Source organism: Rosa chinensis, chromosome 5, assembly GCF_002994745.2.
Source record: "Rosa chinensis cultivar Old Blush chromosome 5, RchiOBHm-V2, whole genome shotgun sequence".
Lineage (NCBI taxonomy): Eukaryota > Viridiplantae > Streptophyta > Magnoliopsida > Rosales > Rosaceae > Rosa > Rosa chinensis.
The window spans coordinates 55,945,055-56,086,524 of record NC_037092.1 but is presented as its reverse complement, the minus strand read 5'-3'; the positions used below and the strand labels follow the sequence as shown (position 1 = coordinate 56,086,524).

At 37.7% G+C, this 141,470-nt stretch overlaps 12 protein-coding genes and 5 long non-coding RNA genes across 42 annotated transcripts; 9 read left to right on the top strand and 8 right to left on the bottom strand.

Annotated features, from left to right (window-relative positions):
• The first annotated feature begins 13,578 nt into the window (after positions 1–13,578).
• LOC112201581 (nuclear transcription factor Y subunit B-3) lies at positions 13,579–14,685 on the top strand. Its single transcript, XM_024342489.2, has one exon. It carries the CDS (start codon positions 13,761–13,763, stop codon positions 14,361–14,363), a length of 603 nt encoding a protein of 200 aa, XP_024198257.1. The 5' UTR covers positions 13,579–13,760; the 3' UTR covers positions 14,364–14,685.
• A 1,392-nt stretch (positions 14,686–16,077) lies between these two features.
• LOC112202473 (hornerin) lies at positions 16,078–21,648 on the bottom strand. Of its 3 annotated transcripts, none has more exons than XM_024343484.2 (3): positions 21,495–21,648; positions 19,063–21,410; positions 16,078–16,434 (listed from the first exon to the last, which is right to left on the bottom strand). In XM_024343484.2, exon 2 carries the CDS (start codon positions 21,348–21,350, stop codon positions 19,233–19,235), a length of 2,118 nt encoding a protein of 705 aa, XP_024199252.1. In that variant the 5' UTR covers positions 21,351–21,410; positions 21,495–21,648; the 3' UTR covers positions 16,078–16,434; positions 19,063–19,232. The 3 variants fall into 3 exon arrangements, with proteins under 3 accessions (XP_024199252.1, XP_024199253.1, XP_024199251.1); XM_024343485.2 differs by having other exon boundaries at positions 19,063–21,351; positions 21,495–21,630; XM_024343483.2 differs by having other exon boundaries at positions 19,063–21,626.
• An 11,559-nt stretch (positions 21,649–33,207) lies between these two features.
• On the top strand, positions 33,208–34,111 carry LOC112166671 (vegetative cell wall protein gp1-like). Its single transcript, XM_024303541.2, has one exon. It carries the CDS (start codon positions 33,314–33,316, stop codon positions 33,983–33,985), a length of 672 nt encoding a protein of 223 aa, XP_024159309.1. The 5' UTR covers positions 33,208–33,313; the 3' UTR covers positions 33,986–34,111.
• Positions 34,112–34,328: 217 nt separating this feature from the next.
• Positions 34,329–36,237, top strand: LOC121049060. Its single transcript, XR_005799234.1, has 3 exons — positions 34,329–34,755; positions 35,257–35,417; positions 35,928–36,237. It is a non-coding gene; the product is annotated as an uncharacterized LOC121049060 (long non-coding RNA).
• Positions 36,238–44,868: 8,631 nt separating this feature from the next.
• Positions 44,869–47,378, top strand: LOC112166696 (extensin-2-like). Its single transcript, XM_024303577.2, has 2 exons — positions 44,869–46,960; positions 47,090–47,378. Exon 1 carries the CDS (start codon positions 44,928–44,930, stop codon positions 46,932–46,934), a length of 2,007 nt encoding a protein of 668 aa, XP_024159345.1. The 5' UTR covers positions 44,869–44,927; the 3' UTR covers positions 46,935–46,960; positions 47,090–47,378.
• A 2,453-nt stretch (positions 47,379–49,831) lies between these two features.
• Positions 49,832–57,717, top strand: LOC112202319 (ABC transporter G family member 9). Of its 5 annotated transcripts, none has more exons than XM_040519406.1 (14): positions 49,832–50,114; positions 50,381–50,509; positions 50,655–50,904; positions 51,405–51,625; positions 51,706–51,780; positions 51,864–52,023; positions 52,531–52,784; positions 52,885–52,954; positions 53,770–53,838; positions 54,055–54,105; positions 54,868–54,957; positions 55,056–55,857; positions 56,041–56,384; positions 56,933–57,673. In XM_040519406.1, exons 1-14 carry the CDS (start codon positions 49,960–49,962, stop codon positions 57,584–57,586), a joined length of 3,324 nt encoding a protein of 1,107 aa, XP_040375340.1. In that variant the 5' UTR covers positions 49,832–49,959; the 3' UTR covers positions 57,587–57,673. The 5 variants fall into 5 exon arrangements, with proteins under 5 accessions (XP_040375340.1, XP_040375341.1, XP_040375342.1 ...); XM_040519407.1 differs by lacking the exon at positions 49,832–50,114 and having other exon boundaries at positions 50,482–50,509; positions 50,655–50,768; positions 50,868–50,904; positions 56,933–57,693; XM_040519408.1 differs by lacking the exons at positions 49,832–50,114; positions 50,381–50,509; positions 50,655–50,904; ... (2 more) ...; positions 51,864–52,023; positions 52,531–52,784 and having other exon boundaries at positions 54,828–54,957; positions 56,933–57,716.
• Positions 57,718–58,506: 789 nt separating this feature from the next.
• On the bottom strand, positions 58,507–64,612 carry LOC112163697 (copper-transporting ATPase HMA4). The gene is made up of 8 exons (XM_040505911.1): positions 64,511–64,612; positions 63,457–64,259; positions 62,837–63,308; positions 62,585–62,752; positions 61,328–61,582; positions 60,515–60,637; positions 59,819–60,283; positions 58,507–59,174 (listed from the first exon to the last, which is right to left on the bottom strand). Exons 1-8 carry the CDS (start codon positions 64,610–64,612, stop codon positions 58,773–58,775), a joined length of 2,790 nt encoding a protein of 929 aa, XP_040361845.1. The 3' UTR covers positions 58,507–58,772.
• A 5,060-nt stretch (positions 64,613–69,672) lies between these two features.
• LOC112164771 lies at positions 69,673–73,991 on the top strand. The gene is made up of 3 exons (XR_002922503.2): positions 69,673–70,117; positions 70,218–70,287; positions 73,919–73,991. It is a non-coding gene; the product is annotated as an uncharacterized LOC112164771 (long non-coding RNA).
• Positions 73,992–74,923: 932 nt separating this feature from the next.
• Positions 74,924–78,067, top strand: LOC121049290. Of its 6 annotated transcripts, none has more exons than XR_005799524.1 (6): positions 74,924–75,079; positions 75,434–75,736; positions 76,547–76,647; positions 76,742–76,814; positions 76,986–77,051; positions 77,623–78,067. XR_005799524.1 is itself a non-coding variant. In XM_040506014.1 (5 exons), the coding sequence occupies exons 2-5, from the start codon at positions 76,616–76,618 to the stop codon at positions 77,734–77,736; spliced, it is 285 nt and encodes a 94-aa protein (XP_040361948.1). In that variant the 5' UTR covers positions 74,924–75,736; positions 76,547–76,615; the 3' UTR covers positions 77,737–78,067. The 6 variants fall into 6 exon arrangements, 2 of the variants coding, with proteins under 2 accessions (XP_040361948.1, XP_040361947.1); XR_005799523.1 differs by having other exon boundaries at positions 74,924–75,208; XR_005799522.1 differs by adding an exon at positions 75,878–76,382 and having other exon boundaries at positions 74,924–75,736.
• Positions 78,068–88,344: 10,277 nt separating this feature from the next.
• On the bottom strand, positions 88,345–90,444 carry LOC112164770. Of its 2 annotated transcripts, XR_005799528.1 has the most exons (8): positions 90,280–90,444; positions 90,062–90,133; positions 89,698–89,796; positions 89,173–89,287; positions 89,015–89,080; positions 88,796–88,886; positions 88,591–88,677; positions 88,345–88,483 (listed from the first exon to the last, which is right to left on the bottom strand). It is a non-coding gene; the product is annotated as an uncharacterized LOC112164770 (long non-coding RNA). The 2 variants fall into 2 exon arrangements; XR_005799529.1 differs by lacking the exons at positions 88,345–88,483; positions 90,280–90,444 and having other exon boundaries at positions 90,062–90,143.
• Positions 90,445–90,465: 21 nt separating this feature from the next.
• On the bottom strand, positions 90,466–92,106 carry LOC121049293. Of its 2 annotated transcripts, XR_005799527.1 has the most exons (6): positions 92,001–92,106; positions 91,833–91,888; positions 91,580–91,735; positions 91,362–91,433; positions 90,876–90,945; positions 90,466–90,600 (listed from the first exon to the last, which is right to left on the bottom strand). It is a non-coding gene; the product is annotated as an uncharacterized LOC121049293 (long non-coding RNA). The 2 variants fall into 2 exon arrangements; XR_005799526.1 differs by lacking the exon at positions 92,001–92,106 and having other exon boundaries at positions 90,467–90,600; positions 91,833–91,969.
• Positions 92,107–112,386: 20,280 nt separating this feature from the next.
• On the bottom strand, positions 112,387–115,443 carry LOC121049291. Of its 2 annotated transcripts, XR_005799525.1 has the most exons (6): positions 115,197–115,443; positions 114,670–114,972; positions 113,759–114,528; positions 113,592–113,664; positions 113,355–113,420; positions 112,387–112,784 (listed from the first exon to the last, which is right to left on the bottom strand). XR_005799525.1 is itself a non-coding variant. In XM_040506015.1 (5 exons), the coding sequence occupies exons 2-5, from the start codon at positions 113,788–113,790 to the stop codon at positions 112,671–112,673; spliced, it is 285 nt and encodes a 94-aa protein (XP_040361949.1). In that variant the 5' UTR covers positions 113,791–113,859; positions 114,670–114,807; the 3' UTR covers positions 112,387–112,670. The 2 variants fall into 2 exon arrangements, 1 of the variants encoding a protein (XP_040361949.1); XM_040506015.1 differs by lacking the exon at positions 115,197–115,443 and having other exon boundaries at positions 113,759–113,859; positions 114,670–114,807.
• A 419-nt stretch (positions 115,444–115,862) lies between these two features.
• On the top strand, positions 115,863–121,304 carry LOC121049294. The gene is made up of 2 exons (XR_005799530.1): positions 115,863–115,967; positions 121,159–121,304. It is a non-coding gene; the product is annotated as an uncharacterized LOC121049294 (long non-coding RNA).
• On the bottom strand, positions 117,961–125,099 carry LOC112165700 (transposon TX1 uncharacterized 149 kDa protein). 10 transcript variants are annotated; one of them, XM_040506008.1, is made up of 6 exons: positions 120,658–125,099; positions 120,359–120,525; positions 120,169–120,259; positions 119,753–119,952; positions 118,506–118,764; positions 117,961–118,410 (listed from the first exon to the last, which is right to left on the bottom strand). In XM_040506008.1, the coding sequence occupies exon 1, from the start codon at positions 125,016–125,018 to the stop codon at positions 121,308–121,310; it is 3,711 nt and encodes a 1,236-aa protein (XP_040361942.1). In that variant the 5' UTR covers positions 125,019–125,099; the 3' UTR covers positions 117,961–118,410; positions 118,506–118,764; positions 119,753–119,952; positions 120,169–120,259; positions 120,359–120,525; positions 120,658–121,307. The 10 variants fall into 10 exon arrangements, with proteins under 10 accessions (XP_040361942.1, XP_040361940.1, XP_040361938.1 ...); XM_040506006.1 differs by having other exon boundaries at positions 120,359–120,449; XM_040506004.1 differs by having other exon boundaries at positions 120,359–125,099.
• A 347-nt stretch (positions 125,100–125,446) lies between these two features.
• On the bottom strand, positions 125,447–127,150 carry LOC121049235. The gene has a single exon (XM_040505910.1). It carries the CDS (start codon positions 127,148–127,150, stop codon positions 125,447–125,449), a length of 1,704 nt encoding a protein of 567 aa, XP_040361844.1.
• Positions 127,151–127,972: 822 nt separating this feature from the next.
• Positions 127,973–130,890, top strand: LOC112201472 (ABC transporter G family member 9). The gene is made up of 4 exons (XM_024342345.2): positions 127,973–128,124; positions 128,223–129,024; positions 129,210–129,577; positions 130,079–130,890. The coding sequence occupies exons 1-4, from the start codon at positions 128,035–128,037 to the stop codon at positions 130,736–130,738; spliced, it is 1,920 nt and encodes a 639-aa protein (XP_024198113.1). The 5' UTR covers positions 127,973–128,034; the 3' UTR covers positions 130,739–130,890.
• Positions 130,891–131,609: 719 nt separating this feature from the next.
• Positions 131,610–138,469, bottom strand: LOC112203733 (copper-transporting ATPase HMA4). Of its 3 annotated transcripts, none has more exons than XM_024344656.2 (9): positions 138,248–138,469; positions 137,592–137,866; positions 136,627–137,372; positions 136,007–136,478; positions 135,755–135,922; positions 134,504–134,758; positions 133,627–133,749; positions 132,914–133,396; positions 131,610–132,292 (listed from the first exon to the last, which is right to left on the bottom strand). In XM_024344656.2, exons 2-9 carry the CDS (start codon positions 137,847–137,849, stop codon positions 131,891–131,893), a joined length of 2,907 nt encoding a protein of 968 aa, XP_024200424.1. In that variant the 5' UTR covers positions 137,850–137,866; positions 138,248–138,469; the 3' UTR covers positions 131,610–131,890. The 3 variants fall into 3 exon arrangements, with proteins under 3 accessions (XP_024200424.1, XP_040362184.1, XP_024200425.1); XM_040506250.1 differs by having other exon boundaries at positions 137,592–137,854; XM_024344657.2 differs by having other exon boundaries at positions 137,592–137,854; positions 138,254–138,469.
• Positions 138,470–141,470: the final 3,001 nt, after the last annotated feature.

Here is a 141,470-nt window from a genome sequence, read left to right as displayed (position 1 = left end):
CAAGCTTCTTCTATCCCAAAGTTGGAAACTTTCTGTTGCATTAGCATATGGTTTTTGCTTTGTTTTACTAGTAGATTTTTTTTTTCGATAAATGGGAGTCAAGAGGCCCAAAAAGAAAGAAAAACTAAACTTCGGAATTCACGATCCTAACTCTAGGAAATTCACACAAGTCATCAAGAAGAGAGTTAATGACTTGTGGAGGAGGATGCAACATTACATGCACCCCAGCTTCAGCCTGCAACCCATCCTTGGATAGGATATCTGCAACTGCATTCACTTCTCTATAGGTGTGTCTAATATCAAAGCTCAGGAACTTTTGCTGCAAGAATGAGCAACAATTGAGGATAGTCTTTAGAGGATGCACTTCATCCACTCCATTCTTTACCATGTTAATTCAGAATCACTTTCAACATACAAATGGGAGCATTGATTATCATAGGCCAATTTTAGCCCCAACAACAGACCCCATGCCTCATATTGGAGAACAGAGCCACTTCCCAGGTTGGCATAAAATCCAGCAACCCAAGAGCCATCATGACTCCTAATTACACCACCTGCCCCAATTTTACCCATTTGATTCCTTGCTCCATCAACATTAAGTTTAAAGCAGTGCACAGGAGGAGCATTCCACTTAAGAGTAATTGTTTTTTTAGGAGAATCACTTGAATTACCAGAATTTGCAGCACACCATTCCTTAGCCACATCAATGATTACCTTACAAGGATTCAAAGGCATATGAAAGTCATTCTCAAACACTACCTTATTTCTCCATTTCCATAAGTACCAACAGGTGAAGACAAACATAGTACTCCACATCAAATCCCCATAACACCGCCTATGATAATGTAAATTAGCAGCACACCAACTACTCCAATCTAGCTTCATGCTTCTAGCAACCGTATCAAGACAAACAATATCATTCCAAACAACACGAGCAAACTGACAGTCTCTAAGCATATGGATCATAGTTTCAGGTTGTTCATGGCATAAAGGGCAAGAAGAATCCATAGTCATATGCCTTTTAGCCCTCTCAACATTGGACAAAATTTTCTGGTGACATAAACACCACATAAAAGTCTTCAACTTGGGAGGGATGCATAGTTTCCAACAAAAGAACCAAGGATAACTATCAAAAATTTTCTCCTTTATAAGCGTAAGGTAGGCAGATTTAACAGTGAAATTACCATTTGAAGTAGCCCCCCAGATCAATTTATCATGTCCACCACCAAGGAAACTAGCAGGGACTTGGATAATTTCGCTAATGGAATCCTCACTCACACATTGTCTTATCAAATCTAGGTTCCAACCATCACTGTTCCAAAAATCCTTCACCTTCAGATTTAAATCAACATTTCCAGGGCTTACAACATCCTTAATCAAAGGTCCACTTGGAGTCCAAATGTCAGTCCAAAAATTCACAGTATTACCATCACCAATCCTCCATGACAATCCCTGCTTAAGCAATTTAGTACCAAAAAGGACACTTCTCCATGTACTAGAACTCCTAGAAGGGCACACATACTGAGAATGAAGTAAGGAATTAGTCTTCACATACTTCCGATGGAGAACCTTACTCCACAATCCATTATATCCTTGAGTTAATCTCCACCCAAGTTTTGCAAGAAGAGCTTGATTCATTTGCGAAGTACTCTTGATTCCCAAGCTACCATACTCCTTAAGACGACAAACCATATCCCAATTGGCTAGATGCACCCTTTTCTTAGCTTCAGAATCACCCCAAAGAAAGTCCCTGTTTAATTTATCCAAAGAATCACATAGAGATATAGGTAGCTTCACAGTTTGCATAGCATAAACTGGAATAGCAGAGCACACAGAATTTATAAGAGTGAGCCTACCAGCCATGTTCAGACACTTACTTTTCCATCCAGCTAGTCTACTCTGAACTTTCTCAATAATAGGAGCATAAGTCTGTTTATTTACCTTTGGGTGGATCAACGGCATTCCGAGATACTTGCCAAGATTATTAGTTAGAGAAGAGCCACAAATTCTACTTATGTTTCCAGCCAAAGATTTACAAGTATTAGGAGAGCAATAAAGAAGTGACTTGCTGAAACTAACCTCTTGTCCAGATAGAGCGCAAAAAACATCTAAGCATTTTTTAAGAACAGTTGCTTGCTCACAACTAGCCTCCGCAAAAAGAATAAGATCATCTGCAAAGAATAAGTGGGAAATCAAAGGTCCAGAACCAGAAGCACGCACAGGTTTCCACTGCCCAACCTCCACAGCAGAAGTGATTAGATGAGACAACTTTTCCATACATAAAACAAACAGGTAAGGAGACAGGGGATCCCCTTGCCTAATTCCCCTGCTAGCAATAAAATTTTCAGACAGCTCACCATTGACACAGACTTGGACACTAGTTGTAGAAACACATTGCATAATTAATTTCACAATACGATCAGGAAATTGAGCTTCATATAGCACAGACTCGATAAAATTCCAATTCAGTCTATCATAAGCTTTAGACAAATCAATCTTCCATGCCATAAACCCTTTTTGACCATAGGAGTGTTGGAACTTATGTAGAACCTCTTGAGCAATAATGATATTATCAATGATATGCCTCCCTGGAATAAAGCTAACTTGATTTGGGCTTATGAGATTCTTGAGGGAAGGTCTAATTCTGGCCACCATCACCTTAGAAATAACTTTATAAAGAGTATTACAAAGGCTAATGGGTCTGAATAGAGCCATGTCTTGAGGCTAGCAGTTTTTGGCACTAAGGTAATGAGAGTGTGATTCAGACCATGGGGAATAGCTCCAGAGCAGAAGGCTTGGTTTACAAGATTAAACACTTCAATAGCACAGATATCCCAATGTTTCTGGTAGAACAACGCAGGGAAGCCATCTGCACTTGGAGCTTTGAGACTCTCGATATTAAACAGAGCAAATTTCATCTCAGAATTTGTGATATTTCTACTCATCCAATTCATCTCATTATCACTTAAGGGAGGGAAAAGGCTTGGAATAACAAATCTTAGATCATCAAAAGAACTGTAGGTGAAGAGATTTTTAAAAAATTTGGCAGCAATAGACTTCATACCATCAAGATCATTACAAAGAGTCCCATCCATATCCAACAAACCCTCAATTCTGTTTCTTCTCCTTCTAATCATAGTGGACAGGTGGAAAAATCTAGAATTTCGATCACCATGCTGCAATCACTTGACTCTAGATTTTTGTTGCCAATACATAGCTTCTTGATCCCTTAAGGTTTCATATTCCTTCAGTAGCTCAATCTCTAAGTTTACAAGGAAAGGGTTATCACTTTTAGCAAGACATTTCTGAATACCAGAAATTCGAGCTAAAATCCTCCTTTTCTTTTTAAACAAATCACCAAAAACATTGGAATTCCACTTTTGCAAATCCTTGGCCAAACAATCAACTTTTTGTTGAACACCCCCATTATAACTCTGCCGTTGATCAAGAACAAATTTATTATAATCACAGTGGCTCATCCACATAGCTTGGAATCTGAAAGGTTTCATCCCACCATTAGAAGTTACGGAAGCGCATGCATATTGATCATCTTCATTCATGTGTCTTCCTTGAATTAGTCAAAAACTGTGAAATAAGTTATTGATCGTCCATATAGGAATTTCATGCTGGGCATTGGGTTCTCTAAAGCTTCTGCATAGGCCATGACGGCTAAAATCCAACTGTGTTTAGAGCAAGTCCACCTACTATTCACTGTTTTTTTTTTTTTGTATTTCCACTCTCTGGGTCACAGGCACAGTGTATTTCGTGTCCTGGGTCAGGGTGACCCAGATCTTATTGGAAACTGTGCTCATGACCCAGCGAGTGGAAATAAACACTAAAAAGCAGTCAATAGTAGGTGACTTGGTGACCCAACGGGTGAACTTGCTCTAAGCCCCACAGACCGAAATGGGACTAAAAATGATCCTCTTTGTTCATTTTTCATTATTTGTACCTCTCAGAAGTCAGAACAACTGTATACATAAGAATTTTAGATCATCCCAATATAGCTTTGAACATTCAGCAGTTGAAGTGCTGAGAAGACCGAAAGTTTGGTGAGAAAATGGAGATCCTTGAAAATTTTTGGCTTTTGATATTAGAGTTGAATTCACCACCAATCACTCAATTTTGGTTCCGAAGCTAATTTGATACTCAAATCACAACACTACCATTATGATACCTGAAGTCATATTTTGATATCGATGACGTATTTCTGTTTATTTTTAGTAACGGCTCCGTCAAAAGTGATGAAGTGGTAAGCACGTGATTTCTTATTTGAGGGCAAAATTGTCTTTTTCAAGTATGTAAAAAAAAAAACAACATGAATTCTCGAATTAAAAACCAGAATTCAACATGAACAACCAAAATGTCAAAAATCCACTCCAAAAATTCAAACCCACAATCATTTCTAACCACCAATCTCAAATTCTAAGAAAAATCCAATTCAATTTTCCCTCTTCGAATGCACTGCAACTCCATCCCAAAAACTCTATTTCTTCATACGAGTTCTTGTAAAAGGATGAGTTCTTCAATAAGAACCCAGATATATTCTTCAATAAAGAAAAGAAAAAACATTACCTAGATAGCACAATTATCTCTGAGGAACTAATTAGAGAGAGACTTCGTACTAGAGATTTATTTCGTATTATCGATTTCTAGTTTAAAATAGATTACTTTATTATGTATTACTTGTTTCATATCGTAATTTGATGATCGAGATTTAAGGGCAGTGACTCGTATGTATTTTTGGTTGGAGTTGATTTTTATTATGGGAGCAGGTAGGCTCCAAGAGTTGGGGGTTGGATTTGTGTAATAGGAGTGTTGAGCTTATAATACAGGTTTGGGTAATCAATTTTTAAGAGATTTTTTGTCAAATTTCTCTAGAATTTCTCCTAAAGTGTGCCCCGCAAGGCTTTTTCTAATTTCAGGGTGAAATTTAGGGTAGATCTTGTCCTTCTAAGCCTTTGGGCCTTGAATTCAATATGATTTAGGGTTTAGGGTTTCTTCATTCATTTTCTTATTTTCCGAGTTTAACTCATGGGGCTAGACCTAGCAGTGAATTGCTGACAATCTTCACTTTACTCTCTCCTCCTGTATGCATGCAGTACCTGAAACTTTCAGCAGTCTTGTTTCAATATGTTAAAACCAGTGGACGCAGATTCACTACCGATTAAGTTGTTTTGCAGTTGCAGCTTAATTGATGAATTGCTATAGGCACTTAAGCCATGCCCAGTCATGTTGAAGATTTCTATTCTTTCTTTTCAATTCATCTACTTTTTGTCATGTTGATACCTTAATCAAATGTCTACTTTGTATACTGCTCAACCAAAAAAAAAAGAAAAAAAAAGAAGAAATTTCATTATAATTTTCAGTGCTCCACTTTAATGGTCCCCAAAACCTAGGTCTCTGTTTGTCATTCCAATCTAAATCTCTTACCAATGAAAGTGTAAATTTAGAAAGAAAGAAAAAAATGAAACCCTATTGTAGTGATCCTCTGGCGAAAGAGAAGTTGTGCCACTTGTGAAGTGGAGCACTCACCAGCCACCACCAAACTCTAGCATCAACATCATCACATTGGAAGATAACAAACAGTGAATGAAATAGGAGGATGGCACATGAATTCCTAGCAGTGTTAGGTAATCGTGGAAGGATTCATACTTAAGATCATTGTTCTAAAATTACTAGGTGGTAGGCGGGCGGTAGGGAGGAGCCTATTGCTTAGAAGTTTAGGCGGGGCTTAGGCGGGTGCCTAAGCTGATATTTATTTTAATTTTATTTTGTTCAACAACACATAACTGAGTGCAATTAAAATAAAATAAAAATTATACTTATTAGTATAATTGATTGAAAACATAGTAAAAAAAATTAATCATATAATGAGTACTTACATATAAAAATACTTTAAATATTTTTTAGGATTGCCACCCTACTATTTTCTTTGTTCACCCTACTTGATCATTTCACCCTACATTTTAATTTCAATTATTAAATTTACTTATTTAACCCATTTCCCTTTCCAACAATATCCTTATATGACATATCTAATTAAAAAATAAATGTTTTTAACTAAAATATCTCATTTAATTTATACTCATAAAAAGATTAAAATTTGTTAAAATTTCCTAATAAAATCATAATCTGATTTACTCTTATTTTTAAAATTTTTTCTTTCAATTTCAACATTCTCTATTTCAATCCATGTAAAAAGATTAGTAAATTTACAACTATGATCAATGAAGAAGAGATTGATTTTTTTTTCTTTGTGTTTTAAATTTTTACTTTTGGTGTTCACAAAGAATATTGCAAAGATTTTGATGAAATTAAGAATAATAGTTTTGTATATTGAATAATGAATTAACAATGAATAAGCAACAAAAAGACAAAAAGATAGTAATAAATTCAAATTTGGGTGGAGAAGATAAAGATTAATGTTATTCAATGAGAAATTAAGTAGTCTTTGTATTTAATTAATTACTTATATATTTATTTATTGTCTTCCATATTTAGATTTTAGAAAATTAGTGTACTTATAAGTCATTTTGCACTTGGGTAATATAGTCTTTCAATAATTCAAATGTTTGTAGGGTGAACTAAGAAAATGGTAGAGTGGCAATAGCCGTACCCTATTTTTTATACCCAACCGACCTAAGCGTCGTCCAAACTAGTTTGTCTGGCCGATCACCGCCAAGTGGAAATTTTAAAAATATATCTTAAGACATCTTCCAAAAAAGAAAAATAGTCTCAATTGGATAACAACCATCCTGTAAATGTCTTGTATATATTATCTCTTACATTGATGTGGTAGATTATAAATTTTTTATTCTCTCGAAATCAATCTGAAACATAAAAAGTATTCCTATGATAGGCAGGTTATGATTCATGAGTCGTAGGCGGTATTGATGATTTTTTATGTGAATATTTTGGCACTTTGTTTAGTTGCCTCAACAGTTGGTCACTTTGCGTGACCAATAACCCCCACTAGAATGTAGAAAGGAGAAGCTCAGTTCATCTGTAGCATTCAAGAGTGCTTTGCTACAAATAAACATCATTAGTTTATTGAAAATGTTCAAAGAGAAGTCATACAAGGTTGAAAATAATGTTTCTTAGTATCAATAAAAACAGTTGCGTCCCTCTAAAGCACTTTTGGGACAATAAACTAGGTTAATCCTAACTTTTCATTAGGGACATGATGGAATTGCAGTACGTGACAGCGTTGAAAAACAATTGCTGAAGAGCTTGTTGCACTTAGAGGTGTCAAATGGTCATTTGCAATGCGATGCACCCCTTTCTCAAAATAATAATAGACAAATTAGAAAAGGTAAAGTGTGATTTGATGTCAAATTCAGGGATATCTGTCTCACATGTGGGTTTTAAAGGAATCCCAATACAATTCATTATCTTGATCGAGCATGAGGGAAAAGTTATATTTCCGACTAACATTTAGTTGATGGTTTAGAGCTAACTTGCGTCATAAGATTTTTTTTAAATTATTTGTGGATATGAAATTTACATCGTTATAATCTTATTTGATAATTTAAAAGCATTTTTAACAAATTCTATATTTTGGCTCCTTAGTTATGTTTAGTTTTTTTTTATCTATTTTAACAGCTGTACTAGTCTCCTTAGAGCATCTTTAGTAATGCTAGTTATTTTTGAGTCAAATTTTAGCTAAAATAGCTAAAAAGTCATTTTGGCTAGCCACTTTAGAAATACACCTGCATGTGCTCTCTATTATAGCTAGTTTTGAATTTATATTATTTTTTAAATGAATGTTAGATAATTTAAATGTATTTAAAAATTATATAAAATAACTTAAAATGAATGTTATAAATTATAGAGAGCCTCATCTTGCTCTCTATATTTAGGAGCGAGATAGCTAAAAATTATAATGGAGAGCCACTTAGGAGTCTGGTGCAGCTGTTAAAATATATAAAAAGCTAAACATGCTTTCCAAAATAGCTAAGGAGCCAAAATAGAGAGTCTGCTAAACATGCTCTAAGTAACTCTCCATTATAACTTTTAGCTATCTCGCTCCTAAATATAGAGAGCGAAATGAGGCTCTCTATAATTTAAAACATTTCGTTTGAGTTATTTTATGTAATTTATAAATACATTTAAACTATTTAAATTTTATTTACAAAATAATATAAATTCAAAATTAACTAAAATAGAGATCACTAATGCAGACATATTTCTAAAGTGGCTAGTCAAAATGACTTTTTAGGTATTCTGGCTAAAATTTGATTTAAAAATGACTAGCATTGCTAAAAGATGCTCTAAACGTTAGATGTTGTAGAGGCTCGTCCTTCAAATTTAGTCTTTTCTTATTTAGTTGATGAGATATTTTTCTCTAATAACTTATCAATAAATGTTCTAAGTGTGAATCTTCGTTCCTGCCTTACTAAAAATAAAAATAAATATAAATATTAAAAATATAGAAGTCGAACTTGGAATCCACCTTTATATTTTATTGGAGAAACATGCTTACTACTATATTTGTCGACCATAATATAACCAATTTAGTCTAGTACCACGTGGTCTACTTGCAATGGTTATTTTGTGAGTGAAAATTTCTGGGTTCGACTCTCAAACTAGTTATTGAACTTTTTTAGTTGTCTCTTGACGTTTCTACTAAAAATATAATAAAATCAACCACTAGGAATAGTGGGGTGGTAGAAGGTCTCAGCCCATGTCTGGTTTTCGAATCCCCATGAGGCCTTGGTGGCCAGTTAATGGGTGCTTAATGCCCCGTAACGTTCGGAAATGATTAGTCCAGCTCTGTTGGGATACCCCTCGAAGGATGTGTGTGTGTTGCTAACTTTCTAATGCTAACCTCTCCCAATAAAAAATAATAATAATAATAAAATCAATTTAATGATGAATTTTATAATGTAGATTCAAACATTATTAATCAATATCACAATTAAATGATTAATAATCGAATTGATGTATATTCAAAATTTGTGAATAACATTGAAAAAAAACTGCACTACTCTCTCTCTCCTGCGGACTTTTAGGGTTCTTTGTTAAGGACTTCTGTTACCTAGGGGTCAGTGAGCCATACTATAAGATATATAGTCACCAGGTGGTGCGGTTCATTTTATTGTGAAGAGGTCTCCTTTACATAAGCTAGTTGGGTGCTGCTGTAGGTGTGATCTCCTTGAACACCATTTGGGAGGTTGTCTAGTGCCAATTTCAATATCGAAAATTAGAGAGGGTTTAACTTCGAATACTAATACAAACCCTTGGATTAGGGTTCTCAGTTTCATGTCTTCTGGTGGATTAGAACTCTTTCAAAACCAAGCCGCTCATTTCTCTAGTTAAAGACAAGTTTGCGTAGCGAAAATGAAAGAGGGTTTCCCTATTTAGTTCCCCAGTCAATCTTTTGTTACATGTAACGGTGGGAGACCAAAAGATATTTTTATTTTAATTCTAATTGTATGCAGTAATAAAATATCTTCTTTCTCAAAAGAGAAAAACAAAAAAATAAATAATAGAAAAAAAAAAAACAAATCATTACTCTTATACTTTTGATCTAGTTCTGCTAGGGTTTGCTCGACCACTGCCGTCTTTGATAAAACTCGATCACCATGTTCGATGGTGGTGTACCTATGACTACGTGGGCGGGGCTCTATTTTCTTCTCCCTTCTGGTTGGCTTGTGGGTAGAGACGGCGATGTTTTTCTTCGACGCGTTTCCCTATTTCTTGGCTTCTGCCTTCTCTGTGTCTTTGCCAAAGATCCGGTCACTGGGTAGGTGATGACTCCGGTGTCGTCTCAGGTTTGGAGACGTGTTGATGGGAAGCCTGTGGATTTGATTTCCGATTCAGATCAAGGGGTTGCTGCGGTGATAGTGCAACAATCTAATGGTGGTCGGCCAGATGTGCATTTTGGTTTTCGGATTGGCAGCCTGATGGAACTGGACGCTGATGGTGTTGGTCTGGTTCATTTTGTTGGTGATGGTAATTATGGTATTGGTGACTCTGCTGTGAAGTTTGACAACTTCCCAAGCAACAGCTTTTCCGACGACGTGGTTGTGCTGGTGGATTTGCATGTGCTGGGATTGATACAAGCGATGGTGGTAGGGGCGCTGGCGGTGATGCTGCTGACGGTGGAGTTTGCCATGTGGCTAATGGTTACTGGTGGGCCTACTGGGCTTGTTTAATTTTGGAAGGGATGGAAGGTGACTTGTCATCTTCCATTCCTAGCATTTAGCTTTTTATCAGGTCGCAAAGATCATATCCTCTGAGGATCATTTTACTTATTATTAGCTTCAGAGGATTTTGATATTTGTTTGGAATAATGGTGCGTAGATTTCCTAAAAGGTGGGTGTACTGGGGGTTTCCTGGGTCTTATTCTTGTTTTAGAATAAGTTTTAGGGTTCCCTAAGGAACGATTCTTTCTGTTGACCCCATAGGGGTGTTTCATTTTTGTACAGCTTGTTGAATATATATAATGGGCTGACCTCTTCTTGACAAAAAAAATAGAAATAAATAAATAATAGTAGCGAATGAAGTCATACCTCTGTAAATTGTTAAGGATATAAGTAAATCTGTAAATTGGCTAGATTTGGAGAGCATCAACATAAATCCGAATCCGTTTAGAAATAAAAAATTTCAACCCAACTTGATCCGTTAACTCAGTGGATTGTTGATAACTCAATCCAAATCCGTATCCACCGTACTAATAGATACTCGATCCGCTAATCCGATAAACGGATATTTTTATACTTCATAAAATATTAATAAAATATTATATATTTCTGATAAAAAAAATTACATATTTATGATTTTATATTTAAAGTTAATAAGTACTCTTAATATTTTATAGTTAATAATCTTAGGCCCTAATAACAATTTGCAACAATAAAATTCTCTCGAGAAACCCTAACTCGACAACGGCCAAAGTTGTGAAACCATTCTCGTCCGGCGGCGGTCCTGGCATCTTGGCTGGCCTTGGCCTCACTGACGCCACACTGTTTTGCTGCCGGACAGGGACTGAACGCGGTTCAAGTTTTCCCTTGTGAATGGTGTTGCTCAAGCTTTCTGGCAGGCGATGTTCGGTTTTGGGTTTTGGTGCGACATCTCTGGAAGGTGGCCAATCTCGTTTTGATGGTGGCTTGGATTGACGGTGCGGCTCGAAATCGGCGGTGGAGTGGATCGAGGACACCGAAAATGGGGCGGGTTCGTGGTGAAGTTGCTTGTGGCGGTGGGATTCGTCGTGATTTAGGTCATGGCGGTCTTAGCTCGGGGCGGCGACATCATGGCGGAGCTGTGCTGGGAGGGTTTGGTGGTCTGGAGGTGGAGGCTGCATCTAGGCCAAGCCAGACCTGCTGGTCCTTGAGTGGGCCTTCTCTTGGGCTACCTTGGACTGCACAACTTTGGGCTGGGGCTTTTACCTTGGGCCCTAGGCCCATAAAAAATCTCTTTGTTTTAGGAATCCTATGTTAGTAGTTTTACTTTCAATAATTCCCAGAGTTTTTAGGGATCTATGCACTTTATGTGTCTCTAGTGCCTCTAGAGTAGTATTGAAGGAAGATTTATGCTAGTCTGTACGCATTTGATGTATAATCAGTGGATCTATTTCTATGTACCACTATAGGCACATCATCTTGATCTATCTAGTTGAAGGCAGCAGAAGAGTATGTAATGGCTATTCTGGCATGTGATGAATGATATTGGCACCCGATTTGGGTTTGATTCAAAAAATATTTTATAGTTAATATTTTGAAAAATAATATTTAATTATAATAAAAAACATACCAAATCATTAACTGATTAGATCAACCTAAATCCATGTTTGATCTGTTAAATAAACTGATTAACGGTTTCGAACCGTTAACAGATCAACGGATTAAAATTTCAATCAAACCCGTTTAATAACCACTGATCTGGAACAGATACAGATCAAAATTCGGTCCACTTACACATCTAGATGTAACCTTAGGTTCTATTACTTTTGGTCCCCTATCTAGTCTGGGTCCTAATCTAACCCAAATCCATCTATTTTAAATTCAAACTCCGCTTAATTAAATAAAAGTTTTATATTTAGTTTGGTGGAGCTGAGGTTCAACTTTTTGTGACTTCTATTCTCTGCTAATTGGTGGAGAGAATTCTCAATGACTTCAATAAGTTTCATTTGAGTTAGTGTATTTTGAGTACCTCATTTGCGAGCATTAGCGAGTAGCATAGCCGGTTTTTCATGGATGAGGATAATCTACATCAATTTATAGTTGCAGTGCTTTCTTATTTCCAAGAAGTGAGTTTCAGTTTTGTAATCAAACAACCATTTCGACAACTTATGGTTTGCTCTGCCTTAGATTTTCAATTTAATCTTCTTAGGTTAAGTTTTGCTCTTGTGGATGTTCAAGATGCCCCTATTAACGATTGTAACATCGTCTATGATTAAATATATATATGTGAGCATTTGTCAATTGTTTGATAATTGAAGACATTTACTAGCTAATTTAAATCACTTTTAATTTCTAATCGAGCGTGGGTCCCTTTATTCGTAGAATTCTTTTTGTGTTGAAATCTGCACAATCTTCATCTGGATAAAATATAAAATATCAAAATTTTCTGAAAAGTGAAATTTACATTCCTTATTTTACAATTTACACTCTATTTTTTCTTTTTAGTGTCTTAAATTTTGTTTTGTTAAGAATTATAACTAAAAAAAGGAAAGAATGTGTGTTGATTGTAAATTAGGTAGTATGAATTTTATTATCTTTTTTTTTTTTTTTTTAATCAGGGGTGAGGTAGCAAGCTTAGTGAGTTAGTAACACATGTTACACATCCACCTAGTCAGTATTCGGATGGAGGTCGATGAAGATATCTCAGTAAAACCAGACTAATTTCCCGCCACATGCACACGAACCTGAATGCCCCTCAAACCTGGCAGCAAACTGATGAGAGTTGAGACTCAAACGCTGGACATGAGGGTTCCATGCTAAATGGCTCAACTAACCTTATCACACTTTATTCTCCAATTTTTTTTGTTTTAATTTCACTAGTCATTTACTCATTATTTATAATTTCTCTCCAAATCAATACACTTAAGTTCTTTAGATAAATTTCGAGTTGGTAAGAGCTTCTATGTGTGGAACCCTCACGCTTGTATTCGAATTTCGCCGATGCTGATTGGAGTTAAATCCAAATCAATTCTTGATGGCTATAGAGGAGGAAGCGTGCTGACATGATCTCCCGGTATAGATTAATATTTAAGCATAAGAAATCTTTAAGAAATTGTTTGATTTCGGTTAAAGAAAAAAAAAAAAGGTTTTTTTAAGAAACCAAACAAATCTTACGAGGTAAGTCTAAGACTTTAAGTTAGGGCCCCTCAAAAAAAAAAAAAATTAATAAATAAATATCTTTTCTTCCGCAGAAAAAGTTAAAAAAATATCTTCACTTTTTAAAGATCCAGGTCAGACAAACCACGTGCCGAATACCACAGCAACGGTCCAGATCAGCCACCTCAGCCGATCGGAGCGCTCTCATTTCTTGAACTCCTTATCGACTATAAACGGCCTACATTCCTCCACGTGACCACAGGATAGGCGTTATTAACGTCTTCATTCACCTCATTCGCCCCCAAGCACACTCCCCTCTCTCATCGCCCTTTTCCCAGAAATTCCAACTCTCTCTCTCTCTCTCTGTGTTTTCCATAATTTTCGGAATCTCATTGATCCTTCATTTCCATGACCTGTAATTCTATCCAATATTGTTGTTTGTTTTAAGAGAGAGAAAAAAAGAAGAAGTTTGGTTGAATGGCGGACTCGGACAACGACTCGGGAGGCGGGCACAACAGCCCCGGAGGTTATACGAAGAGCGAGCTGTCACCTCGGGAACAGGACCGGCTGTTACCAATTGCCAACGTCAGTAGGATCATGAAGAAGGCGCTGCCGGCCAACGCCAAGATCTCCAAGGACGCCAAGGAGACCGTGCAGGAGTGCGTCTCCGAGTTCATAAGCTTCATCACCGGCGAGGCCTCCGACAAGTGTCAGCGCGAGAAGCGGAAGACCATCAACGGCGACGATTTGCTCTGGGCCATGACCACCCTCGGCTTCGAGGAGTACGTCGAGCCGCTCAAGGTCTACTTGCAGCGGTTTAGGGAGATGGAGGGCGAGAAGAGTAGCATGGCAGCGCGTGATAAGGACCCCAGCGGCGGGGTTGTTGTGTTCGAGGGCGCTGGGAGCGGCGGTGGCGGCGGTGGCGGTGGAGGAGGGGGAGGAGTCTATTGGCAGCAGCCGCAGCCGCAGCAGCAGCAGCAGCCGCATCAGGGACACGTGTACGGCGGTGGCGGGTTTCATCAGATGGGAGTTGGGATTGGAAAGGGTGGGCCCGGGTCCAACATGGGTAGGCCCAGATGATTATAAAAGCTACTTCTGCTTTTGGATGCCCTTTTTATAATTTCCATTGCTAATTTGCTGGGTGGAGTCTCAAGCGCTCTCTGTAGACTCTCCCCTCCTCCTTGTTACTATTTAGTGTCCTGGATTAAGAACCCTTCTATTTATCAAAAAAAAAAACTAGCTTGTGAATTTTAGTAATTCTTGTACATTTTGTGTTGCGAACTGAGGGCCGGAATTTAGGTTGGTTTCTGATGCATGATCACGCTTGAATTCTTCGTACTGAAATAAAATATAGGAGAGGAGCGCGTGACATAATGATAGAATTCACATTTATTCAGTGTAATGATGATAGTATCATTGACCACAAAAGAAAAATGGATTGAGTGCGAATGGCCAATTGGATTGGAATTGAGAAAGACTCACAAGAGGACAGGTTGAAGCTGATTTTGGGGTCTTGGTCTTTTGCTATGGATATTGGATAAGGATCAGAGTGTGGAAATGGAAGGCCAAAGGGTCAACTGTCATTTCAACTTCAACTGTAGACTGGTGGTGGTAGTACGAAGCTGAAATACAGAATACAGACCAGTGATTGGCCAAAGCCACCGAAGAAATGGCTTTTTCTTTTTGGTATTTATTCTACTTTGCCGGCAGCATATTAAGATAAGATAATAATAAAGAATATCAGTTTTTTTTGATTGTTTTGACATAGAAGAAAAAGAACTATAAGGCAAATTCAGGATAACAACTCTCTTCTAACTGATTCAAAAGAAACGTTGGAGACACATAAACCGGAGACAATTAAATCAAACAGACACCTCTCTATCTTCATGGAATCATGGTCATCATTTGCTAATTTGCCTCGAAAAATAGCTAAATTGAATGAAAGCATACTTTTGAGCTAGAGATGATGTCTCGCACCAAGGACTTTATGCCCCAAGGAACTGCACACCTACCATTACACTATCAATGAGAACTTTGAAATCTCATTCAATTCAAATTTTCAAACAATCACAAAAATTAAAAAACAACAGCTTAGAGTTCAAAATAACGTTATCTTTTGTCTGCAGCAAATGAATGATTTTCATATGCATGTCTTTAAAAAAAAAACCAAAAGTAGCCAAAGCAAGATGAATAGAATGGAAGATATCCGTTACCAATGACAAAATACGAGTTACCAGCAATATGAATCAACCGTGAAATTATTATGTTGACATAATGTGTGTGTGTACATTTTTTTGTTTTTTGTTTTTGTAAAACAAGAGTTACAAAGAAACTGTATGTTACCAAATTTGTTACATTTTCGGGAGAGAAAAAAGAGAGAACTGGGTACAATAATACACTCCCTACAATGTAAGCCTGCAAGGTCGTTTGCTTCAGTAACTGCGGTCAAGGCAGCAACTGACCAAAGTTGTGGTATTAACCAATAATGTTGCATCGAAACATGCCATACAATTATAGACCCACTGGCCATCATCATTCAGATATTGATGTTCTTATTTGATTCATTTTTGCTTTTGTTAACAGAAAATGTACTAAATCTCATCCACAACACCTTGTAAACACACTGAAACAAAACCATGTCCCCAGCAACGAAGACTACGTAAAAAGAAAGTCATTATGAAATTGAATCTATTCAACAATGTACAGGATAAAAAAAGCATCCATCAGCTTTTTGGTATGTACATGATGGAAAATTTCTCTCAAAGAATCATCATTAGTATTCTACATCTTCAACTATCTCAAACAATCAGCATGGTGATATATCCCCAACAAAAAAGATGGGGAAAGATGATACAACTAGCCAATTAGAAAAAAGGCATATGAGTTCCTATTACAACATTCAAATATCACATTCAGAATCTACTACATTTCAGACTCTTCCAGCAAATTTCAGGCCATAACACAACATCTATTTCATTAAGTGCTCGAGTAAGTTAAACATTAAAAAGGAAAAGTAAAAGCTAAAACTAAAAGCAGGAGTTCATCTTCTAAATCCAAGGAGAGAAAGGGAAACACTATGCGCTCTTGAATGTTAAAGGTTAGGTCCTCTTCATCTTCAAGGCAACTCTACTTTCTACTTCACAACTAAGCTCTGCAAGAAAGACATAAAAAGAAACATAAAAAGACGAAACAAAAAAAAAATGCAATATAGGATAATCATTAATAACATATCCTGAAAGTCTGAAACGGCCGAGGATGGATCACAAATGCAAGAAATATCAACAATACAATTGGGGGCGTGGTCGGGGCAAGCATCCGAATAAGCAAAATAAGGGGTAAACAGTAGTTACGTGATCAAAAATATTACATGTAATGCAGAACCTTAGTACAATGTAAAACCATATTACACGAAGCATCTTACACTATATGTGAAGTAGAATCATTACAAATAATAAGCAAGCGTATTTACTGACAAAAAACTGAACAAAGGGAACAAGAAGGCAGCTAGGTGTAGCTATGCAAAGACAGGATCCAAATCAAGCTGCTTATAATATCAAAGTAAACAAATCATTTGCAGTAAGAAGCTGCACACAGAATAAGGACAGTTTTCTAACTCTCCTACTGGTAAGAAGTATCTAGATCAACCTCAAGCGAATATTGCAAGTTTTCTAATACCTAGGAAGTCCGAAACCCACTTTGTACCCGCACCAGAAATCTTTTGGAGGTAGGAAACTCTAGCAGATAGCAAATAAATACCATGAGACGGTTCGAATCCCAGACCAATTGGGTAAAACGGTATAGAATAATAATAAAAATCATCTTAGCAGCCTAAATGATCATTGAAAGGAGAGGCAACCGCATTCAATTCAACTAAAAGTTACAAATCTATAGACCTTAACTGTGATGAAGTTAAGCAATGACCACAGTGGTCTTCCTCTGATCTCAGATGCATGCGTACCCTACTTCTGTGAAGTTGAAAAAAAAAATACATAAAAATAAAAAAATAAAAACAAATTTAATAAAACTAAAATTTTATCAGTGATTACCATCTCTCTTCAAAAGATAAATTCATGCAGACTGATTTTGCATATAAATCCCAGTATACCGTCCAAGTTTGTAATTACGAGATTAATGTAGGATTCCTTGTATAGAAACCAAATAACATGAAAAGCCATGTTATACTATTGAACAAGTGGAACAGTGTCTGGACATGTGCTCCTAATTAACAATCTAACAAAATAGAACTGTGGACCACCGTGGATTACCACATTAATTGATCAGCTGCATATGGTCAAGTCAACACGGGAAACAGTACTGAGACGCAGCAAGCATCGACATCATATAAGAAAACATACAGTTTAAATATGTATATGTTAAAAGGGGTTCGTTTGGATGAGCTTTTAGGATTCTAAATGGGTAAAAACTATAGTTTGGCAAAAAATCCAAAGTGCCCAAGTAAGATTTGGAACCGCTTGATTTTTTAAGAAGCACCTCCAACCGTTTTGTTCTCTATGTTGGGTTTTACTCTGATGAGGACATCATAGTCAAACCTTTTAAGGTTTATGAGCGAAAGAAATGGAAAAAGAGAGCAGCTAGCCATTCCCTTTCCATATGGTTTGATTAATAGAAGTCTCTAGGCTGGTGTATTTTCAGTTTCAGTTTGGGAGTTCCAAAGTTTCTTTATTATTTCAGTTTCAGTTTGGGAGTTTAAATTCCTTTATTAGGTCTTTTATGCTTCAGTTTTGTGAAGTGCAACAGCCCTAGCTATGAATGAGTCTTTAATGATAGTTAATATGAGCTATCTGCTCAAATATAAATAAGTGTAAGTGCCAAGTGACCAGATATGTCTTGATGAATAAAAATTTCAGAGTGTTTCTGAGTTTTCCTGAGATTGGAGTGAAGCCTTGTGTGTGAGTGAGAAACCTGGGAGGGAATCCTAGTTCTTAGTTTTTACTTTCTACCCTACAAAACCTGTGTGTTAAGGCCCTAAACCTTAGAGTTTGTTGATCCTGGTGTCTAGGCAGTGAATTTACTGCATCATACTCCCATTCTTTTAGGAGTAGCAGATCTCTCATTTCTTTACCATTGTATATGAAATAAGGTTCTAATTCAAAGACTTCTACTGAATACTTCGAATTGCCATGCTTGCCCTACTTTTGACAAGGTGACAGAAAACTTATAAAATAAAAATAAAAAGGCACTTTCTTGAGCAAGCAAACACTTTTAAACCCCCCATACCATCACCATATAAAAGCACGTAGATATTGACAGCCAAACAACAAACTGCTCAAGTATAAGCACTTTTAATAGGATGTGCCACTGCTGAAGTGATACAGGGCAAAAGTTTTTTCCAAAGAAATAGTTCCGAACAAGCCCCAAGAATGCTTGAAAAGTTGGTGGAAAGTTTTATCCTTCAGATTTTGATCATAGAAATGTAGTTAACTAGTTATGCATCATACTTAAGCCCAAATGATAAACATAGCATAGAAAAGCATTAAATATCAAATTTGAGTATGACATTTAATTTGTTAACAATGCTAGTAAGACACTACAATTTGATAACACAACACATATCGCCAAACGGAAGGTAAAGTCAAACAACTTAGATTTTTCACTTCTGAAAACAAATAAACTTAGCAGTGGTATAACTATACAGGAAAGACACAAGCCTGGTAATGATCAAAGCATAACAAAACCAGTATAGCACATCAGAAGCAAACACAAGAATACTCTTCAAGCTTATAAGAAGACCAGAAAATTCATTCAAAATTAGGCTTACCTTTGACCACACAGTATTAAATTGCACTCCTGTTATGTAGAAGTGAGAAAGTGAAAGCAGCGCAGCCATTGAAGAAACAAGGATCCAAAGAAAAGTCCAATAAGCGTGGCAAAGCCGAGAGTTTTTTTCACATTTCTTTGTTTCTCAAGGAACTAACCAAAACAAAGAAGCTACTCAGAAGTAAGCCGCCGCCTCTTCCCATAATCAACATCCCTAGATCTTGAACGGCGGTCCCTAGATCTTGAACGACGGTCATCATCTTCAGATAAGCGTGCCTTACTATGGGTCCTTGTAGACCTCCCCCTTTCTATTTCATCCTGGTGCACCGTTTCACGATCTCTGTATTTATGATGATCAGCATATCTTTCTTTATCTTCCCTGTACCTGTCACGATCGCGATCTCGAGAACGTTCTCGGCCCCTATCACGCTCTCTGTCCCGCTCTCGATTAACATCGACATCATTCCGATGCCTTCTTTCAGACCATTCACGGTCATGACCCACTTCTTTCTCTCTTGGCATGTCTCTGTCAAACCCTTGATCCCTATCTTCCCGATACCTCCTATCAGAAGATCCAGACCAGTCCCTCTCTGAACCTCTATCTTTCTCCTTCATAGCATTCTGCCACCCACCTCTATCATGACTACCCTCACCATATTGATGGTCAGAACCAGCTTCCTCACCATAACTAGACTCCCCAGCTCTGCCACCACCATGATCCTCACCAGGCCATCCACCCCCCATATTAGGATCCGGCCACATTCCCATATTAGGCCCGTCAATACCTGATGTCGGCATCATTCCCATGGGCATCCCTCGTCCAAAAAATGCAGGATTCACATGAGGAGCTACTCCAGGCAGCCCAACACCCCCAACCGGTGGGAATGAAGACATCATCCCAGAGAAAGGAGGCTGTGGAGCTCCTGGAAAGCCTCCATAACTCCCCATTCTTCCCATTGGAGCCCCAAAAGCTGGATCAAAGCCCTGACCCATCATTGACTGAGGGTGCATCAAAGGAGGGGTTGCCCCCATACCTTGCCCAAACCCGTTTCCACCATTCCCCATTATACCTCTGCCACTCATTCCACCCCTATTCCTCATCGGACCACCTGGACCTCTACCTCCCATACCCTGAGAATTACCTCGGCCCCAGTTAGCTCTCCCATAACCTCTGCTGTTATTATCCCCACCTTGATAATTCCCACCTGTTGTTATGGCACTCCCACCAACTTTATTCCCAGCAGCATCATTAGGCCCCCTCCTTGGTTGAGCTTGTGCAGTTTGGGTTACCTGCTGGTTCCTATTCACTTGAGCCTCCCCCATTCTCTTAACACTATAGGGTGATGCAAAAGCAACAACACATGGCCGCCCATTAAACAAATGCCCATGCATCCCATCCTTGCAGGCCATGGCAGCAGCAGAATCATAGAAGTCTACCTGGCAATATCCTTTAGACTTCCCACTGGCTTTCTCATCGAAAAACTTCACTTCCTTCACAGCTCCATACTTGCACAACTCCGCCTCCAGCTCTGCATCCGTTGTCCACCAGTGCAAATCCCCCACATACAGTGTTGCCCCACCTGCACCACCTCCACTGAATCCTCCTCCTGGACCACTGTTCCCACCAACACCGTTCACATTCCCCACTCCGACACCACCAGGTTGTTGCCTCAAGAAACCCTCATTCCCCACATTCCCAACGGCAACAGCACCACCGTGTAACTGTTGATGTTGCTGTGGAGGTTGCAGTTGCGATTGTGGTTGCAGTTGATGTTGCGGTTGTAATTGATGCTGATGCTGATGCTGCTGCTGCTGCTGCTGAGCACCAATCCCTTGAACCCCAAGACCAACATTATTCCCACTTTGGTGCTCAAACTCATTCAATTTACTCGACGCTTGCCCTAATTCAATCCTCATCCCACCTCCACTGCCAATAGGCCCTCCCAACCCACCACTCCCTTTCGCACCCATCTCGTTCCCTCTAAACCCTAGATTCTGATTACCAAACCCAGAACCCCTACCCTCACCGCCTCCGGAACTCGGTATCGGAGCGCCTTGATGTTGCGGAGCCAAAACCTCCGGCAACTCAACCTTCTTCTCCTCCACGGCCTCATTTTTAAACCCTGATTCCTCGCTCTTTCTCATAGACTGATAAAACCCCTCGCCGACATTCACATCGTTGTAGAGGTCCTCGTAGTCGTCGTCCTCCTCGGCTAAAAAGCCGTCGTCGGCGACGGCCGAGATGGCCTCGTTACGGTGGAAATGATCGGCTCCGTCGCCGTCGTCCATTCTTGGAAGTTAGGGTTTTGTTTGTTAAATTTTCGAGTGAGTTGGGAAGTATAAGTGTGTCTAGAATTCCAAAGAAAGCATCATCTAACAGAAAAAAAAAAAAAAATGAAAGAAACAGAGAAGATTTGGGGTCGGAGATCTTACCAGGGAAGAGAGAGAGAGAAAACCCTAATGTGGTGAATTCTCCGGTAGAGTTGTGTGCCTTTCGCGAGGAAAATAGAAGGCTGAAGAAGAAAACAGGGGTTTCGGTAAGTTTCCCCAGGACGCAATGCTGTGGGTTCCTCTCTATTAATTAACAATATAAAAAACGGGTAAGAAAATAAACCTAACTAAGCAAAATTCAATTCTTCTTCGTAGCCAAAAAAAAAAATTTCCATTTTTTGTTTAATTTTTAGGAAAGTGTAGGAAAGTCCTTCACGACACTCTAACACACAACAAAATCTACAACATTTCCATTGATACTGACAAGCACAATTGAGTTGTTTTACATGTGTTTATTTATTATTTTATCTTCTTTTAAGTTTTGAGTTTGATACTCATAGTGTGTCGTCGAATATAAGATATTGTGTAGTAACACATTTAAGATCTTTGTGCAATAGCATTGCTTGCAGTAGCAATAACATTAGCATAAATTCATTTAGTAGCAATATGAAGAACGATGGAGCCGGAACGTATCTCACTATCTTGAGTAATGAAGTTACATGACTCTTATATAGGAGAGTATGGACAAGAGAAGATAAATATATACAAGAGAAATGACTCTTATCTACTAGGCTAGATAATTTATAATCAACAAGAGCTAGTAACTAAAAGCGATAAACTCATATCACAAGATAATTATACATGCTATGTAGGAGACTTTGAGAATGACACTAGACTTGGAGGATAACGTTGACACTAATGAGGAATCTTGGAAAGATTAGCCTTTATTGTTGGGATATGCTTATCATACCCCCTAGGCAGAGAAGGCGTCATCGAACTGTCAGCTTGGACATCAAGGTAGCAGAACGAGGCACTGGCAGGTCTTTTGTAAATGTATAAGCTAGCTGATCATATGTGCATACATAGCAAATGTCTAACTCATGACGTACAACCGTGTCTCTCACATGATGATAATCAATTTCAACATGTTTCATTTGACCATGAAAAATAGTATTAGAGGCAATAGCAAATAGAGCTTAGGTTATCACTTATCACACCAAATACGTGGTATGGTAATGAAAACTTTAAGATCACGAAACAAAAACCGCAACCATGATAATCCAACAGCCATATAAGCAAGTTGTTTGTACTTGGCTTCAGTGCTAGAGTGAGAGATAACCTTTAGCTTCTTCAAACCGCTTGAAATTAAATTGGGACGACTAAGAAAAATTTATAACCACTAGTTGAATAACGATTGTCTGGATCACTTGCTTAGTCCGCATAAAAAAAAGACCCACGGCTATAAACAAGACCATTATGGTCAAGTGTGTGCATGTATTGGACATGTATAGGAAGAGTTTGCTTCAGCATGAGCCTGATCACAAACAGATATTGGTTGTATATATTCTTACAAGGATGTTGTTATGCTATTTGTTTTTCAATTGTTTATGTACCTTGAGTATTAATATTAATGAGAATAATATTCTCTTTTATCTTTAGGATTAATTCCAATTTACCTACTAGTCCAACTTTAGGGCAATCTTCATGTTACTCCCTATTTTTTTAATTTCAACAAGATTACCCCTGCACCCTCAATTTTAATCAACTGTGTCCAATTCTCGAAACTCCATCCAAATCTTCCGTCAAGTGATGATGTGGCAAGAGATAGAATTGCTAAATTCCTATGATGCCTCTCATCAAATCTTCCGTCAAGTGATGATGTGGCAAGTGATGACGTCGTTTTTCGGGGAGGGGAATGGACGGCTCGGATTGGATGATCGGGGTGGTTGCGGGTCCAAATCATGGTTGTGGAGGTGGTGGTGGAAATGGTGGTAGTAGTGGTGTCTGGGTACTTAGAATCTGAAGGAAAAAGAAAAGAAAGTTGAATGGAGTTGGACTTTGAAGAGGAGGATGGGGATGATGGAGCAGAGGCCATACGACGTCGAATTAGCCCCTAGAGTGAGTATTTTTTGGTCATGAAATGACCATTTTAGCAGTGGGCCCTGAACGCCGGATTTAATGTCCAAATTGGACGGAGCTCAAGAAATTGGACACGGCTGATGAAAATTGGGAGTTAAGGGGTATTGTTAATGAAATTAGAAGTTCAAGGACTAACATGAAGAACGAATGAAAGTTCAGGTAGGTAAACAGGAATTAACCCTTATCTTAATGAATTCTTGTTTTAATGGTTATCACCAAGAATTAAGATTCTAAAGTTTAGCGGAAGCAAAAGCAATAAAAACAAAACAAAAAAAAGTCAAATAATAAACTAATGTTAAAAAAGAAAAAGTACATCAGTTCCTTAAAAGGAAGCGATGTCAAATAGGAGATTATAAAGCGATGTCATGATATTCTACAAATCCAAATTTGAATAAAAAACTAATGTTGAGTCCCAATTTCTACATCTGTTCCTTGAAAGGAAGCGATGTGCAGAGGCATTTTTAACATCAGCTAACAACCGATGTTTGGGTTGTCATGATCTTTAACATCACCCACTAAGACATCGGAATTTTTTTATTTTACATAGGTTAGGAACTGATATATATGAGCCTTATATTCTAGTAGTGTGTTCATATCCATGAAAATATTGTTCAGCACCAAAGCTGTAGTTTTCTACAATCATATGTGACACACTATGACATAGACGACGTGGATTGAAGATCTTTTTTTCTACTCAATAATTGCGATTATCGTACTTGTTCGGATGAAAAGGTCAAAGAGCTGCTTAGATGGAGAATAATTCTTTTACTGACTCAAAATGTTTAATAGAAATCTAACATCTTTGCCCCGAAATTGTAGGTTTCAAGATCCACTCATGTCACCTCTGCATTAGTCCTGATAGAAAAGATTTAAATTAGTTGAAGACAAATTAGGCAAAACTTTTGATTTTCAACACTAATACACAAAGAGAAACAGTGGGACTCTAGAGTACACTAGGAACGCCTTCAAAAAGGATGAAGCATTTGGGATGTGACATTTGTTCAAGCCGCTGCTAAATTCAAGAACGCCCTGAAACTTTATATAGCCATAGCTGGCCAACACCATGTTAAAACCAAGTTCCTTCTCCTTAAACTGTTCCCAAATAGTGAGTGATTTTGCTTCCGAGCTATCATTACCTTTCACAGAAGATTTTGCTTTCATGGAGGCCGTGGTCGCGTCCATGAAATTTGTTCAAGCCGCTGCAAAATCACTCACTATTTTGGAACAATTTAGGGAGTTTCAGGATACCTCGCAGGGATTCAACGCCCTTAGAGAAATCTTAAGAAAATTGCAGGGCAAGGTGGAAAAGGGTGAGGGTTCCAAGTCTGAGGAGGCTGAGTTGAAGAAATTGAAGGAGGAGGTGGGTAGGGGTGGGGGATCCAAGGCGGAGGGGGTTGAGTTGAGGACATTGAAGGAGGAGGGGGGTGAGGGTGAGGTGGGTTCCAAGGGTGAGGGGGGGTGAGGCTAAGGGGACTGAGGGCGGGGGTGAGGCTAAGGGGACTGAGGGCGGGGGTGAGGCTGAGGGGGGTGGAAGTATGGTTCCTCTGCATTTCGTGAACTCATGACGATACAATAAAGGTTTGAGAATTTACTACCATATATATTTTATTCTTATTTTTTCCTTCAATTTTACTGAGGAAACTAACTGCCTAATTACTTTTTTATTTTTTATTTTTTTTGAGTTCAGATAAATTCCATTGATAGAACGGCCAGAACGGCACATACAAAGGATCCATAAGGACACCCAGTACCATTCACTGTTACAAATCTTGCACAAGTAATCCAGAGCTTGCCAAAACTAAACTAGAAACTAGGCTTACAAAAAATACTTAGATTTGAGCCTCCTTTTGCTAATGCACGCAATTGTGGTGCGCCAGGAGGTTCAAATATTTAGTGCAAAAACATAGCAGAGCTTAGTATGCATGCTAACATCTAACCTACAAAAGGGATGAAGCGTTTGAGATGTTACATAAAACGAGGTATTATTGAAACAATTTTTTTTTTTGACAAGCAATAAACTGAGTCATTTTATTTAAACAAAACCAAAATACTACTCTATAAGTTGCTAGTTGAAACATATTTCTGAAGTATATTTCATCGCATGGTCACCGCCTTGGCATTGATTATCTCCAGCATACAAAAATTTATATGAGAACAATGGACAATGCTGAGACTTCAGGCTCAGGGGCTGAATTTGCTGATGAAATTTTAAAAACATCAACAAGGTAAGGTGTAGCCTATAGTTTGCTCTAAACAGTAAAGTTCTTTACTGACGTTTTTTTTTTTTTTTGAAGAAAAAGTCCTCTACTGACTTAAAATGTTTAATATGTCAATCTTGAGCGGCGGGGTTATGGAGAAGGCAAAATCATGAATAGACAAGAAGCACTTCGTTTAGGTTTTCAAGGGTTGAGATTACCTAATAAGTGGTGGGTTACCTAATAAGTGGCGGAGGCAATGTTTCTAAATTGGCTGCTGGCTCGAATCAACTTCTTAAGAGTTAAGGATGTTATAGTTTTAATTTCAATAAAATAATCATGTTATTAAATAGAAAAAAAAAATTTCTTTGAGACTTAGAACATCAATAGTTTCTTTATAAAAATTTCTACAATTTTTCTTCTATAATTCCAACTGAGTTTAATATCATATTCTCTATTGTCTATTACTGAAACAACCCATTTTCAATCCAAGTTTCACATATCCCAAATTTCCAAACTTTAACACATTCCTACATGACCAATTAATTCTCAACTATTCAATGAGTTGAAAATGGATTAACAAGCCATTGGAAGTGGCAGAGCCGCAGTAGCTCATGATGGCAACAACTGCCACATCTCAAAACTTGATGAAAACTTGCAAATTTATAGTCAATAGAAAGCCCCATGGAAATAGACAATTTCATACCTAGGCGTTTCATCGGATTCTTCACCGTTTGGTAGGAAAACGCAAAACTTTTGTCAAAACTCGAAGACTTTCTCTCTTCGAATCGTCGTCTATAGTGGGAGAAGGGGGGGGGGGGGGGGGGGAGAACTTATATGGATATGTTGTTCGTGAAGGGAAGAAGAGATTGATATAAGAATCTTAGCCGAAGATGGCCGGAATCAGCAGCGATGGTCAGGAAAAGAATGGCAGGTTGCACGAGTTTCTAGGATCTCCCAACATACCCACCCCCCAGCCCCCGCTACAGTCGGGCCATCACTTGAGGGGTACTGAGTAACATCAAGCATATAAGGTAACATGATAGAAACAAGTCTACATAATCTGACAACCTAATGCTCTGATACCAAGTTGACAGGACCCACCCCGGATTTCAGGGATTTCATCCTGAAATCCGAAGTGGCCATGCGGGGCCCATCTTAGAAGAAATTCTACCAAAAATTTGGCTGAACTTCCCCTAAAAGTGGACTATCCAAAACTTGTAGAAAAACATTTATACTTCTAATATCAAATATCATCCTCAACTCCTGGAGTCACCCTACTCCCCAAGTAACAACATCTTCCATTTCACAAGTACAAGTATCAACTTGATAACATTAATCCCACAGGTAAACAAGGAAAATAGAAATAAAATGAATACACGGAAGCTATGCTAATGACTATGCCTCGACTCCATGTACGCCCGACCTCAACTAATCTAGCCTGCACACTGGATATTTGAAACAGAAGGGCCCAAGGGAAAGTAGTTGAAAAACACGTTAGTGTGAGTGGACAAAAATAAATAATTGTAACAAAAGAAATAAGGAAAGAATTTATACTTTCCCACAATTTATCCTTTGAAATAAAATTCTTGATGCATGCAAGGTTTACAAAACTTATTTCTTAACTTCGAAAAATCATAAGAAAGAAGATAATCCAGCTCCACTGGTTAAATAAGCAAATAAAATGGGGAAGACGAACATCACCATACTTCAAAGGAGCCTCCCAAGCCCGGGTCGGGGCCCTATCCTCAACTTCGACCCACAAACACAAAGTAAGTGAGGAGGAGCCTCGACTGCAACTCACGTGAGGAGGAGAACAAGAAAAATAAAGTAACCCGAGTATGGTGGAAGATAAAAATTGAAAACCAGTAAATTCATAAAACTTCCCCAAAAATCTCACAAAAGAAAAAAAAAACGAGTTCGATTCCCAACCGTACTCGGAAAATCTCGTAATAATTCCGAACAAAGCAACAAAGTGTCCCACATGTCAAATTAATTTCAAACGGGTAACAATTCGTAAGATTAAATTATAAATCATAATTATTCTTCCCTCAAAATCCCATTTCGAAAAAAATAATTATAAGAAATTCAAGTCGACAAAAGAAATTAACTTAATTTTCAGAAATTTCCTCAGAAAATACTCTGTCGAAATTCAACATAATTCACAAAATCAAATTACAATACAAATATAGCGGAGATAAACCATTGAAAGTTCAATATTCAATTCCGAATCATATTTGAAATCAATTATAATCAATCTCCAAAAATTTAATCATCCTCCCAAAAACAAATCATAAATCCAAATCTGAGCATAATAAATTCATATCCGAAATTCATATGGAAAATCAACGCCAAAATTATAATCCAAAGCAAGATGTTATGCTCGATAAATAAAATGATAAATAAATAAATTAATAATTCCAAAAATAAATGCATGCATCATTATTTAAAACAAAAGTCCTCTCATAGTACTATTTTAGCGACCACGCATACGGGTTTCTTCGTCAAGTAGTAGCTCGGTACGTCGTCCTATACGTGATTATAATTCGTGAATAACAATTTGGCGATTAAATACGATTCCCATATCATATCCTCATAAATCAATCTTTCCATTTCTTCTCTGATTTAACCCAAACTTCACCACTAACACCAATTCATAAATTTAAAGGTTATAGGGCTGAACCGAGAGAAATCCGACGGTTGGATTCTCGTAAATCGATAATCGAAATTCTAAATTTTTGAAAATTCATAATCGATTAAAAACTTCTCCAATCTTTACCAAAATCACATATACAAGCTCTACATCAATTATAGAACTTAACTAGCTAAAACCGAAGCCAAAAACCTGCCCTACGAGCCTCCAAAGGAAGCCAAAAACCTGCCCTACGCGCCACCCACAGTGGCGGCACGTGGGCCCCACTTGCCACCCGCCAACTCCTATTTCGGTCACCAAATTTCACCAATATCATCATCTTAACATTCTAAGAATCTTTTAAAACTGTGACAAAACTCAATTTCAAGTCTAAGTACCCGAAATTACCTCAAAACCATGAGATGCTTCTCGTCGTTGATTTGCCGTAATCAGGCAAAATTGCAGCTACCCACTGGCATGAGTCGAACTACGATGAAGAGAACTCCAAGAAATGTGTGGTGGTGTGGCCGGAAATGGCAGGAATTGGAAGAATTTGCCGGAAAATTCCAAACTGCTATAGTATACTTTGAGGCTTCGATCTACAATTTTCCAACCAAATCGTCGTGAACCACCACCATAGACGTGTGCAAGAGGAGGACGCGGTCCTAACCGAGCCGGTGGCGCGCCGATTGGACTCCGAACGGCAGAGATATGTCGGAAAAATGAGAATGGCCGAAGGGAAGGAGGGAGAGAGAGAGCTTCGGGGAGGAGAGAGAGACAGAGTTACCTGGTAGGTTGGTTTCTGACCTACCACAGTAACTTTTCATATATATAGAAAGTTACCATGAACAGCAACTTTACCTTTTCTCTTATAACTTTCACATACGAACTCCGATTTTTACGTACCACATACGCACACTCTCGATTTAACGTCCTCAACGAGTTTCCAGAAGAAAATTTTCTCAAATTTTGACCCGAACAAAACGTCAACTTTTAGGGCCACTAAAAGTATCGAAACAAAGTAAAAAGTGAAAATAATTGCCGTTTACCGTCCAAATGACTAGTACACCAGTAAATTAAAATACGGGACGTAACATAAAATGTGAGCGCCTGCTAGTACATATGTTATCCAATTGGTTTAATAATAACTTTGTAGGAAGAATTTGTTTGCCAGTAGCACCCTGAATCCAATTTAAACCGTAAACCCTAAAAGAGCTTTTTTTTTTTTTTTTTTTTGTGTATTGCAATTAAATCCTAGGGGTCGTTAGGTGCTTGGGATATTTCTTAGTCACTCTATTATTAATACTTGTCTGACCTTCCTTTTAGTAGGCTCACTCAATACTAGTTTGAACCAAGTTTGGTGAGGCAGCCCTAGGTAATATGGGACTATCACATGCTTCATCTTTACACATGGAGGTAGAAGCATGTATGGGCCTGGCTCTTATTAGCTATATCTAGACATGGTTGCTTTTGACTTTCAGAGTGATTGCTCCCTTGTTGTTATTGCCTTACGGCATGACATGGAAGATAAATATGAAATTGGGTGTATTATTGATGATTGTAGGTCATATTTAACATCTTTACACTCTATTCAGCTTAGAGACATCTTCCTTGAAGCAAATTGTGTTACTAATAGGTTAGCGCACCTTGCTAGTTTTAATTATATTTCTAATGTTTGGTTAGATGAGTATCATGTTATTATTTGGGATGTACTCTATGAGGACTCTTGTACTGATGCTCGAGGTCAAGGTTTTATGTCCCCTCGACATGATGCTCAAGGTCAAGATTTTATGTCCCCCTTGATGCATTTTGATTAGGGAAAATTTCACAAATAGTACACAAAGTAAAGGCCACTAATAATTCTTATACATAAAATTCTAAACCAAGCATTTCGGTACACGAAATTTGAAACTCGACCCACTATCAGTACATGACGTCAATGACGCTGTTAATTTGAGGGGTAATATGGTCTTTTCAGTTTTTTACTCTGAGCACCCGGCTTTCTTTCTCTGGGCACCCAGCTCTCTCCCTCCCTCTCTCTCTCTCTCTCTCTCTCTCTCTCTCTCACTGTGTGCACCCATCTCTCTTTCTCCCTCCCAATCCCGATCACCTCTGCAATTCCAACCTAATCAATCCATAGTTTTTCAACTCTGCTGAATCAACAACCACAGCTTTTCACCTCTGCTGAATCAACAACCATTATCATAATCCTAATCTTGGTGTTCAACAACAACTACAACAACTCTGGGTTCTCACCGCCTCTTCCGGCCCTCCCCGACCAGAACCCGACTTGCTCAACCACCAAGCCGCCCAAGACCTCAACTTGCTCAACCACCAAGCCGCCCAAGACCTCGACTGACTAGATCGTAATCCATCTCGCAGCTCATCATCCAAAACCCCAATTCCAATTGAATCTTTCTTCTTTATCATCAAAACTAATCAATCACACGTATACCAGAAATAAAATGAGAATTACATACTTCGGAGCAACAATTTCCGGCAATTCCAGCTTACCTTATGAACTTGCAGGTGCGAAATCACAGTCTAAGCTCTGGTAATTGACCGATCAGAGAGGAGGCAAAAACACAACGTGGAAATCGCAGTTGTTGCAGAAGAGACAAACAACAACAACCACTAGAGAGAGAGAGAGATGGAGGAGGAGATGGGGAAACTCAAGAGAGGAGGAGGAGGAATTTAAATCAAAACCAAGAGGAGGAGGAAGAAGAAGATATATATATATATATATATATATAAATGGAATAAATTACTGCAGAAGGCAAGGGGATTGGATTGGAGAAAGGATCATGTAGGCATCTGTGCTGTGCAAGATCTTCTTAAGCCTTTCTTTGATGCCCCTTTCTGGGTTATGGCATGTGGTGGGGGGGGGGGGAGGGAGAGAGTCAGAGGAGATCAGGAGATTTTTTTTTTTAACCAAAAAAATGAGTCAGGGTGTGAGAGTACTAAATTACCCTTTGACAAATGCATAATGGCATTAGAGTTAACGGCATCATTGACGTCGTGTCTACATAGTGGGTCGGGCTTGAGAGTCTGTGTACCAAAATGATCGGGAGAGAGTCAGAGGAGATCAGGAGATTTTTTTTTTTAACCAAAAAAATGAGTCAGGGTGTGAGAGTACTAAATTACCCTTTGACAAATGCATAATGGCATTAGAGTTAACGGCGTCATTGACGTCGTGTCTACATAGTGGGTCGGGCTTGAGAGTCCGTGTACCAAAATGATCGGTTTTGAACATTATGTATAAGAATTATTAGTGGTCTTTACTTGGTGTACTGTTTGCGAAATTTTCCCTTTTTGATTATTATAAGTCAGGAGTGAGAAACTGAGAATGAGCCTATCTTTTTTTTTTCTTGTTTTAAAAAGAGGATCATAAAGGATTTCACTCATACCCCCATGGTGACTCGAACTCAGGACCTTGATTTTAGGTAGTGGGTGCTCTAACCACTGAGCTAACACCAATGAGCCTATCATATTGACTAAGTTTCAAGTTCCTTTAAAAAAAAAAAGGTGGGCCTATTATTGAGAACCCTAAACTCTCCAAAAACTCTTGATACGCTTTGAACTAATGGAACCCTGAACTAACATCAAATTCAACAAATCTAAGATCAAAAGTTTCAACGAAGGAGATAGTGCTATAGTATTACATGCCTTGGCAAGGGAAGATGAAGATTTGTCTGAGGTGGGTGTTATTTTGAATGATTGTTGGTCTTACTTGCAAGATTTCAATTTCGTTTCACTTAGACATGTCTATAGGGAAGCAAACGGTGCTGCCCATAGGCTTGCACACCTTGCTTGAGTATCCCATTGGGATGAGTTTTGGGTCCATGACACTCCTGCTTGTATTCAGGATGTGCTAGCTATTTGAAGATGGATGTAATGCATTACGAGGTATAGGCTCTATATCCCCCTCGGTGCAAAACTATAGTATTAATAATAATATAGGGAGGAAAACCCCCACTCCAACCTTACCCGTTTTCATAAAAAAAAAAATAATAAAAAAAAGATCAAAAGTTGCACCGAAAGACCCAAACTGCATGCATCATCAAAACATCAAATCAATGGAGTTGCAAATCAAAACCTCCTCATGCTTGCAATACCCAGACCCATATTAACCAAATTCTACAAATCTCCATGAATCCAATTCAATATTGCAACATCCAAATCTCCAATTGCTTTCACCCTAAATTGAATAAAAAATTATGCATGGAAGCGAGTCATGTTCTTCTTTATTTAAGACCAATACTACCAATTCTGGAGAAAGGGTTTCTGAATGAGATCACAAAGAGAAAATTGAGTGCCATGAGTGAGAAAGAAAGCAGAGGATTTGACGACCAGCCTAGAGAGATGGTTCGTGTAATCACAATAACACTGGTTGTTTATTTTTTCCCGAATGCACAGTAACACTGGTTAAGAACAAAAACAGGTGTTATGTAGTGCCATTTATTTTTTGTACTCCTTGAAACCGAACGCAGCCTAAATCCCATACTTAACACACTACCATTTAGTCCCTTCAAAGTTCAAAGTTCAAACACACGGACCCTAAAACTGTTTCAAGTAGTTAGTTTTTTCAAAGTCCAAAACATTATTAAACGACGAAAATCAAAGTTTGTTTTGGTGCGATACTCGAACATAAAAATCCACAGTTAGTCGCATTAGCCTCTACCAGTCTGGAGGTTTTGTTTGTTCCCCTATGACCACGAATCTTTCGCTCATTGAACGACAAATTGACCGGCAGCAGGCAGTGATATGGTGTCAAGCAACGGCTACTTTACCCCTTATAGCCCGTAACCACCCAACGGTCACATTTCTGTTCCTCCCCCCTCGAACCAATTTTCTAAAACCTTCACAACGTTTAGTTTCCGTCACCATAACGCTCCTCCCCTATAAATCCCCTCCTCAATCTCTCTCTCTCTTCCACAAATCACACCAACAATCATTCTCCCCTTACAATCATTCATTCTTCAATCCCACAATCACAGACACTCAAATCTCCGAAGATGATGATGAAACTATCTCTACTCTCTATATTGGTTTTCTCTCTGTCACATTTCCATGTGGTGCGATCAGACAATGCGCCGGCTCCTGCTCCTGCTCCCAAACTCGCAAACCCGCCTCCAACGCCTCCTCCCGCGGCTTCTCCGGCACTTACTCCGACCGCTTCTCCTCCGGCATCCCCTCCGACTCACTCTCCTCCGCCTGCGGCTTCCCCAAAATCCTCTCCACCAACTTCGACTCCTCCGGCCGCCGCGCCGACCGTCTCGCCGGCAACTCCTCCTCCGGCGTCACCCGTTTCTCCAGCGGCTAGCCCGTCCGCAAATGGGTCGTCGCCGGTTCAAGCCCCGGCCACGCAGCCGCCGACTGTGGCCTCTCCCGTTGCGACTCCGGTGAGCGCTCCGAAGTCAAGCCCATCTGGGGCTCCGCCGGTTGCAGAGACTCCCGAGACTGCGGCGACCCCATCATCGTCGAGCATTCCTTCGTCTGCAACCCCGTCGGAGTCGCCGGCGATGTTCCCGTCGAGCAGTAGCCCACCAAGTCCGACGCCGGCGGGTCTGTCGCCTGAGGGCGCGGCGGCGAGTCCCGCTAGTGATGATACGTCGGGTTCGGAGCCCAAGTATGGAGTTGGGTTCATTTTGAGTGGGCTCTCTATCTGCGTCGCTTTGGCTCTCTAAATTCATTCTCTTTAGATTTTTCTCAATTATATTTATTTCTTAGAGACTTGTATCTCGTCTAGTACTCACTGTTGTATTTCGGATCATTTTTCATTCAATCATATATTCATTTATTTTTATATACTATATCATAATTCGTGAGTTCTTAATCTTCAATTGCACAATCAAAAGAAAGAAAATTGCACAAGTTGGGTTATTGGTTATTTAGATTAATCAAATATCGTGAATGTCACATGTTCAAATCTCATTAACATTATCGGATAAGTAGGATGGAATTAAAAACTTGTCGTTTCTTCTAAAGAAAATTCTTCAATCTTCAATTGCATAATGCCATATGTGATGATCCATATTCTTAAGCTCCCATTATATTTTGATGATGAATCTTTGATAGAAACTGAAATTTTTAGCATGGAAAATTGGAAAAAGATTTTCAGGCGCAATGGTTACCGCTCACAGGTCTTCCTTCAACCTCCAGTTATCTACTGGTACTAGTAGTAGACTAGGTGAAATCTAAGATGTGGTTTGGTTTGCACTCTCGATACCATTTTCTTCTTCACCAACCCATTTCCTCCCAGGACACCAAACCCATACGAACACCATTACCAAGCACTTGAAGAAGAGTTCAACAGCAACCCGGTCGACCCCTTTTGTTGTATTCTTATGGAGGAAGCCAACATTGCTTTCGAAAACCCACTCTTTCAGTCAAGTGTTCCCTCAGTGAAGGAGCAGCAGCAGACAACTTCCCTTCAAACGATTATGAACAATTGGAGGTACTTAAATTCCCCCCTCTTTCTGTGTTTTGGGAGTTTTCTATTTCTTGTCATTGTGTACTTTGGCTAGAAGCAGAAGGACAAGTATGAAATTACAATGGGATATGTATGAAATTACAACGGGACAAGTATGAAATTACAATTGGCTGGAGAAAATAGAAGTTTTATAGCTCTTCCTCTTTAGCTTTACAATGGGATATGTATTTGTGTCTGGTTGCTGAGAATATTCTAGTATTAGTACTGCTACTACTACTAGGTGATGTCAATTCTATGTTTCTTTGAATTATGTAATAGAAAGTAAGAATGATAATCTCAAATCAAAATGAGGTGGGCTTTTATCAATCTAAAGCAAAATGAAAACTACAAGTATGAAATTATTTGACAAAAGAAATATATATGGAAATAAATGCAACCAAGAGAGTGCTTATCTTTACCTCCTCTACAGTAGCATAGTCATATACAATCTGCATTTCTTTCTCTCACGCTTCACATATTTGGCAGGTGAATTCGGCTGAAATGAGTGCAAAACTTGCAAAGCTTGGCTTGGCAGCTGTAAGCTGCTTGATGCGGTTACGTACACCTCCTTTTTTGTGTTTGCATTTCTGGGGTATGAGAAAAGTACTGGAAAGAATCCTGCTGCCAATATCAAGGCCCTTATAGGGGTAAGAGATGCTCAATCTTTTACTGCAATTTGTTTCTTTTACACTTTTTAATCAATTCAAGTCAGGTGGTATGATTAGGTGACTTTTTTTTTTGGCCTTATAAAACAGCCTGTTTACATACATATGCCAATCAGAAAACTTGTTCTCCTAACATGTCATCTTGATTCAAAAGAACTATGGCATGGTCTTAATATAGTCCAAAACAGGTTACTTTTAAAAAGTTTAAACATTTAACTAAATTTCTAATGCCTGTGGGTTGGTAAATTGAAGAAACTTATTACTTGTTACATTAGTTTTGTTTTGGTTCAAGTGCTTGATTGCAGTCTGCACAACACATATCAGAGGTCTGTTTTGGTACAAGGGTCTGTTTTGCAGAGAATAAAACTGTTATCTAATTTAAGTCTTTTACCTTGCTGGCAATTTAAATCTTGTAAGGAAACAAAGAAGTTATTTTCAGCATTTCTGAAAGATATTTGTGCTTTTGTGAATATCGTTTTCTGGCATTTGCAGATTGTTCACCTGATGTGGGATGGGAAATAATGTTACTAGGCCATTTCAAGTAGCTGGAGCAGCTGCACTGGCACCTGTAATGGACAAAGGCTTAGAGAGGATCCAAAAACAGTTTAAATTTCCTAGTTGGTTTATGCATTTGTGCTGCTTGTCTCTATAGTGGCTGCATCATGTTTGACAGTTTTTGGCTTGCTTATCCTCTCAAGATGGGGAAAATGAGTTTGTCAACGGTTACTAATAACAGATGCTTGAATGAGCTGTGTGGAATTTTGAGTTAGTATATCCTTATTATGTATTCCAGGGTCAAGCACTAGTAATGTACAGTTCATAGTGAATCCTGGATTGGATAAGAATGTTTTAACGTTGTGTCATTGATAAGACCAAATAATGGAATGTGCATTTTTAGGTTTTTAATTCTACAAGTGATCATTAGCAACCTTATTGCCTAATGGTAAGCGTCTGAAGGCAAAAGCACGGGACACCATCTGCGGCAATCTCTCCATCTTAATTTTACCTGGAAAATCCTTCTTTGTTTTCACGAGGTGATGACTGATGAGTGCTAGACAGAGAGACTTGTGTTACATTTTGACAAATCTGGCAGAATTAAATGTGTGTTATGGCTACTGAGTGGCCCTGACAGTTTCAGAAAAGAAGGAAGATTAGCTGGGCAACCCAGAAGTAGTGTTTTTCCTACCCCTATATAGTACATGGAATCGAGCTGCATGTGCCTAATAAAATTGAGCTGTTTACATGGATACTATCTTGCCATTCGCTGCAAGTCTGGCTAAGCGTAGGAGTCTATCCCCACAAGAAGGCTGTTCTAGGTTTGATTTGGGAGCCGAGTTGAACTTCCCTATGGGAGGACCAGGGAGGTGCCCTTATGATCGAACAATCTGGGGTCATACTTTTATGTTTAGTGCAGACTGCAGTTTACAAGCTTGGAAAGAACATCTTTTTGGGCACAGAGTTGGACCTGGGGAGAAGATGTTCCATTTGACGGTGAGAAGGTGCTTAATGCAAGCTCAGGATTGGAAAAGAAGGGAGGTTCAGGAGCTATCATTAGTAACAGACAGGAGAGGTAATTCCGCTGGCTATGTGCTACTGAAATCACCTTTGCTATAGATCGATGCAAGTATCATTGTATTCAGTGGGATATGATTAAGGCTCTTAGCTGCAGGGAGAAGATCTTAGACTTTTCATTTTTTTTTTTTTTTTAACAGAAACTAATGCAGAACTCAATCCGTGGAGAACATCTTAGGTTAATCTTGCTAATGTTACTTTGATGCAAGTGCTCTTGATTTAAGATGGCCCAAAAGTAGCCAAATGGCAGGGTAGAGTAACTATATGATTAAGACCTAATTATACACTATTGAAATCAGGTATGATTAAGAAAAACAACAAACATAAAACAAAAACCTTCTTTTTGCAGGCCATACCCAACTGGGCAGGGATCCAAATACAAATCTTCATATTGACTTTATCTTTTCAACAGGAATTGCATGTAACCACTAGCAAGGTTAATATGTTATCATTATTGATGGAAATTAGAGGTCATGCAATACGACATTAAAAATTTGTGACAATTGAAAGTTTCAAACATACAATCACTTAGTTTTATTCTTCTCAGTTCATTTAATTAGTATGTAATTTAGAACTAATATGCATCATGAAACATAATTAAAATAACCAGGACAATGTCAGACTTAAACGTTATTGAACGATTACCAGGCAATTGACCTGGTGTTATGAGCTCAGTCTCTTCAGCTTGAGATCATATTCTATAACAACAATGACCAGAAAATTTCAAAAGAACAAGAACATATATAGGTATTTGGTATTTGGTAAGTTTGCCAAATGGATTATTGGCTGTCTAAACTTCATTGATAATGATCTAGCAACTATACTGATTAGTAAACTATCAAGTATTCTCTAAGATCAACAGCGTACCAAATGTGTGTTAAGATTGAAGGTGTAAAACTGTTGACTGGAGGAAATTAAACTTTACTTAAACACCCGCCCATCGACGTTGTTACATTCCTTATACCATTGGAAAGTTCCTAAGCAAACCTAACCTCACCTACTTCCTCTTACAAATTCAGAAGTGTTCAGAAATTCTATTTCAAATCTGTCTATTTTTCCACTTAAATATACATGATCTAATTTGATTCCTTGACTTCAGTTTTACAGGAACAATTTAGACTGTTTCAAGAGACATATGCATGCATGAAGACCTTTGGTGCAAGTTAGTGGCATCCCATTACTCAACTGTTATTGGTCAGAAAACAAGAAAATGGGAAAATCTGCAGCGACTTTATTAATTATTGGTTTGTTCCAGGTTGGAACCTTTATATACTATTTGTTTAAGTATAATGTATTTGAGAGATATTGATGAGAGAGATGTGTTCTTATTATTGAGAATAGGAGCCCTATATATAGGGATTACAAAGTGCTAGTTCTAATGTTACAAGGAATACCAATCCGTGTAGGATTGGGAAATCTAGAACCTTCTCTCCTATTGCTACTCCTAGTTTGATAAGGCACACTAAATCGATATTCCTTCAACACTCCCCCTTGTGCCGCTTCAAACTTGGTGGTGACGCTTCATCCGTTGCCTCGTTAAAAACCTTGCCAGGTAACAAAAACCCTGTGGGATAAAAATAACCCTGGTCGAAGGACAAAAAGAGCACAACACGTCCTTCACTCTTCGAGATCGAACATGTAGACATCATAACTCCCCCTGATGTCGATATCTCCCCCTGATTGCTATAATCGTGGGAGTTCGGATAACTTTCTCAATCCGATGCTCTTCACATGTTTCTCGAAGGTGGATTTAGGTAACGACTTAGTGAATAAGTCCGCTACATTATCCTCTGATCGGATTTGATTCACTTCAATCTTTAGAAGTGATTTTTGTTGCTGATTATAAAAGAACTTAGGCGATATATGCTTGGTGTTGTCGCCCTTGATGAAACCTAACTTCATTTGTTCAATACAAGCTGCATTATCCTCATAAATGTATGTAGGTTCATTTGTGGTAGACTTCAAACCACAACTTCCTTGAATGTGTCGAATTACGGACCTTAGCCATACACATTCACGTACAGCTTCATGTAGAGCAATAATCTCTGCATGATTTGAGGAAGTAGCAACAAGGGTCTGTTTTGTAGACCTCCAAGATATCGCAGTGCTTCCCATGGTAAAGACATAACCAGTTTGGGAGCGACTTTTGTGAGGGTCAGAGAGGTACCCTGCATCAGCAAAACCCATCAAGACATCATTGTCGTTTTGATGGAGGGAGATAGGAGAACGCCGGCCACCATGAGCGGTGGCGGCGCCGGCGGCGGCAACATGGCCGGCGGCCATTCCATGGACGGGGGCGTTTTGCCTTTTGGGGTCCAATCCCAATTTTCCGTCATTCCTTTTCTCTCTGTAGGGATAGAATAGGCCCATATCAATCGTACCTCTTAGGTATCGAAAGATTGTCTTTATACCAATCCAATGGCGGCGTGTTGGCGCAGAGCTATGTCGAGCTAACAAGTTCACTGCGAATGAGATATCCGGTCTTGTGCATTGAGCTGAGTACAATAATGCGCCTATTGCACTCAAATAGGGCACCTCGGCCTCTAATGGTTCTTCGTCCTCATCCCTTGGACGAAACGGATCTTTTCCGGGCTCAAGACTACGGCCGATCATGGGAGTACTCGTAGGCTTTGCTTTATCTTCATTAAAGCGCCTTAGGATTTTCTGAGTATATGCAGACTGATGGATCAAGATTCCATCACTACGGTGCTCGAGTTCTAAACCGAGACAAAACCGTGTTTTCCTAAGATCTTTCATCTCAAATTCGGATTTCAAGTATTTAGCAGTTTCCTTCAACTCATCTAGAGTTCCAATTAGGTTCATGTCATCGACATAAACTGCTACGATTGCAAATCCGGAACTTGTTCTTTTAATGAACACGCATGGGCATATTTCATTGTTAATATATCCCTTCCCAATCAAGTAGTCACTTAGACGGTTATACCACATCCGTCCGGATTGTTTTAATCCATATAGTGAGCGTTTTAATCTTATTGAAAACGCGCTCCGTGGTTTAGAGCCACTTGATTTGGGTAATTGAAGTCCATCTGGAACCTTCATATATATCTCTGAATCTAGATCCCCATAGAGATATGCTGTAACCACATCCATAAGCTGCATGTCAAGTTTTTCGGAAACTACCAAATTGACAAGGTAGCAGAACGTTATAACGTCCATTACGGGAGAATATGTCTCCTCGTAGTCAATTCCAGGGCGTTGTGAGAAACCTTGCGCCACAAGGCGGGCTTTGTATGTAACAACCTCGTTTTTCTCATTACGCTTTCTAACAAAGACCCATTTATGGCCAACAGGCTTTACATTTGGGGGTGTCTGCGTTACAGGCCCAAATACCTGTCTCTTTGTTAGTGAATCCAATTCAACCTGGATTGCATCTTTCCATTTAGGCCAATCCGCTCTTTGTTGACATTCTTCAACAGAGCGAGGTTCGATATCATCATATTCTATGATTCCTTTTGCAATATGATATGCAAATGCATCATCAATCGCCATAGAATTTCTATCCATCATCTCATGTACACTAGTGTAATTTATGGAGATCTCTCTATTCTCTGGAGTTGGTTCTGACATTGGAGCGTCCCCCAATGATGTCTCTTGGACATAACCATAATCCGGAATATTCTCATGAGATGGATTATTTACATCGATGATTAATGGATTATTTTGTGCCGAACTCGCTTTCTTTCTTGGGCGAGAATCCATCGAACCTATCGGCCTCCCGCGCTTCTTGGCGGGAGCCGTGGGCCTAGCCACAACGTCACCATCATTGAGAGATGGGACGTTGGCGCCATGCTCATGCATTCTTGAGTTGGCGTCATGTCCTCTACTTTTAGGGACATCAATCCTTGCAGGCACGTTTGCAGCAGGTATGTGTGATCTCGTCACTTTAGCGATATCAGAAAACGCATCAGGCATCGAATCTGCTACGTTCTGAAGATCGAGAATTCTCCGCACTTCAATTTCTGACTGTGCGGTTCGGGGATCAAGATGAGACAGAGTGGGAACAGACCACGACAATTCCTGTCGTTCCTGTTGAACATTGATGTTCTTATCTCCCCCTAACGACGGGAAGACTGTCTCATCGAAGTGACAATCCGCAAATCTAGCGGTAAAGAGATCGCCTGTCAAGGGTTCTATGTAGCGGATAATTGTTGGATAATCATATCCAACATAAAGGCCTAATCGTCTTTGAGGACCCATTTTGGTGCGCTGTGGCGGCGCAATAGGCACATAGACTGCACACCCAAATATGCGTAAGTGTGAGACATCAGGCTCATACCCAGTAACCATCTGGGACGCAGAGAAGGGTTGAGTGGCAGTGGGCCTCAAACGAATAAGCACAGCTGCATGCAATATTGCATAGCCCCAAGCAGAAATAGGGAGATTGGTGCGCATCACCAATGCTCGAGCAACCATTTGTAGTCGTTTAATGGTGGCTTCTGCGAGACCATTTTGGGTATGAACATGAGGAACAGGATGTTCAACATCAATCCCAATGGACATGCAATAATCATCAAAAGTCTTTGATGTAAACTCCCCAGCATTGTCTAATCTTATAGACTTAATGGGATGATCAGGGTGGTGAGCCCGTAACTTAATTATTTGTGCTAGGAGTTTAGCAAATGCAGCGTTCCTTGTGGACAATAGCATGACATGTGACCAGCGTGTCGATGCATCAACCAACACCATAAAATATCTAAATGGTCCGCATGGTGGTTGAATAGGTCCACAAATATCACCTTGGATTCTTTGCAAGAATGGTATATTTTCTTTGGTGTCCTTTGCATAGGATGGTCTCGATCCTAACTTTGCTAAAGAGCAGGCTTTGTAGAACGAATGATGGGCTTTGGAAACAACCAATGAGGATTTTGGTTGAGCCATGAAGTCACAATGGACCTTAGAAGTAAAAATGGGAGTCAAGGGAGCAGGGGTGGCGTCAAAGCCACCCTTGGGCCGCAGGGGGATGGCGGTGCCGACCGGGGATGGCCGGACTTGAGGGGGAAAGGCACCGTGAGGCGCAGGTGCTCCTCCTTGATCCAAATTTCGAGTTTTACTTCCTTTCGTTCTGAAAAAGGGATGTCCGGGTGAAGTCTTTAATATACGGATCATCATGTCACGACCTGGGTGTCCCAAACGGTCGTGCCAAAGCCTATATGTGTCGGAATCCCATAAATCATCTCTCATGACATGGTTGGATTCAATGATTCGAATAGTGGTTGCATACAACCCACTAGATCGACACATAAGTTTCTCTAATACTCGTTTATGTCCGTAGTCATTAGAGGTGATGCAAAGGAACTCTTGTCCATTCTCACAATGTGTTTCCACATGAAAACTATTGGCTCTTATATCTTTAAAATAATAAAGTTCGAAAAACATGTCTACGACATGAGATAAAATAAATCGATACTTTATTAATAATATCCAATGATGACACCAAAGTTTCGTGACCATAATCTAATCCAATATAAAAATCAAATCGTAGACAAATCGTAGTCACTCTATCCGTTCGGTAATTTCAATTTAGTTGTGACCAGGTAAGGTAAGGCGAGATTTTGGTGGAGCGTTGCTCACTTTTAAAACCGTTCTCTCAGATCAAACCTTGCCTAGACATCACAAGTACTCTTGAGTACGCTTAGAGGGAAAGAGTTAATACAATAAGTCATTTTATTGATATAAGGCATAATTGCCATGACATAATTCTTGGAAAAATAAAAGACTATAAATAAAAATCTGCGGTATTTTGTCTTCATCGCCAGATTTAAAGTCTTTGTGAACTCGAAGTCTTGATCACCATGATGCGACTACCTTCGTAGGTACATTGCAAATTCAGGTCCATTGATCAGACGTTCCATATCAGAAATAGACACCATAAAGAGGATTCTCCCTTGATTGAGGCGCATTGGCGCAATATGCATAGTCCCTAGGACTGGTGGCGTTGGAAAGTGGTGCCCATGGCCAACGTTGGCTCCATGGTTTCCAACCCTATTTCCCTCAAAATCACGCCTCCTACGGTCGTGGGATTGTCGCCTTGAGCGATTACCTTCTTGAGCATTTCGATCGTATGGATCATGACGTCGATGGCGACTTTCTCTAGCCATAGGACGATGCTCTTGATAGCTATCTTGAAGCCTATCAAATCTTCTTTTCACAAGTTCATTGCCATGTCTTTCAGTAGTGACCATAGCTTCAATAAGCTGTTGAAAACTTGTGATTCGCCTTGCATTTACATGAGTCCGGAATAAGTCAGAGGACCTCATAGCATAGACGGAGAAGGTATTGAGGGTTTTCTCAATCAATTGGTCTTCTGTGATTGTTTTTCCACAGAGACGCATCATTGCTTTGATGCTGAGAGCTTCCGAATAAAATTGCATGACAGTGTCAAATTCAGAGAAGCGAAGATCGTTCCATTCTGCTTCTGTATTCGGAAGGATGGAGTCACGAATATTGCCATATCGTTCGCGAAGCGCTTGCCAAAGCTTTATAGCGCTATCCTCATTTATGAACTCAAACTGGAGGTCACTATCCATGTGACGTTTCATAAAGGCAAGTGCCTTGGAATTATCTTTCTCAGTTTGAGGGTCTGGAGCTGTTTCTATAGGACAAAGCTCTTGGATTGTATGCAATAAATCTTGGGCAGTAAGATGGGTCGCAATGTCAATGGCCCAGTATAAATATCCTTTGCCTGCATAATCCAATGGAACAAAATCGAGTTTGTTCGTGTTTGACATCCCGAGAGATGAAACAAAAACAAGTTAGTTTCGGAGTCAATGCTTCCACGAAAACTAAATAAGATTTCCGAGCTATGCTACCAAGAAATCGATTTCCAAGAATAATTGGATTAGACCGAAACAATGATGTTTATATGGTCGTTAATCGATGCTTACGGACGCTCTTAGTCCGAAGTCTTACGAACGCTCTTAGTTCGTTAATTGCGTGAATCCCCACGATTCCGCTTTTCTCAAAGATCGAACCCACGTTATAAGAAAGGTGGGATGTAGAAGAAGGGAGGTTTTCAAGTCCCCGAGAAAAGAAGAAGGAATATAAATTCTGAAATTACAGGAACTTCAAAACTTACTCTTTTGAATACTTACTTGGTGAAAATTCGGAGCAGATTCTGTTCTGAACAGCTTGTACCTCGATTGGTGTACAGATCTCAATATGACTCCGATAAGGCTGAAATTCGGAGTTAGATGGAAGAGACAGAGACGAACAACTTTGATGAAGAAAGTTTTTCGATCTGAGCTTCCGAACTAGACGTTTCGAGGCTTGCAAGAAGACGGATGTGCACAGGAACGGGAAAAAGATGCAGTGGGTGTGCGTTGGCTTGTTTGCGCAGCAGGGATGCTTCGGTGGCAGCAGGCTGGAACGCAGGGCTGCAGGGAGGGGGCAGCAGGGGCTGCTGTGCAAGGTTGCAAGCACACGGGTGCTCGGGCTGCAGCGAAGGCTCGGCTAGCTCGGGCTAGGGGCTGCTTTGTGAATGAGTTTTGGTTTTCTGTTTTGTGGTTAGAGTCGTGCTGATTTTGTGGTTAGAGTCGTGCTGATAACGTGTTTAAGTATAATGTATTTGAGAGATATTGATGAGAGAGATGTGTTCTTATTATTGAGAATAGGAGCCCTATATATAGGGATTACAAAGTGCTAGTTCTAATGTTACAAGGAATACCAATCCGTGTAGGATTGGGAAATCTAGAACCTTCTCTCCTATTGCTACTCCTAGTTTGATAAGGCACACTAAATCGATATTCCTTCAACACTATTAAACAAAGTCTCGGAGATTGAAGGAATCACTATATAAGCTGTGAACGTCTCCTTAGTTCTCATTCACAAATAGTCTTTGGATTTGTAAGCCATAGAAGTCACAAATTGTTGGGGTCTCAGTCTTCTGCAGTTTTGCTCAAAATGGCCAGTCTATGGCCAAGCCTGCTGTATGCATTGGCTATATGCTTTATAGCCACCAGTGTAGCTGCTGGTGGTGATGATAAACCTTATGTTTATGCATCTCCACCTCCACCACCCTCTTATCACTACAAGTCTCCACCACCTTACCAGTCCAAGTCACCTCCGTACTACTACAAGTCCCCTCCTCCACCTTCACCATCACCTCCTCCTCCACGATATGTGTATAAGTCGCCTCCCCCACCGTATGCTTACAAGTCACCTCCACCACCATCTCCATCACCTCCTCCTCCTTATGTATACAAGTCACCACCACCACCTTCTCCATCCCCACCTCCACCTTACATATATAAATCACCGCCACCACCATCACCATCACCTCCTCCACCATACATGTACAAGTCACCACCACCACCATCTCCTTCACCTCCTCCACCTTATGTCTACAAGTCACCACCACCACCTTCTCCATCTCCACCTCCTCCTTATATTTATAAATCACCACCACCACCATCACCTTCACCTCCTCCACCATACATTTACAAGTCACCACCACCACCATCTCCTTCACCTCCTCCTCCTTATGTCTACAAGTCACCACCACCGCCATCACCATCTCCTCCACCACCATACATTTACAAGTCACCACCTCCTCCACCCTATGTGTACAAGTCCCCACCACCACCATCTCCTTCACCTCCTCCTCCTTATGTGTATAAGTCACCTCCACCACCATCACCATCTCCTCCACCACCATACATTTACAAGTCACCACCTCCTCCACCCTATGTGTACAAGTCCCCACCACCACCATCACCTTCACCTCCTCCACCATACATTTACAAGTCACCACCTCCTCCATCCCCATCCCCTCCTCCACCCTATGTCTACAAGTCCCCGCCACCACCATCACCTTCACCTCCTCCACCATACATTTACACGTCACCACCACCACCATCACCATCTCCTCCACCACCGTACATTTACAAGTCACCACCTCCTCCACCCTACGTGTACAAGTCCCCACCACCACCATCACCTTCACCTCCTCCACCATACATTTACAAGTCACCACCACCACCATCTCCTTCACCTCCTCCTCCTTATGTCTACAAGTCACCACCACCACCATCACCATCTCCTCCACCACCATACATTTACAAGTCACCACCTCCTCCATCCCCATCACCTCCTCCACCCTATGTGTACAAGTCCCCACCACCACCATCACCTTCACCTCCTCCACCATACATTTACAAGTCACCTCCACCACCATCTCCTTCACCTCCTCCTCCTTATGTCTACAAGTCACCACCACCACCATCACCATCTCCTCCGCCACCATACATTTACAAGTCACCACCTCCTCCGTCTCCATCACCTCCCCCTCCCTATGTGTACAAGTCACCACCACCACCTTCTCCATCTCCACCTCCTCCTTACATTTATAAATCACCACCACCACCACCATCACCGTCACCTCCTCCTCCTTACATTTACAAGTCTCCTCCTCCTCCATCTCCATCACCACCCCCACCATATGTTTACAAGGCACCACCACCACCATCACCATCTCCTCCACCACCATACATTTACAAGTCACCACCTCCTCCATCTCCATCACCTCCCCCTCCCTATGTGTACAAATCACCGCCACCACCTTCTCCATCTCCACCTCCTCCTTACATTTATAAATCACCACCACCACCATCACCGTCACCTCCTCCTCCTTACATTTACAAGTCTCCTCCTCCTCCATCTCCATCACCACCCCCACCATATGTTTACAAGTCACCACCACCACCGTCTCCGTCACCTCCCCCTCCTTATGTCTATAAGTCCCCACCTCCTCCATCCCCATCGCCCCCTCCTCCTTATGTCTACAAATCACCACCACCACCATCACCTTCACCTCCTCCAGTTTACTACTATAAGTCGCCACCTCCACCATCACCCCCACCGCCCAACCCTTATTATTACAAATCTCCTCCACCACCAACTCATTACTAACCTAATTCAGTTTTTGTTCCATTTGTGTAAGTGTCCTTCAACTACATGGTATTTTATGCGTTTCTTTTGGTATCATTCGCATATCAGTTTGACTGGAAGTATCTAATTCTTCTGCATTATTTGTTTACTAACGTATATTGCTTTGCATTTTGCAGGTTATAAATTCGAAAAACAAATAATGGCTGCAAGAGAGAGTTCTATCCTAATGATGACTTGCTTACATCTGGTCAATCTAAAATGGAACCAGAACAGTGCTTGATAACAAGAGAGTGCTTTGCAGCTTTACACTAAATATATGTTTTTTTTGTTAAACATGATTTCTATACGTTAGTCATTTTTGGTTACATGCCCTGAATTTTGATGTGATCAACTGGACAACATTGTTCATTTCCTATTTTCCTATATGTTTTATCAAAATGTTGAAATTAATATATTAATTACATGTTGGAGCTATATTATTAACAATACCTTGTTCTACAATCAACTGTATGTTGTAATTGCATAGCACACTTAAATTGAATTTCACAGCTATGTTAATATCCTAATTATTGGCCAATTTGAATTGCAATTAACAAAAAAAGAAAAAAGAAAAAAAAAGTAAAAGCTACAATGGAGAATTAACCGAAGATATGAAAATAAATCACATATTAATTGAGGGTAAAACTATGGTATGTTAACATTTTTCATACATCAACTATTTTTACCACTTCAAGACTTGTGTTACCACTTTGAGGACTAATATTACTATTTTGAGGACTCATACGGTAAACTAAGAAAATTTACCACTTTAAGGACTCATGTTACCACTTTGAGGACTAATATTACTATTTTGAGGACTCATGTGGTAATTAAGAAAATTTACCACTTTAAGGACACATGTTATCACTTTGAGGATTAATATTACTATTTTGAGGATTCATTTTACTATTTTTAAGACAATTGTATGCATATCATACGTTAACACATTATAGAATTTTTCATTGAGGGTAAGCTGTGAGAGAGTCTACACAACGCAAAAAACTTGATCACCAGAATGTCTAAACCTACCTAAAGAAAAATGGTTCGAACAGTGAATGTCTTTTTCTTTTACATTATTTTTGTGGAATACTTGAAATAATTCAATACGAGGGAAAGTACACATAATGACAACACATCAGAGGGCACGATAAAAGTAAAAATAAAATCACTACTTGTATCTCACATGTACTAGTGGCCGATCCAAGGTGGGCGAGGGTGCGCCGTGGGCAGTTACCCTCTGCCTCTCTTAAATTGCAGTCATCATTAGCTAATTACAATTGAAATTGACAAAAAAAACAAAAAAACCATAGATGTACAATGAATGGCTCAGTATCGAAGATAGTAAAAACGATCACATATTGACCAAAAGTCGTAAAGAAGGTCTACACAAAGCAAAAAACTTGATCAGCACAGTAGAAAAATGGTTCGAAAAGAGAATGCATTTTCCTTCTATTCTATTTTTATCAGAAGACACGAAACAATTCACAATGTGCCAAACTAGACATAATGATCTACTTGTCCAGAATGCGATGGAAAGATATTTCAATTCGGAGGTATCCAACGTCGGACAGAAGGGACAATTTAGTTGTGGCTAAAAGCCAATACCCACTGCAGTCTAATTATGGCCATACACCTGATTACTACTAGTGAGAATCACTATCTATACAATCTCATATACATCCAAGGGTGGATTCAAGATGAAGAGAGTGGACAATTGCCCCTAGCTCTCTTACATTGCAGCTCACAACTATGTAGATATCATGACCATTGACCAATTACAATTGAAATTAACAAAAAGAAAATAAAAACATAGATCTACAATTGCTCGGTAACTAAAAGAAATATCAGACAGTAACTAAAAGCTGTAAAAGAGTCTACGTACACAATTTGTTTCACAGCTTATTATTGATTCTAATAATACTACTTGGAATGAGTCTATTTTTCTTTCGCTTTTTCTTCAAGAGGATTGATCGATGTTGACTCTATTATGGCTATTAATTCCATTGAGCGCTCGTAAAATTTCTGATCAAATATAATTGTCTGGCATTATGATGCAAAAGGGTTGTGTACAGTTAGTAGTGTGTATGAGCTAGGTTGTACAGGATGTTCTGATGCTTCTATGTTGGCTTCATCAAGTTCTTCCGGTTCAGATGTTGATCGTTCTTTCTACAAACTTTCTTGGAGTGCAAAGTGCCCGGAAAGGTTAAACTTTACGCTTGGAAAACTTGTTGTGAATTTTTGATATATCTAGAGCTAATTTGCTTCTCAAACTTGTGTTCTCTGTGAGAATGCCATTGAGATGAGTTTACACCTCCATTGTGATTATCCCACTACTTTACAAATTATTGATCACTTAGAAGGTAGGGTTACTTCGTCGACTTCTTCATCACTTCAAGAGTTGTTGTTACATGACTGTTTGGAGCAATTGTCGAAATTTAAGTAAAAATGTGTTTTGGTGAGATACAGTTGATACAACTTTAGTTTGATACAGTTTTAATATAACATGACATGGTGAGTCCGAGACTTGAAGGTTATTTGGGGCAAAATTGGGTGAAAATGTGTTTTGATGATACACATGTGATACAGCTTTATTATAATGCGACATGGCGGGCTCAGACCCCAAAGGTAACTAGGGGCAAAATTGAGTGAAAATGTATTTTGTTGATACACGTGTGATATAGTATAACGTGACCTGCCCCGATCCTAAATCATTAAACAAGTTTCATAAAGAAGAAGAGTATTTTAGGTAAATAAACTTTATATAACAAAGAATGAAGAGTCTAAAAAGAAATGAAAAATAAAAAAAAATTAAGAGGAACAGTCTTATACTCTATAGAAAAGAGGGCTTTATAGGAAGTGTCCCTTAACCATTTCACCAGTATATCCCTTAATGGAGTCCATCTATTTGATTCTATCTTAAAAAAAAAAAAAAGGGTATTAGTTACAAGTAAAAAACAGTAGAACAGAAGTGGTCTGAGCTCTCTGTTTTAGTGCATGTTGTTGATCGATGGCAATGGCTGAGAATGCTGGAGTAGTCTGCAAATGCACAGCCAGGAGGAGTTTCCGCTTCAGGCAACCCAAGCACTCCAATCTCCGAAACCTTTCCAGAATTCCTCTCTTCACTCGCCGCCCATCTCTTGCCGGAAAACTCACCCTTCTCAGGTGACATTTCCCATTTCCAGTTTGTGTGTTAATTTCTTGTATTGGGTTTACTCAATATTTGAAAGGCCAGGCTCAGTTTCAGTTTGGTTGCTGTTAATGGGTAATGTCAACAAAGTAAAACCCAAAGCTTGAAATACTGTGATTTCTTCTTGCTTCTGAAAGTTCAAATTGGAAAGGATATACTTGTATGAATGAGTTGATATATGTGTGTGTGTGTGTGTGTGATGCTACTACAATGGTTGCTAATTAGACACTGTGTATTATAGCACGAGTGCACAAGAGAAATCAAGGCCTGCGGTATTGTCATCTACGAGACATAAGAGAATTCCCATATATGTGATGATGCCTGTTGATGCATTCTGCATAGATGGTTCTGGGATTCCAAGGATTAGGAGGTAAAAGAATTTGTCTTATCCTTTTAATGTTAATGAGTTTTTGAGAGTGATTGATGAGGTCAAGTTGAGTATTAGATTTTACTTTTTTGTTCCATTGTGTTTTGTTGGTGATATTTAGATGTTGCTCAACTTGTTGTTGTTTCAGACTCAAGGCCTTAACTGCATCTCTAAAAGCACTCAAGTTGGCAGGTGTCCATGGAATTGCAGTTGAGGTTTGGTGGGGAATCATAGAACGTTTCTCTCCCCTTGCATATGACTGGTCTCTATATGAAAAGCTATTTGAGCTGATTTCTGAGTCAGGGTTAAAGGTGCATGTTGCCTTGTCTTTTCACTCAAATGTAAACTCTTCTTCTTGCAGAAATGGGGGTGTAAGTCTTCCGCTTTGGATCACACAGGTTTGTTACTTTGCTATTCTGATTTCATGCAAATCATTATGAAATTATCCACGTGCAAAGTCCTTGTATTCTTTAAAATAAAATCCACTTATTGTCCTGAACTGAAGAGGAGATAAGAAGAAAATAATAATCCATTTGAATGTTTAGACTAGAAGTTTTTTCTTATGATGTCAAAGTTATTAGATAGTTAGAACCCTCATAATCCCCCGTATCAACTCTAGTAAGTTATCACACAAATAGAAAGAAAAGGTTAGGCATCTACCAGAAACCACTTTGCTAATATGCTATGGTACTGAGTTCCTATTGACATGCTTCCTTTCATCTTTGGTGTGCACAAAACTTTAGCACAGTAAGGGGCTGTGAAAAAACTTTAACTTTCCAATAATTGCATGCAACTTAGTTTGAATCCTGCATTTACATTTTTTTTTCTTGGTTGAAATCCTGAATTTAGATTGAGAAGCTGAGTCCTGATGCTCCTTTTTTTGCTCCCCACCCCACAGATTGGTGACAGCAATAAGCATATATACTATCGAGACAAAAATGGGTTTTCAAGTGATGATTATCTTACGCTAGGGGTTGATAACCTTCCTCTGTTTTGTGGCCGGACTGCCCTTCAATGTTATGAAGATTTTATGACCAGTTTTGTTAAGAAATTTGAATCCCATATTGGAAGTGTCATAGAAGAAATTTGTGTTGGTCTTGGTCCTTCTGGTGAACTTAGGTATGTTACAGTTATATTAGAAATTTAGAACTACAAGTATAAAGCCAGTACAACAGTTTCTTATGGAGTGTTGCCCGCAGGTATCCTGCACATTTTGGTGATGGTATATGGAAGTTCCCTGGAATTGGCGAGTTCCAGTGCTATGACAAGTACATGTAGGTTAAAAACTATTTCAATATCTGCTGGAAATTTGGTTGATGTTTGATGTTCACTATTTAGTGCCTTGTATCCCTTTTAGGCTGGACAACCTAAAGATGGCCGCATGTGAGGAAGGGAAGCCTCAATGGGGAGAAGGGGGACCACCAAATGCTGGCTATTACAATAGTCTTCCATCTGGAGCTCCTTTCTTTGAAGAGGGAGAGGAAAGCTTTCTTTCTGATTATGGGTGCTTTTTCCTTGTATGAAACCGATGGAAGTTTTCTGCTCTTCTACTTTAATGTATTCAATTGTTATCATTATTATTATCATTTTTGTTGCATAATCCAAGCCTAGGGTACAATGGACCATATAATGTTCATCTTAAATTGGTTCTTCATGCATGTTTCATCCTGGATCTACCATAGAATATATAAATGCAAACACTTTATACTATAAATACCTTGGGCTCGTGTTTCCTCGGTCATGCAAAACATATTTATAGGTGGATGTGAATAACTTGAGCCTGCAATATATGCTATCATCTTTTCTGAAAATTGAATTGTAACTTCATTTGCTTAATAAATAAATAAAAGGAAAATTGTTTTTGTTAGTATTGGTTAGTGTACCAAGAACAACTACAGAGGTATAATTGGGGAAGAGGTTATAATCTTCTATACCATGCAATACTTTTAATAACATTAAAATGCCAACTGATTGAATATTATGGTGGAGCTTACGAGATCTAACAGTTGCTTAACTCGTTGTAGGAATGGTATAGTGGTAGTTTGCTTGGTCATGCAGATGCTATTCTTGCAAAGGCAGCCAAAATTTTGAAGAAGTATCAAGAAGACAAGCAAACTTCTATTCTGTTAGTGGCTAAAATTGGTGGAATATATTGGTGGTACCAGACAGTAGCACACCCTGCTGAACTCACAGCTGGATACTACAACACTGCTCTGAGGGATGGTTATGATCCTGTTGCTTCAATTTTTTCTCGTCATGGAGCTGCTTTGCATGTGTCGTAAGAAATCTTAGTGTTCATGCTGGTGTTATGTTCATTGATCAACCTCAGGTCTAGTGGTTTTGATCTGGAATTCTCACATACTGAATACCTGTTTCAGCTGCTTGGAAATGATGGATGGTGAAACACCAGAATCCTATCTCTGCAGCCCAGAAGGATTACTGCAACAGGTATTGGGTCTGCTGGTCAATAATGGTAGCTTCTTAGCTTGTTGCCTTGTTGATGTTCTCCTTATTTTGGATACTTTCTGCTAGTAGCTCGATTCTTATGTTGCCTTTGAACTCACTTCTAGTTAGGGTGTTACTTTTGGACAACATTATAACACAAGGTCAATTCTTACGTTGCCTTTGAAGCCCCTGCTAGTTTGGGTGTCAATATTCAATACAGTATGATAGCACGATTCTTTGACACTTATCTTAATTCTGTTGCCCCTACACCCAAAACAGGCCTGGCATGACTCGTGGGATTTTTAGTATTGTAGTTTATTATAAGCTAAATCTGCTTACTAGTAATTGAATTCAATGAGTTGTTTGTTGAGAAATTGATGAATGAAGATTACTCAGATAAGAACACGATCATTGTATGATAAGGACAGAGTTGCCTACTCAACTGTCATTCATTTACATCACTCAAAGCTTATATTAGGAATGTTAGTTTACGACTGTCATTTTAATGGAATTTTCTTTCTTTACTTTTTATTCAGAGCTTAATAGGTTGTTTTGGACTTTTGGGCACACAGCTTGCCAAATAATTTGGCCCAGTATGGACCTGTGCTTATTCTTTTAAACAGGCAGGACCAATGCCATGATTGTGCTGGGGTGGTCAGTTTTAGACCACTTGGTGGTGGTATTGAATATTGTTATTTTTTTTTTTTTTTGAGAATATTGAATATTATTGGTGGTATTGGATATTGTTGTTATCATTCAATTACTCATCAAATGTGTATCGACATTCTAGTTTGCTTTGACATAATTTTATTTCACAGTTATGGAGTGTTTCGAAGAAAAGGATAATACATTTGATCGGGAGAAACACCAACGAACGATTTGACAGGGTATATCTATCCTTTGTGCAACTGTAAAACAAACTAAGCTTCATCTTATGACCGTATCTAGGATAACACACACACATAGACAGCAGATACACACTATATATGATGTACAAATGTGTAAGTTGGCTATATTTACTTTTTTATCAGTAAAGATTGACCAATTTAAGTCAAGTCTCAGACCACTATTAATATTTACTGCTCTGGTTTTTTACATTGCAGGTTAGTTTATGGCAAATACATGACAACTGTTACCATTCACAGGCGGAAGTTGTAAGATCATTTACTTATTTCAGGATGAATGATAAGATCTTTAGGGCTGAAAACTGGAGTAACTTCGTTCCTTTTGTTAAAAAAATGAGCACAAGTTGGTGAAGCACCTGATAAAACCCCATTTAACCATTAAATTGTACCGAACGATCTTCAGTAACAGTTCCACTCATGATACAACCCCATTTAACCATTAAATTGTACCGAACGATCTTCAGTAACAGTTCCACTCATGATACTTGTTCTTTATTTTTGTTTTAGTTTTGTTTTTGTAAAGGGAGGCTTTGCAAGTCTAATATATTGCCTGGGTTCTTCTAAGTCTCGTGTGTACTTGAGAAGTATAACTGTAAATTATAAAAGTAACCGAGTTTCAAGTCATTTTGATAAATAAAAAAATGACCATGGAATGTATTTGGTTTGCCATACTTCTTTGGCATTCTATGTCATCTTCCTCTCATTCTACCTGGACGTCAAAATAGAGAAGTCCTTGATCATTCTTCTATCCTTAAAGATGATATGTGTTTTTTATTTTTTTGTTTAACCCACTGATGATATTTGATTGATTACCCTAAAACTTGCAATGTAATACTTGTAGCAGTGGTGCCAAGTGCCAACAAATTTCACTTGTTTAGTAGTCCAACAAACTGCGTTGTATTAAACTTCTTAAACACTAAAGTTTTAGTTAGTCGCCCTAGCTAAATTCGGCTTCTCTTCATTTTGATTAGTTCTCTCAACTCTAGTACTGTTACTGCTAATGAGCAACAGATGATGGAATTAGAGATACAGACTGACAAAAGCTCCCCAGATGAAACCCCCTCCGTCTTTAAGAAATCGATTCGACCAGTCACATTGAAGGTAAAACATATCATCAAATCACATATACTCATCGGTCTTTGATCTTGTTTTGTAATTCTTCACTGTTTGATTGATTGAAACAAATAATCTGTACGCAGTTTGAGGACGTAATCTACAAGATCAGAATCAAGAATGTGGGAATAGAAGGAATATTATGGCCGCAGAGGAGCAAGGAGACTGAGAAAGTGATATTGAAGGGTGTGACAGGAATGGCAGAACCAGGTGAAATTCTAGCCATGTTAGGTCCATCCGGAAGTGGCAAAACGACTCTCCTAACCGCACTAGGAGGCCGTCTCGGTGGCCAACTCGCCGGAAGCATAACCTACAACGGCAAACCCATATCAAACGCAATGAAAAGAAACACTGGATTCGTTTCCCAATACGATTTTCTCTATCCCCATCTAACAGTGGTCGAAACCCTAGTTTTCACTGCCCTTCTCCGCTTGCCAAACACTCTAACCAAGGAAGAGAAGGTATCCCAAGCCGAATCGGTTATAGCCCAACTCGGATTAACCCAGTGCCGAAACAGCATTATAGGTCATGAGTTCCTGAGGGGTGTTTCAGGAGGCGAGCGGAGAAGGGTGAGCATAGGGCAAGAGTTGCTTGTAAACCCTAGCTTGCTCATATTGGATGAACCCACCTCCGGCCTTGATTCCACCACAGCTCAATGCATCGTTTCGGGATTGTCTGAGTTAGCCAGTGGTGGAAGAACAATAGTGATGACAATACACCAGCCTTCCAGTAGGCTGTTTTACATGTTTCACAAGCTGTTGCTGTTATCGGAAGGAAATGCTTTGTATTTTGGCAAGGTCTCTGCAGTCATGGACTACTTTTCGGACATTGGGTTTGCCTCATCGGTACCCATGAATCCTGCTGATTTTCTCTTGGACGTTGCTAATGGTATGCATGCATATCTTTAGTTGATGCTACAAGTTCTCTCAAGAACTTCTGTATAGTTTCATAGAAATCCGATATTTCCTTGATATTTTTGTTGAAATTTCTATCTATTAGATCCTCTATACTCGATAGTTTGGTCATTGGGTTCAAGTTTCAAGTAAGAAATTGAATGCTATGTTTTTGTAGGGTTGACAAGTGATGGTGCGCATGCAAATGATTCCATGGATGATCACATGCAGAGCATCGTTGTGGCCTATAAAGAGAGGCTTTCGGAGAAATTGAAGGAGGAACTTGCAGGCAAACAATTCAATGAAGATAAATTATCAAATGGTCCAGAAGACAATAGTAAGGAGGAGTTTGGGAGGTGGCCGACAACATGGTGGCAGCAATTCAGTGTGTTGTTGAGGAGAGGAGTGAGGGAGAGGAAGCATGAGTCCTTCTCTCCTCTCAAGATTTTTGAGGTGCTTGCAGTCTCTTTTCTTACTGCCCTGCTATGGTGGAAATCGCATATTTCCCACTTACAAGACCAGGTAATTAATCCTCAATCACTTCAGGTATATCTAAACTGAGAATAGAAATGAAATGAACAAATATGAATATTGCTGATTCTTGACATGAATGATTCTTGGAGAATAGAAATGAAATAATGAATCTGCCTGAACATTGAGCTGGTTTCCCTTTTCAATATGCAATTTCGTGGTCATTGAATTTGAAATCTACAAAACCTAGCTCCCCTGGCCTAGACCTGATTGAAAGTGTTTATTCTTTACTTTCATAGTTTCATATGCAGAATCATTCCTGCCAAGAACCAACAAAATTCACAACTGTTTATGCGTTTGAATGATTTGATTACCATCATCTCATTGCTGTTTTTATATGATGTGCAAACTGCATATGACTGCCAAAGTAATAGTGCAAGTTTCAAATTTGAGGGCCTAGAATGGGCATATACATAATTACACATATCTATATATATGAATTAACTAATAGCAGCAATGGTTTATAATTTCAGTATATATATATGGAGAAAATCTGACTGAGAATCTAATTTTTGCTACTTATATATGCGCGTATACAGATTGGGATTTTCTTCTTTATTTGCGGATTCTGGGGCTTTTTTCCTCTCTTAGAAGCAATCTCTACATTTCCCCAAGAGCACAAGATGCTCCAAAAGGAACGGTCTTCTGGCACTTACAGACTTTCCTCCTATTTCATATCAAGGATTGTCGCTGACCTACCCATGGAACTTGTTCTTCCTACCCTATTCCTCGCAATAACATACTGGTCAGCAGGCCTAAAATCCACTATTGGACACTTCTTGCATGCCTTGTTGGTTCTGTTACTCAGTGTTTCAGTTTCTCAAGGCTTAGGACTTGCTCTTGGTGCTTTGGCAATGGACCATGAGGTGGCCATGACACTTGGATCAGTCTTCATGCTGTCATTCCTTCTAGTTGGTGGATACTATGTTCAACAGGTGCCTAGATTTATAGCTTGGATCAAGTACCTTTCGTTCTCTCACTACTCGTACAAACTCTTCTTGGGGTCTCAATACAAGACAGATGAGACATATCCATGTGACGATGCTGGAGGAGTTTGCGTGATTGCAGATTATCCAGCTATAAAAATGGTGGGGCTTGATGGACAATTTAGCTCCGTGATTGCTTTGGTTTTCATGCTTGTAGGTTACAGGCTAATTGCTCATGTCGATTGGGGTTACAGGAAAATAATGTAGGGCAGGAAACTCGTGGTGAGTGGCCTAGATTATATGAAGATTATCCATCAGTTTATGCATTTTTCTAAGTGAAGCTAACAATTTAATTGTTTACAAAGCTTTTGTTCTAATGAACAACATATATATTTGAAAACTTCAATGGAGATCAAGATTTGAAAACTTCCCCGGTGATCATATATGAAAATTTCACCTGTGATTAAGATTTGAAAAAATCTGCCTCTCAATAAACATAATGAGATTTTAGTTGGTCACCATGCAAATGAGATCTTGCAGCATGCAACTCGAGAACTATGAGATTGAATATTATGAATAACGGTTTGAATTATCCAAGGCGCCTTAATTAGAACTCATTCTCCAAAAAACGTGGAATATAAGGTTTTCTCATAATTGTTGGAAGTATATGGATGAAAATGTTATTAGCCTTGCCCAGAATATGCGCTTCTGGATTGTCAAAAGTTCTTTGCCGGAGTCGAAAATGTTATTAGCCTTGCCCAGAATATGCGCTTCTTGATTGTCAAAAGTCTTTGCCGGAGTCGATAACTCACCATTTGTTGACAGATTTCTGGTTGCATGCTGAACATCAAGAGTCTCATCAGTGTCAGCAAGAGCGAGAAGAGTAGAAGCCAACTAAGCAATCACACCTTCAAATCTTCAATGATAGCCATAGGAATTTGACGACCCGTCCAAACCCTAACCCAAAGCGAGAGCATTGAACGTGGCTTCTGGTTTTTAATAGTATTGCTGTTTAATGGGCGTAATTTTTTCCACTTGAGATGACTACTTAAAACATAATTTAACACAGATGGTAGCTATAGAAAAGTTTTAAGTGATTGGTGAACTGTAGACATAAAAGTAGATGAGCTAATGATTCACATAAAAGGTGCATGCTTTTAAGTTTATATGTAATTGGGGCCAACAACTTATGAACTACATTCTTCTGATCACAATGTTCTTCAATCAAGGTTATAAACTATCAACCTTGGTGTATTCAAGGTTTGTACATCATCAATATTTGGCTAATTAGTTTCTCAGCTCCAAAAATGATAGATGAAATACAATATCTTGCAAAGAATCAGGGCCTTGTACATCTGGACTACAGATTACGAGTACATGTATACATTTATTGCTACAACAATGGAGAAAGGAAGCAACAACCAGAGGTTGAAAACTAATCAGATGTACACCGTCACGCAGACTTAATGTTCTGAAAATGCAAAGGCTTCTTATAAGACTGCAACAAGAGAGATGAACATACCACACTAACAGATGAAGCAGCCATACAGGCACAGGCAAGCCAAGGTGGTAATCGGATCCCAGTGAAAGGGAACAAGATTCCCGCAGCAACTGGCATGCCAAGGATGTTGTATCCCAGGGCCCAGACATAATTCAACCAAATTCGAGACATAGTCTTTCTAGAGAGATCTATGGCTGTAACTACATCTTCCAAATTGCTTTTCATCAAAACTATATCAGCAGCTTCAATTGCTACATTGGTGCCAGCGCCAATTGCCATGCCAACATCTGCTGCAGCCAAAGCTGGTGAGTCATTGATTCCATCTCCCACCATAGTCACAGTCAATCCTTTCATCTGCATCCAATTTCAGTTTAAAAGTCAAAGAAGGCTCTGCTTGCTCCAATTGTACCTCCATAACTGGTAGTGGAACAAACTTGATATAGAATAGCAAATTCAAATATTTTAAAGAAATTCTAGTATAAATTACTGATGAGTGGTTTCAAAACAAGTGACTAAAAGCTCTGCACTTTTATAATCAATCAAATGGTTAAAGCATGTGAATCACATATTTGCCCTCATTCTTAATTTTTTTTTCCCTAAATTTACAAGTCAACTTGAAAGATAAATATTGCAGTTTTCAGCTGGCCACCACCCTCAAGATGAAAAAGAAAAGCAAATGCCATATTCTGGAAAGAAAAGACCCAAAGGGAGTCATGCATAATAATGTAGCAAGCTGCCACCAGGTCAGGGAATGAAAGCATATAGACCAGGCTTCATGCAACGACACAGATAGAGCAAGCGATTAATCAAAATTTCTTTTTCTATTTGGTCAGAAACCATAATCATATCTTAACTTCTTTAAAAACTCTTATCTGTAAGACCAACCACATCCACTTTCTTTTTAAATCCTAGAACTCTGCTATTTACTGGTAAGAGTATTTTTCAATTTAACTCATTAAATTAATACACACTGCCCTAGGTGACTGTCACAAGCTTACCTGTAACTTTTTGATTCTATCAGCTTTTCCCATGGGATCGGTCTCAGCAAACACCTTATCGATATCGATGCCAACTTTTTGATTATCACCAGTAACCATGATGCTTGAAATGCCCATTGAGTGGAGATAAGATATTACACATGCAGCCTCTGGCTTCACTGGATCAGTTACAGCAAACGACCCAGCAACCTTTCCATCAATGGAAACTAACACACATGTTCGAGCCAGTTTCTCATTTTCTGAAACGAATTTCTCAACCTCAGGACCAACCTGGACATTATATTCCCGCATGAGCCTCTTGTTCCCAACCAAAACCATTTTGTCACCAACTCTTCCACTAACACCAGCTCCAGTGTGTACCTCAAAGTCCTTAGCCTCCACCACATGTTCAGTTGACCCAAACTTGTTAAGAAACCCCTTTGCATGCTCCACAATAGACTTTGCTATTGGGTGTTCACTATTTGCCTAAATAATATTCCAAAGAGGAGTATTAAGTTGATTGTCAAAATTTTAGGCTACCAGAATAAAATCTAGTCTTTCATCATTCAGAAAGTACATAAACTGAAATATATAGATGCACACACATGCACACACACATATATGGCTCTTAGACAATACCAGAGTTTAACTTTTAAAGTACTCAAAAGTTTTCAAGTTAAATTTTCATGTAAGAATGTTGAAAACATAAACACTGACCTCTGCAGCAGTAGCCACAGTACAGAATTCCTCCATTGAGTAATTGGAAAATAGAACAGCACTAACTACTGTCGGTTTTCCAACTGTCAGTGTCCCTGTCTTATCAAAGACAACTGTTTTCACCTGCAGGATAAATCACAAATGGATATTAGGAATCCACACACACACAGTGACACACATATATGAAATGTATGAATGTGCAAGACCTAGGTTCCAAATATAAAATATATATATATATATATATAATAAAAAATAAAAAGGAAGAAAAATTTAAAAACCAGAACTAATGGTAAAAATAGCAACATGTCCATCAAAATCAAGAGTCCTTCACCATGCTAATAAGAGTAGCTGGTAGACTTAATATGATGTTTGGTGACATGAAAATGGTGCAAACACCTATCAATTCTCTGGATCATCTTAATAACACAAATTCAAATTAGAAATAGTTGCATTTGCAATAAATAAAATAAATTTTCACCTCTCATATCTTAACACACAGAGACACAAGTACATATACATATGTATATATATAATCTTCTAAGGGCAGATGAATGTTTTGATTTACATCTCAACATACATATCAACTTTGTAATCAGCAGGTCATGTTGTGAAGTAATATGACATTACTTGAATCTTTGATGTGGCAACTGTCATACTCGTGTTTGTCAATACCAGAAATAACAGTTTTTCACAAAAAGCAAATTTGAATAAAGTAAACTAGCCATTTGGGGGTCTCACTTTATATAAAAACATAAAAAGTTAACACGATAAAATAGATTATGCAAATGAAACCCAGAGAAATGGTGGCCTTACCTTATGAGCCTTTTCAAGTGCATTTCCACCCTTGATAAGAACACCTTGTGTAGCACCCTTCCCTGTTGCAACCATGACTGCTGTAGGTGTTGCTAATCCCAAAGCACAAGGGCATGCAACCACTAGTACTGAGATGCCGAACTGCAGTGCCAGCTCAAACCTATCCATGCCTTTTGGTGTCCATGATATGGGATAAAGACCGAATTCTCCCAGGATGAACCAACCCAGCCATGTCAGAAATGCTGCAATCACAACCTGTTGTGGGAAAGCAGATTAAATTATTTTTGTTTACAAGAAACTGTCATAAGAAATGGAGTTCATTACCTCCAACGACCATTTAGCTACTAGCTAGTTTGTCAAGACATGGCACTCAACTATAAATAAGCATATTTTGAACAAAAAAAAGAACTCAAAACTTATCTGACTAAAGAAAAAGAAAAAAGAAAAAAAAAATAGAAACCTGCCGAAAAAGGAAACCAAGAAATCTGAAAACAAATAAGGAAATAAATATTGATGTAACAACCTTAACATGATCAATAACAACGAGTTTGTATATGCTGATAATCTTTAAAACCAAGAATGAGTTTGTATTTCAGATATAAGTATCATCTGCAGATATGTACTTCCAAGATTTTTTCATATCTAATTTGCGGCGTTGTTTTTGATGCAGTAGCCACAGCTTGGTTAGAAAATAAATATCCTCTTTGGAAGGCCAAGACTAAGTCCAGGCCTTTTTGGTCCAAAGTAAAGTCTCCATGATAATCTAAGAGTCTAAGTAAACTTATAATACATAAATAAACCAAGAGTCATCCAAAGAAGTAAGTTTAGTTTTGTTAGGGTATTTATTTGAGTCTAGTGTTGTTTAAAATTTTATTTAAACCTTAGTATCCAAGAGTCTCTTGCTTAGTCTTTAATGAGACTTTATTGAGTACTTTGGTATTATACGAGTCTAAGAGTGTTGTATCTAAAGCGTATAAACAAGCCTCCCTTACTTTATCCTACGTCAGTTTTACTTTGGAGAAATTATAATGAGAATAAATGCACAAAAAACTTCACACATTGAAACTACACACACACAAAGCGTATAAACAAGCCTCCCTTACTTTATCCTCCTTCAGTTTTACTTTGGAGAAATTATAATGAGAATAAATGCACAAAAAACTTCACACACACATATATTTATTCAAAAGAAGGTTAATATATTCAGTAATATTACTTGGTACATGGTATCCTTAAGGTAGAAATAAATGAACTCACTGCTGGAACGAAAAACTTTGAGATCTGATCAGCTAGCTTCTGAACAGGTGCTCTGGAAAGCTGTGCAGCTTCAACAAGTTGAACTATCTGGGATAGCGCAGTCTCTGAACCAACATGGGTTGCCTTAACCTGTAAGCATCCATTCTCATTCATGGTGCCACCAATTACCTATTTAAGTGAAAGGGAAAAAGTTAACTTTAGCATTTTTCTTTCAATGCTGCAGATCAGAGTAAGAATCAAAAGATATACTACCTTGTCACCTAATCTTTTAGAAATAGGCCTTGCCTCTCCTGTGATCATACTCTCGTTCACATGGCTTTGACCACTAATTACAATCCCATCAACAGGAACTTTTGCCCCGGGAACAATCTTAAGTATATCATTTCTTTGAATAAGTTGAGTGCTAATTTCCATCTCTGAGATAGCATTGCCATCAGCATCTAGTGATAGCAGATAAGCCGTTTCAGGAGTAAGGTCTGTCAGCTTTGCTAAAGCATCAGATGTTTTTCCTCTAGCTAGAACTTCTAAGTACTTCCCCAGGAGTATAAAGGATATCATCATGGAACTAGTTTCAAAGAAATCTTCCCCCTCAAAATTATCCAAAGCCAATGCTTTCATTGCTATATAGACAGAGTAGAAATAAGCAACATTGGTGCCCAGTGCAACAAGAACATCCATATTAGCTGACCTACGTCTTAAAGCATGATATGATCCCACATAAAACCTGACAATGACATCCAAAAGCAAAGAATTTCAGGTCTAGAAACAGTAGCTACACATATTCAGTCCTCAAAAACATTGATGCACAAGTTGTTGCTGCATAACTCATAACAATAAGAAGAAGTAACAGTAAAAATATACTAAAGGAGTACCTCCTGCCAATAATGAACTGCACGGGTGTGCACAGAATCCATCTTAAAAGCATTCCTACAGTGAGCATGTTGTGAATCTTGTACATTAACCAGTCCCCATAGGGAGAAAGCATTGGAAGCACCATTGAGAATAAAAATACAGGAACTGAAAATAGACAGCTCAAGAAAAACTGGTTCCTGTACATCTGAGTCTCAAGCTGCTGTTCAGCTTCTCTTCGCCTTGGAGGAACATGCAAGCTTGCTTGGTATGATTTGGGGTTGCTTCCAGCTTCTTCAATACAATGTATAAGAGATCTTGGACCAGTGAGGTCTGCATCGTAGGTGATGGTGACCTTTTTTTCTAACACGTCCACTTCAACATTATTTACACCCTCAACTGATTCAAGGGAGGATTGGATGATGGTCATGTCTTCAGGAGAATTAACTCCTTCAAGTTTTAGATGCACTTTGTTTACATCATTCCCTGAGCTAATGAGCTCAGATCCAAAGCCAGCATCTTCTATTGCTTTCATGATCGAACAGGTGTCAGTGATGTTTGGATCAAAGTGAACCTTTGCTTCCTCAAGGGCTAGCCCAACAACTGCGTTTTTCACTCCATCAACCATTCGAAGAGCAGATTCAACGGACTCGGAGCAACTGGTGCACATCATTCCTTTTATCCTGAGCCGGCATACTGCAATGTCTTGTTCTGGAAATTCATCAACTGGGAAACCTGCATCTTCTATGGCTTCCTTGATCTTGACCGCAGAGAGTTTTTGCAGAGAGAAAGTCTCGTGTGTTTTGGAAATGTGGTGGGCGTGGGACTTGTCGTTTATATATTCATTTTTTTAAATTTTTTGAAAATCCAACGTCTTGGATGCTCTTCCCACCTCTGTCTTTCTTAATCGCAAGGGCCAAGGGCCAAGGGCCAAGGGGGGAAGATATGCTTTGGTTTGAACGGCGTTTAACTTCTACTACACGGCTGTACCCCGCGGCCTAGACTTAATTACCCTTTGCTAGAGCAGAGGGACTTGGTTATTAATGTAAATTCTCTTCTTTTTTTGAAGACGAATACATTCTTTTCTTTTTGTACTACTTTTTCAGGTATTTTGACTTGAGAATGGCATTCATCATGCTTATAGATTGAGTCATTGAATATGATATTCCTCTTGTCCATGCTGCTAGTGCTTTTTTAGAAGATTTTGATGGAGCTAGCTATCAGAGTTAGAAAATCTGAATGGTTGGAAAGATAAAAAGCTGTCACAGGCAGGCAAGATGATTCTTTTGAAATCGGTTGTTCAAGCTATACCATCATACTCTATGAGTGTATTCAGATTGCCAATGTATCTATGTCATGATCTATCGGGCTTGTCGGCTAGGTTTTGGTGGGGTCGCAAAAAAGGAAAGAAGGGTATGCACTGGTTGAAGTGGAGTTCTCTTTGTCGAAATAAGAAGAATGGAGGTCTGAGATTCAGAGACATTGTGGATTTTAATCAGACATTGCTTGCCAAGCAGTGTTGGAGATTGCTTTCTTCACCGGATTTATTGGTTTCTTAAATCTAGGGGTCGTCAACGGGCCGGGCCGGGCCCGGCCCGGCCCATTCATAGCGGGCTCGGGCCGGGCCTTGCCATATTTTTAAATAATTGCGGGCCGGGCCGGGCCAGGCTTTATTAAAAATCAAAGGATCCAAGCCCGTCCATATAAAGCGGGCCTTGCGGGCTTTTTCGGGCCGGGCCGGGCTTGGCCTTGCGGGCTTTTTTGGGCCGGGCCTTGCGGGCTTTATTTATAAATAAATATTTAAAGACACAAGTTTTTTTTTAATCAAGCTTTGGAAATTCAATGGATAATGATCAAATACAACCAAAGATAATAGATCTATATAACTATATTGTACCAAAAAAAATCTATATTTATATATAGATACTAATTTATTGATAAATAAATTTTTAAAGACACTAATTTTTTATAAACCTATATTTATATATCATACACTCCAAAGAGCAACCCCTATCAATTCAAAGAAAATAGAAAAACTGACCGTTGGATGGGTTTATTACAATAAATTATGAGTATGGTAAAAAATTTAGCCAATTTCACCATATTTTAGAATCCGATCGGATTGGTCAACCGTAGTCACTTATATGTTTTATTGTTTGACCGATGGCGTGGCAACCGCGAAACGTGCTTATTTTTTCACATCACATTTGTATATATTCCATCGATGGATGTGCGTGGACATAAGATAAAAAAAAATTAATTTTAATTACAAACACATTGGTGTATACCAATTTTATTCCTTTAGTTGTATGACTTATACATTGCATTTAAATTGTTTAGGTTCATTCTAAAGCAACCATGAAGTAGAAAATGAATTCGGAGAAACCAACCGCTCGATGGAGAGATTGTAATGTTTTATGGTGATTGTAGAAAATCTAGCCAATTTCGTTATTGTTTCGAATTCGATCAACTAGGTCAAACGTAGTTACTCTTATAAACCTATATTTATATATCATACACTTCAAAGAGCAACCCCTATCAATTCAAAGAAAATGAAAAAACCGACCGTTGGATGAGTTTATTACAATAAATTATGAGTGTGGTAAAAAATTTAACCAATTTCACCATATTTTCGAATCCGATCGGATTGGTCAACCGTAGTCACTTATATGTTTTATTGGTTGACCGATGGCGTGGCAACCGCGAAACGTGCTTATTTTTTCACATCACGTTTGTATATATTCCATCGATGGATGTGCGTGGACATAAGATAAAAAAAAAATTAATTTTAATTACAAACACATTGGTGTATACCAATTTTATTCCTTTAGTTGTATGACTTATACATTGCATTTAAATTGTTTAGGTTCATTCTAAAGCAACCATGAAGTAGAAAATGAATTCGGAGAAACCAACCGCTCGATGGAGAGATTGTAATGTTTTATGGTGATTGTAGAAAATCTAGCCAATTTCGTTATTGTTTCGAATTCGATCAACTAGGTCAAACGTAGTTACTCTTATAAACCTATATTTATATATCATACACTCCAAAGAGCAACCCCTATCAATTCAAAGAAAATGGAAAAACCGACCGTTGGATGAGTTTATTACAATAAATTATGCGTGTGGTTAAAAATTTAGTCAATTTCACCATAGTTTTGAACCCGATCTAATTGGTCAACCGATTACCGATATGTAGAATATATATATATGCACATATTCTATATAGAATAATAGAAGTATAAGAACTTCCACACACACACACACACACACACACATATATATATATATATATATATATATATATCTATATATATTATTATATTATATATATAAACACACACATATATAAATATATATACATATATATAAACACACACACACACATATATATATCTCTATATATATTATATATATAAACAAACACACACACACACACATATATATATATATATATCTATATATATATCCTCTATATAAACACACACACACACACACACACACACACATATATATATATATATATATCTCTATATATATATTATATATATAAACACACACACATATATAAATATATATATATATATATACATATATATAAACACACACACATATATAAATATATATATATACATATATATAAACACACACACACACACATATATATATCTCTATATATATATTATATATATAAACACACACACATATATAAATATATATACATATATATAAACACACACACACACACACACACACACACACACACACACATATATATATATATAAACACACACAAATATATATATCTATGTGTGTGTGTGTATATATATTTATAAACACACACACACATAACTACAAATATATATATATATATAATATTTTACGGGCTTTTACGGGCCGGGCCTAGCGGGCCTTTGGCGGGCCGGGCCTACGGGCCGGGCCGGGTTTTTGCGGGCTTTAGGCGGGCCGGCCCTCGGCCCACCAAGGCGGGCTTTTGCTGGTTTTTTGACGGGCCGGGCCGGGCTAAAAGCCCTCCGGGCCGGCGGGCCTCCATCGGCCCACTTGATCCGCGGGCTTTTTGATGAGGCCTACTTAAATCTACAAGTGCAGATATTATCCTCAATCTTCTTTTTTAGAGGCAAGGGTTGGGCGATCTTGATCTTTAATTTGGAGATCACTACTATGGGGGAGACAATTGCTGCTTTCTGGTTTAAGGTGGAGGGTTGGTGATGGTAACTCTATTCTGATCTACCATGATGCCTGGGTGCCAATCCCATACTCTTTCAAGATCATGTCTCTTCCAAATCTGCCCTTCAATCATCCTGTCTCTTCTTTGATTTCAAATGGTTCTTGGCACTTTAGACTACTTTCAGAATCTTTTTGGGAGTTGGAGGTGGCAGCTATCTATTCCATTCCATTGCCTACTACTCCTTGCTCAAATAAACTGATTTGGCACTATACAAAAGAGGGAGTTTATACGGTGAAGAGTGGTTACCAGCTTGCTCAGAATTTGAGGCTTAGAGGTGATGGTCAGGAGGGAAGCTCTTCTAGTCATGTTGATTTGGTTTGGCAGGTAGTGTGGAAATTAAAAATCCCTGAAAGAGCAGGAGTATTTATTTGGAGAGTGCTTCATGAAATCTTGCCAACAGCATTTTCACTCCATCATCGACATCTTCTTGCTTCTTCAGTTTGTTCTATGTGCCAGGGAGAGGAGGAGACTATTCTACATGCCCTTTGGTCTTGTCCAAAGGCTAAGGAGGTTTGGAAGACTACTCCTTTCAAGGGTGCAGTGGGTAGTGGACATTTTGGGACCTTCACAGACCTGTTTCGATATGCAACATCAGTTCTTACTTTGCATGAATTGGATTTAGTGGTGCTATTATGTAGAAGGGTTTGGAAGGCTCGAAATGATGTGATTTTCAACTACAAACTGGTCAATCCTCACTTTCTGTATGCTCAAGCTCTACAATTGCAGCAACAATTTTTGGAGCAGCATCTCAATGCTTGCTACCCTGCTAATAGAACTACTGCTAAGGTTAGATGGACTCGACCTTCTTTTCCTTTTCTGAAACTGAATGTGGATGGTGCTGTAGACGAAGTACTTGGCTTAAGGGGATTGGGTGCAGTCCTCCATAATGAAAATGGTGATTTAATGATAGCGGTGTCAAAAGGATTAAGGGGTGGTTTTTCTGTCAAAGCTACAGAACTATATGCAGCAGTCTTGGGCTTGCAAACTATTATCCAAGCAGGTTTTCAATCGACACAAATAATTCTGGAAATTGATGTTTTGGGAGTGATTAATGATTTGAACACAACAGATTCTGTTTGGTCTGTTGAAGGATATTTGGTTGACGAAGTGCGAAATCTCTTCCATTTCTTCTCTTCAGTTATTTGTACATATAGCCCTAGGAGATGTAATCAGGCAGCGCATAGTTTAGCTAAAAATGCGCTTTTGTTTCCTGCATTTCAAGTTTGGGTTGAGGAAGAGCCACAATGGCTCTCCCGTGTACTTATTTATGATGTAACTATCTAGATTGCTTTTAATGCAATTCTTATTTCTCAAAAAAAAAAAAAAAAAAAAAAAAAAAAACTATGACTCATTTGACACTTTGGTCACTGAAGTTTCAAATATATCAGTTTGGTCACTCAACTATTACACTGTCAATCACTTTAATCACTTTGTTAATTTTTTTCATTAAAAAAAATTATTTGCCACAATATTAATGATATTTTCATCCAACCAATTGTGAAAATTTGATAAATATGTATTAGAATGATTGGGAGAAGTGATTAAAGTGAGAAAAAAATACTCCTTGGGTAACTAAAGTGATTGACAGTGTAATAGTTGAGTGACCAAAGTGATATATTTGAAACTTGAGTGACCATAGGGTCGAATGAGTCACAGTTGAGTGACCATTTATGGAATTCTCCCAACATTAAAATTTAAAATAAAGAAAAAGGTTACATAACCCAGAAACTGGGTTGGAACAACAAACAAATAGAAACAAGAAAGAACAAAGCAACAGAAAGCAAACCCAGACTGCAACGTACACAAACACAACAATAAGGACTCAAACCAGGCAAGCCCAATCCATCCAAACCCCAATCTAGCCAAGCAAGGGACGCTACCACAGCGATCCTCCGCATCTTTCAGTTTTGCTGTTTTTTTTCAAAGATCTTATTCTCCATGTTTTCAAAATAGAAGATAATGAAATTGTGTTTGGCTTTGAAATCATCAACGATGTTTGGTACAAATGCAATAATCACAATGAAAAATTTTATTCACACGTTGCAAAATACTAAATACACATCATTTTTTCATACACCTAAAATAAAAATGTAAGGGTACGTTAAATTACCAAATGAAATCTAACTGATTGAATAATATAGTGGAGTTTATGAGATCTAACAGTTGCTTAACTCGTTGTAGGAATGGTATAGTGGTAGTTTGCTTGGTCATGCAGATGCTATTCTTGCAAAGGCAGCCAAAATTTTGAAGAAGTATCAAGAAGACAAGCAAACTTCTATTCTGTTAGTGGCTAAAATTGGTGGAATATATTGGTGGTACCAGACAGTAGCACACCCTGCTGAACTCACAGCTGGATACTACAACACTGCTCTTAGGGATGGTTATGATCCTGTTGCTTCAATTTTTTCTCGTCATGGAGCTGCTTTGCATGTGTCGTAAGAAATCTTAATGTTCATGCTGGTGTTATGTTCATTGATCAACCTCAGGTCTAGTGGTTTTGATCTGGAATTCTCACATACTAAATACCTGTTTCAGCTGCTTGGAAATGATGGATGGTGAAACACCAGAATCCTATCTCTGCAGCCCAGAAGGATTACTGCAACAGGTATTGGGCCTGCTGGTCAATAATGGTAGCTTCTTAGCTTGTTGCCTTGTTGATGTTCTCCTTATTTTGGATACTTTCTGCTAGTAGCTTGATTCTTATGTTGCCATTGAACTCACTTCTAGTTAGGGTGTTACTTTTGGACAACATTATAACACAAGGTCAATTCTTACGTTGCCTTTGAAGCCCCTGCTAGTTTGGGTGTCAATATTCAATACAGTATGATAGCACGATTCTTTGACACTTATCTTAATTTTGTTGCCCCTACGCCCAAAACAGGCCTGGCATGACTCGTGGGATTTTTAGTATTGTAGTTTATTATAAGCTAAATCTGCTTACTAGTAATTGAATTCAATGAGTTGTTTGTTGAGAAATTAAAGAATGAAGATTACTCAGATAAGAACACGATCATTGTATGATAAGGACAGAGTTGCCTACTCAACTGTCATTCATTTACATCACTCAAAGCTTATATTAGGAATGTTAGTTTACGACTGTGATTTTAGAGGAATGCTAGCTACCTTCCCCAATTACCTTTCCCTTTCAACCTTCCCCACTCATCAACTGCCACATGTATTTTGACAACATCCAATCCTATGACATTAATGTTTTGAAAATCCAACATACCTTTTATCAAATTTGCCCTTAATTAATGCAAAATGAATTTAAAATTTTTAATTGTTATTAATTTCAATTCTCTCTCTCTTCCCTGAGCGTCTCTTCTACCGTTCCTTCTTATCTCTCTGCTGAACGATTTCTTCTCTTTTTTCAAATTTTTTTTCTTCTTTTTTTCATGAAGTTCAAATTTTAAATTAACCAGTTTCAATTTCTACACCAATCTCCTAATTGAATCTAAAATCCACATCGATGTTATAGCTTGTTTTTGGAGAAAACCCACTTCATGGATTAGACTTTTCTCAAGGCAAAAAAAAAAAGGGGCAATTTTTGAGGTTTTTTTAGAGATGAGATCATCACTAAGTTAGTCTACTTCGTAAATAATTCAATTTAAATGACTTTTAGTTTTGCCTTACATATTTCAGAACCCAGTAACCAAAGTTTGAGAATGAAAAAAGAGAGAGAGAGAGAGAGAGAGAGAGAGAGAGAGAGAGAGAGAGAGAGAGAGAGGGTTCAACATGAAAACCCAGAAATCCTAATTTTTTACTCTAGTTCATTGTTGTTAAGCCGTTTAGTTTGAATTAGATTGTGCATTTAATATGGATAATAAAGAGAGTTTGATATATTATTTATCAACTATCTTTTCCTCGATCATGTGGTATGATGATTTGGAATTCTGGGTTTGAAATGAACAAAAGAAAACCAGGGGGAAGAGGAAGACTGGAAAAGGATGAAATCGTTCAGCACTGTGCGAGAAAGGAGAAAGAAAAACTGGAAAATAGAAAATAGAAAGAAATGACAATGTCTTTGCATTAATTAGGGGCAAATTTGGTAACAGGTATGTTGGATTTTCAAAACATTAATGTCATAGGTTTGGGTGTTGTCAAAATACATGTGGCAGTTGATGAGTGGGGAAGGTTGGAAGGGAAAGGTAATTGGGGAAGGTAGCTAGCATTCCTCGTCATTTTAATGGAATTTTCTTTCTTTACTTTTTGGGAAAATGCTCATTTACCCAATTTTAGCTTAAAATATGCCCACTTGCTCCACTAACTGTTTTTTAACCCCGTTTACCCAAAACACTCTAAGGGATTATTTCCCCTTTACCCAATTAATTCTTTTTTGGATTATTTCCCCTTTACCCAATTAATTCTTTTTTTCTTCTTTTTATTTATTTTGGGGACTTTTTTGCCCTCTCCCCCTCACTGATTTCTCTCTCCTCCCCTTCACCGATCTCTCTCTCTCTCTCTCTCTCTCTCTCTCTCTCTCTCTCTCTCTCTCTCTCTCTCTCTCTCTCTCTCTCTCTCTCTCTCCAGACGACGTCAGATTTCTCTCTCCCTCCCTCCATCCCTCCAGCAGGTCGCCCACGACGCCTGCTCTCGCCATCGCGGTGCCGAAACTCGTCGTCATGCTCTCCGCGGCCAGGCTCGACGCCAAGCCAACTGTCCTCGTCGCTTAGAAGCTCGGCGAGGCCGGGGTTGGCCTTCTGAAGGAATCGACGACGGACTGAAGTCTGTTATATGGGACTGAAAACTGCTATATGCTATTGTGCAGTCATAACCATAAAATTTGTTACATTAGAGCCCCCCAGTAGACTTTGTATTAGGGACCAATGATGACTGCTGTATTTATTGACGGACTGAAAACTGCTATTCCAAAGTAAATGTAGTGTTAAATTGCAGTAGTCGATAAATGAAAAAAATTGTTTGGTTTGTGTCAGTCTAGTGGGGGGCAGTAGACAGAATATTGACCCTCAAAATGTGGGTTTTTAGACATTATCTGTTGTTTTGAGTGTGAATAACTTCTATAATCTGTGAAACATAGGAAGCGGTGTAATGTTTGATGGTCTATTGGGGGGCAGTAGACACATTAGTGCCACCCAATAATGTCTTTCTTAGGAGACAGCAATCATCTCTTGTTGATTTGTTTGTGATAAAGTGCAATACACTGTGAATCCTTGAATCTGGTGCAAGTTTTAATGGTTTAGTGGGGGGCAGTAGACACATTACTGCCCCCAAATAATGTCTTCATACGAAGTCAGAACCCTTCACTTAACTGGTGCAAGTTTTAATGGTTTAGTGGGGGGCAGTAGACACATTACTGCCCCCAAATAATGTCTTCGTTTTAAGTCAGAACCCTTCACTTAACTATCATTGACAGATTATTGTACTTTAATAAACTCAAAACAACATAAGACTTATCAAAACTCTAATTTCAGTGATTAATTAACCACAGTTAAGAAATTAGTGGGGGGCAATAATCTGTCTATTACCCCCCAATAGACCACAGTTTTGACGTCGTCTGAGACCTGCAAGGGAAGCCCAGACCCGATTCCGGCGTGGAGAGCTTCCCGGACATCTGACGAACAAAACCGGCGAAGCCCAGAGGGGTTGGGATCGTGGAGTTAGATGGCGTCATCCTCTGGTGGTCCGACGGTGGGACGGAGCGGCGATGGTGGAGGTCGACATCGACGGTGGAGTGGTGGGCGTGGTGGCTCAGAGAGAGAGAGAGAGAGAAAGAGAGCCTGAGACGAGGTTAGAGAAAGAGAGAGGAAGAGAGAGAGTGAAATCGATAAGGGTGAGGAGAGAGAGATATAAATTTAATTTGTTAATTAAAATAAGGGTAATACTGTCAAACACTGTTAGATTGGGTAAATGGGGTTAAAAAACTCTTGGTGGAGTAAGTGGGCAATTTTTAGCCAAAAATTGGGTAAGTGGTCACAGCCCCTTACTTTTTATTCAGAGCTTAATAGGTTGTTTTGGACTTTTGGGTACACAGCTTGCCAAATAATTTGGCCCAGCATGGACCTGTGCTTATTCTTTTAAACAGGCAGGACCAATGCCATGATTGTGCTGGGGTGGTCAGTTTTAGACCACTTGGTGGTGGTATTGAATATTGTTTTTTTTTTTTTTTTTAGAATATTGAATATTATTGGTGGTATTGGATATTGTTGTTATCATTCAATTACTCATCAAATGTGTATCGACATTCTAGTTTGCTTTGACATAATTTTATTTCACAGTTATGGAGTGTTTCGAAGAAAAGGATAATACATTTGATCGGGAGAAACACCAACGAACGATTTGACAGTAGGAATGAGCAAACGGGGGTGGGGGGCGGGGTACCCGCGGGTTTTCCCCGCATTTGTCAAGCGGGGGCGGGGGCGGGGTTCCCCATCACATGTGCAGGGGCTGGGGTGGGGGCACTTATTTCCCCCGCGGGGGTGCGGGGGTGGGGGCGGGGTTTCCCATTACCCATGCGGGGACCCCGTTTATCTTTTTTTTTTTTTTTTTTAAATTGAGAACTATTATTTTTCAACCAACATATGGGACATTTTTATAATTTTCTTATTCTAAAAAAAAAAACAGAAAACTTATACGGGGTATTTATCTTTCCCATCTAGAATACACATTCAAAGTGATTCGGGAGGATCCGACCGTTGGATCTTCATATAGTTTTGAGAGGATGATCCTAAGGGCGATCCGTGAGGATCTGACCGTTGGATCATCGTATAAATTGGTAAACATGATCTTGGCTATTAGAGAAGACGCAGCCTGATTTTTGCCAAAAAAAAAAAAAAAGAGAAGACGCAGCGGGATTTTACTACTTTACATTTAATCGCCAGGTTGTGAAAATTGTTTTATAGAAAATAATATTTGTTTTAAACGTATTGCTTCCTCGTGACTAAACAAACAATTTCTTTCTTAAACACTATCTCAAGCATTTGAAATACTCAATCGACCAAAACAATGATGAAAATAAAAAGAATAAAAAAATTTATTTTTTGTCAAAAAAGAAAAGGAAAAAAAAAACTGAAAAGATAGAAAATAGAAAAAAAAAAAAAAAAGACCAATGCGGGGGGCGGGGGTGGGGAACCCATTACCCGCGGGGGCGGGGCGGGGAATCCCCCATCTGATAATATCCCAAGACGGGGAACGAGGGCGCGGGGGAATTTGGGCGCAGGGGCGGGAGCGGGGGGCGCAGGGGCGGGGGAATTCCCCGTTTGCTCATTCCTAGTTACTGTTCATAAGCACTGTTTCTAAGCAAAGGTGGGTTACTGTTCATAAGCACTGTTCCTAAGCAACTCTCTTATGAACAGTGTACTTCCGCTTTTGCCCCCGCTGGCTGACCGGGATTTTACTCTATTCCCCTGCCACCTGTTGATATGCTGAGCTGACAAATGGTAGAGTTGTTTCATGCCCTTCTTTCTCTAAGCAAAAGAGAGAGCTTATTTGCCTCGCAAAAAGAGGGGGAGAGAATTGGGTCATGTTCGTCGAGGAGAGATACAGTACAACTCACTTCGATTTAAGAGGTGTTTACTGGATTTTTTTTTTTTCAAAAAATTTCTTCAAAATCACACTAAATCTTTTTATGTCTGATTTGGGGTTTGGGTTAAGATTATTTATGATTTTGAAAGGCTGGTGATGGGTTTCTCAGTTAAGGAAGAAGAACACGAATCTTGGGTATTCGATTTTCAAATTTTTTTTTGTTCAGTTTTTATGGTTTAATCAGTGATATTTTTTTTTCATGTCCTGAGGTATTTCCGAGCCGGTATAGGAAAAGAGGCTTTTACCCCTATTTCCTCTTATTTTACGACGCTGCCACTGACCTGGTATAAGAACCTATCGATCAGCCACAGCGGTTCTTTTCTCTTTCCGCTCTCTTCTCCCCCTTCAGAAAGTGATAGCCGCGGATTGCGACAGAGAGAGAGGTATTCTGTGTCTTCTGGGTCCCTTCACTAATCTGCGAGAGAGAGAGAGCGAGGGAGTGAAGGCTGATCCGAAAGAGAGGAAGAACAGGGAACGGGAAGAGGAAGAAGAATTTGATGCACCAAGTTGTGGTAATGACTTTTTTCCTGAGATTGTACAAGTTAATTGTACAAGTTGTTTAGTTAATTGTACTATATGGAATTCATTAAAATGAATTCATTTGTTTACATATGCACCAAGTTGAGGTAATGACTTTTTTCCTGAAATTTCAGTTCCTGATTGAAGGTTTGGTTTGCCATGCATGCTGGGTATATGCGGGAATTGAATTTCAGAATTTGTTTTTTCTTTTTCTCTGTTTGAGTTGAAAGCTCTGTGGGTTTTGAAGTAGTGGGTAGCTGAGATTTAAGAGCATCTGAGATGAAGTCCATGAAGGTAGATGGCTGTAGGAAATGTTTTTGATGGCTCGGTTTCGACGGATTTTCCGTTTTATAACTTTCAATTTATCTCCTGTATTTGTAGCTTGAGTTTCCAATAAATTAGTAGAGCTGTCTTTTTTTTATTAGAAATTGCTTTTTGAAACTTGATCAAAATTGTAGAGCCAGAGGATGTAGTTTAAGTTGATGAATGACTAATTGGCCAGTAGATGTACTGATTGTATTATTGATGTCCTGTTTTATAGTTCGATGAAAACCCCCTATGCAATTTTAAAATTGCCCATGATTCATGAGTGCTTAAAATTTGGGGCTAAATACATTACAAGTTGCTTAAACTGTGAAGGTTAGCATGTATGATTCCATAGTCGATAATGTTTTTTTCTCTCAGTGTTGGGTTTCATACTTGGAACATTTGAATGATTGGGTTTTAGTCCAAGTTATTCTGTGCATCAAGTATGGCAGAGTGCCGAAACTATTCTTATTCACTCCGGTCTCACATGTCAACAGGGCTAAAATCACAATCTTGGTCCTGCGCTCGCATTACCTACTGACTGGTGTTGCAGACTAGTAAGTGCAATGGATCCTGGAAACCTGGGAGAGATATTGAAGTAAGTTTGTTTAGTCAGTTTCTTTCTATGCAATTTGTTTCCGTAATTCAAATTTGTAATTTTTGTTTTGTTTTATGTTAATCTGTGTTTGCAGGCACTTGGAGACGCAGAATGAGCTCCTTACGAAAGCGTCTGAATCAGTGCTACAAGAACTGTCTAATCTTCAGGTTGTTCCTTCCGTCCCTTAGTTGGTATCACGATTATGTCAATGACTTTAATAATGAATTGAATATAAATGTGATACCTACTCATTAGGAATCATAATGGTCTGCAGGTTTTAGATGGTAGTAACTAGTAAGTAATTGCAGTACTAAAAATTCTGGATGTACAATGTGCAGGGAGAAGAAGAAATGATGATGCGCAAGTACTACGCTATTATGTCGGAGCATGGTAAAGTTAAAAAGGTATATGTCTTTCTTAATTCTACCTCTGTGTTGTCCTCTGCTGACTTGAATCCCCAAGGTTTGGACCAAGTGTTAATTTCTGTTTTCTGTTGGTCATTGGTGCATCTTTTTTTCCTTATATGTGAGAACCCATTAAACCATTGATAAGGTGTAAACTCAGGGATGTCATGAGCACGTCCACAAATTAATATTTGAATGTCACAATCCTTGACAGCATAGACATTTGCTTTAGGTATTTAGTCGGCAGCTTGGATAGGAGAGTTATTGCATTTGTTTTTAGAGGAAATCTGTCTGATGCTGAACTTTCTCACATATCTCAGGGGCTGCAATAAATTATAGATAGATCAAACACTTAATGTTGTTTCAGGACTTACTTATGGGTAAGAATATGTATGATCAGTTCACCTAGAATCAAGCTTTGTGTTTAAAGGAAATTGTTGCATTTGATGTGTATGTTCTACCTTTCCATTGAAGTTGGTGTTCTATGGTCCATGGAAGTTATTATTTTAAGTTGTTTAGTTTTTTTTTTTATTCTAATTGTTGCTTTGTCTAATCTTTGTGCATTTTTTAGGTTCAAGAACTTCATGAATTTTGGCAGAAGCATGGCCATGGAAAAGTTTCAACTGATACTGAAATCGGAAGCTCTACTGCATTAGTCACTGCTACTAGCAAAGAAGAAAACTGATGATTTCCAAGTGTTGTCTTCACATTGTTAAGTGACCTGTAAATACAATATTGGCACATTGTACCTCCTTTTTATACTCGAGAGAAATTTTTGATGGAAGTATAACACGAAGTTGATGAACTGTTGAGTAGACAATGCTGCATCGAAGCCTCATCAGTCGTCATGATCCAACAAACACTGCTTGTTTGAAATCTTGATTGTATGAGACTTATGATATTGTAAGAGAGGAACATCTTCCTGACATTCCACAACAGATTTATCAGACTCAGTTGTCTGTATAACTGCAGGTTTATCCCTCAGTTTCATATTGAAATCTTTCCAAATTAAGTTCCGTCGTTATGTGGTTAGACTGCACATCCATATTTTACTTGAAGGATGAAAAGTTTAAATAACATCTGTCTGTGATGTGCATCCATAAGAAAGAAAAAAAAAATAATGTACTTTTTGCAACAACTAATTCATCGTTACATTAATAGGGGTGGGTAAAAAAAGACCCGAAACCTTGAAAACCGGCCGGTTTGGTGCAGGATTTTGTTTTAATATGATGTCCGGTTTAGTCTGAAATGGAATTTTTCAGTTCGGTTTTCAATCCCACGTATGTAAATACTGAAAGCCTCCCATAAAAAGTAAACTAAAAAGAAACACATTTTTTTCAGCGAATGCATTGTCGCTAGAAGTCTCCTATAAAAATAAAAATAAAAAGGGACACATTTACTATATACTAAACGGCCTGAACGGCCTGCACTATTCATTTTACTGTTCATCTTAGGGGTGGGAAATGACGCTTTTTTCCTTACTGTTCGTGGAGAATATCAAGCTGGTCTTCTATAAACCGTGAATAAAGAACCAAATAGTGGATTCGGGAACCTTCGCAAAAAAAAAAGAAAAAAAGAATCACCGACTGAAAGAGAGTTGAAATCGACAGAGAGAGTGAGAGTTCGTTCTTATCTATCTCATAGTCAGAAGAAAGAAAATTGAAATCGACAGAAAGAGAGAGAGAGAGAGAGAGTTCGGTTCGATCTTGGTCTCTGCTGTGGTTCTTCGTCTCGCTTAGATTGATAGTGAGGGAGGATGTTGATCGGCATAGACAGGTCTCAATTTTCGTTTGTTTCCAGCTTGGAGGCATAACAGGTAACTGCTTGATGTTAATTTTTGGGTTAATTTTGTTGGGTACGGTTTTTTGGGATTATTCGATTAAGGGTTTTGTGTAAAATTTCATCAGCATGAGCTTTGTTTTTCTCAGATTGTATCTGAATTGCAAAGCTCTGATTTTTGGTGTGGATGGAGGATTTTAATTAGGTGTGTTCTTCGTTCTTTCTTTTGTTAAAGGATCACCGAATTTCATATATATAGATATGTATTCTGATGATCAAGCTGTTTGGTGTATTGACTCCAGCCGAGCTCTTTCTTTCTGTTCTTATCAATTGATGCCCGAGTATATAAAGCAAAACGTGTAATCTGCTGTGTTCGGGAAGCCTCCATCAACATCCGGAATCACTGTTAGTAACCTCAGAGTCGGCAATCATGCAGAATCACCAACAGTGAGGACTCGGTAAGAGTTCGACTTTGTAAGATCAACATCAATATCGTCGTTATCCATCTTTTCTTCACATACCCAAACTGATTTTGTTTGATTTTCATGATATAATCGTCTTTCTGAAAACGGTTGATGTTAGATTGGTTTTCTGTCATTTGCAGTCTCTGTAAAAGTTCAAGGCGTGAGATACAAAAGAGCAAAGGACAAATCAATTTACGTTTGTTTTGGAGAAGGTACATATCGATATTATAACATTGATTAGAACAAAACTTGGAGTCAAAAGCTTTGCTTGAGTTCTAATATACTGAGAGGTCCAAATGTTTTATGAAGTATAATCGTTTCGACTGTGGGGTTTGGCGTTTTGGGATTATTCGATTAAGCGTTGTATAGAAAATTTCATCGTCCTGACTCCTGAGTTTTTGATAGTTTATTCTAATAGATTGCTATTTAAAGTGGTCTGTGCTTTGGGTTCATCTGTTTCTTTTGCATTGCCTTTGTTATAGATTTTGTGTTCATGTAGTATACATCGAACAGTGCTTGCACACAATCTGTATGCCTACTATTTTTTTTTCTTTCTTTTTTTGAGGTTCTACTTATCGTTTACAAGCTCAAATGGTTTTTTTTACTAATTAGTAATTTCTTTATTCAGGGCACGATCTGCTGCACGAATGAGATTCAGAGAAAATTCTTGACTGCCTATTCTAATCCCCTTAACAGAGGTAAACTTTTAAACCTTTTTTCCTTTTGGGAATTTGATTAAAGTTGGTTCCTTTTGCTTTGTGTGATTGAAACTTGGTTTGTTATCGATGGTTTTGTGGTTTTGAATCGGTGGTTTTTGTTGTGGTTGGGTTTCAATTGATTTGGGTTTTCATGTTTTAGGGTATTGATTTGGGTTTCGATGTTTTTCTTGAGGTTTTGATTTTCGGTGATTACAGAGGTTTGGGTGTTTTCTTTGTCTTTGAGTGGTAATGACTGTTTTGTTTTTACTCTGTAGGTTTTTTGCAAAAGGAGTATGTGGATTGTTCTTTTGCCGCTGTTCCTGGTTTTGTTAATTGCTGTTAGTTGGTTGTCCTGCCGTGGTTCAGGTATCTAACTTTTGCCTTTAGATTATTGAATGTTCAGGTATTTTTGTGATTACTCGGCAGGGGGTATATTTGATAGAGGGTATGCAATGTTATGGTTGATTGTATAGAGATGGTTTGTTTGGCCGTTGTTGTATTTGGATGATAGAATTTGTAATAGACGGTTTGTTTGGTTTTGTTCAGCAGATATTGGGAACAGTGTGCGATCAAATTTTGGAAGTGCTTTGAATTCAGGTATGTAAAGAGTTATGCTCAGTGTTATTGAATCAGTTTATTTACAGAATTCCAACTATTGATCTTTATGTTGATAAATGTTAGTTTTATTATCTTTCTAAAAACAATTGATCTGAAATTTGTTTTTTTTTTTCTGTGATTTGCAGTCTCTATAAAAGGTCAAGCACTAAGATACGAAAGAGAAGACAACAAATCAGTTTGGGTTCGTTCTGGAAAAGGTACATGGCAATATTTTGATTTATAAGATTGATTGGTCTAACAAGTTTAGTGGTTTTAAAATTCAAGTCGGTTAAAGGATTGCAAGCCTGAAAATGTAATTTGGGATAGGAACCTTTCGTTTAAGCCTGAAAATGTAATGTTGGATAGGAACCTTTCATTTAAGGAAACGTTGGGGACAGAAGATTGTAGAGGTAAAAATCTGTTGGAGCTTAAACCAATGCTGACTTTTGCTCTGTCTCAACTGGATTTTATGTTTTTGCCTAGACTGGTTAAGGAGCTTCATGATGCAGCAGTCAAAGTTCAGAAAGTTTTGTATATCAAACTCGAAGAAACCTTGCAGATCGTGCAGTGGTGGCTGAGGAGGTATGGTAGTTATTTTGTTACATGCTTAGTATGCTTCAATTTCAGTTTGTTTTGATACAAAATGGTTTGGTTAATTTGGTTATTTTCAAATGGTTTAAGTTCTTCAGCTGGGACTAAGGAGCTATGGTAATTACTAAGCACTTGATTATTATTTCTCACCATTGAAATTGTACTTGAATTTGGTTTTGTTTTATCAAATGGTTTAAGTTCTTCAGCTGGGACTAAGGAGCTATGGTAATTACTAAGCACTTGATTATTATTTCTCACCATTGAAATTGTACTTGAATTTGGTTTTGTTTTATTGTCATTTTTTTAAATTTTTTTAAAGTTTTTAAATTTTTTTTATTTTATTATTATAATTTTTTTATGGAAATGGTTTGATTGATTTGGCTATTTTCAAATGCTTCAGATGGAAACCTTTTAGATTCTGCAGCTCTCAAGCAGAGTTCTGTGTCATTCTTCGATGTTGAGAAGCTGGAAATCGCCTCTTTGTGGTAGGCAAGGGCTAGGACTAGGCTGCGAAGGTTTGTTCTTTTTCTTATACATACTACTTTCTCATGTTTCCATAGCTTATTGGACATTCATTTCAGTAATAACACTTGCTTTGTTATTTCAGATTGCAAAAGGTTTGTCTAAGGATGAGAAAGCACAAAAGTTAGCTCTTCAACATTGGCTTGAAGCTGTAAGTTCACACTTCATAATCCCTAAAGAGAATAAGGCTAGATATTTCTTTTGAAAACTTATATTCAATGTAAAATATGCATGATCTAATGTTAAGCCGTTTATTTCTTGGTGTCCTATACAGATTGATCCACGCCATCGGTATAGACACAATTTACTCATGTACTACTACTATTTGTGGTTTGAAAGTCAGAGCAGCCAGCTTTCTTCTACTGGTAAGTGATTGACCTTAATGTTCATTTATTTTCACCGTATAATGAACAAATATGTTGGTGAAACTTTTTCTGATGATCGATGTGATATTTGACTTACTGACCAATTCGTATAATCCAGGCTGAATGTTGGAGATGGCAAGGAAGCAAATCTTGAGCTATGCTTGAGGACAGTCTACAGAGCCAATGCATCAAGTACCTTGGACCGGTTAGTTCCAAACCTTCTCCTAACTCCATTTACTTTCATCATATTCGCTGCATAATCAAATTTATACATATATCTGATTGTGTTATCTTTGTGTTTGAATGTTTCAGAAAGAAAGAAAAGCCTATGAAGTAGTAGTCAAAGATGGCAACTTAAGCTCATACTAATTGATTTCTGAAATTCTGCAATCTATCAAAACAAAAGCCTCTGTTCTTTCTTCCTTTTGTTAATTAAACATCATAAGAGTAAAATTCTGGATATTACTCTGGGCTCAGTTTCTCCAGAGTTTGGCAATTACCACAACTTTTTTGTTTTCTGGAATAGAGGCTGTATCAGTTTTACCTACATTGTTTGTTTCTTTGTTTTGTGTGTTTTACTGGTTGTTTGTTAAAAAGTTGTTGGGCTACTGTCATGTATGCTAGGGACACTTAACCACAGCTTTGTACTGTTATAAGTTCCTTAACCAAATCAAATGAGAGACAGATGGTGGGGCACTTTAAAGCACCAAAAAAATTGATCCGATTAAGGACAGCCTCTATAAGATCTTAAGGCATAGCCTCTATAAAACGAGAGACAGACTGTAAGGCTGCTATAAGTTCCTTAATTGAATCAATTTTTTTGTACTTTAAACACTCATTCCATGGTTGTGGTTTTTGTTTAGAAAGTCATTGACTGGAAAAGTCAAAGGACAAGCCATTTCTATGGAAAGCTTTAAGAGAAGTTTCCACAGTAATATGCCCAAATGTATGCAATATCTACACCTGCAACTTACTGACTTAATTTTTGTCTTCCTATATTATCACGTAAAACATGCTCCATACATTATACATAGATCCCAATTCACCAACTTTATATTGCTCTTACTTTTGATATTCTTATATTATAATTTTGCTGTGAGCATGATATTGTAATCTATATCTACTCTTGCAAAGCCATTTAGTTTCTTAGTTTCATAGTCTTTTGAATGTTATTTCTTTTGTCAGGATGGTTTCTCATCTACTGTTGGGACCTTGAAATGGGTAAACCATGTCATTCTCTTATCTCAGGTGCCTCTCTCTCTTCCTCTCAGTGTTAGAAACATCACCATTGTAAGAAATGAATCGTTTTTTTTACTATGATTAATAAGACTAGCAGTTAAATGTTTACAAAGATGCTGGTGGCATTCAAGCTCTCATGAAAAGCAATGAAAGAAAATTAGCCGAAGAAGATGGGTCAATACTGATGGCCTCTGAAATCCCTTACACCATCATCAGGGCTGGTTTGTTACAAAAACTCTCCACGTGAAATTGAAGGCTTTTAACTTTAAAAAGATTAGTTGATACCAAAGTTTTCTCCTTTTTTTTTTGTTTCCTTGCAGCCATTAGAGAACTAACCGAATATATGTGGATCAATTATGCATAGTTTCTTCATGTCCATTGTGAAATTCAAATCAGTTTGCTCTCTTTACATTGCTGTAATCTAATATACATGGGGAAAAAATATGTACTGTTCACATTTTGTAAAGGAGGCCTGAATTTTTTAGCAATTGTAAGCAATCCTAGACGATGTCTGAATAGATCATTATGTAAAGTTCACTCATATGATACAAAAGTGCATTGTTCGTAGTAGATTCTAGGTGTGTTGCAATGGCTCTTTTTTCAAATGAAAGAGAAACAGTCCACAAACAAGTAGCTGCTGAAACATCCCATGCAGAATGCATACTTGGTCATATTCCCAAATTTTGGATTCTTATGATGTGTTTGATAGATTTGCTTATATTTACCATGTGATCATTGGTTTCTTATGAATTACTACAGTTTTTTTTTTTTTTTTTCTATTGGTTTAGGTTGATCTTTATTTCAGCAAGAGTTTATATGTAACTAAGTGAATCACTCTCTTCAGATGCTAGGCATGAATTTCAAATATTTAAATCATGGTGGTTCTGTGGCAGGTTGAAACTGAATTTGAACAACAATGGGAGATGGTAAGGCGGACGAATGGAAAAATGCGATTCACAATGGTGAACATGTTTGGGGTTAGCAGACAGTTGTTCATGTTCACTATTTTAGCACAGTAGAAGATAAAAAGCTAAAAGAGGTAATGGTGATATTGGAAACTTAAAGTAAGTTAATAACTACTTTTAAAAGCTTAAAATCAGTAACAGGTCTGAAGGTGATGAGATAATTGATTCCCTTGAACCAGAGATAGCTCATTCTTCACCAATATGTTGGTCCAAATTTGCTTATGGGATTCAAAAGTCTACAGTTTGTTACCAAATGTTTTAATTTTTACAGCTTACTCTTTTTGATGCAAATGTTCCAAACTGATAGCATCCGCTTATCACAACCTAAAAACTTGCAGCAGTTTTCTTTTCTATTTGATCTTCAGCTTAGAAAAAAAATTTGTTTACAGGGAACTACAATCAATAAACTTTTAGCAGAAAATGCAACTTCAGAATTCTACAAAGGGATGCTTTTATTCATTCTAAACTCCTTATCTGATGTTTATACTTTACTGCTTTAAACTCACAGCAGCATTGTTTTTTCTTTCATGTTCACCTTAAAAAAATAATTTGTTGAGAGTTTAAAATTTCTTCCATGTGCTAACTTTCAATAATTTGATGTGCATTTATGCTTTCTATTTTGTATTTTGTGAATGAGTTAATAGCAATAACATGTTATAATTGAAATCATGCTCGGTTTTAACGTGATATGTCATCATGTGTGCTCAAGCTGTTCTAACCATAATGACCTTAAGAGATTGATTGTAGTATCTTGATATCAGGGTTGAGTGAGAAATTGTTTTTAGATAAAGAGAACAGAAGCCAATGCAACAGGAATAACTGGGGGAACCCATTCAAAGTAAGCTTTGTGGTTCGAGTTTTGGTTGCTCTGTATTTTCTTGCTTCTTATATTAAGCTAGCGTTTAATTTGAGTACATGTAGGAAAATGTTTGAATTTTATTGTGATTCATATACCAACTGAGAGCTCGACTTCGGTCTTAGCAGTTTTTCTAACCACTTCTTGATGTGCATTGTTATACCAGGCATCTGAAGCATGGATAGAGTGCCTATTAAAAAAATGAAAAGCTTTTCATCAGCAAAGGTGATATGGCAATAACAGCTTGGACTGAGGACCAGCAGCATGAGATGAATTTCATGCAGATCGTGTATCATTATGCAACATCCATCAAACACTTCTCATTATTGTATTCTGTTTATTCCTTCATTAAACTATGTATACCAAGTTTGATTTCTCCATCAGAATCAGTAATAAGTTCAAACCAAACAAAATCTGTAAATTTCAACAAAGATAATTGGTATTTCTACTATGTAATGTAACAAGATCAATCATAATCTCTACCATGTAACAATAAGTCCCGCAGCAAAGCGCGGGCACCTTTTCTAGTTTACTATATACTAAATGGCCTGAACGGCCTGCACTATTTATTTTACTGTTCATCTTAGGGGTGAGAAATGACGGTTTTGCCCTCTGTTTTCCTTCAACTTACTGCGCTGCCATCTTTGTACGAATATATGTTTTTAGTTGTTCGGGCTTCCACCGACTTCAACCTTCGTCAGTGATCGATAGAGAGAGAGACTGAGAGGAAAAAAAGAGTGATCGATCTAGATTTAGTCATCATCTTCAGTTATCAAGAACGAGAGAGAGAGAGAGAGAGAGAGAGAGAGAGCGAGCGAGCCAATTGAATCCAATATTTTCAAGCTTGGGTCATTCTGTCATCTAATTCTCAGGTCTGATTTCTGCGAAATTGGGAGTTTCGAATTTCCGGAATATTGTCTTGATTCCATTCTTCTGGGCTTGTTATTGTGGTGTTTTATCTCTAAATAACTTTTGATTTTCCATAATTTGCAGTCTTTGTAAAGTCTGAGGCACGCAGCGTGAAGAAACCCCTGAGGTTGTGTTTGTGTTCTGTGTTTGATAGAGAGAGAGAAATTAGATCCAGAGATAGAGAGAGACGGACAAGGAGAGACAGCGAAAGAGAACCAGAGAGGAGGCCCATCAGGATTTCTTCAAGGTTGACCAGGTCAGGCTCTTTGATCTAATCTTCGTGTGTTTCTGTTAGAGTCGTTTTTTGGTTTTCATTAGAGTTTTTGTTGTGGTTGGTTTTCAATAGATAATATGGGTTTTGATGTTTTAGGGTTATTGTTTGTTCTTCAGTTTGGGATTTCGGTTATTTTAGATCATTTCTGAATTTTGGCTTTCAGTTAATATGTGGGTTGCACGGTATGTGGTTGATTGGATTCGATGGATTTCGTTTCTCAAATTTTTACAATTTGCTTTGTGATTTTTTGATTACATTGGTTGCTATTGAATGTTGTTAATTTTTTCAGAATCTGTCAAATTTCGTTCACATAGTTATTGGATTTGGCTCATTTGTGATTGAGAGGTGGATTAGTTTTACTGACGGAAATTGATTCTTTTTTTTTTTTGCTTCATTCTCACAGTCTTCGCATTTTGATCTTGATTTCATTATTAAACCTCCTCTTCCTTGCCTGAGCCTCACTGATCCTTCATTGATCACTAACATCAAACCAATGATGTCCCCTGATACTAATCATGACTGTTTGGTTAAATGATTTTGACGTACGTGTTTTTAGTTATGACTCTTGATGTTGGATGTGATAAGCAATTATAGATAGATGCAATTATGAGAACATTGCTTGCCTACCTTTCTGTCAAAAGCTGAAGTCGATTGGGAAGAACAAAGAACAAAGTGGTAACTTGGTAACTTTGCAATTATGAAGACATTGCTTGCCTATGCATAGCACCTTTGTTTTTTGTTTTTTTTCTTCTTCTTTTAATTGTTGCTAATATGGGTTCTGATCTTTTTAACTTTTTCTTTGTTGTAGAATATTGATGATTATTTTGCTTTCATTTTGTAGGTTCTATGCAAAAAAGTATTTTGATTGTTTTCTTGCCACTGTTCCTGTTTCTGTTCTTTGATATTGGTTCATTGTTCCGTCTTGATTCAGGTATGGAATGTTGTGTTATTACTGATATTTCCTAATAGCATTGGTTTAAATTGATTTTGGAAATGCCGGTTTTCGTATATTATTCTAAATATACTAAAGTGCATACACTGTTCCTAAGCACTGTTCATTCTACTGTTCATACAGTTAAATGACTGTGTTGCCCTCAAACGCAATAGATAAAAACAGTGGTTGATTTTGGAAATGCCGGTTTTGCTCTTAGAGTTTACTGAATAAAGAAAACACCTGATATTGTAGTGCGTTCGTGAAGGTTCGATTGAAGGCTGGCATCGGACGAATATATCGATCTTCATCGTTAATACTGGTGGAGCAAGATTCTGAACAGATTACAAGTAAGACAGGTTGGGTTTACAGAGTTTATTGCCATATTTGATATCAAATTTGGGATTTTGTATTCTGGATTTGATGTAAGATTTCAAGGAGGAAAGATTAGGGACTTGGGTCTGGGTTTGTTTTGGATTGTTCTACCATGATTTCTAATTTGTTTCATTTATTCTTTGTCAGTTGTTGCCCAAGGGCTGGTGATTGAAGCAGAGGATATATACGGTTCGTATTTGGTGAGTTCCTTCCTGATTGCTCGGTGCACCTCATTTTTGTTTGGTCTAATTATTTATGTCAAAACCCACGTTTCTATTCATCAAAATCGTTACTGGGTTTTGAAAATGATAAACCAAAAGAAGAACATGAAGGTGGCTCTTTTACAGTTTCATACCTGTTTTTTTGGATTCGTCTATATCGCTTGAGAAGGGATTAGATTGGAAGTTTCAGGCTTTGTTTTTGTTTATTAGTATTGAAATTTGGTTTTGACGTAAATGAAATTTTAATGTCTGTTCTTTAATTGATAGTCTGGTTGCGTTTTGTAAAACATAGATATTTTGGCATCTGTTTTGCTTGCATTGTGACATGGATATCTGTTTTGCTTCCAACTGAATTTTTTTTGGCAGACTGAAATAGTAAATATATGAATCATGCGAATGAAAATTATACAATAATGAGTGCAATTTTATGACTTTCTGTTCCAAGTTAAGATAACAATGATTGTTATGGTTTTAGTTTAATTGTGTATTGTTTGCACATCTTATATCATCATAGATCTTATATGATCCAAATGAAAATTAAGTTACAGTAAGCTGATGGTTGGAAAAAGGTTTTCGGAGCAGGTTAAAACTCTGAAAGCATACTACCACTATCTTTGACTACTACTTCATAGGCTTTTCTTTCTTTCTGAAACATTCAAACACAAAGATAACACAATCAGATATATGTATAAATTTGATTATGCAGCGAATATGATGAAAGTAAATGGAGTTAGGAGAAGGTTTGGAACTAACCGGTCCAAGGTACTTGATGCATTGGCTCTGTAGACTGTCCTCAAGCATAGCTCAAGATTTGTTTCCTTGCCATCTCCAACATTCAGCCTGGATTATACAAATTGGTCAGTAAGTCAAATATCACATCGATCATCAGAAAAAGTTTCACCAACATATTTGTTCATTATACGGTGAAAATAAATGAACATTAAGGTCAATCACTTACCAGTAGAAGAAAGCTGGCTGCTCTGACTTTCAAACCACAAATAGTAGTAGTACATGAGTAAATTGTGTCTATACTGATGGCGTGGATCAATCTGTATAGGACACCAAGAAATAAACGGCTTAACATTAGATCATGCATATTTTACATTGCAAGGAATATAAGTTTTCAAAAGAAATATCTAGCCTTATTCTCTTTAGGGATTATGAAGTGTGAACTTACAGCTTCAAGCCAATGTTGAAGAGCTAACTTTTGTGCTTTCTCATCCTTAGACAAACCTTTTGCAATCTGAAATAACAAAGCAAGTGTTATTACTGAAATGAATGTCCAATAAGCTATGGAAACATGAGAAAGTAGTATGTATAAGAAAAAGAACAAACCTTCGCAGCCTAGTCCTAGCCCTTGCCTACCACAAAGAGGCGATTTCCAGCTTCTCAACATCGAAGAATGACACAGAACTCTGCTTGAGAGCTGCAGAATCTAAAAGGTTTCCATCTGAAGCATTTGAAAATAGCCAAATCAATCAAACCATTTCCATAAAAAAATTATAATAATAAAATAAAAAAAAATTTAAAAACTTTAAAAAAATTTAAAAAAATGACAATAAAACAAAACCAAATTCAAGTACAATTTCAATGGTGAGAAATAATAATCAAGTGCTTAGTAATTACCATAGCTCCTTAGTCCCAGCTGAAGAACTTAAACCATTTGATAAAACAAAACCAAATTCAAGTACAATTTCAATGGTGAGAAATAATAATCAAGTGCTTAGTAATTACCATAGCTCCTTAGTCCCAGCTGAAGAACTTAAACCATTTGAAAATAACCAAATTAACCAAACCATTTTGTATCAAAACAAACTGAAATTGAAGCATACTAAGCATGTAACAAAATAACTACCATACCTCCTCAGCCACCACTGCACGATCTGCAAGGTTTCTTCGAGTTTGATATACAAAACTTTCTGAACTTTGACTGCTGCATCATGAAGCTCCTTAACCAGTCTAGGCAAAAACATAAAATCCAGTTGAGACAGAGCAAAAGTCAGCATTGGTTTAAGCTCCAACAGATTTTTACCTCTACAATCTTCTGTCCCCAACGTTTCCTTAAATGAAAGGTTCCTATCCAACATTACATTTTCAGGCTTAAACGAAAGGTTCCTATCCCAAATTACATTTTCAGGCTTGCAATCCTTTAACCGACTTGAATTTTAAAACCACTAAACTTGTTAGACCAATCAATCTTATAAATCAAAATATTGCCATGTACCTTTTCCAGAACGAACCCAAACTGATTTGTTGTCTTCTCTTTCGTATCTTAGTGCTTGACCTTTTATAGAGACTGCAAATCACAGAAAAAAAAAAACAAATTTCAGATCAATTGTTTTTAGAAAGATAATAAAACTAACATTTATCAACATAAAGATCAATAGTTGGAATTCTGTAAATAAACTGATTCAATAACACTGAGCATAACTCTTTACATACCTGAATTCAAAGCACTTCCAAAATTTGATCGCACACTATTCCCAATATCTGCTGAACAAAACCAAACAAACCGTCTATTACAAATTCTATCATCCAAATACAACAACGGCCAAACAAACCATCTCTATACAATCAACCATAACATTGCATACCCTCTATCAAATATACCCCTGCCGAGTAATCACAAAAATACCTGAACATTCAATAATCTAAAGGCAAAAGTTAGATACCTGAACCACGGCAGGACAACCAACTAACAGCAATTAACAAAACCAGGAACAGCGGCAAAAGAACAATCCACATACTCCTTTTGCAAAAAACCTACAGAGTAAAAACAAAACAGTCATTACCACTCAAAGACAAAGAAAACACCCAAACCTCTGTAATCACCGAAAATCAAAACCTCAAGAAAAACATCGAAACCCAAATCAATACCCTAAAACATGAAAACCCAAATCAATTGAAACCCAACCACAACAAAAACCACCGATTCAAAACCACAAAACCATCGATAACAAACCAAGTTTCAATCACACAAAGCAAAAGGAACCAACTTTAATCAAATTCCCAAAAGGAAAAAAGGTTTAAAAGTTTACCTCTGTTAAGGGGATTAGAATAGGCAGTCAAGAATTTTCTCTGAATCTCATTCGTGCAGCAGATCGTGCCCTGAATAAAGAAATTACTAATTAGTAAAAAAAACCATTTGAGCTTGTAAACGATAAGTAGAACCTCAAAAAAAGAAAGAAAAAAAAATAGTAGGCATACAGATTGTGTGCAAGCACTGTTCGATGTATACTACATGAACACAAAATCTATAACAAAGGCAATGCAAAAGAAACAGATGAACCCAAAGCACAGACCACTTTAAATAGCAATCTATTAGAATAAACTATCAAAAACTCAGGAGTCAGGACGATGAAATTTTCTATACAACGCTTAATCGAATAATCCCAAAACGCCAAACCCCACAGTCGAAACGATTATACTTCATAAAACATTTGGACCTCTCAGTATATTAGAACTCAAGCAAAGCTTTTGACTCCAAGTTTTGTTCTAATCAATGTTATAATATCGATATGTACCTTCTCCAAAACAAACGTAAATTGATTTGTCCTTTGCTCTTTTGTATCTCACGCCTTGAACTTTTACAGAGACTGCAAATGACAGAAAACCAATCTAACATCAACCGTTTTCAGAAAGACGATTATATCATGAAAATCAAACAAAATCAGTTTGGGTATGTGAAGAAAAGATGGATAACGACGATATTGATGTTGATCTTACAAAGTCGAACTCTTACCGAGTCCTCACTGTTGGTGATTCTGCATGATTGCCGACTCTGAGGTTACTAACAGTGATTCCGGATGTTGATGGAGGCTTCCCGAACACAGCAGATTACACGTTTTGCTTTATATACTCGGGCATCAATTGATAAGAACAGAAAGAAAGAGCTCGGCTGGAGTCAATACACCAAACAGCTTGATCATCAGAATACATATCTATATATATGAAATTCGGTGATCCTTTAACAAAAGAAAGAACGAAGAACACACCTAATTAAAATCCTCCATCCACACCAAAAATCAGAGCTTTGCAATTCAGATACAATCTGAGAAAAACAAAGCTCATGCTGATGAAATTTTACACAAAACCCTTAATCGAATAATCCCAAAAAACCGTACCCAACAAAATTAACCCAAAAATTAACATCAAGCAGTTACCTGTTATGCCTCCAAGCTGGAAACAAACGAAAATTGAGACCTGTCTATGCCGATCAACATCCTCCCTCACTATCAATCTAAGCGAGACGAAGAACCACAGTAGAGATCAAGATCGAACCGAACTCTCTCTCTCTCTCTCTCTTTCTGTCGATTTCAATTTTCTTTCTTCTGACTATGAGATAGATAAGAACGAACTCTCACTCTCTCTGTCGATTTCAACTCTCTTTCAGTCGGTGATTCTTTTTTTCTTTTTTTTTTGCGAAGGTTCCCGAATCCACTATTTGGTTCTTTATTCACGGTTTATAGAAGACCAGCTTGATATTCTCCACGAACAGTAAGGAAAAAAGCGTCATTTCCCACCCCTAAGATGAACAGTAAAATGAATAGTGCAGGCCGTTCAGGCCGTTTAGTATATAGTAAATGTGTCCCTTTTTATTTTTATTTTTATAGGAGACTTCTAGCGACAATGCATTCGCTGAAAAAAATGTGTTTCTTTTTAGTTTACTTTTTATGGGAGGCTTTCAGTATTTACATACGTGGGATTGAAAACCGAACTGAAAAATTCCATTTCAGACTAAACCGGACATCATATTAAAACAAAATCCTGCACCAAACCGGCCGGTTTTCAAGGTTTCGGGTCTTTTTTTACCCACCCCTATTAATGTAACGATGAATTAGTTGTTGCAAAAAGTACATTATTTTTTTTTCTTTCTTATGGATGCACATCACAGACAGATGTTATTTAAACTTTTCATCCTTCAAGTAAAATATGGATGTGCAGTCTAACCACATAACGACGGAACTTAATTTGGAAAGATTTCAATATGAAACTGAGGGATACCCCTGCAGTTATACAGACAACTGAGTCTGATAAATCTGTTGTGGAATGTCAGGAAGATGTTCCTCTCTTACAATATCATAAGTCTCATACAATCAAGATTTCAAACAAGCAGTGTTTGTTGGATCATGACGACTGATGAGGCTTCGATGCAGCATTGTCTACTCAACAGTTCATCAACTTCGTGTTATACTTCCATCAAAAATTTCTCTCGAGTATAAAAAGGAGGTACAATGTGCCAATATTGTATTTACAGGTCACTTAACAATGTGAAGACAACACTTGGAAATCATCAGTTTTCTTCTTTGCTAGTAGCAGTGACTAATGCAGTAGAGATTCCGATTTCAGTATCAGTTGAAACTTTTCCATGGCCATGCTTCTGCCATAATTCATGAAGTTCTTGAACCTAAAAAATGCACAAAGATTAGACAAAGCAACAATTAGAATAAAAAAAAAACTAAACAACTTAAAATAATAACTTCCATGGACCATAGAACACCAACTTCAATGGAAAGGTAGAACATACACATCAAATGCAACAATTTCCTTTAAACACAAAGCTTGATTCTAGGTGAACTGATTCTAGGTTAACACTTGGTCCAAACCTTGGGGATTCAAGTCAGCAGAGGACAACACAGAGGTAGAATTAAGAAAGACATATACCTTTTTAACTTTACCATGCTCCGACATAATAGCGTAGTACTTGCGCATCATCATTTCTTCTTCTCCCTGCACATTGTACATCCAGAATTTTTAGTACTGCAATTACTTACTAGTTACTACCATCTAAAACCTGCAGACCATTATGATTCCTAATGAGTAGGTATCACATTTATATTCAATTCATTATTAAAGTCATTGACATAATCGTGATACCAACTAAGGGACGGAAGGAACAACCTGAAGATTAGACAGTTCTTGTAGCACTGATTCAGACGCTTTCGTAAGGAGCTCATTCTGCGTCTCCAAGTGCCTGCAAACACAGATTAACATAAAACAAAACAAAAATTACAAATTTGAATTACGGAAACAAATTGCATAGAAAGAAACTGACCAAACAAACTTACTTCAATATCTCTCCCAGATTTCCAGGATCCATTGCACTTACTAGTCTGCAACACCAGTCAGTAGGTAATGCGAGCGCAGGACCAAGATTGTGATTTTAGCCCTGTTGACATGTGAGACCGGAGTGAATAAGAATAGTTTCGGCACTCTGCCATACTTGATGCACAGAATAACTTGGACTAAAACCCAATCATTCAAATGTTCCAAGTATGAAACCCAACACTGAGAGAAAAAAACATTATCGACTATGGAATCATACATGCTAACCTTCACAGTTTAAGCAACTTGTAATGTATTTAGCCCCAAATTTTAAGCACTCATGAATCATGGGCAATTTTAAAATTGCATAGGGGGTTTTCATCGAACTATAAAACAGGACATCAATAATACAATCAGTACATCTACTGGCCAATTAGTCATTCATCAACTTAAACTACATCCTCTGGCTCTACAATTTTGATCAAGTTTCAAAAAGCAATTTCTAATAAAAAAAAGACAGCTCTACTAATTTATTGGAAACTCAAGCTACAAATACAGGAGATAAATTGAAAGTTATAAAACGGAAAATCCGTCGAAACCGAGCCATCAAAAACATTTCCTACAGCCATCTACCTTCATGGACTTCATCTCAGATGCTCTTAAATCTCAGCTACCCACTACTTCAAAACCCACAGAGCTTTCAACTCAAACAGAGAAAAAGAAAAAACAAATTCTGAAATTCAATTCCCGCATATACCCAGCATGCATGGCAAACCAAACCTTCAATCAGGAACTGAAATTTCAGGAAAAAAGTCATTACCTCAACTTGGTGCATATGTAAACAAATGAATTCATTTTAATGAATTCCATATAGTACAATTAACTAAACAACTTGTACAATTAACTTGTACAATCTCAGGAAAAAAGTCATTACCACAACTTGGTGCATCAAATTCTTCTTCCTCTTCCCGTTCCCTGTTCTTCCTCTCTTTCGGATCAGCCTTCACTCCCTCGCTCTCTCTCTCTCGCAGATTAGTGAAGGGACCCAGAAGACACAGAATACCTCTCTCTCTGTCGCAATCCGCGGCTATCACTTTCTGAAGGGGGAGAAGAGAGCGGAAAGAGAAAAGAACCGCTGTGGCTGATCGATAGGTTCTTATACCAGGTCAGTGGCAGCGTCGTAAAATAAGAGGAAATAGGGGTAAAAGCCTCTTTTCCTATACCGGCTCGGAAATACCTCAGGACATGAAAAAAAAATATCACTGATTAAACCATAAAAACTGAACAAAAAAAAATTTGAAAATCGAATACCCAAGATTCGTGTTCTTCTTCCTTAACTGAGAAACCCATCACCAGCCTTTCAAAATCATAAATAATCTTAACCCAAACCCCAAATCAGACATAAAAAGATTTAGTGTGATTTTGAAGAAATTTTTTGAGGTAATTGTACTATATGGAATTCATTAAAATGAATTCATTTATTTACATATGCACCAAGTTGAGGTAATGACTTTTTTCCTGAAATTTCAGTTCCTGATTGAAGGTTTGGTTTGCCATGCATGCTGGGTATATGCGGGAATTGAATTTCAGAATTTGTTTTTTCTTTTTCTCTGTTTGAGTTGAAAGCTCTGTGGGTTTTGAAGTAGTGGGTAGCTGAGATTTAAGAGCATCTGAGATGAAGTCCATGAAGGTAGATGGCTGTAGGAAATGTTTTTGATGGCTCGGTTTCGACGGATTTTCCGTTTTATAACTTTCAATTTATCTCCTGTATTTGTAGCTTGAGTTTCCAATAAATTAGTAGAGCTGTCTTTTTTTTATTAGAAATTGCTTTTTGAAACTTGATCAAAATTGTAGAGCCAGAGGATGTAGTTTAAGTTGATGAATGACTAATTGGCCAGTAGATGTACTGATTGTATTATTGATGTCCTGTTTTATAGTTCGATGAAAACCCCCTATGCAATTTTAAAATTGCCCATGATTCATGAGTGCTTAAAATTTGGGGCTAAATACATTACAAGTTGCTTAAACTGTGAAGGTTAGCATGTATGATTCCATAGTCGATAATGTTTTTTTCTCTCAGTGTTGGGTTTCATACTTGGAACATTTGAATGATTGGGTTTTAGTCCAAGTTATTCTGTGCATCAAGTATGGCAGAGTGCCGAAACTATTCTTATTCACTCCGGTCTCACATGTCAACAGGGCTAAAATCACAATCTTGGTCCTGCGCTCGCATTACCTACTGACTGGTGTTGCAGACTAGTAAGTGCAATGGATCCTGGAAACCTGGGAGAGATATTGAAGTAAGTTTGTTTAGTCAGTTTCTTTCTATGCAATTTGTTTCCGTAATTCAAATTTGTAATTTTTGTTTTGTTTTATGTTAATCTGTGTTTGCAGGCACTTGGAGACGCAGAATGAGCTCCTTACGAAAGCGTCTGAATCAGTGCTACAAGAACTGTCTAATCTTCAGGTTGTTCCTTCCGTCCCTTAGTTGGTATCACGATTATGTCAATGACTTTAATAATGAATTGAATATAAATGTGATACCTACTCATTAGGAATCATAATGGTCTGCAGGTTTTAGATGGTAGTAACTAGTAAGTAATTGCAGTACTAAAAATTCTGGATGTACAATGTGCAGGGAGAAGAAGAAATGATGATGCGCAAGTACTACGCTATTATGTCGGAGCATGGTAAAGTTAAAAAGGTATATGTCTTTCTTAATTCTACCTCTGTGTTGTCCTCTGCTGACTTGAATCCCCAAGGTTTGGACCAAGTGTTAATTTCTGTTTTCTGTTGGTCATTGGTGCATCTTTTTTTCCTTATATGTGAGAACCCATTAAACCATTGATAAGGTGTAAACTCAGGGATGTCATGAGCACGTCCACAAATTAATATTTGAATGTCACAATCCTTGACAGCATAGACATTTGCTTTAGGTATTTAGTCGGCAGCTTGGATAGGAGAGTTATTGCATTTGTTTTTAGAGGAAATCTGTCTGATGCTGAACTTTCTCACATATCTCAGGGGCTGCAATAAATTATAGATAGATCAAACACTTAATGTTGTTTCAGGACTTACTTATGGGTAAGAATATGTATGATCAGTTCACCTAGAATCAAGCTTTGTGTTTAAAGGAAATTGTTGCATTTGATGTGTATGTTCTACCTTTCCATTGAAGTTGGTGTTCTATGGTCCATGGAAGTTATTATTTTAAGTTGTTTAGTTTTTTTTTTTATTCTAATTGTTGCTTTGTCTAATCTTTGTGCATTTTTTAGGTTCAAGAACTTCATGAATTTTGGCAGAAGCATGGCCATGGAAAAGTTTCAACTGATACTGAAATCGGAAGCTCTACTGCATTAGTCACTGCTACTAGCAAAGAAGAAAACTGATGATTTCCAAGTGTTGTCTTCACATTGTTAAGTGACCTGTAAATACAATATTGGCACATTGTACCTCCTTTTTATACTCGAGAGAAATTTTTGATGGAAGTATAACACGAAGTTGATGAACTGTTGAGTAGACAATGCTGCATCGAAGCCTCATCAGTCGTCATGATCCAACAAACACTGCTTGTTTGAAATCTTGATTGTATGAGACTTATGATATTGTAAGAGAGGAACATCTTCCTGACATTCCACAACAGATTTATCAGACTCAGTTGTCTGTATAACTGCAGGTTTATCCCTCAGTTTCATATTGAAATCTTTCCAAATTAAGTTCCGTCGTTATGTGGTTAGACTGCACATCCATATTTTACTTGAAGGATGAAAAGTTTAAATAACATCTGTCTGTGATGTGCATCCATAAGAAAGAAAAAAAAAATAATGTACTTTTTGCAACAACTAATTCATCGTTACATTAATAGGGGTGGGTAAAAAAAGACCCGAAACCTTGAAAACCGGCCGGTTTGGTGCAGGATTTTGTTTTAATATGATGTCCGGTTTAGTCTGAAATGGAATTTTTCAGTTCGGTTTTCAATCCCACGTATGTAAATACTGAAAGCCTCCCATAAAAAGTAAACTAAAAAGAAACACATTTTTTTCAGCGAATGCATTGTCGCTAGAAGTCTCCTATAAAAATAAAAATAAAAAGGGACACATTTACTATATACTAAACGGCCTGAACGGCCTGCACTATTCATTTTACTGTTCATCTTAGGGGTGGGAAATGACGCTTTTTTCCTTACTGTTCGTGGAGAATATCAAGCTGGTCTTCTATAAACCGTGAATAAAGAACCAAATAGTGGATTCGGGAACCTTCGCAAAAAAAAAAGAAAAAAAGAATCACCGACTGAAAGAGAGTTGAAATCGACAGAGAGAGTGAGAGTTCGTTCTTATCTATCTCATAGTCAGAAGAAAGAAAATTGAAATCGACAGAAAGAGAGAGAGAGAGAGAGAGTTCGGTTCGATCTTGGTCTCTGCTGTGGTTCTTCGTCTCGCTTAGATTGATAGTGAGGGAGGATGTTGATCGGCATAGACAGGTCTCAATTTTCGTTTGTTTCCAGCTTGGAGGCATAACAGGTAACTGCTTGATGTTAATTTTTGGGTTAATTTTGTTGGGTACGGTTTTTTGGGATTATTCGATTAAGGGTTTTGTGTAAAATTTCATCAGCATGAGCTTTGTTTTTCTCAGATTGTATCTGAATTGCAAAGCTCTGATTTTTGGTGTGGATGGAGGATTTTAATTAGGTGTGTTCTTCGTTCTTTCTTTTGTTAAAGGATCACCGAATTTCATATATATAGATATGTATTCTGATGATCAAGCTGTTTGGTGTATTGACTCCAGCCGAGCTCTTTCTTTCTGTTCTTATCAATTGATGCCCGAGTATATAAAGCAAAACGTGTAATCTGCTGTGTTCGGGAAGCCTCCATCAACATCCGGAATCACTGTTAGTAACCTCAGAGTCGGCAATCATGCAGAATCACCAACAGTGAGGACTCGGTAAGAGTTCGACTTTGTAAGATCAACATCAATATCGTCGTTATCCATCTTTTCTTCACATACCCAAACTGATTTTGTTTGATTTTCATGATATAATCGTCTTTCTGAAAACGGTTGATGTTAGATTGGTTTTCTGTCATTTGCAGTCTCTGTAAAAGTTCAAGGCGTGAGATACAAAAGAGCAAAGGACAAATCAATTTACGTTTGTTTTGGAGAAGGTACATATCGATATTATAACATTGATTAGAACAAAACTTGGAGTCAAAAGCTTTGCTTGAGTTCTAATATACTGAGAGGTCCAAATGTTTTATGAAGTATAATCGTTTCGACTGTGGGGTTTGGCGTTTTGGGATTATTCGATTAAGCGTTGTATAGAAAATTTCATCGTCCTGACTCCTGAGTTTTTGATAGTTTATTCTAATAGATTGCTATTTAAAGTGGTCTGTGCTTTGGGTTCATCTGTTTCTTTTGCATTGCCTTTGTTATAGATTTTGTGTTCATGTAGTATACATCGAACAGTGCTTGCACACAATCTGTATGCCTACTATTTTTTTTTCTTTCTTTTTTGAGGTTCTACTTATCGTTTACAAGCTCAAATGGTTTTTTTTACTAATTAGTAATTTCTTTATTCAGGGCACGATCTGCTGCACGAATGAGATTCAGAGAAAATTCTTGACTGCCTATTCTAATCCCCTTAACAGAGGTAAACTTTTAAACCTTTTTTCCTTTTGGGAATTTGATTAAAGTTGGTTCCTTTTGCTTTGTGTGATTGAAACTTGGTTTGTTATCGATGGTTTTGTGGTTTTGAATCGGTGGTTTTTGTTGTGGTTGGGTTTCAATTGATTTGGGTTTTCATGTTTTAGGGTATTGATTTGGGTTTCGATGTTTTTCTTGAGGTTTTGATTTTCGGTGATTACAGAGGTTTGGGTGTTTTCTTTGTCTTTGAGTGGTAATGACTGTTTTGTTTTTACTCTGTAGGTTTTTTGCAAAAGGAGTATGTGGATTGTTCTTTTGCCGCTGTTCCTGGTTTTGTTAATTGCTGTTAGTTGGTTGTCCTGCCGTGGTTCAGGTATCTAACTTTTGCCTTTAGATTATTGAATGTTCAGGTATTTTTGTGATTACTCGGCAGGGGGTATATTTGATAGAGGGTATGCAATGTTATGGTTGATTGTATAGAGATGGTTTGTTTGGCCGTTGTTGTATTTGGATGATAGAATTTGTAATAGACGGTTTGTTTGGTTTTGTTCAGCAGATATTGGGAACAGTGTGCGATCAAATTTTGGAAGTGCTTTGAATTCAGGTATGTAAAGAGTTATGCTCAGTGTTATTGAATCAGTTTATTTACAGAATTCCAACTATTGATCTTTATGTTGATAAATGTTAGTTTTATTATCTTTCTAAAAACAATTGATCTGAAATTTGTTTTTTTTTTTCTGTGATTTGCAGTCTCTATAAAAGGTCAAGCACTAAGATACGAAAGAGAAGACAACAAATCAGTTTGGGTTCGTTCTGGAAAAGGTACATGGCAATATTTTGATTTATAAGATTGATTGGTCTAACAAGTTTAGTGGTTTTAAAATTCAAGTCGGTTAAAGGATTGCAAGCCTGAAAATGTAATTTGGGATAGGAACCTTTCGTTTAAGCCTGAAAATGTAATGTTGGATAGGAACCTTTCATTTAAGGAAACGTTGGGGACAGAAGATTGTAGAGGTAAAAATCTGTTGGAGCTTAAACCAATGCTGACTTTTGCTCTGTCTCAACTGGATTTTATGTTTTTGCCTAGACTGGTTAAGGAGCTTCATGATGCAGCAGTCAAAGTTCAGAAAGTTTTGTATATCAAACTCGAAGAAACCTTGCAGATCGTGCAGTGGTGGCTGAGGAGGTATGGTAGTTATTTTGTTACATGCTTAGTATGCTTCAATTTCAGTTTGTTTTGATACAAAATGGTTTGGTTAATTTGGTTATTTTCAAATGGTTTAAGTTCTTCAGCTGGGACTAAGGAGCTATGGTAATTACTAAGCACTTGATTATTATTTCTCACCATTGAAATTGTACTTGAATTTGGTTTTGTTTTATCAAATGGTTTAAGTTCTTCAGCTGGGACTAAGGAGCTATGGTAATTACTAAGCACTTGATTATTATTTCTCACCATTGAAATTGTACTTGAATTTGGTTTTGTTTTATTGTCATTTTTTTAAATTTTTTAAAGTTTTTAAATTTTTTTTATTTTATTATTATAATTTTTTTATGGAAATGGTTTGATTGATTTGGCTATTTTCAAATGCTTCAGATGGAAACCTTTTAGATTCTGCAGCTCTCAAGCAGAGTTCTGTGTCATTCTTCGATGTTGAGAAGCTGGAAATCGCCTCTTTGTGGTAGGCAAGGGCTAGGACTAGGCTGCGAAGGTTTGTTCTTTTTCTTATACATACTACTTTCTCATGTTTCCATAGCTTATTGGACATTCATTTCAGTAATAACACTTGCTTTGTTATTTCAGATTGCAAAAGGTTTGTCTAAGGATGAGAAAGCACAAAAGTTAGCTCTTCAACATTGGCTTGAAGCTGTAAGTTCACACTTCATAATCCCTAAAGAGAATAAGGCTAGATATTTCTTTTGAAAACTTATATTCCTTGCAATGTAAAATATGCATGATCTAATGTTAAGCCGTTTATTTCTTGGTGTCCTATACAGATTGATCCACGCCATCAGTATAGACACAATTTACTCATGTACTACTACTATTTGTGGTTTGAAAGTCAGAGCAGCCAGCTTTCTTCTACTGGTAAGTGATTGACCTTAATGTTCATTTATTTTCACCGTATAATGAACAAATATGTTGGTGAAACTTTTTCTGATGATCGATGTGATATTTGACTTACTGACCAATTTGTATAATCCAGGCTGAATGTTGGAGATGGCAAGGAAACAAATCTTGAGCTATGCTTGAGGACAGTCTACAGAGCCAATGCATCAAGTACCTTGGACCGGTTAGTTCCAAACCTTCTCCTAACTCCATTTACTTTCATCATATTCGCTGCATAATCAAATTTATACATATATCTGATTGTGTTATCTTTGTGTTTGAATGTTTCAGAAAGAAAGAAAAGCCTATGAAGTAGTAGTCAAAGATAGTGGTAGTATGCTTTCAGAGTTTTAACCTGCTCCGAAAACCTTTTTCCAACCATCAGCTTACTGTAACTTAATTTTCATTTGGATCATATAAGATCTATGATGATATAAGATGTGCAAACAATACACAATTAAACTAAAACCATAACAATCATTGTTATCTTAACTTGGAACAGAAAGTCATAAAATTGCACTCATTATTGTATAATTTTCATTCGCATGATTCATATATTTACTATTTCAGTCTGCCAAAAAAAATTCAGTTGGAAGCAAAACAGATATCCATGTCACAATGCAAGCAAAACAGATGCCAAAATATCTATGTTTTACAAAACGCAACCAGACTATCAATTAAAGAACAGACATTAAAATTTCATTTACGTCAAAACCAAATTTCAATACTAATAAACAAAAACAAAGCCTGAAACTTCCAATCTAATCCCTTCTCAAGCGATATAGACGAATCCAAAAAAACAGGTATGAAACTGTAAAAGAGCCACCTTCATGTTCTTCTTTTGGTTTATCATTTTCAAAACCCAGTAACGATTTTGATGAATAGAAACGTGGGTTTTGACATAAATAATTAGACCAAACAAAAATGAGGTGCACCGAGCAATCAGGAAGGAACTCACCAAATACGAACCGTATATATCCTCTGCTTCAATCACCAGCCCTTGGGCAACAACTGACAAAGAATAAATGAAACAAATTAGAAATCATGGTAGAACAATCCAAAACAAACCCAGACCCAAGTCCCTAATCTTTCCTCCTTGAAATCTTACATCAAATCCAGAATACAAAATCCCAAATTTGATATCAAATATGGCAATAAACTCTGTAAACCCAACCTGTCTTACTTGTAATCTGTTCAGAATCTTGCTCCACCAGTATTAACGATGAAGATCGATATATTCGTCCGATGCCAGCCTTCAATCGAACCTTCACGAACGCACTACAATATCAGGTGTTTTCTTTATTCAGTAAACTCTAAGAGCAAAACCGGCATTTCCAAAATCAACCACTGTTTTTATCTATTGCGTTTGAGGGCAACACAGTCATTTAACTGTATGAACAGTAGAATGAACAGTGCTTAGGAACAGTGTATGCACTTTAGTATATTTAGAATAATATACGAAAACCGGCATTTCCAAAATCAATTTAAACCAATGCTATTAGGAAATATCAGTAATAACACAACATTCCATACCTGAATCAAGACGGAACAATGAACCAATATCAAAGAACAGAAACAGGAACAGTGGCAAGAAAACAATCAAAATACTTTTTTGCATAGAACCTACAAAATGAAAGCAAAATAATCATCAATATTCTACAACAAAGAAAAAGTTAAAAAGATCAGAACCCATATTAGCAACAATTAAAAGAAGAAGAAAAAAAACAAAAAACAAAGGTGCTATGCATAGGCAAGCAATGTCTTCATAATTGCAAAGTTACCAAGTTACCACTTTGTTCTTTGTTCTTCCCAATCGACTTCAGCTTTTGACAGAAAGGTAGGCAAGCAATGTTCTCATAATTGCATCTATCTATAATTGCTTATCACATCCAACATCAAGAGTCATAACTAAAAACACGTACGTCAAAATCATTTAACCAAACAGTCATGATTAGTATCAGGGGACATCATTGGTTTGATGTTAGTGATCAATGAAGGATCAGTGAGGCTCAGGCAAGGAAGAGGAGGTTTAATAATGAAATCAAGATCAAAATGCGAAGACTGTGAGAATGAAGCAAAAAAAAAAAAGAATCAATTTCCGTCAGTAAAACTAATCCACCTCTCAATCACAAATGAGCCAAATCCAATAACTATGTGAACGAAATTTGACAGATTCTGAAAAAATTAACAACATTCAATAGCAACCAATGTAATCAAAAAATCACAAAGCAAATTGTAAAAATTTGAGAAACGAAATCCATCGAATCCAATCAACCACATACCGTGCAACCCACATATTAACTGAAAGCCAAAATTCAGAAATGATCTAAAATAACCGAAATCCCAAACTGAAGAACAAACAATAACCCTAAAACATCAAAACCCATATTATCTATTGAAAACCAACCACAACAAAAACTCTAATGAAAACCAAAAAACGACTCTAACAGAAACACACGAAGATTAGATCAAAGAGCCTGACCTGGTCAACCTTGAAGAAATCCTGATGGGCCTCCTCTCTGGTTCTCTTTCGCTGTCTCTCCTTGTCCGTCTCTCTCTATCTCTGGATCTAATTTCTCTCTCTCTATCAAACACAGAACACAAACACAACCTCAGGGGTTTCTTCACGCTGCGTGCCTCAGACTTTACAAAGACTGCAAATTATGGAAAATCAAAAGTTATTTAGAGATAAAACACCACAATAACAAGCCCAGAAGAATGGAATCAAGACAATATTCCGGAAATTCGAAACTCCCAATTTCGCAGAAATCAGACCTGAGAATTAGATGACAGAATGACCCAAGCTTGAAAATATTGGATTCAATTGGCTCGCTCGCTCTCTCTCTCTCTCTCTCTCTCTCTCTCTCGTTCTTGATAACTGAAGATGATGACTAAATCTAGATCGATCACTCTTTTTTTCCTCTCAGTCTCTCTCTCTATCGATCACTGACGAAGGTTGAAGTCGGTGGAAGCCCGAACAACTAAAAACATATATTCGTACAAAGATGGCAGCGCAGTAAGTTGAAGGAAAACAGAGGGCAAAACCGTCATTTCTCACCCCTAAGATGAACAGTAAAATAAATAGTGCAGGCCGTTCAGGCCATTTAGTATATAGTAAACTAGAAAAGGTGCCCGCGCTTTGCTGCGGGACTTATTGTTACATGGTAGAGATTATGATTGATCTTGTTACATTACATAGTAGAAATACCAATTATCTTTGTTGAAATTTACAGATTTTGTTTGGTTTGAACTTATTACTGATTCTGATGGAGAAATCAAACTTGGTATACATAGTTTAATGAAGGAATAAACAGAATACAATAATGAGAAGTGTTTGATGGATGTTGCATAATGATACACGATCTGCATGAAATTCATCTCATGCTGCTGGTCCTCAGTCCAAGCTGTTATTGCCATATCACCTTTGCTGATGAAAAGCTTTTCATTTTTTTAATAGGCACTCTATCCATGCTTCAGATGCCTGGTATAACAATGCACATCAAGAAGTGGTTAGAAAAACTGCTAAGACCGAAGTCGAGCTCTCAGTTGGTATATGAATCACAATAAAATTCAAACATTTTCCTACATGTACTCAAATTAAACGCTAGCTTAATATAAGAAGCAAGAAAATACAGAGCAACCAAAACTCGAACCACAAAGCTTACTTTGAATGGGTTCCCCCAGTTATTCCTGTTGCATTGGCTTCTGTTCTCTTTATCTAAAAACAATTTCTCACTCAACCCTGATATCAAGATACTACAATCAATCTCTTAAGGTCATTATGGTTAGAACAGCTTGAGCACACATGATGACATATCACGTTAAAACCGAGCATGATTTCAATTATAACATGTTATTGCTATTAACTCATTCACAAAATACAAAATAGAAAGCATAAATGCACATCAAATTATTGAAAGTTAGCACATGGAAGAAATTTTAAACTCTCAACAAATTATTTTTTAAGGTGAACATGAAAGAAAAAACAATGCTGCTGTGAGTTTAAAGCAGTAAAGTATAAACATCAGATAAGGAGTTTAGAATGAATAAAAGCATCCCTTTGTAGAATTCTGAAGTTGCATTTTCTGCTAAAAGTTTATTGATTGTAGTTCCCTGTAAACAAATTTTTTTTCTAAGCTGAAGATCAAATAGAAAAGAAAACTGCTGCAAGTTTTTAGGTTGTGATAAGCGGATGCTATCAGTTTGGAACATTTGCATCAAAAAGAGTAAGCTGTAAAAATTAAAACATTTGGTAACAAACTGTAGACTTTTGAATCCCATAAGCAAATTTGGACCAACATATTGGTGAAGAATGAGCTATCTCTGGTTCAAGGGAATCAATTATCTCATCACCTTCAGACCTGTTACTGATTTTAAGCTTTTAAAAGTAGTTATTAACTTACTTTAAGTTTCCAATATCACCATTACCTCTTTTAGCTTTTTATCTTCTACTGTGCTAAAATAGTGAACATGAACAACTGTCTGCTAACCCCAAACATGTTCACCATTGTGAATCGCATTTTTCCATTCGTCCGCCTTACCATCTCCCATTGTTGTTCAAATTCAGTTTCAACCTGCCACAGAACCACCATGATTTAAATATTTGAAATTCATGCCTAGCATCTGAAGAGAGTGATTCACTTAGTTACATATAAACTCTTGCTGAAATAAAGATCAACCTAAACCAATAGAAAAAAAAAAAAAAAAACTGTAGTAATTCATAAGAAACCAATGATCACATGGTAAATATAAGCAAATCTATCAAACACATCATAAGAATCCAAAATTTGGGAATATGACCAAGTATGCATTCTGCATGGGATGTTTCAGCAGCTACTTGTTTGTGGACTGTTTCTCTTTCATTTGAAAAAAGAGCCATTGCAACACACCTAGAATCTACTACGAACAATGCACTTTTGTATCATATGAGTGAACTTTACATAATGATCTATTCAGACATCGTCTAGGATTGCTTACAATTGCTAAAAAATTCAGGCCTCCTTTACAAAATGTGAACAGTACATATTTTTTCCCCATGTATATTAGATTACAGCAATGTAAAGAGAGCAAACTGATTTGAATTTCACAATGGACATGAAGAAACTATGCATAATTGATCCACATATATTCGGTTAGTTCTCTAATGGCTGCAAGGAAACAAAAAAAAAAAGGAGAAAACTTTGGTATCAACTAATCTTTTTAAAGTTAAAAGCCTTCAATTTCACGTGGAGAGTTTTTGTAACAAACCAGCCCTGATGATGGTGTAAGGGATTTCAGAGGCCATCAGTATTGACCCATCTTCTTCGGCTAATTTTCTTTCATTGCTTTTCATGAGAGCTTGAATGCCACCAGCATCTTTGTAAACATTTAACTGCTAGTCTTATTAATCATAGTAAAAAAAAACGATTCATTTCTTACAGTGGTGATGTTTCTAACACTGAGAGGAAGAGAGAGAGGCACCTGAGATAAGAGAATGACATGGTTTACCCATTTCAAGGTCCCAACAGTAGATGAGAAACCATCCTGACAAAAGAAATAACATTCAAAAGACTATGAAACTAAGAAACTAAATGGCTTTGCAAGAGTAGATATAGATTACAATATCATGCTCACAGCAAAATTATAATATAAGAATATCAAAAGTAAGAGCAATATAAAGTTGGTGAATTGGGATCTATGTATAATGTATGGAGCATGTTTTACGTGATAATATAGGAAGACAAAAATTAAGTCAGTAAGTTGCAGGTGTAGATATTGCATACATTTGGGCATATTACTGTGGAAACTTCTCTTAAAGCTTTCCATAGAAATGGCTTGTCCTTTGACTTTTCCAGTCAATGACTTTCTAAACAAAAACCACAACCATGGAATGAGTGTTTAAAGTACAAAAAAATTGATTCAATTAAGGAACTTATAGCAGCCTTACAGTCTGTCTCTCGTTTTATAGAGGCTATGCCTTAAGATCTTATAGAGGCTGTCCTTAATCGGATCAATTTTTTTGGTGCTTTAAAGTGCCCCACCATCTGTCTCTCATTTGATTTGGTTAAGGAACTTATAACAGTACAAAGCTGTGGTTAAGTGTCCCTAGCATACATGACAGTAGCCCAACAACTTTTTAACAAACAACCAGTAAAACACACAAAACAAAGAAACAAACAATGTAGGTAAAACTGATACAGCCTCTATTCCAGAAAACAAAAAAGTTGTGGTAATTGCCAAACTCTGGAGAAACTGAGCCCAGAGTAATATCCAGAATTTTACTCTTATGATGTTTAATTAACAAAAGGAAGAAAGAACAGAGGCTTTTGTTTTGATAGATTGCAGAATTTCAGAAATCAATTAGTATGAGCTTAAGTTGCCATCTTTGACTACTACTTCATAGGCTTTTCTTTCTTTCTGAAACATTCAAACACAAAGATAACACAATCAGATATATGTATAAATTTGATTATGCAGCGAATATGATGAAAGTAAATGGAGTTAGGAGAAGGTTTGGAACTAACCGGTCCAAGGTACTTGATGCATTGGCTCTGTAGACTGTCCTCAAGCATAGCTCAAGATTTGTTTCCTTGCCATCTCCAACATTCAGCCTGGATTATACGAATTGGTCAGTAAGTCAAATATCACATCGATCATCAGAAAAAGTTTCACCAACATATTTGTTCATTATACGGTGAAAATAAATGAACATTAAGGTCAATCACTTACCAGTAGAAGAAAGCTGGCTGCTCTGACTTTCAAACCACAAATAGTAGTAGTACATGAGTAAATTGTGTCTATACCGATGGCGTGGATCAATCTGTATAGGACACCAAGAAATAAACGGCTTAACATTAGATCATGCATATTTTACATAGCAAGGAATATAAGTTTTCAAAAGAAATATCTAGCCTTATTCTCTTTAGGGATTATGAAGTGTGAACTTACAGCTTCAAGCCAATGTTGAAGAGCTAACTTTTGTGCTTTCTCATCCTTAGACAAACCTTTTGCAATCTGAAATAACAAAGCAAGTGTTATTACTGAAATGAATGTCCAATAAGCTATGGAAACATGAGAAAGTAGTATGTATAAGAAAAAGAACAAACCTTCGCAGCCTAGTCCTAGCCCTTGCCTACCACAAAGAGGCGATTTCCAGCTTCTCAACATCGAAGAATGACACAGAACTCTGCTTGAGAGCTACAGAATCTAAAAGGTTTCCATCTGAAGCATTTGAAAATAGCCAAATCAATCAAACCATTTCCATAAAAAATTATAATAATAAAATAAAAAAAATTTAAAAACTTTAAAAAATTTAAAAAAATGACAATAAAACAAAACCAAATTCAAGTACAATTTCAATGGTGAGAAATAATAATCAAGTGCTTAGTAATTACCATAGCTCCTTAGTCCCAGCTGAAGAACTTAAACCATTTGATAAAACAAAACCAAATTCAAGTACAATTTCAATGGTGAGAAATAATAATCAAGTGCTTAGTAATTACCATAGCTCCTTAGTCCCAGCTGAAGAACTTAAACCATTTGAAAATAACCAAATTAACCAAACCATTTTGTATCAAAACAAACTGAAATTGAAGCATACTAAGCATGTAACAAAATAACTACCATACCTCCTCAGCCACCACTGCACGATCTGCAAGGTTTCTTCGAGTTTGATATACAAAACTTTCTGAACTTTGACTGCTGCATCATGAAGCTCCTTAACCAGTCTAGGCAAAAACATAAAATCCAGTTGAGACAGAGCAAAAGTCAGCATTGGTTTAAGCTCCAACAGATTTTTACCTCTACAATCTTCTGTCCCCAACGTTTCCTTAAATGAAAGGTTCCTATCCAACATTACATTTTCAGGCTTAAACGAAAGGTTCCTATCCCAAATTACATTTTCAGGCTTGCAATCCTTTAACCGACTTGAATTTTAAAACCACTAAACTTGTTAGACCAATCAATCTTATAAATCAAAATATTGCCATGTACCTTTTCCAGAACGAACCCAAACTGATTTGTTGTCTTCTCTTTCGTATCTTAGTGCTTGACCTTTTATAGAGACTGCAAATCACAGAAAAAAAAAAACAAATTTCAGATCAATTGTTTTTAGAAAGATAATAAAACTAACATTTATCAACATAAAGATCAATAGTTGGAATTCTGTAAATAAACTGATTCAATAACACTGAGCATAACTCTTTACATACCTGAATTCAAAGCACTTCCAAAATTTGATCGCACACTGTTCCCAATATCTGCTGAACAAAACCAAACAAACCGTCTATTACAAATTCTATCATCCAAATACAACAACGGCCAAACAAACCATCTCTATACAATCAACCATAACATTGCATACCCTCTATCAAATATACCCCCTGCCGAGTAATCACAAAAATACCTGAACATTCAATAATCTAAAGGCAAAAGTTAGATACCTGAACCACGGCAGGACAACCAACTAACAGCAATTAACAAAACCAGGAACAGCGGCAAAAGAACAATCCACATACTCCTTTTGCAAAAAACCTACAGAGTAAAAACAAAACAGTCATTACCACTCAAAGACAAAGAAAACACCCAAACCTCTGTAATCACCGAAAATCAAAACCTCAAGAAAAACATCGAAACCCAAATCAATACCCTAAAACATGAAAACCCAAATCAATTGAAACCCAACCACAACAAAAACCACCGATTCAAAACCACAAAACCATCGATAACAAACCAAGTTTCAATCACACAAAGCAAAAGGAACCAACTTTAATCAAATTCCCAAAAGGAAAAAAGGTTTAAAAGTTTACCTCTGTTAAGGGGATTAGAATAGGCAGTCAAGAATTTTCTCTGAATCTCATTCGTGCAGCAGATCGTGCCCTGAATAAAGAAATTACTAATTAGTAAAAAAAACCATTTGAGCTTGTAAACGATAAGTAGAACCTCAAAAAAAGAAAGAAAAAAAATAGTAGGCATACAGATTGTGTGCAAGCACTGTTCGATGTACACTACATGAACACAAAATCTATAACAAAGGCAATGCAAAAGAAACAGATGAACCCAAAGCACAGACCACTTTAAATAGCAATCTATTAGAATAAACTATCAAAAACTCAGGAGTCAGGACGATGAAATTTTCTATACAACGCTTAATCGAATAATCCCAAAACGCCAAACCCCACAGTCGAAACGATTATACTTCATAAAACATTTGGACCTCTCAGTATATTAGAACTCAAGCAAAGCTTTTGACTCCAAGTTTTGTTCTAATCAATGTTATAATATCGATATGTACCTTCTCCAAAACAAACGTAAATTGATTTGTCCTTTGCTCTTTTGTATCTCACGCCTTGAACTTTTACAGAGACTGCAAATGACAGAAAACCAATCTAACATCAACCGTTTTCAGAAAGACGATTATATCATGAAAATCAAACAAAATCAGTTTGGGTATGTGAAGAAAAGATGGATAACGACGATATTGATGTTGATCTTACAAAGTCGAACTCTTACCGAGTCCTCACTGTTGGTGATTCTGCATGATTGCCGACTCTGAGGTTACTAACAGTGATTCCGGATGTTGATGGAGGCTTCCCGAACACAGCAGATTACACGTTTTGCTTTATATACTCGGGCATCAATTGATAAGAACAGAAAGAAAGAGCTCGGCTGGAGTCAATACACCAAACAGCTTGATCATCAGAATACATATCTATATATATGAAATTCGGTGATCCTTTAACAAAAGAAAGAACGAAGAACACACCTAATTAAAATCCTCCATCCACACCAAAAATAAGAGCTTTGCAATTCAGATACAATCTGAGAAAAACAAAGCTCATGCTGATGAAATTTTACACAAAACCCTTAATCGAATAATCCCAAAAAACCGTACCCAACAAAATTAACCCAAAAATTAACATCAAGCAGTTACCTGTTATGCCTCCAAGCTGGAAACAAACGAAAATTGAGACCTGTCTATGCCGATCAACATCCTCCCTCACTATCAATCTAAGCGAGACGAAGAACCACAGCAGAGACCAAGATCGAACCGAACTCTCTCTCTCTCTCTCTCTCTCTTTCTGTCGATTTCAATTTTCTTTCTTCTGACTATGAGATAGATAAGAACGAACTCTCACTCTCTCTGTCGATTTCAACTCTCTTTCAGTCGGTGATTCTTTTTTTCTTTTTTTTTGCGAAGGTTCCCGAATCCACTATTTGGTTCTTTATTCACGGTTTATAGAAGACCAGCTTGATATTCTCCACGAACAGTAAGGAAAAAAGCGTCATTTCCCACCCCTAAGATGAACAGTAAAATGAATAGTGCAGGCCGTTCAGGCCGTTTAGTATATAGTAAATGTGTCCCTTTTTATTTTTATTTTTATAGGAGACTTCTAGCGACAATGCATTCGCTGAAAAAAATGTGTTTCTTTTTAGTTTACTTTTTATGGGAGGCTTTCAGTATTTACATACGTGGGATTGAAAACCGAACTGAAAAATTCCATTTCAGACTAAACCGGACATCATATTAAAACAAAATCCTGCACCAAACCGGCCGGTTTTCAAGGTTTCGGGTCTTTTTTTACCCACCCCTATTAATGTAACGATGAATTAGTTGTTGCAAAAAGTACATTATTTTTTTTTTCTTTCTTATGGATGCACATCACAGACAGATGTTATTTAAACTTTTCATCCTTCAAGTAAAATATGGATGTGCAGTCTAACCACATAACGACGGAACTTAATTTGGAAAGTTTTCAATATGAAACTGAGGGATAAACCTGCAGTTATACAGACAACTGAGTCTGATAAATCTGTTGTGGAATGTCAGGAAGATGTTCCTCTCTTACAATATCATAAGTCTCATACAATCAAGATTTCAAACAAGCAGTGTTTGTTGGATCATGACGACTGATGAGGCTTCGATGCAGCATTGTCTACTCAACAGTTCATCAACTTCGTGTTATACTTCCATCAAAAATTTCTCTCGAGTATAAAAAGGAGGTACAATGTGCCAATATTGTATTTACAGGTCACTTAACAATGTGAAGACAACACTTGGAAATCATCAGTTTTCTTCTTTGCTAGTAGCAGTGACTAATGCAGTAGAGCTTCCGATTTCAGTATCAGTTGAAACTTTTCCATGGCCATGCTTCTGCCAAAATTCATGAAGTTCTTGAACCTAAAAAATGCACAAAGATTAGACAAAGCAACAATTAGAATAAAAAAAAAACTAAACAACTTAAAATAATAACTTCCATGGACCATAGAACACCAACTTCAATGGAAAGGTAGAACATACACATCAAATGCAACAATTTCCTTTAAACACAAAGCTTGATTCTAGGTGAACTGATCATACATATTCTTACCCATAAGTAAGTCCTGAAACAACATTAAGTGTTTGATCTATCTATAATTTATTGCAGCCCCTGAGATATGTGAGAAAGTTCAGCATCAGACAGATTTCCTCTAAAAACAAATGCAATAACTCTCCTATCCAAGCTGCCGACTGAATACCTAAAGCAAATGTCTATGCTGTCAAGGATTGTGACATTCAAATATTAATTTGTGGACGTGCTCATGACATCCCTGAGTTTACACCTTATCAATGGTTTAATGGGTTCTCACATATAAGGAAAAAAAGATGCACCAATGACCAACAGAAAACAGAAATTAACACTTGGTCCAAACCTTGGGGATTCAAGTCAGCAGAGGACAACACAGAGGTAGAATTAAGAAAGACATATACCTTTTTAACTTTACCATGCTCCGACATAATAGCGTAGTACTTGCGCATCATCATTTCTTCTTCTCCCTGCACATTGTACATCCAGAATTTTTAGTACTGCAATTACTTACTAGTTACTACCATCTAAAACCTGCAGTCCATTATGATTCCTAATGAGTAGGTATCACATTTATATTCAATTCATTATTAAAGTCATTGACATAATCGTGATACCAACTAAGGGACGGAAGGAACAACCTGAAGATTAGACAGTTCTTGTAGCACTGATTCAGACGCTTTCGTAAGGAGCTCATTCTGCGTCTCCAAGTGCCTGCAAACACAGATTAACATAAAACAAAACAAAAATTACAAATTTGAATTACGGAAACAAATTGCATAGAAAGAAACTGACTAAACAAACTTACTTCAATATCTCTCCCAGGTTTCCAGGATCCATTGCACTTACTAGTCTGCAACACCAGTCAGTAGGTAATGCGAGCGCAGGACCAAGATTGTGATTTTAGCCCTGTTGACATGTGAGACCGGAGTGAATAAGAATAGTTTCGGCACTCTGCCATACTTGATGCACAGAATAACTTGGACTAAAACCCAATCATTCAAATGTTCCAAGTATGAAACCCAACACTGAGAGAAAAAAACATTATCGACTATGGAATCATACATGCTAACCTTCACAGTTTAAGCAACTTGTAATGTATTTAGCCCCAAATTTTAAGCACTCATGAATCATGGGCAATTTTAAAATTGCATAGGGGGTTTTCATCGAACTATAAAACAGGACATCAATAATACAATCAGTACATCTACTGGCCAATTAGTCATTCATCAACTTAAACTACATCCTCTGGCTCTACAATTTTGATCAAGTTTCAAAAAGCAATTTCTAATAAAAAAAAGACAGCTCTACTAATTTATTGGAAACTCAAGCTACAAATACAGGAGATAAATTGAAAGTTATAAAACGGAAAATCCGTCGAAACCGAGCCATCAAAAACATTTCCTACAGCCATCTACCTTCATGGACTTCATCTCAGATGCTCTTAAATCTCAGCTACCCACTACTTCAAAACCCACAGAGCTTTCAACTCAAACAGAGAAAAAGAAAAAACAAATTCTGAAATTCAATTCCCGCATATACCCAGCATGCATGGCAAACCAAACCTTCAATCAGGAACTGAAATTTCAGGAAAAAAGTCATTACCTCAACTTGGTGCATATGTAAACAAATGAATTCATTTTAATGAATTCCATATAGTACAATTAACTAAACAACTTGTACAATTAACTTGTACAATCTCAGGAAAAAAGTCATTACCACAACTTGGTGCATCAAATTCTTCTTCCTCTTCCCGTTCCCTGTTCTTCCTCTCTTTCGGATCAGCCTTCACTCCCTCGCTCTCTCTCTCTCGCAGATTAGTGAAGGGACCCAGAAGACACAGAATACCTCTCTCTCTGTCGCAATCCGCGGCTATCACTTTCTGAAGGGGGAGAAGAGAGCGGAAAGAGAAAAGAACCGCTGTGGCTGATCGATAGGTTCTTATACCAAGTCAGTGGCAGCGTCGTAAAATAAGAGGAAATAGGGGTAAAAGCCTCTTTTCCTATACCGGCTCGGAAATACCTCAGGACATGAAAAAAAATATCACTGATTAAACCATAAAAACTGAACAAAAAAAAATTTGAAAATCGAATACCCAAGATTCGTGTTCTTCTTCCTTAACTGAGAAACCCATCACCAGCCTTTCAAAATCATAAATAATCTTAACCCAAACCCCAAATCAGACATAAAAAGATTTAGTGTGATTTTGAAGAAATTTTTTGAAAAAAAAAAAATCCAGTAAACACCTCTTAAATCGAAGTGAGTTGTACTGTATCTCTCCTCGACGAACATGACCCAATTCTCTCCCCCTCTTTTTGCGAGGCAAATAAGCTCTCTCTTTTGCTTAGAGAAAGAAGGGCATGAAACAACTCTACCATTTGTCAGCTCAGCATATCAACAGGTGGCAGGGGAATAGAGTAAAATCCCGGTCAGCCAGCGGGGGCAAAAGCGGAAGTACACTGTTCATAAGAGAGTTTCTTAGGAACAGTGCTTATGAACAGTAACCCACCTTTGCTTAGAAACAGTGCTTATGAACAGTAACCCACCTTTGCTTAGAAACAGTGCTTATGAACAGTAACCCACCTTTAGTATGTAGTAAATAGAATTAGAGAGCATGACAAGTTATCTCAAATTCAAGCCCAAACGAAAAGACAAAAAAATAATTCTAAAAAGCAACAGATTTAAACCCTAAATTAAAAAAAAAAAAAAAAAATTAAACATCCCCAAATAACAACACGATTGTAAGTTTCAATGGAAATTGCGGAACTCGTTCTTTGAATCCCAGGCCCATAATCACGAGCAGGTTCTCTAGTAAATCAAGATTCGTTCTGAAAATCTCAGATATCGAATTGACGGGAATATTTTACCTGCAGATGTAACTTCACGGCGGCACAATTGACAGGGTATATCCATCCTTTGTGCAACTGTAAAACAAACTAAGCTTCATCTTATGACCGTATCTAGGATAACACACACACATAGACAGCAGATACACACTATATATGATGTACAAATGTGTAAGTTGGCTATATTTACTTTTTTATCAGTAAAGATTGACCAATTTAAGTCAAGTCTCAGACCACTATTAATGAGACAAGCTAGAGTACCCCCCAGTATGGGATACCTCTATTTTTTATTTTTTTAATATATAGCAATTAAATATGATAGTAACCTGATGAATAGGTCATCAGGTTACCCAATAAAATTTTGACACATGGACCTTAAAATAAAAAAATTATACCAATTTAACAACACATTTGTCATCAATTTGTAATATTGTCTATGTACATGTAAATATTGTCCTAGATCTTGTAATTACCACAAAGAGGACATTTATTACAATACTTTTGATAATTTGTCCTTATATTCGTAATAAGCGTTGTCAGAGATGTAATTATTTTCTCAATGACGAAAATTACATAAGGTACCACCCAATTACACAATCGAGAATTATATTACGTGAATGAGGACATATGATTTATTTAGACTAAAATATGAAGACTTACCAATCGTACAACACATTTGTCGTCAATTTTGTAAAATGGTTCATAACTTGGTAAATGTTGTCCTAGACCTTGTAATTACCACAAAGAGGACATTTATTACAATACTTTTGATAATTTGTCCTTATATTCGTAATAAGCGTTGTCAGAGATGTAATTATTTTCTCAATGACGAAAATTACACAAGGTACCACCCAATTACACAATCGAGAATTATATTACGTGAATGAGGACATATGATTTATTTAGACTAAAATATGAAGATTTACCAATCGTACAACACATTTGTCATCAATTTTGTAAAATGGTTCATAACTTAGTAGATGTTGTCCTAGACCTTGTAATTACCACAAAGAGGACATTTATTACAATACTTTTGATAATTTGTCCTTATATTCGTAATAAGCGTTGTCAGAAATGTAATTATTTTATCAATGACGAAAATTACACAAGGTACCGACCAATTACACAATCGAGAACTATATTACGTGAATGAGGACATATGATTTATTTAGACTAAAATATGAAGATTTACCAATCGTACAACACATTTGTCGTCAATTTTGTAAAATGGTTCATAACTTGGTAAATGTTGTCCTAGACCTTGTAATTACCACAAAGATGACATTTATTACAATACTTTTGATAATTTGTCCTTATATTCGTAATAAGCGTTGTCAGAGATGTAATTATTTTCTCAATGACGAAAATTACACAAGGTACCACCCAATTACACAATCGAGAATTATATTACGTGAATGAGGACATATGATTTATTTAGACTAAAATATGAAGATTTACCAATCGTACAACACATTTGTCATCAATTTTGTAAAATGGTTCATAACTTAGTAGATGTTGTCCTAGACCTTGTAATTACCACAAAGAGGACATTTATTACAATACTTTTGATAATTTGTCCTTATATTCGTAATAAGCGTTGTCAGAGATGTAATTATTTTATCAATGACGAAAATTACACAAGGTACCGACCAATTACACAATCGAGAACTATATTACGTGAATGAGGACATATGATTTATTTAGTCTAAAATATGAATATTCATTGAAGCTTGAGATAATGGTAATCGACCCGTTTGGAGACATGTATTTGGGTGGGGATATGTGGGAGGCCATCGACGCATATGGTTTAAGATCGGCTCGCAGCTGGGAAGAACAAAGAGCATTTGTTCAAAAAGAACTAAAGAGAGTGCAGACTCATGCTCAAGTTATAGTTCTATAATAGCTGTACGTAATTCATGTATTTAGGTGGACTTCTTTGCTTTGATGTCTATATATGATGTAACGATATGTCTATATATGATGTAACGATATATTTTAAACTTTTCACATTATTGACTATGAAGATATATATGCCCAATCCTGACTGGATATATATGAATATTTGTTGATTATTAGCTATTTTATAGATGTGAAAGGCTATAAGATCGAATTGGAGTGTTTTAGTTCGTGTGTTAAAGTTAAGCACTTTTGTTCTTGTAGAATGTAAAAGAAAAGAAACACAATATTCACATACCAAAAAGTTAACCACTGAGTTTGGTTGTTATAGAACATACAAGAAAATAACATTTTCCTCGTACCAAGAAGTTAACCACTGCTTTTGGTTCTAAACCTCATGTTTCAGAAGCAGAATTAGAATCAGTTTTGGCCACCCATGTAGGCCCAGAAGAAAGCAAATTAAAGCAAGCTACAATCAGGCACAAGCCTATTAAAGCTTCAAGCTAAATTCCAGTAAAATGCGCAGAAGGGAAGTTCATGTAGACAACACCATAGTCCATTACCAGACTTTGCTTTGATAAACTGTCAGCAACTTTATTTACAATTGTCATACACATACATGAGATCTCCCAATCCTGGATACCAAAGAAATGTTCGGAGGACTTTTAAAAATGGCCCCTCTAAATGCCAATTCTCGCCTCCATCTTCTTAAAATATCCTGTCAACACAATCACAGAAGTACTTAATTGGAATGTTCAGACTTAGACATTGAAAATGTTCCTTAGGTCGAATTTTCAAAATTTTGCTCAATACCTGAAATTCCTTAAGCCCCATATTTACGACAATCCCAAATTCTACCACAATCAAATCAAGATCAACGGTACTAACCACAGGCCATGCATCATCCACCAGCACACAATGACGATATATCATTTCTTTGTTCAGTTCGTTCACTTCAGTGATGACTTCGATAGCCAAAGCATTAAAGTCGTGACTACCAATGATTAGAACTTGATACTCAGCAGGACGTCCTAGGACCTTGAGATACAAGCAGAAGATGTTACACGTGCACCTGTAATGACTTCCCTTGCATTAAAAAAACTAGACTCCTTGAATATAGAATATATATATATATATATGGCATATATATGCTTTTGTTACTACAGTATTATCGAGCAGTGAGCAAACCTCACATTTGATCAGTCAAATTTGATCAGTGTAAAATATAATAACAAATAAGCATTAGGTATTTAGGTTGATTAACCTAAAGTTTATGTTATTCCATGTTTGTAGATACCTAAGACTATTTATATTCCACCATTTTAAATAAATCCAGATACTGCATACTTTTCTCAACCAAACCAGAAATGGGGTAAACAGTTAAACACACAGTATATCCCAAAAATAGAGCAAACCTTCAGTTTCTAAGCTCTCTTCCCACACTTCCACAGCAACAAAACAAACCCCAACAACAAAAACAAACTGCAAACACCTCACCCAAATTTGTATTTCTCTACAAATGCTTTTCAACTGTTTGGCACATGAATGGGACCAAAATAATGAGACTCATAAAATAATTGAGATCAATTATTATTCCCTAGATCTCAAATTTCCAGTAACATGGGTCATTACAAGGACCCAGCAAAGTACCTAAGCCAGCTAGAGAGTTTGGAAGGTTGTTTAGGACAGAGTACACTAAAACAAGATCATCACTTATTCTCAGTACACAGAGGCCTTTTGCCATGCCAGGAAACTCTTTCAAAAAAACCAGAAGATACTGAGAATGAGAAATGGGGTTTATGATATACGTAACTAGCAGTAACTAGCATCATGTACGTGGTTTCCTATTGCAGCTTTCGTAAATGTATGTGTAGTGATATGGAAAAGTGAGAAGTTCTAAAAACCACAGCTGGGAAACAGAACAATGGTGTCCGATAGCTAGATATAGCAGCTAAGAACAATGATTTCTGGATTGAAATGAACTACAATATGAAAAACAAGTGGCAGGCTGTAATGAACTAAAACATATGGCTGAATGTATGGTTCGCAAGTCAGCTTACGCGATCACAGCTAGGTTCTTCATCTTTTGGAATACATGAGGTCTCCTCTCCACAATGGTGTTTAAGAATATGTACAGAACAGCTGACCTGAAAGCAGAGAACATCATCTGGCATTTTACTGACCCTGTCTTCATCAAATTCCTCTTGAGTTTTTACAAACATAGTCAAATCATGAGCACTCTAAATCCGTAATTAGTGCCCTGTTAGTTGAAGAAATATTGTATGTTAAACATAGGAGATAATTAATCATGTATATGCAGATAAAGTACTCCTGATTTTGTACATGAAGGATTTTTCTGTAGAAAAGAAAAGGAAAAAAAAATAAAAAAGGCAACGCACTAATTTCATAACATTCATCTAGCAAAGAACCCACACATCTCCCACAATTATCAATGTCGATATCAGAAGATACATACCATAATCCTGTGGAGTAGTTGAAATCTGCAGAGGATTCATTCTGTCGATATTGCCCTCCAACCAAATAACAGTTTGAAGCTTTACCATCCACTGTATGAGATGAGAACAGTTAATTTTTAGAGATAATCATTTAAAAGAACATCACAACAGAAATCAAACCAAATTCAGAAATCAAAATAGAACGTATACCTGTTCTATGTCTTCAAATTCCCTTCAGGGCTCTCAATTTACATGAGAAAAGACTCAAACTTTGTTCAGCAGGACACACAGCCCGTTTTAACTGACAACAAAAACCCCATTTCTTCAAACTCCCATCAATCCCCTCAATTTACATGAGAAAAGAATCAATCTTTACTCTTCACAAACTCGAAAGTAAACCCCAAAACATAAAAGCAAGCAATATCAGCAACAAAAGAACAATTTAAGAACATAAATTGTTGAATGCCAATTTCAGAACCAGCTAACCAAGCTTGATTTCAGCAACTAACCAAGCTTGTTTCAGGCTATCTGCTTTGCTGCTTGAGGAAGAGAGCAACCAAGTTCAAGACTTCGAGGCTATTCGACTGAAAACCCAGAAAGTAGTCGAGATGTTCATGTGATACAGATCGATTGAAAAGTAAGAGCCGAGTTACCACCGTTAGTTCGTCACCATCGACGCCTCAACGATCGAGGAGACACGCTGAGACGGAGAGGGTCTTTGCCGCACAGAGAGAACCCGTGGGCTGGAGGCTGAAGACGACTGGATGAGCAGTGGGGAGGCAGAGTCACGCAAAGAGAGAGAGAGAGAGAGAGAGAGAGAGTCGTGGTGGCATATCATATGAACCAGTTACCGGCTAAATAGGTTAACTTGATTCGAATATCCACGACCATTGGATATATTGTGGATCTGACGGTCACAAATATTCATCAAACAAACAGTATGGGATACACCCCAGTACTGTAGAATTTCCCACTATTAATATTTACTGCTCTGGTTTTTTACATTGCAGGTTAGTTTATGGCAAATACATGACAACTGTTACCATTCACAGGCGGAAGTTGTAAGATCATTTACTTATTTCAGGATGAATGATAAGATCTTTTTTTTTTTTTGGTTACAAGCGGGGTCAAAAAGACCCAAACAAAAGAAAAAGAACAACTAAGTGTGATAGCACATGCCAGATCTTCTGACTCTAGACACAGCAGCAATATCTTCTAAGTATGCCTGAGCAGCATGGATAGGGGGACTTTCAAAAGTGATGATGCTCAGATCATGATTGATGCTATTCTTTGCTAATGCATCAGCAAGCATGTTGCATTCCCGGAACACATGGGTGAGCTGAGCATTGTTCAAATTAGACATAAGCAGCTTACATCCATTGAGTAAGGATCCCAGAGGATGGAGGGAGAGATCAGGCATTAGCATCAACTGGACCAAAATGGCAGAATCAGATTCAACCACCAAGTTAATAGAATGATGCTTAGTAGCCAATTTGAGACCATAATAGAGGCCCCAGGCTTCAGCCTCTAGAATATCACCAGAACCAAGATTAATTTGAAAGCCAGTAATCCATAAACCAAGGTGATCCCTAATGACCCCACCAGCACCAATCTTACCAGAAGGAGAAACTCTGGTACCATCAATATTCAGCTTGTAGGAATTCTCCGAAGGCTTTAACCAGCAGAGCATAGAGTAGCTATACATATCAGTAACTTTGGCCTTAATTTGGGCTCCCATCCACTCATCAGCATAATCAAGAATGACTTTCAAAGGATAAATAGGCATGGTAAAGGCAGGATCAAAGATTTGCTTATTTCTCCATTTCCAGATGTACCAACACACAAAGACAAACAAATTGCACCATGAAATATTGTTATGAACCTTGGTGTGACAGTGGAGTTGGGCAGCAATCCACCCATTCCAATCAAGAGAAAAGGAATTAAGAATGGTACCAGGTTTAAGCATAGACCTCCAAATAGCACTAGACCTGGGACAGTCCCTAAATAGGTGGATGAGAGATTCATCTGCACTTAAACATAATGGGCAAGTAGCACAAGTAGTGAGACCTCTTCTGACTCGTTGCATATTAGTAAGCAGTTTCCTGTGAAAAACAGTCCAAATAAAAGTCATAAGCTTGGGAGGACAGTTCAGCTTCCATAAAGTTTTCCATTGAGGATTCTGCACAGAGAAGTCAAAAGTAGAACTGTAAGCAGATTTCACAGTAAAGCAGCCATTTGAAGTAGCACCCCATATTAAAGTATCATCTCCACAACCCTCAAAACCAGTAGGAACATTAATAATGAGGCTGATAATCTCATTTGGCACAACAGAGGAGAGGAGATCAAGATCCCAGCCAGTATCATTCCAGAAATCACAAATAGTGGCATTTGGGTTAATGTGGGCAGAAGGAAGAGCAAAGTTGATGAGGGCATTGGGTAGAATCCAACTATCAGACCAGAATTTAATGGTTTTACCGTCACCAACACGCCATTTAAGATTCTTTTTCAACAAGGAAGCTCCATGAACAATACTTCTCCAAGTGCTAGAGCAATCAGAAGGAGGTAAATAATTTTCATCCAACAAGCTGCAGTCCTTCAGATATTTTTTGGAGTAGATGTTAGCCCATAGGCCAGAGTCATTTATGAACAATCTCCAGCTTGCCTTAGCAAGCATGGCTTGATTCATAACCTCAGTCTTTTTGATGCCTAATCCACCAAGTTGCTTTGGTTGGCACACCACATCCCAGCTAACCAAGTGAATTTTCTTCCTGTCAGTAGTGTCTCCCCATATGAAATCTCTATTCAGCTTGTCAAGCTTATCACAAAGGCTCATGGGGAGCTTAGCAGTCTGCATAGTATAAATTGGAATAGAAGAAGTGACAGAGTTCACCAGAGTTAGTCTGCCAGCCATGCTCAGGGCCTTACTTTTCCAGCTAGAGAGTCTGTTCTGAACTTTATCAAAAATCCCATTATAAGTATGCTTATTCACCCTGGAATGGATAAGAGGCATCCCAAGATACTTTCCAAGGTCATTTGTCAACGGAGAGCCACACGTTCTACTAATAGCAGAAGCAATTGACTTACAAGTATTAGGAGAGCAGTAAATGAGAGATTTCTCATAGCTGACGGCTTGACCAGAAAGAGAGCAAAAAATATCAAGGCAATTTTTAAGAGCAGCAGCCTGATTGGGAGAAGCTTCAGCAAAAAGCATGAGGTCATCAGCAAAGAAAAGATGAGAAACTTTAGGTCCAGATTGAGATGCCCTCACAGGCCTCCAAAGTCCAACGTCAACAGTAGAATGGATAAGGTGGGATAATTTTTCCATGCAAAGAACAAATATATAAGGTGAAAGTGGGTCACCCTGTCTGATACCCCTTTGAGCATGGAAAGAGCTAGTTAATTCACCATTAAAGCAAATTTGGAAGCTAGTTGAGGTAATGCAGCTCATAATTAGTTTGACCAAGGAATGAGGAAACTGAGCTTCATACAAAACCATTTCAATAAACTGCCAACTTAATCTATCATAGGCTTTGGAGAGATCAACCTTCCATGCAAAGAAGCCCAAGCCACCACAAGACTTTTTGAATTTAAAAAGCATTTCTTGAGCAATCATGACATTATCAGATATATTTCTACCAGGGACATAACTGACCTGATTGGGGCTGATTAGCTGCTGCATGAGAGGTCTAATACGAGCTACAATGATTTTGGAGATAACTTTATAAATAGTTGAGCACAAACTGATTGGTCTGAAATTGGCCATGTGTTGTGGACCATCAACCTTAGGAATGAGGGAAATCACAGTATGATTAAGACCAGGAGGTATGATGCCAGAGTTAAAAGCATCAATAACCACTCTGAAAATCTCACATGAGTATAGCTGCCAATGATGTTGGTAAAAAATGGCAGGAAAACCATCATAACCCGGTGCTTTAAGGCCTCCAATAGCAAAGAGAGAGTTCTTAGCCTCAAGTAGAGTAATAGGCCTGCATAGACTTTCCATACTCAACTGATCAATGTTAGGAAACAACCAAGGTATGGTAAATCTGATATCTTCAACACTTTGCAGAGAGAAAAGATTAGTAAAGAAATCAACAGCAATTCTTTTCATGGATTCAGAATCAGTGTACCAGTTTCCATTAGAGTCATACAATCCTTCAATTTTATTTCTTCTTCTACGAACAAGAGTTGTTAAGTGGAAGAACCTAGTGTTTCTATCACCCCCCTGCAGCCACTTATCACGAAATTTTTGTCTCCAAAACAAATTTTCTTGGTTAAGGATGGATTCATACTCCTGGATCAAATCAGCTTCAAGTTTAAGTAAGAAAAGATTTTCATGCCTGTCCTTAGCTTTCTGTATGCCACCAATCCTCGCAAGGATATTTTTCTTTTTTTGAAAAAGGTGCCCAAAGACCTCTTTATTCCATTTAGCAAAAGCAATAGAGAGATTTTGGACTCTAGTAGAAAAGTTACCAGACAAAGAGTTCCAAGTGGAGGAGACAAAATCATTATAATTAGCATGTGAAAACCACATGGCCTGGAAACGAAAAGGAGCGGCTCTCCTATTAACAGAATTATTGGAACAAAGCTGCAAAACAATGGGGCAATGATCAGACCTGGTTTTAGGAAGATGTCGGATAAAAGCATCATCAAACAAGGATCTCCAAGAACAATTGCAGAAGCCCCTATCCAATCTTTCCTTCACCCTGTTATTACTCCATGTGAAACAGGAGCCTTGGAATCCCATGTCAATCATGGCATTTCTATTGATCCAATTTCTGAGACCTCCAAACTTTCCAGTAAAAGAGCCACCATTCTTATCCGCACTAGAAACCAATTCATTGAAATCACCAATTAGCATCCACGGCATATCATTAGTAGCAGCAAGGTTATCAAAATAAGACCAGAGAGAGGCCCTAGAAGTATGATTTGGACTTGCATAGACCACAGTGAGCATCCAGGCAGGTTTGCCAGCAAGGGTGATTTTGACAGAAATGGACTGGAAGTTTTCATCAATGAAGTCCACTTTAACCTTGTTTTTATTCCACAACAACCAAAGACCACCAGAAAAGCCCTCAGCTTCCATAATTCTTGAGTCAGAAAAGCCAAGATTATTAAAAGTAGCACTAGCTCTAGCAAACAGAACACGAGGCTCACAAATAGCCAAAATATCAATAGAGTGTAGTTTAACTAAGTCTGAAATGGCAGACCTAAAATTCTCGCTTCCAGCACCTCTAGCATTCCAAAAAAGAATTTTAAACATTAAAATAGCAAGGAAGGAGAGGGTACATACCCCAGTTAGACATCAACCATACCCTCCCCCACTCGAGGAGGCAGGCTGTCTTCATTAGTCATCATGCTATTTTCAGCAAAGGTCTTTTCCACAAAAATCATAGAAACCTGGTCAGAGGAAGATTGCATCAAATTTTCTGGCACAATCTCCTCAGGGGGGCAATGACCAAGTATAGCTGAAATTCCTTTGCCTAAGGCATCAGAACTCACATTATCAAAAGAGAGTTTTTTGAAAATATGAGGTTGTTGCTTGGCAGTGGATGTACTCAGCCCTTTGGCCTTCCTTTGATAGTGCAGATCAGTCTTGAAGCCACTACTGCTTCCAAAATTAGACACATCCTTCATGGGAACTCGAGACAAACCCTTGGAGTTAGCACTAGATGGTTTTTCTTTATTGGGGAATTGCTTCACAGTAGAGGTTTGTTTACCAGACATATTGGCATTTTGTAGAGGGGCAGTAGAGGTCTTGACACTTTTATCTTTACCAGGGCTTGAGACATTCTTCTTTTTCTCTTGGAAACTATGCCAAAGCTTCACAATAGCAGGAGAACGATCAGAGGCCTTGTTGTTGGTGATCTGGTCATTCAATTTAGAATCCAGCTCACTTTCATCCTGGAGAATAGCAAATCTGGACCCAGCAGAAACATTTTTCTTGGCTCCACTAGTCTCACCAACTCTTTTTTTATTCCTATAACTCATTAGCATCCATGGCCCCATGTCCTCCTTGATAACAACATTGGGAGAGGTAGAGTCAGAATCATGCTGCATAATAGTCATACCCATCTCATTACCATCAATGTCCTTATCACCCGTTGGGGACTGGTCAGTTTCATTGGAATTAGCCTGCTGCAAATCAGTTGCATTCTCAGAAGTTTTAATGCTAGGACAATTGTCTTTAGAATGGCCAAAACATCCACACTCAAAACAGATTAGAGAAATCCCTTCATAGACAACCTGGTAAGCAATAGATTCAACTTCAACATACGGGCGTAGCGGCTTGTTCAAATCAATCTCAATACACACTCGAGCAAACTTGCCTCTGGCTTGACCAATTGTGAGCTTATCCACCTTAACAACATCTCCTAGGACTTTTCCAATTTTAGCAACAGCATAGTCCTTAAAGTACTTCACAGGTAGGCCAAGAATTCTTACCCATAGAGCCATCTTACCAATATGTTCATTCATGGGGTCAAAATCAGGTCTCCACTTCTGAACAACGAGCGTTTGTCCAGCCAAAATCCATGGGCCACCACAGAGAGCATTGTTCATATCTTCTTCCAGATTAAATTTCACAATGAAAAAGTCATTGGGGAGGTCAATGAGTTGCCAACCCCCTTTGACCTGCCATTTCTTCCTCAATCCTCTTAACATAAACTCAAAGGTGTTAGTGGAATTAGGTTTTCCCATGAGCTTGACCACAATAGCACACCTCCACTCAAAATCCAGCTTATTATGAACTTTATCAGAAAACGAAACATTCTGGCCATGCTTACCTTGAGAGTAGGTGCAGTCAGCATCAGTGAAGTCAAATTCCTCAGTCATAGTCTGTCTATATCGGTCAACAGGGTTTTTGAGAGTGCTAGCATAGGTGAGTTGGGGTTTCGGCAAGGTAGGGGTCTGGGCAGAAGAATCCAAATCCTCCATTCGAAGAGCCTCCAGATCTGAACTGATATCTCCTCCATTCTTAAGGCGTTTACGTTGAATCGGCATCGGCACACTGTCCCCGCCACTTCCCTGTGGAAGGGCGGAGAAGACAAACGTTGGGGTCGCCACCAGAAACGGTTAGATGGCGAAGGGAGTCGGAAACAATGGTGGTTGAGCAAGACCCAATCGGAAAAACAGGTTAGGTAACGGCTTGGAAAGGGAGGGCGCGTGAGGCGCGTTCTTTTTGTTCACACTGAGGTCGTGTCTTGAATGATAAGATCTTTAGGGCTGAAAACTGGAGTAACTTCGTTCCTTTTGTTAAAAAAATGAGCACAAGTTGGTGAAGCACCTGATAAAACCCCATTTAACCATTAAATTGTACCGAACGATCTTCAGTAACAGTTCCACTCATGATACTTGTTCTTTATTTTTGTTTTAGTTTTGTTTTTGTAAAGGGAAGATGTAGCAGCTTTGCAAGTCTAATATATTGCCTGGGTTCTTCTAAGTCTCGTGTGTACTTGAGAAGTATAACTGTAAATTATAAAAGTAACCGAGTTTCAAGTAATTTTAATAAATAAAAAAATGACCATGGAATGTATTTGGTTTGCCATACTTCTTTGGCATTCTATGTCATCTTCCTCTCATTCTACCTGGACGTCAAAATAGAGAAGTCCTTGATCATACTTCTATCCTTAAAGATGATATGTGTTTTTTATTTTTTTGTTTAACCCACTGATGATATTTGATTGATTACCCTAAAACTTGCAATGTAATACTAGTAGCAGTGGTGCCAAGTGCCAACAAATTTCACTTGTTTAGTAGTCCAACAAACTGCGTTGTATTAAACTTCTTAAACACTAAAGTTTTAGTTAGTCGCCCTAGCTAAATTCGGCTTCTCTTCATTTTGATTAGTTCTCAACTCCAGTACTGTTACTGCTAATGAGCAACAGATGATGGAATTAGAGATCCAGACTGACAAAAGCTCCCCAGATGAAACCCCCTCCGTCTTTAAGAAATCGATTCGGCCAGTCACATTGAAGGTAAAACATATCATCAAATCACATGTACTCATCGGTCTTTGATCTTGTTTTGTAATTCTTCACTGTTTGATTGATTGAAAGAAATAATCCGTACGCAGTTTGAGGAGGTAATCTACAAGATCAGAATCAAGAATGTGGGAATAGGAGGAATATTATGGCCGCAGAGGAGCAAGGAGACTGAGAAAGTGATATTGAAGGGTGTGACAGGAATGGCAGAACCAGGTGAAATTCTAGCCATGTTAGGTCCATCCGGAAGTGGCAAAACGACTCTCCTAACCGCACTAGGAGGCCGTCTCGGTGGCCAACTCGCCGGAAGCATAACCTACAACGGCAAACCCATATCAAACGCAATGAAAAGAAACACCGGATTCGTTTCCCAATACGATTTTCTCTATCCCCATCTAACAGTGGTCGAAACCCTAGTTTTCACTGCCCTTCTCCGCTTGCCAAACACTCTAACCAAGGAAGATAAGGTATCCCAAGCCGAATCGGTTATAGCCCAACTCGGATTAACCCAGTGCCGAAACAGCATTATAGGTCATGAGTTCCTGAGGGGTGTTTCAGGAGGCGAGCGGAGAAGGGTGAGCATAGGGCAAGAGTTGCTTGTAAACCCTAGCTTGCTCATATTGGATGAACCCACCTCCGGCCTCGATTCCACCACAGCTCAATGCATCGTTTCGGCATTGTCTGAGTTAGCCAGTGGTGGAAGAACAATAGTGATGACAATACACCAGCCATCCAGTAGGCTGTTTTACATGTTTCACAAGCTGTTGCTGTTATCGGAAGGAAATGCTTTGTATTTTGGCAAGGTCTCTGCAGTCATGGACTACTTTTCGGACATTGGGTTTGCCTCATCGGTACCCATGAATCCTGCTGATTTTCTCTTGGACGTTGCTAATGGTATGCATGCATATCTTTAGTTGATGCTACAAGTTCTCTCAAGAACTTCTGTATAGTTTCATAGAAATCCGATATTTCCATGATATTTTTGTTGAAATTTCTATCTTTTAGATCCTCTATACTCTCGATAGTTTGGTCATTGGTTTCAAGTTTCAAGTAAGAAATTGAATGCTATGTTTTTGTAGGGTTGACAAGTGATGGTGCGCATGCAAATGAGTCCATGGATGATCACATGCAGAGCATCGTTGTGGCCTATAAAGAGAGACTTTCGGAGAAATTGAAGGAGGAACTTGCAGGCAAACAATTCAATGAAGATAAATTATCAAATGGTCCAGAAGACAATAGTAAGGAGGAGTTTGGGAGGTGGCCGACAACATGGTGGCAGCAATTCAGTGTGTTGTTGAGGAGAGGAGTGAGGGAGAGGAAGCATGAGTCCTTCTCTCCTCTCAAGATTTTTGAGGTGCTTGCAGTCTCTTTTCTTACTGCCCTACTATGGTGGAAATCGCATATTTCCCACTTACAAGACCAATTAATTAATCCTCAATCACTTCAGGTATATCTAAACTGAGAATAGAAATGAAATGAACAAATATTAATATTGCTGATTCTTGACATGAATGATTCTTGGAGAATAGAAATGAAATAATGAATCTGCCTGAACATTGAGCTGGTTTCCCTTTTCAACATGCAATTTCGTGGTCATTGAATTTGAAATCTACAAAACCTAGGTCCCCTGGCCTAGACCTGATTGAAAGTGTTTATTCTTTACTTTCATAGTTTCATATGCAGAATCATTCCTGCCAAGAACCAACAAAATTCACAACTGTTTATGCGTTTGAATGATTTGATTACCATCATCTCATTGCTGTTTTTATATGATGTGCAAACTGCATATGATTGCCAAAGTAATAGTGCAAGTTTCAAATTTGAGGGACTAGAATGGGCATATACATAATTACACATATATCTATATATATGAATTAGCTAATAGCAGCAATGGTTTATAATTTCAGTATATATATATGGAGAGCTACTTATATATGCGCGTATACAGATTGGGATTTTCTTCTTTATTTGCGGATTCTGGGGCTTTTTTCCTCTCTTAGAAGCAATCTCTACATTTCCCCAAGAGAACAAGATGCTCCAAAAGGAACGGTCTTCTGGCACTTACAGACTTTCCTCCTATTTCATGTCAAGGATTGTCGCTGACCTACCCATGGAACTTGTTCTTCCTACCCTATTCCTCGCAATAACATACTGGTCAGCAGGCCTAAAATCCACTATTGGACACTTCTTGCATGCCTTGTTGGTTCTGTTACTCAGTGTTTTAGTTTCTCAAGGCTTAGGACTCGCTCTTGGTGCTTTGGCAATGGACCATGAGGTGGCCATGACAATTGGATCAGTCTTCATGCTGTCATTCCTTCTAGTTGGTGGATACTATGTTCAACAGGTGCCTAGATTTATAGCTTGGATCAAGTACCTTTCGTTCTCTCACTACTCGTACAAACTCTTCTTGGGGTCTCAATACAAGACAGATGAGACATATCCATGTGACGATGCTGGAGGAGTTTGCGTGATTGCAGATTATCCAGCTATAAAAATGGTGGGGCTTGATGGACAATTTAGCTCCGTGATTGCTTTGGTTTTCATGCTTGTAGGTTACAGGCTAATTGCTTATGTCGCCCTCATGAGGATTGGGGTTACAGGAAAATAATGTAGGGCAGGAAACTCGAGGTGAGTGGCCTAGATTATATGAAGATTATCCATCAGTTTATGCATTTTTCTAAGTGAAGCTAACAATTTAATTGTTTACAAAGCTTTTGTTCTAATGAACAACATATTTGAAAACTTCAATGGAGATCAAAATTTGAAAACTTCACCGGTGATCATATATGAAAATTTCACCTGTGATTAAGATTTGAAAACTTGTCAGCTGGCATATCTGCCTCTCAATAAACATAATGAGATTTTAGTTGGTCACCATGCAAATGAGATCTTGCAGCATGCAACTCGAGAACTATGAGATTGAATATTATGAATAACGGTTTGAATTATCCAAGGCGCTTTAATTAGAACTCATTCTCCAAGTTTGAAAACTTGGAATATAAGGTTTTCTCATAATTGTTGCAAGTATATGGATGAAAATGTTATTAGCCTTGCCCAGAATATGCGCTTCTGGATTGTCAAAAGTCTTTGCCGGAGTAGAAAATGTCATTAGCCTTGCCCAAAATATGCGCTTCTTGATTGTCAAAAATCTTTGCCGGAGTCTCATCAGTGTCGGCAAGAGCGAGAAGAGTAGAAGCCAACTAAGCAATCACACCTTCAAATCTTCAATGATAGCCATATGAATTTGCCGACCCGTCCAAACCCTAACCCAAAGCGAGAGCATTGAACGCGGCTTCTGGTTTTTAATAGTATTGCTGTTTAATGGGCGTAATTTTTTCCACTTGAGATGACTACTTAAAACATAATTTAACACAGATGGTAGCTATAGAAAAGTTTTAAGTGATTGGTGAACTGTAGACATAAAAGTAGATGAGCTAATGATTCACATAAAAGGTGCATACTTTTAAGTTTATATGTAATTGGGGCCAACAACTCATGAACTACATTCTTCTGATCACAATGTTCTTCAACCAAGGTTATAAACTATCAACCTCGGTGTATTCAAGATTTGTACATCATCAATATTTGGCTAATTAGTTTCTCAGCTCCAAAAAATGATAGTTGAAATACAATATCTTGCAAAGAATCAGGGCCTTGTACATCTAGACTACAGATTACGAGTACATGTATTCATTTATTGCTACAACAATGGAGAAAGGAAGCAACAACCAGAGGTTGAAAACTAGTCAGATGTACACCGTCACGTGGACTTAATGTTCTGAAAATGCAAAGGCTTCTTATAAGACTGCAACAAGAGAGATGAACATACCACACTAACAGATGAAGCAGCCATACAGGCACCGGCAAGCCAAGGTGGTAATCGGATCCCAGTGAAAGGGAACAAGATTCCGGCAGCAACTGGCATGCCAAGGATGTTGTATCCCAGGGCCCAGACATAATTCAACCAAATTCGAGACATAGTCTTTCTAGAGAGATCTATGGCTGTAACTACATCTTCCAAATTGCTTTTCATCAAAACTATATCAGCAGCTTCTATTGCTACATCAGTGCCAGCGCCAATTGCCATGCCAACATCTGCTGCAGCCAAAGCTGGTGAGTCATTGATTCCATCTCCCACCATAGTCACAGTCAATCCTTTCATCTGCATCCAATTTCAGTTTAACAGTCAAAGAAGGCTCTGCTGGTAGTGGAACAAACTTGATATAGAATAGCAAATTCAAATATTTTAAAGAAATTCTAGTATAAATTACTGATGAGTGGTTTCAAAACAAGTGACTAAAAGCTCTGCAATTTTATAATCAGTCAAATGGTTAAAGCATGTGAATCACATATTTGCCCTCATTCTTAATTTTTTTTTCCCTAAATTTACAAGTCAACTTGAAAGATAAACATTGCAGTTTTCAGGTGGCCACCACCCTCAAGATGAAAAAGAAAAGCAAATGCCATATTCTGGAAAGAAAAGACCCAAAGGGAGTCATGCATAATAATGTAGCAAGCTGCCTCCATGTCAGGGAATGAAAGCATATAGACCAGGCTTCATGCAACAACACAGATAGAGCAAGCAATCATAATCAAAATTTCTTTTTCTCTTTGGTCAGAAACCATAATCATATCTTAACTTCTTTAAAAATCTTATCCGTAAGACCAACCACATCCACTTTCTTTTTAAATCCTAGAACTCTGCTATTTACTGGTAAAAGTACTTTTCAATTTAACTCATTAAATTAATACACACTGCCCTAGGTGACTGTCACAAGCTTACCTGTAACTCTTTGATTCTATCAGCTTTTCCCATGGGATCGGTCTCAGCAAACACCTCATCGATGCCAACCTCCCCTGCAATTGCTGCTGCTGTTGCCCAATTATCACCAGTAACCATGATGCTTGAAATGCCCATTGAGTGGAGATAAGATATTACACATGCAGCCTCTGGCTTCACTGGATCAGTTACAGCAAACGACCCAGCAACCTTTCCATCAATGGAAACTAACACACATGTTCGAGCCAGTTTCTCATTTTCTGAAACGAATTTCTCAACCTCAGGACCAACCTGGACATTATATTCCCGCATGAGCCTCTTGTTCCCAACCAAAACCATTTTGTCACCAACTCTTCCACTAACACCAGCTCCAGTGTGTACCTCAAAGTCCTTAGCCTCCACCACATGTTCAGTTGACCCAAACTTGTTAAGAAACCTCTTTGCATGCTCCACAATAGACTTTGCTATTGGGTGTTCACTATTTGCCTAAATAATATTCCAAAGGGGAGTATTAACTTGATTGTCAAAATTTTAGGCTACCAGAATAAAATCTAGTCTTTCATCATTCATAAAGTACATAAACTGAAATATATAGATGCACACACATGCACACACACATATATGGTTCTTAGACATACCAGAGTTTAACTTTTAAAGTACTCAAAAGTTTTCAAGTTAAATTTTCATGTAAGAATGTTGAAAACATAAACACTGACCTCTGCAGCAGTAGCCGCAGTACAGAATTCCTCCATTGAGTAATTGGAAAATAGAACAGCACTAACTACTGTCGGTTTTCCAACCGTCAGTGTCCCTGTCTTATCAAAGACAACTGTTTTCACCTGCAGGATAAATCACAAATACATATTAGGAATCCACACACACAGAGTGACACACATATATGAAATGTATGAATGTGCAAGACCTAGGTTCCAAATATAAAATACACACACACACACACACACACACACATATATATATAATAAAAAATAAAAAGGAAGAAAAAGTTTAAAGAAAAATTTAAAAACCAGAACTAACGGTAAAAATAGCAACATGTCCATCAAAATCAAGAGTCCTTCACCATGCTAATAAGAGTAGCTGGTAGACTTAATATGATGTTTGGTGACATGAAAATGGTGCAAACACCTATGAATTCTCTGGATCATCTTAATAACACAAATTCAAACTAGAAATAGTTGCTTTTGCAATAAATAAAATAAATTTTCACCTCTCATATCTTAACACACAGAGACACAAGTACATATACATATGTATATATATAATCTTCTAAGGGCAGATGAATGTTTTGATTTACATCTCAACATATGTATCAACTTTGTAATCAGCAGGTCATGTTGTGAAGTAATATGACATTACTTGAATCTTTGATGTAGCAACTGTCATACTCGTCGTGTTTGTCAATACCAGAAATAACAGTTTTTCACAAAAAGCAAATTTGAATAAAGTAAACTAGCCATTTGGGGGTCTCATTTTATATAGAAACATAAAAAGTTAACACGATCAAATAGATTATGCAAATGAAACCCAGACCGTAACTTACAGTTGAAGGTTGTCTCAGAGAAATGGTGGCCTTACCTTATGAGCCTTTTCAAGTGCATTTCCACCCTTGATAAGAACACCTTGTGTAGCACCCTTCCCTGTTGCAACCATGACTGCTGTAGGTGTTGCTAATCCCAAAGCACAAGGGCATGCAACCACTAGTACTGAGATGCCGAACTGCAGTGCCAGCTCAAACCTATCCATGCCTTTTGGTGTCCATGATATGGGATAAAGACCGAATTCTCCCAGGATGAACCAACCCAGCCATGTCAGAAATGCTGCAATCACAACCTGTTGTGGGGAAGGAGATTAAATTATTTTTGCTTACAAGAAACTGTCATAAAAGATGGAGTTCATTACCTCCAACCACCATTTAGCTACTAGCTAGTTTGTCAAGACATGGCACTCAACTATAAATAAGCATATTTTGAACAAAAAAATAACTCAAAACTTATCTGACTAAAGAAAAAAAAAAAAAAAAAATAGAAACCTGCCAAAAAAGGAAACCAAGAAATCTGAAAACAAATAAGGAAATAAATATTGATGTAACAACCTTAACATGATCAATAAAAACGAGTTTGTATATGCTGATGATCTTTAAAACCAAGAATGAGTTTGTATGTCAGATATAAGTATCATCCGCAGATATGTACTTCCAAGATTTTGTCATATCTAATTTGCGGCGTTGTTTTTGATGCAGTAGCCACAGCTTGGTTAGAAAAGAAATATCCTCTTTGGAAGGCCAAGACTAAGTCCAGGCCTTTTTGGTCCAAAGTAAAGTCTCCATGATAATCTAAGAGTCTAAGTAAACTTATAATACATAAATAAACCAAGAGTCATCCAAAGAAGTAAGTTTAGTTTTGTTAGGGTATTTATTTGAGTCTAGTGTTGTTTAAAATTTTATTTAAACCTTAGTATCCAAGAGTCTCTTGCTTAGTCTTTAATGAGACTTTATTGAGTATTTTGGTATTATACGAGTCTAAGAGTGTTGTATCTAAAGCGCATAAACAAGCCTCCCTTACTTTATCCTACGTCAGTTTTACTTTGGAGAAATTATAATGAGAATAAATGCACAAAAAACTTCACACATTGAAACTACACACACACAAAGCATATAAACAAGCCTCCCTTACTTTATCCTCCGTCAGTTTTACTTCGGAGAAATTATAATGAGAATAAATGCACAAAAAACTTCACACACACATATATTTATTCAAAAGAAGGTTAATATATTCAGTAATATTACTTGGTACATGGTACCCTTAAGGTAGAAATAAATGAACTCACTGCTGGAACGAAAAACTTTGAGATCTGATCAGCTAGCTTCTGAACAGGTGCTCTGGAAAGCTGTGCAGCTTCAACAAGTTGAACTATCTGGGATAGCGCAGTCTCTGAACCAACATGGGTTGCCTTAACCTGTAAGCATCCATTCTCATTCATGGTGCCACCAATTACCTATTTAAGTGAAAGGGAAAAAGTTAACTTTAGCATTTTTCTTTCAATGCTGCAGATCAGAGTAAGAATCAAAAGATATACTACCTTGTCACCTAATCTTTTAGAAATAGGCCTTGCCTCTCCTGTGATCATACTCTCGTTCACATGGCTTTGACCACTAATTACAATCCCATCAACAGGAACTTTTGCCCCGGGAACAATCTTAAGTATATCATTTCTTTGAATAAGTTGAGTGCTAATTTCCATCTCTGAGATAGCATTGCCATCAGCATCTAGTGATAGCAGATAAGCCGTTTCAGGAGTAAGGTCTGTCAGCTTTGCTAAAGCATCAGATGTTTTTCCTCTAGCTAGAACTTCTAAGTACTTCCCCAAGAGTATAAAGGATATCAACATGGAACTAGTTTCAAAGAAATCTTCCCCCTCAAAATTATCCAAAGCCAATGCTTTCATTGCTATATAGACAGAGTAGAAATAAGCAACATTGGTGCCCAGTGCAACAAGAACATCCATATTAGCTGACCTACGTCTTAAAGCATGATATGATCCCACATAAAACCTGACAATGACATCCAAAAGCAAAGAATTTCAGGTCTAGAAACAGTATCTACACATATTCAGTCCTCAAAAACATTGATGCACAAGTTGTTGCTGCAGAACTCATAACAATAAGAAGAAGTAACAGTAAAAATATACTAAAGGAGTACCTCCTGCCAATAATGAACTGCACGGGTGTGCACAGAATCCATCTTAAAAGCATTCCTACAGTGAGCATGTTGTGAATCTTGTACATTAACCAGTCCCCATAGGGAGAAAGCATTGGAAGCACCATTGAGAATAAAAATACCGGAACTGAAAATAGACAGCTCAAGAAAAACTGGTTCCTGTACATCTGAGTCTCAAGCTGCTGTTCAGCTTCTCTTCGCCTTGGAGGAACATACAAGCTTGCTTGGTATGATTTGGGGTTACTTCCAGCTTCTTCAATACAATGTATAAGAGATCTTGGACCAGTGAGGTCTGCATCGTAGGTGATGGTGACCTTTTTTTCTAACACGTCCACTTCAACATTATTTACACCCTCAACTGATTCAAGGGAGGATTGGATGATGGTCATGTCTTCAGGAGAATTAACTCCTTCAAGTTTTAGATGCACTTTGTTTACATCATTCCCTGAGCTAATGAGCTCAGATCCAAAGCCAGCATCTTCTATTGCTTTCATGATCGAACCGGTGTCAGTGATGTTTGGATCAAAGTGAACCTTTGCTTCCTCAAGGGCTAGACCAACAACTGCGTTTTTCACTCCATCAACCATTCGAAGAGCAGATTCAACGGACTCGGAGCAACTGGTGCACATCATTCCTTTTATCCTGAGCCGGCATACTGCAATGTCTTGTTCTGGAAATTCATCAACTGGGAAACCTGCATCTTCTATGGCTTCCTTGATTTTGCTTCCCTAATACAAAGTACATCATAATGTTTTCATTTTCTCATATAAGTGCACATAAAAACATACTAAAACAGTATTTTTAAAGAAACGAAGGAATGTGCAGAAACACCTTTGTTAGATTTTCGTATTAAACAGACTAAATTGAAAAAAGAAAAAGAAGAAGCTGATTTTGCAAAGACAGGTAAACGGTTAGCATCTTAGAGAAAGTCTTCAAACTTAACTCACATTAATGAGCTCTGGTATATAATCGATAGCAGCTTGGCCATGAATGGGTGACACCGTAACGCTCTTGACCCCATTAAGGCTTCCCACCACAGATTCAATGGTGGTTGAACAAGAAGCACAGTGGATTTCCCCAATTTTGAACTTAAGTGTTCTAATTCTCTTATCTGCGGCTCTAACATCCAAGGGCTCCAACAGAGGCCGGTTGATATCATCCATCCCGTTAGCATCCACTCCGCCATTCAAATGGTTTGAATCCATCAAACCTAAATCAGAAATTACAATAAACAATTAAAAAAAAAACTGGAACCCAAACACTCTAATTTCCATCATAGCCTTTTCAATTCTTAAAATCCCTAAAAATTCAAAATCATTTCCAACACTTTATTCTAATCTCTGTATGTATGCATCCTCAACATAAGAAAATGAAAGATAATTAAAGCTAACCAAAAGAAGAAGAAGAAATTCCATATAAATCAATAATATCATCAAACACCAAACAAACGAACACGTACAGCAAAGAACAAAGAGCAACTGTTGCATAGTACAATTTACCCTATCAATTTCAGCAAAATTCCAAGCAACCGAACTAAAATTGACCTAAAATTCTTCGATATCCATAAACAAATCCCAGGCTATGTGTGTGAACAAGGAAGTACCTTTACCGGATGATGAAGACGACGTGACGTGACCGTGACGGTGACGGTGACGGTGACGAAGCCGGAAGCTGAAACGATAGAGGAGAAGAGAGCGAGGAGGCGGCGAGAGAGAGAGAGAGAGAGAAGAGAATTAGGGTTTTTGAGGTTGGAGAATTGTGAAGGTCGGCCAAAGACCGCAGAGAGTTTTGGCAGAGAGAAAGTCTCGTGTGTTTTGGAAATGTGGTGGGCGTGGGACTTGTCGTTTATATATTCATTTTTTTTAAATTTTTGAAAATCCAACGTCTTGGATGCTCTTCCCACCTTTGTCAGAAATAATCGCAAGGGCCAGGGGGGAAGATATGCTTTGGTTTGAACGGCGTTTAACTTCTACTACACGGCTATACCCCGCGGCCTGGACTTAATTATGAGGGGAAGACTATTTTTTTTTTTTTTTTTTTTGAGAAGTAGAGGAGAAGACTTTGGTTACACATTAATAAATTCTCTTCTTTTTTTGAAGACGAATAAATTCTTTTCTTTTTGTACTTCTTTTTCAAGAAGAGGTATTTTGACTTGAGAATGGCATTCATCATGCTCTTATAGATTGAGTCATTGAATATGATATTCCTCTTGTCCATGTTAGTGCTTTTTTTGAGGATTTTGATGGAGCTAGCTATCTGTTCGCTCAAAAAATGTTCCGGCCGCGTGTCACTGGGCCGAAGGCTTCTTTGGCTTACATGTGTCCTTCTGGAGTGGTGACGTGTGCGCGGGCGTGCCAACTCGCGGTCGGTAATCCAAGCAAGGTTTTGTTGTAGATTGTAGATCTTGCGCTGATTTGACTTCTGATCGGTTGATTGTGGGCCGAGAAAGGATCGATCTCAGCCGCAGGGTTCTCTCTGCCTTGAATGCAAGGACTTTAGCACAGATCGGCCTTATCTGGCCGCAGTGCTGTGTAACTCGGTGATTGAGGTGAAAGTGAAGTGATGATGATTCTTTTTGTGATTTTGTATTTTGTATAAAGTAAATAACGTAAAGTAAACAACAGAAAATAAAAGTGCAAGTAAAGACAAAGTAAAGTGCAGGAATGTAAAAGTGCATCAAATAAAGTGCAGGAGATAAACTGTTTGAATGTAAAGAGCAACAAAGTAAAGTGCAGGAAAGATAAATACCAGTAAAGAAAGCGATTAGATAAACATGTAAAGATTGATAAGTGTTGCTGAAATGTTGAAATGTATTGAGATAAAATTTGTGTAACCGCGTAGACCGTTTGGTTGTGGACCTCTAACAATGAATCCTACGGTCCTTTTTATAGTGAAGCTTAACTACTGAATGAAGGAAAACAAACAATCTTAGCCTTTACAGCTAAGACCGCATTGATTACAAATAGAGTAGTATTCATGTTTGTGATATTTTGACGTTTTATCAATGATTGATTCTTTCATGAGCAATCAATCAGGTCTTGTAACTAATGATGGCAATAACACCTCCTGATGCTCATTCAAGTTAATTGCCCCAAACTTTGGTAACGTTTCTCCTGATAATCAACCTCTTTGATGTGCCGCAGCTAATTAGCCGCGGTCATTCATTACGACTTGTGGGTCCGCGGCCATTCATTACACCTTGTGATTCATTTGGTCTCTCCAGATCTAATAACGCTTCTCTGCACACGTTATCTTCGGTCATAAATTTGACAATAAACATTTAATGTGCCGCGGATAATTGAGAATCAACTTTGTAAATATTTAATATGCTACGGCTAATTAGCCACGGATATTCATTACGCTTTGTGGGTCGGGCCCACCTATCTGCCACGTGAGCCCTGCCAAATATAGGTTCAAACACTATCAGAGTTAGAAAATCAGGTGTTAGACCTTTTGATGGAGTTGCTAGCTAGTTTTTTTTTTTTGGCAAAGGGCAATCAACTAACATAGTAACATTAAAAGGGAAAATTTTACAAATGGTCACTCAACTATGACTCATTTGACACTTTGGTCACTGAAGTTTCAAATATATCACTTTGGTCACTCAACTATTACACTGTCAATCACTTTAGTCACTTTGTTAATTTTTTTCATTAAAAAAAAATTATTTGCCACAATATTAATGATATTTTCATCCAACCAATTGTGAAAAATTGAGAAATATGTATTAGAATGATTGGGAGAAGTGATTAAAGTGAGGAAAAAATACTCCTTGGGTAACTAAAGTGATTGACAGTGTAATAGTTGAGTGACCAAAGTGATATATTTGAAACTTGAGTGACCATAGTGTCGAATGAGTCATAGTTGAGTGACCATTTGGAGAATTCTCCCAACATTAAAATGAAGAAAGGTTACAGAACCCATAAACTGGGTTGGAACAACAAACAAATAGGAACAAGAAAGAACAAAGCAACAGAAAGCAAACCCATACTACAACGTACACAAACACAGAAACAGAGACAAACACAACAACAACAAGGACTCAAACCAGGCAAGCCCAATCCATCCAAACCCCAATCTAGCCAAGCAAGGGACGCTGCCACAGCGATCCTCCGCATCTTTCAGTTTTGTTGTTTTTTTCAAAGATCTTATTCTCCTTGTTTTCAAAATAGAAGATAATGAAACTGTGTTTGGCTTTGAAATCATCAACGATGTTTAGTACAAATGGAATAATCACAATGAAAAATTTTATTCACACGTTACAAAATACTAAATACACATCATTTTTTCATACACCTAAAATAAAAATGTAAGGGTACGTTAAATTACCAAATGAAACATCTATGTCAAAAATAAAGAAACATAGTTAAAATATACTATCCCACTTTAGAGTTTTCTTCTCCTCTACGTGAATGACGTGAATGAAGATGCAAACTTAGAACCCTATTCAAAAACAGTTAACGACACTGATTGATGAGCAATCATAGTTCCAAAGAAAATCAGCAACAGCATAATGGATTTTGATATTGGTGTTTTTCAACCCTCAATTGAGGTATGACTTCTCCATCTTTAACTGAATTTTATCTACTATAAAATTTAGGTTTTCAATTTCAATTGTTGTTTGATAGATTAGTACTGAAACTTGTTTACTGTTTTAGGCTTTGATAGGAGCATTTTAATGCGACATTTTAACTGTTATTTCCCTATATTTTCTGCGTTATTTCCTTAATAAAACTCTGTTTAGGAAAGTTTCCATTCTTCGAATGGGAAAGTTCCTAATTGTAGAAAGTTTCCGTTTTGTAGTTTCTATTTTCCATTTTTAGAAA

What these genes read in the sequence shown, in the direction of transcription:
- LOC112202319 (XM_040519406.1), top strand. Translation starts at nt 49,960, where the DNA reads ATGGCAATGGCTGAGAATGCTGGAGTAGTCTGCAAATGCACAGCCAGG. An exon ending in GGTCCTTCTGGTGAACTTAG is followed by an intron (nt 51,626 to 51,705) that starts GTATGTTACAGT and finishes TGTTGCCCGCAG; the next exon opens with GTATCCTGCACATTTTGGTG. An exon ending in CCAACGAACGATTTGACAGG is followed by an intron (nt 53,839 to 54,054) that starts GTATATCTATCC and finishes TTTACATTGCAG; the next exon opens with GTTAGTTTATGGCAAATACA.
- LOC112201472 (XM_024342345.2), top strand. Translation starts at nt 128,035, where the DNA reads ATGATGGAATTAGAGATCCAGACTGACAAAAGCTCCCCAGATGAAACC. An exon ending in TCTCTTGGACGTTGCTAATG is followed by an intron (nt 129,025 to 129,209) that starts GTATGCATGCAT and finishes ATGTTTTTGTAG; the next exon opens with GGTTGACAAGTGATGGTGCG. An exon ending in TTAATCCTCAATCACTTCAG is followed by an intron (nt 129,578 to 130,078) that starts GTATATCTAAAC and finishes GCGCGTATACAG; the next exon opens with ATTGGGATTTTCTTCTTTAT.
- LOC112166671 (XM_024303541.2), top strand. Translation starts at nt 33,314, where the DNA reads ATGATGATGAAACTATCTCTACTCTCTATATTGGTTTTCTCTCTGTCA.
- LOC121049235 (XM_040505910.1), bottom strand. Translation starts at nt 127,150, where the DNA reads ATGCCGATTCAACGTAAACGCCTTAAGAATGGAGGAGATATCAGTTCA.
- LOC112166696 (XM_024303577.2), top strand. Translation starts at nt 44,928, where the DNA reads ATGGCCAGTCTATGGCCAAGCCTGCTGTATGCATTGGCTATATGCTTT.
- LOC112163697 (XM_040505911.1), bottom strand. Translation starts at nt 64,612, where the DNA reads ATGGACAAGAGGAATATCATATTCAATGACTCAATCTATAAGCATGAT. An exon ending in CAAAGTTTTTCGTTCCAGCA is followed by an intron (nt 61,583 to 62,584) that starts GTGAGTTCATTT and finishes TTCCCACAACAG; the next exon opens with GTTGTGATTGCAGCATTTCT. An exon ending in CACTTGAAAAGGCTCATAAG is followed by an intron (nt 60,638 to 61,327) that starts GTAAGGCCACCA and finishes TTTATCCTGCAG; the next exon opens with GTGAAAACAGTTGTCTTTGA.
- LOC112165700 (XM_040506004.1), bottom strand. Translation starts at nt 125,018, where the DNA reads ATGCCGTGGATGCTAATTGGTGATTTCAATGAATTGGTTTCTAGTGCG.
- LOC121049290 (XM_040506013.1), top strand. Translation starts at nt 76,616, where the DNA reads ATGGATCCTGGAAACCTGGGAGAGATATTGAA. An exon ending in AACCTGGGAGAGATATTGAA is followed by an intron (nt 76,648 to 76,741) that starts GTAAGTTTGTTT and finishes CTGTGTTTGCAG; the next exon opens with GCACTTGGAGACGCAGAATG. An exon ending in AAGAACTGTCTAATCTTCAG is followed by an intron (nt 76,815 to 76,985) that starts GTTGTTCCTTCC and finishes TACAATGTGCAG; the next exon opens with GGAGAAGAAGAAATGATGAT.
- LOC112201581 (XM_024342489.2), top strand. Translation starts at nt 13,761, where the DNA reads ATGGCGGACTCGGACAACGACTCGGGAGGCGGGCACAACAGCCCCGGA.
- LOC121049291 (XM_040506015.1), bottom strand. Translation starts at nt 113,790, where the DNA reads ATGGATCCTGGAAACCTGGGAGAGATATTGAA. An exon ending in AAGAACTGTCTAATCTTCAG is followed by an intron (nt 113,421 to 113,591) that starts GTTGTTCCTTCC and finishes TACAATGTGCAG; the next exon opens with GGAGAAGAAGAAATGATGAT. An exon ending in AGCATGGTAAAGTTAAAAAG is followed by an intron (nt 112,785 to 113,354) that starts GTATATGTCTTT and finishes TGCATTTTTTAG; the next exon opens with GTTCAAGAACTTCATGAATT.
- LOC112202473 (XM_024343484.2), bottom strand. Translation starts at nt 21,350, where the DNA reads ATGGACGACGGCGACGGAGCCGATCATTTCCACCGTAACGAGGCCATC.
- LOC112203733 (XM_024344656.2), bottom strand. Translation starts at nt 137,849, where the DNA reads ATGGATTCAAACCATTTGAATGGCGGAGTGGATGCTAACGGGATGGAT. An exon ending in CAGTTCATTATTGGCAGGAG is followed by an intron (nt 136,479 to 136,626) that starts GTACTCCTTTAG and finishes TGTCATTGTCAG; the next exon opens with GTTTTATGTGGGATCATATC. An exon ending in CACTTGAAAAGGCTCATAAG is followed by an intron (nt 133,750 to 134,503) that starts GTAAGGCCACCA and finishes TTTATCCTGCAG; the next exon opens with GTGAAAACAGTTGTCTTTGA.